Source organism: Mus musculus, chromosome X (assembly GCF_000001635.26).
Source record: "Mus musculus strain C57BL/6J chromosome X, GRCm38.p6 C57BL/6J".
In the NCBI taxonomy this organism is placed as follows: Eukaryota; Metazoa; Chordata; class Mammalia; order Rodentia; family Muridae; genus Mus; species Mus musculus.
In genome coordinates this window covers 161,658,564-161,783,425 of record NC_000086.7, presented here as the reverse complement: position 1 = coordinate 161,783,425, position 124,862 = coordinate 161,658,564, and the positions used below count along the sequence as shown (strand labels likewise).

Genomic DNA, 124,862 nt, shown 5'->3' with positions numbered 1-124,862 from the left:
GAATTACTCATAATCTTAGCAGCACATAACTAATATCTCAGTTGGTTTAGAATCCCTGGGTGTATAAACAACAGCAGGTAGATTATTTGCAATGTTTGGCAGTTAATTCTTTTGAGTGTAACATGTTCTACTCATATCAAATCATCCAATATGTTAATTAAACAAATGATAGATTTATTAGGATGGCATCCTAAGGGCTTCCAAGTCACCCTGCTTTGTCTCACTGATGTGGGAAGCCAGTTATTTGACCTGGTGGAAGTGAGTGTTGTGGAAAACTGCAGTTTTCATTTAATGAGGAGCAAAGTCTGCCAGAATGACCTCTAACACTTCTTCCCTGCTGTTAAAGTTTTCAGCTTAGCAGCTTTTAAGTGTGGCTTTTAGAGGCTTGGCATCTACGCCCTTCAGCTTGAAGTCTCCCCTTAACTATTGTGCCAAGTGCTCTGAGCATTCCAGTTAGCTGGAATCGTCTCTAGAATGATTGAAAAAGAATCTGTAATTCGGAATCATCACTAATTCATACTGGGTTTTGCCCCAAAGAGTCCAAATTCCTGTGGGTTCATTGGGTTTAAGACCCAATATTTAAGAATAACCCAAAGTACATATTTTTGAGTTGTTGATGCTTAAAAACTGAAAGCAGAAAACTCTTCCGAGCCTCAATTTCCTCTCTTATAAAATGAAGTCGAAATCAATTCCTGCTGTTCTATTAATTATGTGGTTTATGAAGATGATGAGCATACTAACATGCTCTCTCCTTTCTCTCTCCTCTTCTTCCCTTCCTTTCCACCTTCCCTCCTTCTCCTCCCCTTTCTGGCCCCCTCCCCATTTCGCGTTGAAGTTCTTTGCACGGCAGACTTTTATTTTCATACTTAAACTCTGATAGTTTTGCCTGTAAGTCCTAACAAAACCTTTTGACCACAGTTCAGACTTTTTCTATTTATTGCCAAGGACTTCCTCGGGTGAGATAGTAAGTGTAACCTGACCAGATCATAATCCCTCGTGCCTCCTTCCTTTCCATAAATGAAGGTTTGCCTTACAAGGAGATTTCTGTCCCCAAATAAGGACCTTTGTGATTTTCCTTAAAAAAAAAAAAATCAGGTCTGAACTGAAACCAGCTGAATCCTTCTTTACAAGTATTAACAAATATTCCCAAGAACAACTAATCATGTTTTCTTTCTTTCTTTCTTTCTTTCTTTCTTTCTTTCTTTCTTTCTTTCTTTCTTTTCTTTCTTTCTTACAAACCACAACCCCCCCCCAAAAAAAACTAAAAAAGCTGATCTTTCTGCTAGTTCCAAAATATTTGTGAGAAGAGATGGAAAATGAAGTCAGTGAGGAAAGCTGGTGGAAATCTTTCATGGCTGAACCCTGAAAGCAGGTTACCTGGATACAGTAGTGAGGAGTGCACACATAACATTGACTATACAGCTGAACTGAGCAGAAAAAAAAAAGCGATGTGGCTGGAGAGTTTGCTGCTGTCCGACTTGGTGAGCCCCATGTAGATCATATTTCTCAGACAAGGAACCAGAATTCCAGGCTGCTATCCCTAAAGGCTGATGTGAAAATTTGCAAACTTCTGGCTTGGGAAGGGATGTTGAATTAAATCATTGGGCTTACTCTGGGCACAACTATAGTCCCTTCTTGTTTTCCTGATCCCCTGGCCAGCAGGTAACAAAATGTACTGAGTTCCAGTTTCCACTAAAGGCTGGGAAGAAAAAAAAGAGGTAAAGAGCTTCTCTACCTTAGTAGCATAGGACAATAAGCATTCTGTGCACAAATCTCAATGGACAAGTCTTCCAATGCACACAAAGCAGCCATAATAACACACACTTCTCCCACCTTTGCTCACCCCCAAGAAATGACTAGCAAGGACCACATACCCATTGTGGTTCAGTTGAGGAAGGCCTGTTCCAGGAATCTTACCACAGCTCCCATTGACTCAACACCTAGAGATGGAGTTGCCCTTCCTCACCAAAGCAAAGCTCCTAGCTGGAGACAGAAGGGAAATGCCCTTACAACCAATAGAAGTGTGTGCTTTGAGGGGTTTAAGGCAATTGCAGTTTACAAACGCCTTCTTTTCTACTTGTATGTCTATTGATTTATGGACTTGCTTCTAACAGCGGCAAATTGTAAGCTCTGTTTCCAAAATCTAGATAAAGGTTTCAAATCTGTTGTGAGCACAAATCTCCTGGCTGGGAGAGAAAGTCTATGTGGTACTGCATGGCAAGAGAATCTACCCAAATCCTAGGTAAAAATGATAGCAAGCAAATGGACAACACTGGTCCTTATGCAAACTTCCATTGATTTGAAACTCTAATGCATACTGTGCTTAGGAAACATGGCCAGAAATTCACACAGGGGAGAAGAACAGGGGGGGGGGGGGGGTTGGGGGGGTCGTAGCTGTACCATGTAGATCCTGAAAAGATGGCATCTGGCTGATTTAGAATGAGACTACCCAGTCAGTTGAGAAACAGCTATTTGGTCACACTATGAAAAAAGAGAAATGTTAATGGCACAGAAAAAAAAAGTGCAGAGAAGAGAAAAATGCATGCTGGTTGTATGATACAGGACCAGCTAAAACGGTAACCCTATCCACAGAGGAATTGGTAATAAAAGAACAGTCTTACAACTGTTTTTCCTCCTGTTCATGTTCGCAGTAACAGCTGGATACATACTAATTGCAAGAAGTGAAAGAAAGAGCTTTAAGTTTTAAAGCAGGCATGCTCTAATCAGTCTCTCGCCAGCACAGTTTCAGACACAAGTGTGATGTGCCACCTAGCAGGCTTATTTTAGACACTTGCTCACAGTTCCTCATTTGTGTGGGTGGCTTTATGCTGTCACAGAAGAGCAACACACTGTTCTCTCCTTTCAAGTGCATCGCTTCCATCTATCAAGAAGTGGCTTAGCTAGGACTTCTCAGCCTCAACATGGCTGTCCCTGTTGCTCAGGCCATTCTTTGTTGGGGGCGGGGCTATCTTGTGCTTTTGTGCATCATACGATGTGATGTTCAGCAGTAGCAGTGTCCCTAGTCCACCTCCTAGATGATGGTAGGAAGCCCCTCCCCCAGTTGTGACAGCCCAAATCATCTTTAAGCATTGCCAGACATTGCCAGATGTCCCCTGGTTGCGGGTGGGGGTGGGGTGGAGAGGCAACACATAATCACCCTCATTTGAGAACCACTGAGCTAATCTAACAAAGACTGACTTTCTTGTGGTCTAAATTCATATGAAGTTGACGTCCCTCTGTCTCTGAGTGGCCTGCAACAACATTTGACTCACAAGATTTTTCATACCATTAAGAACAATGTCCCTTATTGCCTTGCCAAAGGGCAGCCATTCCCAGCTACACTCTGAGGTCCAGGGAGAGAAGTGGGGTACTTTTGCTTTGTTTTTATTTATTTATTTATGTATTTACCCTGCGTTGAAGCACAGGCTGGTCTTTAGCTTACTACCCTCTCTCCTCAGCCTCCAGACCCCAGGCAAGGGCCACCATGCCAAGCAAAAGCACTTTTTTTCTTTCACAGTCTTTTTTTTTCTTTTTTCTTTTCTTTCTTTCTTTCTTTTTTTTTTTTTTTGCATAGGACATCCAAGAAGAAAACTCAACACACTCAAGAACTGAGTGACCCTTGAGTACTTGAGACTCACCTCTCTGCCCCCTCCCTGGTCCTTTGCCACATTAGAAGAAGAAGAAGAAAAAAAAGGCAGCAGCAGCAACAACAAAAACCCAAACAAGGCCCAGAGGGAAAAGTGATTTGTTAGAGACCATACATACTCTGAATCCTCCTTCTCTGAGGCACAAGGCAGTATTTCCCAACATGCCTGAAGAGCTTAGGTTTCTAAATAGTAATAAATTAGAGCTCTTTACAAGCAAAAGTGTAGGCCAACCACGCCAGTTGAGAAATGTAAATTTTACAAATGACAGAATACTGCAACCAATTAGTGCAAACAAACATTTATTGTGAAATATTCATCCTACCCTTTATTAGGTATTACATCATCAAAGCACTTTGTGGCAATGAAAATAGCTCTTACCCCTCTGATTCACCCAATATTCCATTAAAGCTGCAAAAAAATGTGCAATCTGCTTGAAAAATAGGTTGCTCTTATTTACTCATTTGTGAAAAGTCAAAAATTAAAAAAGAAAATGATACTAGCTAATTTGCCTTTCTGCTCCCACCTATACCCCAAAATAATTAACAAAGATAATTTGTCTTAGTGCCTTTAAAAAAAAAAAAAAAACAATGCACCTTTCCCCACGTCTTAATCATAAAAACGTTTTAAAGCTCTTATTTACTTTCTTGGGAAAAAGGTGGCCAGCCGTTGTTTTTTAATTGGAAGCATGTGTATTTCCTGGGAGTTCACTTTCTTTAACTTTATGCTCCGGTTTTTGATGGGTTTCCTAAGGGGCTCGGCGTTTCCCAGGGACTCTTCTCCTTGGCTGTTGATATCATAACCCTGAAGCACAGAGTCTTCTCTTTTGAAGGAGAAGTTTTTGGTGGATACCCCTGAGAGGCCTTTAATCTTGCCACAGAAGATGGCAGGCACGGCGTCTTCAACTGACACAATGACCTTGGCCGCCTGAGACTCACTTAAGATCTCAATGTTATTTTCAGCCTTCAGCTCACTGCCAGGATGGCTGGGCTGACTGACCATCTCAGTGCCGTTGCTGTTGCTGCTGTGGCTCTCCATCATGGCTGAGGCTTCAGAACACTTGGCAGGGGCAAAGGGCATTTCCATGCCACTGGAAAGTTTCTCCAGTATGGTGTGACCCTGGATGTCTGCTGACCCACTGTTGTTATACAATGTCTCTGGAGGAGCCTCAGCTTTTCGGTGGGCTGCCAAAGACAGATCTAGGGCTGCATCCTCTTGAAAGACTGGGGGGCTAGCTTCCCCAGCCTTGAGCCAGGGCACTGACTTCATGGACAGATCCAGGGCCTCATTCTCACTCCCCATCTTGATGACTGTGTGGCGGCTGAGCTGGAAATACTCCTTTGACTGGAGGATGTCTAAGGGCTTCAGTTCGTCCTTTTCCAGAGTGGTCTGGGTGCCTTTAAAGGAGTGCAAGCCGAAGGAAGATGGCGGCTTGGGGAAAGTGGGGCTGAACTTGGATTCAGTACTCTGAGGCACTGGGACAGGGATGGGGATGGGCACTGGAACTGGCAAGGGGACAATCACAGGATAGGGCACCAAGAGGGTAGCTGGCGGGACTAGGGGGGACAAGGGGGAGTTAAAGGGCTGGGGAGGCACTGGAGCATAGCCAGGAGGAGGCTGGCAGGGTGGAGGGCCCAGAGAGCCTTGGGTGGGGAATAAATTCTGGAGCACAGCTTCAAAAGGCAATGCGGGCTCCTGTGGCTGACTTGGGATCCTCAGGTCCAGGAGCTGAGGCTGGGCCTCAGAGTCCTCAGCCCCCTGGAAGAGGTTGTTGTGGATAGCATTGGAGGAGCACGGGGCCTCCTGTGGCAGGACTAGAGGGGAGTTGAGGTGCTGGAAAACATGCTGTTCCAACACCACTGGTAGCTGCACGGGGCCTTGTGTCGTCATAACGTAGGTAGCGTTGCCATTGGGGTTGAGCTCTGGCGCAGAGCTTCCCTCCACCTGCATGTGAATGGGCATCACCACTGGGCTTTCCCCAAGGCACAGGGGCTGCAGCACGGTGGCTGCTACCTTCAGAGCCATGCCACTCTGGGACTCAGCTGGGGGGTTCAGAATTGATGGGGCCGGAACGGTCACCAGGGCCTTCTTTACCAGGTCAGTGGAGTTGATGTTCCAGGCCTCGGTAGTTATCAGCTGGGCCATGCGGTTCTCCAGTCTGTTATTAGCCAAAGTGGGAGGGGAGTCAGTCATGTCCATGGAAAGATTCTGGGACTGCAGGTCATCCATCACTTGGCTCCGGTGCCACGTGGCCTGCAACACAGAACACACGATATGAATCTTTCTTAAGAGACTATTTATAACTGCCTTACGAGATCTCTCCAGTCTCAAAATAGTTTCCATAGCTTAGTTAACTGGTCAGCACAACCGAGCTCTCTATGTATACATACGCATTATAGATATTTCCTAATATACACGAACACACCCATATGATCAGCTGTGCTTATAAAATCCAATTTAACAAGCGATTAAGTTATAAACACGCATGATGTAATCTCTAAATAGCCAAGTGATGTTAAACAGGCTATTTTGAAGCCTAATACTCAGCTTATATCTTCAGTCTTCAACAAAAACAAAGTTTCATTCCACATTGCTCTGTCAGACCGTTAAGAAATGCAGAGATTTAAACCAGTTCAAATTTGAAAACACAACAAACGTACTTTCCCTTAGGAAAAAAAATAAAAACCTTCTCACATTGGAATATTCTATGACTATGGAAAGGGACATTAAAAACTCTTTGTAGGTGTAATTATGGAATTTTAAAAGTATGGGAAATTTCAGAAAACATTTCAAAAACTCTGTAGCAATAATTCTCCTAACAGGTTTGGAGATTCGAAGAGCAGTGTGTTTACCTGAGGTTCATTATAATTGTCCCACTATCTCCCGCTAGCCAATCAAATTCCCTTCCCTCTGATAACAGGAAACTCTACTCCTCAGAGCAAAGGGGAGAGGAAATGCTTTGCAAGAATGGTCGTTGAGCCAATCAGCCTCACCTGTCCATCTTTCTGACCTGTGGCCTCTACCAGCATGTGGTTACCAAGAGAAAGGAGTGCTGATGAGTCTAGATCTACGGGAAATAAAATATCTGTCGGAAACAAACATTCCCAAAGGTGAAAGACATTGTCTTGATATCTTAGATACCTCCTGAATGCTGATGGACACTTTCTAAGGGGCCAAACGCGCTTAGAGAGGATGCTTCCTGGAGGAAGCAGGGCTGCAGCTGCGGTTCGGCTCTCCATGGAAACGCGTCCATATTTAGCCTCGTTGCCATGGAGAAAGCAGGCACCATGTCTAACTCAGGGATCTGTGAAGCCCTGGAGTGTGGTTGGGCTGGATAATAATTCAATAATCCTCCATTTCACTTGAAAAGCCTGAGGCAAAACAGATTCTTGACCTCACCTGCCTTACCTATGTAGACTTTAGTCTTGTGGACATCATGCCTTTACTCTCTCACTGAGAAATTGTCATCACAACCTCTCAAACAAAAGAGAGAGGTCACCCAACACATCATAGTGTTAGAAGTACAGTCATTCTATAGGAATTCAACTTTAACAAATGAACAATTCCATGGTATTTTCAAGTCATCAAAATGTGTCAAATGCACAAAATAAGGAATTGCTTTGTGGAAGGAGGGGGTGAGGAAAGTGGCAGGTGCTGAGTAAACAGCTCCACGAAGTCTATCCAATGTGTCATGACACATTGCAGTAATTCCAAGGGAGGACTCTAGAGCCTGCATCCCTGTGGGTAACATGCCCTCTGGTAACTACAAGTTGACCCAGTATGTTGGCAAGAAATCTCCTTAGGACTGTGTGGAGGCAGCCTGCTTCTAGAAAAGCTGAGGGCACTTACCCTAGCTAAAGGCTTTATTCCTTCATGAGAAGACTGGCCCTTAATTCAGCCCCAGAAAACCTCATTCAAACTCACAGTCATTCTCACATGTATATATTCATTCACTCAGGCGACCAATTTATTTTGTAAATACTCACTATATTCTGAGGACTAGAGTTTAAGCCCTGATGAGAGATAAGGCTCCTATTTTCACAGAGATTATTGTCTAGTGAAGCTGTATGTCCTCCATCAGACAAGACTGTAGCATGAACAAGGGGAAGAACACAGCCGAAGAGGTAGCAACAATAAAAGGAGAAAAATTTGGGGCAAAGGCACACAGTCCTGTGGAGGCTTCATGAATCTAAGGTTCTTTTTCCACAAGGGTCCAACTTGCCCTCACAGTGGCTGGGACTCTCATGAACGGATGAGCAAGAGATGAAGAGAAGCTTAGATGGGACTGATAAGTACAAAGATAGAAACTAGTAGAGAATTCACCCATGGTCACCCATCTAAGACCAAACCTGATGACTAAGAGGCAACTTAGCAGTTATCAAGACATATCTTGGCGCCATCTTTGAATGGTATGTACTTCCTCATGATGACTATGTCTGTTTACACCTTCAGAAGTGTAAACACACCTTCATGTGTTCTTCCCTCTTTCACATTTCCCTTTACACCCTCCTGAAAGAAAACAGACAACTTTCTAGATACCCCTTTACCTGTTACTTGCACATATCTTCAGCTCAATTGTTAGCCCTCACTGTTTCCAGGAAATCTCCCTTGCTACCTGGCCTTGATCTAGGCCTCTTCCAGAACCCTCCTGATCAAGGCATGAAGAAGGGATTTTGCCAGAGTAGGGTACTTTCCCAACAGGCCTGCTATCTTCTCCAGCATCTTCCTGATTGGGACTCAACGAGGGGACCATTTGGGGGTTTGGTGCCTCCCCACAGGTCTCTATTCCTCCCACAGAAAACAAGATATGGAACAATTGCACATTTGCTTTGTTCCACTCAATATATGACTGACTGTTCAGTCCTTGGAATGACCTTTTCAGAGGACTACAATTATGCCCATATTGTCAACAGGGAAATTAATTCCACAGTGAAGTCAGATAAGTAGCTTAAGGGTGCATTGGGACTAGAATTAGAATTCCAGGCTAGTCTAAGGTATCCTCCCTGTATTTTGATTTGGGGAAAGAATAATCGCTAGAGTTTCTGCATCAGCATGGAGTACACAGTAAACTTGAGGATGACAGCAGAAAGTCAAAGTAGAGGCCAGATATTTCCCAACAAATTCATGAATCTGTCATCAGACTAGTCCCTCCATTGGGGTTGTGATCAGCTCCTTCTCACTGGAGTTTCTGTCCTTGGGGAATGAGCCTGCAGTAGCTATGGTGTTGTTACTAGAGGACTGATAGCAGGGCATCTCTTAGCCTAAGACCCGGCAGCCACATGTTCTCAAGTCACAGACATAACAGAGAGACTTGCAAGTCCATTTCTGGGGCCTGATATTGTTTTTCTGGAAACAGATATGACAAGCTAAATAGCATGCAGGCTTTGCCACATTGTAGGTGGAGGAAAGAAATCTGCAGTATTTCAGGAGCAAAAAGAAAGAAGGCTGCTGGCCAAAGTCTTCCTTCCACTTCCCTGACCATTAGAGCTCTCAGGCAAAGATTGCCTGAGAATAACTCCATCTGCTTCTCTGGAGAGCCACTGGCCTGCCTAGACAGGCTGTTTCTTCCACTTCATCTCTACCAGATATAACACTGTTCTCAAGGATATCCAGGTTAAGGAAATACAAAGACCTTCCATCATATACCTTTCCACATTCTAGAAAGGCTCTTTCTCTCTTCTACTTGTGCCTCTTCCTCCTATTCAACCTGCCAGCTGACACCCTCCTACAGCTCTGGGTCAGCAGGTGTGGGTGAGAAAGTGTGATACTTCGAGCATTGCTGCTGCGGGAGCTGGTGTTAGGAACCCTGGCTATGCACAGAATAAAAATAGCAGCATGCAAACTGAGGGTTCAAAGGGCAAGTCCTTGTCCCTAAGAATGAGCCTAGAGGTAGTTAATGACATTGAAGAAGGCAGAGATCCATTCTCCCCATGCAGCCAAGCTACTGATTAGTGTGGACTCAGGGCGAGTTCTCGAGGTAAGAGCGTATTCTCTTGTGTTTGGGTTTTGTAAATCTTCATTTTCAAATGGGTTTAGATGGAGTCACCAACCATTTTGCCTATGCTCATTATCACCATGGGAGGTAAAAGGAAAGAAATAAAGAAGACACACACATGGGTTGGGGGAGAGTCAGGGAGGGAGAAAGGGGTGGTGAGGGGGATACTAAGATCTAGTAAATGATGGTTGTGTGTCCTGGTAGAATATGGATCTACCTATTGCTAAAGGCTTTCATTCTCTCCGTCTTCAGCAAGTTGACAGGGCCTCACCTCTGTAGCCTCCATGTCCTCTAGATGTAGACTTTGGGGAAAATGGCATGTTGAGTGGTTGGCAAACAAAGATCTGTGATCTTGGCTGGGCCTACATGCTTGTAGAGTCACAGACTTGCTAAATTACAAGTATCAAAAGATGTCAGAGACTGGTTCTGCCCCTTAACCTGGAGTCCTTTCTGGCCTTTGTCTTCACTAAGCTCTCTTCTGCTTATGGGTTAGATGTTGGGGGAGCAGCTCGAAAAAAGTCACTTCCTCCATTCTCACTGAGATCCAACAGGACACTGATTTAACCTTGTCTAGTCCTGACTCTGGTTTCATACTGGGCTTTCTTGTCCCGTTTTTCTTGGAGCTGACACTGTACCTCTTGAATAGTAGGTACTTAGGACACGTTTTTTGGATAAATTGGAACGTGAATGAATATTCAAGCCTTTCTGGGCCTGGTATTGCCATCCTTGTCTTCTGATCAGAAGCCTGACACTTGTAGAATTGTAGAACTGGGGTGTTAAACCTATTCTAACCCACTGATTCTTACCCTTTCTAACGCTGTGATTTTTCAATACTCTTTCTCATGTTGTGGTGACCCCCAACCATAAAATTATTTTTTGTTACTACTTTATAGTTGTAATTTTGCTAGTTGTGAATCATAATATAAACATCTTATATTCAAGATATCTGATATGTGGCCTTTGTGAAAGGATCATTTGACCTCAAAGGTGTCATGACCCACAGGTTGAGAATCTCCACTTTAGCATATTCCAGCCACTTCTGACAAGTGAGGAGACTGGGATCTAGAGTATCCAGTGCTCATCAAGACCAGTTACTACAGAGGTGTAGGAATTTGAGAGAAGAATACAGGATAAGGCCATTGGTGTCATAGGACAGCATAACGTTGGTTACTGCCTCCACTGTGAGGGACTCCCGTGAGACAGTGTGCTTGTGAAAGTATTTGTGGACTAAGGACATGGGGTTTTTGCTTGACATAACCAGAAAAAGAAACTTAAAATGACTACTTTCTGTATAAAGCACTACAGATATGATGAAGGCAACCTCAGGCACATCACCCAGGTGACCTGCACCACATGTGCGCCCTGGTGGGTATTCATACAAGCCATCCTGCTTCTCTAGCTGTCTTTTCTACAACTTTGCACGAGAATCTACTTTAAGCTGATATACTTTTCTACCAATAATACTATTATAAGAGGGCTTCATTTATGGTCTAATTTAGAAGACAAACTACTTAATTACTGCTGCTCAGATAATTTAGATCTGCAGATGTTAAAATCTGTCTTTTTCCTTTTTGTGATTATTTAACACTAAGTCACACACACATAGAAGCTGGCAAATATCCCACTACTTTTACCCCTAATATCCTCAGCCACATTCCAACTCATACCATTGATAGCATCCCTGAAGATCCTGCGCCAATTCAAACTAAAGGAATCTCAGCAGGTGCTATGAGTTCCAGAGACAAAGTCCCCAGCTCTGGCCAAGCCTGATTTCTGAGCCAAGAATTTTACAGGGTGTATACTAGGAGTCTTTTCAGAGGCCCAGATCACCATCTAGCTAAGGGTTTGAGTGTATTTTGTAAATTGGCAGCATCTTCACCACAGAAGCTTGTCTAAAGGTTTCCATGGGTTGCACTGTGTGAGGAATCAAGCGCATCTAAGCAAAGACTACAGGAGTGGCTTTTTTTTCAATGTGAAGAGCAAGTGGGGAGGGATTTATTTCATAGCAACTTGAGCCAAAAGTGAGTCTTGCTTGAAGGCCCTGCAGAGCCCTTGAGCTCACTGGAGTGAGGTCACTCAGAAAGTACACTAAGCTTCAAGGAAAACAACTGGTGGTAATAATCTGGCTCGTTTGTGACATATTCTGGACTCACAGGCTTTAGCAAGTTTTACAAGTCCCATCTTTGTGCCTCTATCCCTGTTCTGGTGAAGCCAAAGATTGTCATTGCTCCTGGTAATGCTCTTTTCACCATAAAGAGGCTGCAAATGTGATTCTTTCTCCTGTCGCCAAATCTTATCGAGATTTTTTCCCCCTAATCAACACAAGTTTCTTCCCTGAAGCAATCATTCTTTAAATGATTGCCTTGTGTCTCTTAATGACAGTGACGTATGTTAAGATCCATAGTGTTGGTCACTTGTAAACACAACAGAGGGTAATTGTACAATAGAACAGGGTTATGATATTACTTGTTGACACAATCCTGTGGACTAACCATTGTACTGCAGTCCATCATTGATTGGAGCATCTTTACATGACATATGGCATATGGCTGTACATCCTGGAAGTTTCCTAAGAAATATTTTCCAAGTGGTAAAACAGCAACAGTCCTAGTTTATATGGAGCAAGGACCAGCTATCAATTGTATCTGGTCAGCAGGACTGTCTACATCTTTGTGAAAGTGAAGTCTTTGGACCAGCTACAACAGCATTACTCACAAGCTTCTTTGAGATGCAGAATCTTAAGCCACACAACCCAGACACTCTGAAGCGCAGTCTGCCTGTGAACAAGAGCCTTGGTGGGGAAGGGGTGGGGAAGGGGTGGGGAAGGGGTGGGGCTGGAGAGAGAGTTCAGTGGTTAAGAGCACTGGCTGCTCGTTCAGAGGCTCTGGATACAATTCCCAGCACCCACAGCTCACAACTGTCTGTAACTTCAGTTCCAGGGGCTCTGACACCCTCACACAGACAGACATGCAGGCAGAACACTAATGCACATGAAATGAACATAAATAAACATCCTTGGATGGTCTGTGTGTATATGAAGGTTTGAAAAGCACTGTCCTGTTATCAGTTCTCAAGCTGATCTGTGCATTGCAATTGCCTGGGATCTATCAAAAGAAATGCAATGCAATCCCTGTCCCGATCCCAAGACAAACTCAGCTGTTTTGGGTGGCAATTTGGGTCTGGAGTGTAGAAAGTTCACCATGCAGTCGGATTTGTAACCCTTAGCCTAAAGCTAGAACACAGGACAGCTAGTGAGCTACCTTTCATAGTGGCTGATTTTCCATTTTATGTCACGGAAAACACTGAAGCCATTACCATCCCAAGCTTTCTCAATTTCCGCCTAGCCCCTGCATTGTGTCCCTGTGTACCCTAATCCTATAAAGAGGTGAGAAGTCTCTCTCCTTGGAAGGCTGGTTTGCTAAAGACCTCTGATAAAATTTGTTTCCCTTCCAATCGCTCCTTATTTTTAGTCTACTTTCCACTTTCGACTAAGACTTACAAGACACCATCAACAAATGGCCTAATTCTGTATAAAAATCACTAGCCATTAACTATGAGGCAGACGAGAGGGTCATATTGTGTCCTTTAATACTGTACACATATATGGTTTCATCATTCAGGACCCAGGGTGCACTATCGAAGAAGCAACTCCAACCGGGTTCAAAATGGATTTTCTCTCCCCACAGGGTGTAGTAATTGTCAATTACTTGTCCCAGTGATTGAATTTTCTGAGCTTTAAACATCAGCACAAAGCCCTTTTTCTTTAACAAAGCTGTGAGAATAATTACTACTTGAATGTATTCCCAAATTGGTTACAATATGAAAAAAAAACCAAACAGAATATTCACCAATCTCGAATTTGGTTGTATTTTACCTGCAGGGACTTATACAGTCTTCCAAAAGGCAATCCAAATTCACTTTGGAAATGAGTCACCCAGTCCACTACTTCAGTTATTAAAACTGTGGTGGTCATTCAAATTTCAACTGGGATCAATCTTGGTAACAATAGGCATTGGCTATGGAAAGTCCTGTAGTCTTTCCAGAAAGGGAGTACAATCATGAAATCTTCTATACTGGCTTAAAAAAATATAGAGGGGGTCAGACCCAGTGCTATTAACTGGCTATTGACTTCAGCAATTTGAGGATCATCTTGAAGAAAGGACAGAAATGCATGCCCTGGGATGCTACAGAACGTATGCATGCTTAGCTTAAAATCTCATCCTTTGCACTCTTGTTTTATTATTTTTGTGTGAAAGTAACATGAAAACATAAGAACACACACATGGATGGCTTTTGTGTGTGTGTGTGTGTGTGTTCAGTTTTCCCTGATAAGAGCACAAGAGTGAAATGAGACTACTCAGCAAGAGAAATGAATCTCTCAGGCAGGGCCCAGTTAGCTTTCTAGAGCTCTCCTGTCTAAGTTTAGACTGGTCACTAGCCCAATCCACCCTTCCTGTGTTATAGAGCTGGAAGCTAACACTCAGAGGTCAAGTGGCTTGTTCAGGTTCATACAACAGTGCCCACTGACTCTTAAAACTGTACTTTCTCCCCGCAAACACGTTATCTGAACCACTGCTTTTGTTTCAAATGCTAAAGGACACAAAGGAACATGTGGGTCAAACAGAATTGAAAGGGGGGAACCCCCAGTTCTCAGGCTTGATTTTTCAAGGCTGTTAATGGATTCTAGAAAAGCTCAACAGGATTCTGGGAGCCTGGCTGGGGAGGTCATTCTGTCTCTTTGTCCTTCTGGTAAATAATGCCATGTGTCGCTACATTTATTTTCTCATTTACTGTCCCAACAGTCTTTAGTCTGCCTCCTAAGGACCAGTGGTGGTCCTTGGAACCATGCAGGTCTTAGCATAAGGGAGAATTAAAACAACAGATTTGTCCTCATTCATGTATTCATTCTTTCGAAAATGATCTGAAGACCTACTGTGGACTGGGCCTGCATTTCCTATTCTTTTACTTTCTCTAAAGGACCATTGCCTCCTTTACTGGTGTAGTTCTGGAGACAGGAACCAAATCCGCTTTCTCCCAGGCTTATGTGCTTTCTTCAGGGTTCTTTCAAGGCTGATATTTCTTACAGAGATAAAGGAATACATTTTTAAAGGATGAATACCAGTCTCTGGGCAGCTGTGGGAGGCACGGCATAAGATGAGAACAGTGTTTATTTTCTATAGAGGGCTGCCCCTGCCATTGAGAGGAAAGGCAAGTTCTCCTCACACTATGATGAGTTTCAGTAGATGGTAAGAAGAATGCCTCAGCATCACAGCAGACAATCAGGAGGAACCGTTGGTGTTGACTAACATGTTTAAGTGGACAGTGGACTGCATAAACTACCAATTGCTAATCCTTGCATTCAGCTGAGTCCTTGCATCTTTCCATCAGATACCCAGCTTCTATATGACCTCAGGTGCCTGAGCCTGAAGGGTAGTTTACACAGAAGCACAAGTCATGTTTATGCTCTTAGACCAGGTCTATCATCTTGAAGAGCAATGATTTGAGGAGAATTTTCTGGCGACAAAGAAACCTCTTAATCACTTCTCGGCCTTTTGGCTAAGATTAAGTATAGTATCAAGTGTAGAAACCTCTTAAATTTGGAATGAAGGGGGTGGGTGGGAAACTTGCCTTCTGAAAGAAAAAATATTTCTAATTAGATTGAGATACAAAGGTTAAATTTTTCATCTGGGGGGGGGGGAAAGATTGTTTATAATCCTATGTCATTAGAAGGACATTTTCCAGAGGCCATTATGCCAGAAATAGACCCTCTGAGGGGTCACTAGAAGGAAGGGGGTGCAGAAATCTAAGGTACTTGGGTTTATAGACTTACCCTTTTCTAAGGCCTGTGAGCCCCTCATCAACCACTGGTGTGGAGATAGTTTCAGTCCCTTCTGGGCACTGTACCCTTCTGAGAATTATGATGAGGAAAAATGTTGAACTGAGTCTTAGGTTCAAACTTCACCTTTTACTAATTGCCACTTGTATGACCTTGGGCATGTTAGTTCCAAGCCTCAGTTAACCTCTATGCAAGATGAAGAATGAGAAGTAAAGAGGTCTCTGGTGGGATGGCTGGAATGAAGAGAGACCTCAGAAGAACTTGTTACAAGGCCTGGCATGCGGAAGACTCAATCATCACCATCATCGTGGTCCTCACTGACTCCATCACTGCTTGCTCACACCATCATCTTCATCTTAGTCTTCATTACAATCATTACTGCAGTCGCCACTGTCTTCTTAGTTGTCATTCTCATTGCTATTGCTATCATTATCATCACCATTGCCATCATCTTTGTTGCTACCTTGTCATGGCATCATTGTCTTATCAGATCCTCTGCCCATATTTCTCCAAGCATCTGGAGTAGCATGATCAAAGCTTCGCTAGCATGTGAAGGGGTTTGCTCATCTGTAACCCTGTTTGGTCAAAGCTTACCTTGAAAATCAGCTGGTAGGGACTGGGGAGGTATGTATCATAAAATGAGTATTACACCCGATGGTGAAGTCTTCAGGCAAACTCCCTAGCTCACTTAATTCCAACATCATTAGAACATCAAACATTTCCAGTAAAAAGAGAAGACCATACTGTCACTCTAATAGAAATCAAAGATGACAGGAAAAGATGTATACATATGAATATCTGTTTCTCACCTGTCAGGAAGAGTAGAGGAGAAAGAAAAAGAGCAATGCTTTATGTATCATGCACGTGTGGATGCATGAGAACTTTCATGGGTTCCAAAATTTCTGCCATTTATGTATTATATCACTTAGGATTCTTCCGTTTTCCTTACTTGCACAAGGTCCTAAGGAGTTTTCTCTCCCCACTTATTAGTAATAATAGGGGCACCCTCTCACTCACAAAACCCAAAGGATCGCCAGAGAGGAGGAAGATAAAGAGAAGGATAAGAGGGAGCAGAGCAAAGGAAGAATCTGCGCTAACTAGGCCAAAGTAAAAGGAATGAACTTTCCAAAGGTTTTAGGCCCAAAGGAGAAAGAGCTTGTTCCCATAGAAATGTTAAGACAGTGAGACTGAGGGAAGCTGCATGCAAGCGGGGGGGGGGGGGGGGGGACACGACGACAGAATGAAAGCTCTTCAGTGGGCCACAGGGGGTGGTGCCAAGGAGCAAGGCTGCAGCAGCTTGGCTGCTTCTAGGGCTGGTCCTCCCCCTCCACATATTCCCTCCTTACCCTGGCACATCAAGTCTCAGCAGGGTTAGGGCATCCTCTTTCACTGAGGCCAGACAAGTGAGCCCTGTTGGGGAACTGATCAGGACATGTGCTCAACAATGTTCATAGCAGCTTTATTTGGAATAGCTAGAAGCTAGAAACAACCACGATGTCCCTCAACTGGAGAATGGATTCAGAAAATGTGGTACATCTACACAATGGAGTACTATTCAACTATTGAAAACAATGAATTTATGAAATTCCTAGGCAAATGGATGGAACTAGAAAATATCATCCTGAGTGAGGTGATCCAGACCCCAAAGGGCATGACAGAAGCCTAGCATAACTGTCCTCTGAGAGGCTTTATTGAGCAGCTGAGACAGATGCAGACACCCACAGCCAAACATTGGATGTAAGCTGGGGACTCTCCTGACTTTAAAACAACCAAGCACCCTTGCTGAGCTCACAGTCCTAGGAAAAACTACGTACATGTGCCTTCTTATCATGTCTGGTCTTTATTTATGTTTATTCATACCTCTGGCACCTCCTGCTCCACATTGGGCAGTAAGAATTGAGTTTCTCCCATCAAAACTTGATTTTCTAGACAGAAGCTGATAAGCTAATCTTGAATGAAGTGTTTGACTATCTTGATTAGATGTATGACTAATGAAGTATTATATCTTCCCTACTAACATAATAAATATAATTCAGGAATAATAAAGCCATGAACGAAGAAGCGGGACTCTAACTGAGGAACTTCAAGACACTAATCATCAGGAAGAACCTTCTATCTATCTTAACATCTCCATAGAGATGAGACCTTACAACTACTGACCAAATTAGCTGCCAGGATTAAAAGGTACCTGATTGCAACATGGCCTTCACCTTTAGGCACTCGGAGCTAAGGCAAGATATGAAGGAGCCCCAGTTATCTATTTCTTTACAGATCCAATAAGCAAACACACATTTCTCATCCAAGAGGAAATTGCTGATATTTTGCTTTATCTCCAGTATGGAGATTTTCTCAGTATCCAGGCATGCCTTTTCCTCAGAGGACTGGGTAACTGGACTGGCTGCCTCCTGAAATTCTTATTTGTGCCTTACCAGGCAAGAAGTCAAGGACTATATCCCACATATAACATACAAGGCTATAGCCACAATGGAACTCAATTGCCAAAGGTGATAAGCATGGGGAGGAAGACTTGGGAGGGGGTGGGGTGGGCTCTGTGTTTGAGGGAGCCCAGCTGATTAGTATCTTGAGTTCTCCTGTAGAATGGCCTTAAGACAAAGATTTGGCTGAAGTTGGTATATTTGAGGGAAGATTCCAGAAAAGGAATGAAGCAGAGGGACTGGGAGAGGAAGAAAGGCAAATTATCAGGCAAATTACCAGTGAACAACTGGTACTCAGTTCTACTAGGGAAGAGCAAGAGACAGGGAAGAGCACACTCTTGCCTGTGTGTATCAACTGAAAAGCTAGGAGGTTGGGATTTAGTCATTGACTCCAACAGTCCCTGCTTGAGGGCCAGTGGAAGATGTGTTCATTCTTTTGCACTTCCAGCTAGTCCATCACGCAGGCCAGACCTAGTGTACTCCAGAGACCAAAGCTAAAAAAGTAAACCTTTACAGAGAGTCACAGGTATGTGAGGTAAGCAGCCTCTAGTAAGGCAAGACAGCAAGACTATCTCCTATACCAACCACAAAAATGTCAATGATTGTTATGTGGTAATAATGGCCACCAATTTAGGCCACTGTATGGGATCATGTGTTTCCCCGATGGGTACAACCTTCTATGACCCATGTGAGGAAGACAACATGTTTGAATAACAATGCCCATGCCTCTGAGGACTCATGAGAAGCCTGCCTCAAGATTTCACAGAAAGGAAGGCTCACAAGGAGGGCAGAGAGGACTAGCTATCCAAAGCAAACATTTCAAGAGATGGCCACTTTAGGTCATGTGTTTGCTCTTTAGCTGAAAGATATCTGGAGTCCTGCAGAAAGTTCTTTTCTATTTTGATCGGTTTTTTGATATTATTTGTGTCAGCTGGAATGCAAGATGTTCCTGGGATAAATTACAGAGAAAATCTCTTCTCTAGTAACCCTGTGTTTTAACACAGGGGGAACCAGAAATAAATAAACACTGCTTCACTTCATAGTGTAAACTGCTTGATGATGATGATGGTGGTGGTGGTGGTGATGATGATGATAATGATGATGATGACGATGATGATGATGATGATGTGTTCATCTTTTAAACAGTCAACTTCTTTCTGGAATTCTGTTTCCTCAGAAGCATCCCTCTGCCTGTGAGCAACTCTCTTAAGAGCAATACACTTAGCAGAATCTTGGGGAGGTTGAGTTGTTTCGAGTCACCAATATTTCATTGTATTTATCTTAAAGTGTGTATCATGTTTGAAGCTAATGTAGCATAAACAACAGAGAGTTGGGGTGGGGAAAGAAAGAGATTAGCTCTATAGCATCCAGCTAGTTAATGGGGAATATAGGTGTTGGTTCCTATATTTTAGGGGAAGAATTCCTTTAGAATGCATGTGATCACACACACACACCCACACACACACACACACCACAGTGGTCAAATAGGAATGAAACAAGCCTTCAAGGTTTCTGTCGATCCCTCTTCTTTCCCATCTGCTTCGTCCACAGTGTTTTCACGCAAGATGTGAGGGACCACACAAAAGGTAAGGTGTACTCAATCTTGCCACTTTGTCAGCATTTCAGCAGAAGGAACAAAAGGATGGGGGTGGGATGGGGTCAGGGGAATTCCACAAGAACAGGACTGAAGGAAAGACAAGTGTGTCCAGGAGATCCAGCTGTCTGGGCATCTGGAGCTCAGGACTTTGGAGAACTTGGGAAAGAAACAAGGATGCCTGAAACATTAGATGAGTGTCCAGCTCTTCCAGGAGTTTTCAGTGTCACCCTGAGCACTTAACCTCCTGTCCAAAAGGATCACCCACTCTACCAGGGAGATTTTTGTATCTTCACAGTTTTAAATAAGTAGGAGGCCTCAGATAAATAATGAGACCCTTAGGTGGAGAGGACAGGCAGAAGCAATTTAATTCCCAGGACTTTGTTAGCTCCACAATACCCGCATCTTTGCAGCCTCTCTTTCATACATTCACAGGAAGATAATGATAAACTACTACTGAGCTCTGAGTTATCATGTGCCAGGCATCCTGCAAGGTCCTCTACATTCATTTTCTCATCTGTTTCTCAGCAACCCCAGCATATTGGTACCACCTTGGTGGGGATTTGATTTGTTGAATTGTTGTTTCAAAGGGAAGGTAGGTCTGGGGGAAGGGAGGGGAGGAGATTCTTGGTAGCATACACGGGGGCGGGGGCGGGGAGAGAAGGGAGAGGCACAAAGTAGGTTACAGTTCCTGGTTTAGAACTTGGAATTATTTGGCCTTCTTCTGAACTCTGACAGGCCTGCTTAGTTTTGATCTCCTGACCAATCCCTGTCTAAGTTCTCTTCTCTCCCATTGCTGTCACTAGTGTTTCCTGGGCCCAGAAGGGCACAGCCTGAATCTGCTGTTCCCTTACATTTTTAGAGCTCAATTCTTGTTTACTATGTAACATAGTTTGGATAACTGGCAAACCAAGTCCTGGGAATTAAATTTCTTCTTCCTCTTCTCCCCACCTCTCATTATTGTATCTCAGAGGCCTTTGTGTTAAAAAGTTTCATCTTTGGTCTAGTGAAAACTCTAAGAGGCGAGGCTGTATAGAAGATCTTCAGACCATTGAAAATATATTCTTAAAGAGAATAATGGGCCTCAGGCCTTCCTCTTCCTCTCTTTTTCACTTACTGGCTATAAGGGGACTGCTTTTTGCTTGTCTGTGCACTCCATGCCCCACAGTACTACTTTGCCATGGGCAATAAAGTAACAGGAACAACCAAACATGTTGTTGTTCGAAATTTCCAAAGCTGAGTGCCAAAATAAACCATTTTTTAATAAGATGATTGTCCCAGATATAGATGACAGCAATGGAAAGCTGACTTTGCCTCAGAACTAGCCTATATCCCAAGCAGGGGCTATTGTTAACCTATCCAAGAACATTTCATCTCTGGTTGGCAGACTGGCTGTTAATCGCATTTATGTCCCCTTCTTCTTGGACTGCACTTTCTCATCTCCCTTGTAGTTAGTTGTGGTCAGATGTCTGAGTGTTGGCCAGCCAACTGGGAAAAAAAGCAGTGTGAACCACTTCCATACCTGGCTCTTATAAACCTTAGTTCCCTGTGTGATGCCCCAATCCCTTTTCACACAAGGGCCTTTGGGAAGCTGCCTAATAAAGATAGTTGAGTAGAAGATGTGAAGGACTTTATGCCCCTATCTTTCCTTAAGGCTGCCATAGAAGTTACAATCATCTCTTCATCCCCATCAATACTTGAGATGTAGGCAGTTCACTTGGTAAAGCGTTTGTTTACAGTGCACAAAGTCCTGGGTTCAATCCCCAGCACTGCATAGACAGGACATGGTAGTGCATATCAGCAATCCTACCACCCTGGAAATGGAGACAAGGAGGGCTAGGGCAAGGCCAACAGCTACAGAGCAAGTACAAAGGCTTGCCTGGGCTCCATGATATCTTATCTCAAGGTAATAATTATTATTAATGGTAATAATATAAAATGACAGCCAGCTAGTTCTCCCTGAAAGGCCTTATAAACTTCACTGAGCCTGCTAGCTACTTATGTGTTAGACTCTCTCTGTCTCTCTCTCTGTCTCTCTCTCTGTCTCTCTCTCTGTCTCTCTCTCTCTCTCTCTCTTTCTCTCTCTCTCTCTCTGTGTGTGTGTGTGTGTGTGTGTGTGTGTGTGTGTGTGTGTGATACCATTGTCCCTTGGGACTTGTCCTGTGGCTGCTGTGGTATAAGTCTGGGCTTCCTGTGCATGAACTCTTTCTCCTGATTTTCTCTGCCTCCTTCCTCTTTCCTACCCTTCCCTCCTGCTCTGACCTTCAGCTGGCCCTGCAGCAGCAGCCCAGAGATACTTCCTTAGGGCTAAAAGACTGCTTCAGTGATAGAGATTATGACTAGAAACCTCATGTCCATAAAAAGGTGACACGTACTTTCCCTCCCACAGGACCTTCCCTCAGCATCTGAGATGACAGTGATAGACACCTGAAAATTCTCAAAACTGTCCTTAAAGCAAGCAAGCAAGCAACAACAAAACACCAAGTGGGCTGGGAAGATAGATGGGTTGATGTGTGCTTGCTGCACAAGCTTGGGGACCTAAATTCAGATAACCCAAACTCATGGAAAAAACAGACCCAGTAAAACAGTGTACTGGCTAGTTGTGTGTCAACTTGACACAGCTGGAGTTATCACAGAGAAAGGAGCTTCAGTTGAGGAAATGCCTCCATGAGATCCAACTGTAAAGCATTTTCTCAATTAGTGATCAAAGGGGAAAGGTCCCTTGTGGGTGGGACCATCTCTAGGCTGGTAGTCTTGGGTTCTATAAGAAAGCAAGCTGAGCAAGCCAGGGGAGGCAGTAAAGCCAGTAAAGAACATCCCTCCATGGCCTCTGCATCAGGTCCTGCTCCCTGACCTGCGTGAGTTCCAGTCCTGACTTCCATAAGTGATGAAAAGCAATGTGGAAATATAAGCTGAATAAACCCTTTCCTCCCTGTACTGGCTAGTTTTGTGTCAACTTGACACAGCTGGAGTTACCACAGAGAAAGGAGCTTCAGTTGAGGAAATGCCTCCATGAGATCCAGCTGTAAGGCATTTTCTCAATTAGTGATCAAGGGGGAAAGGCCCCTTGTGGGTGGGACCATCTCTGGGCTGGTAGTCTTGGTTCTTGAGAGAGCAGGCTGAGTAAGCCAGGAGAGGCAAGCCAGTAAGGAACATCCCTCCATGGCCTCTGCATTAGCTCCTGCTTTCTGACCTGCTTGAGTTCCAGTCCTGACTTCCTTTGGTGATAAACAGCAGTGTGGAAGTGTAAGCTGAATAAACCCTTTCCTCCCCAACTTGCTTCTTGGTCATGATGTTTGTGCAGGAATAGAAGCCCTGACTAAGACAAATTGGTACCAGCATAGTGGGGTATTCCTGTGACAACCTGACCATGTTTTGGGAAGGACTGTGGAAGGACTTTGGAACTTTGGGCTTGAAGATCCATTCGTTGTTAAGAGCTCTGTCAGATGTTGTGTAGGAGCTTGGAAGATAATGTTGAGGACAGTGCAAAAGATGGAGGCCTGGCTTGTGAAATTTCAGAGGGAAAATTAAAGACTCTTTTCAGGTCCATTGCTATTTTGGAGTTTGATTATTCTGTGGTTCTGGTTAGCTGGGGCTGAAGAATCAGCTGTGATTAACAAGATACCTGAACTACTAAAGCAAAACCTTTCCATTACTGGGGCTTTTCATGCTGGTTAGCTGGAGCTAAGAAATTAGCGGTGATTAAGAAGAGACCAGCATTGTTGAGGCAACATCTTCTGGGAAGTGTTTTCTGAAAGCACAAAGAGGCTATGTTCCAGAGATAGTCAAGGTTGTTCCAGAGATAGCCAAGGTTGTACTCCTGCTGCAGCAGGACTTGGTAATGTGTAAGAGTCACCCAGGTGGTACTGGTTTTGAAGGCATGAAGGGGTCACGCAGAGCAGCTGAGGCTCAGCACTGTGAGAGGCCATGGAAGGCCATTGGTTAAGATGCAACCTCAGTTGCAATTGATGGCCCAGGACTGAAGGGGTCATGCAGTGTTTTGGAGATGCCAGTACCATGAGATGACCACCAAGAGCAGCAGCAGTGGAGTACAGGCATCTGGAGCCTAGAGGACAACACGCGTGCTACAAAGGGCATAGCTGGAAAAGTGACCCAAGCCCTTGGAGGAGCACAGAAGATCGTGAGTTCGATCCCAGACATTGGTTGTTTGAAGATTGATTTTTGCTTTTGATTGTGACTGTGCTCTGATATTTTCCATCTTGAAGGAAGAAACTATTTTAGTGGAGCCCACAGTTAAGAGACTTTTAATTGTAAAAAGACTTTGGATTTTAAAAGAGATGGATATTTTAAAGAGATTGAAATTTTAAGAATATGTAAAGACTGTGGGACATTTAAAATTATTTAGACCTTGGGGATAAATAAGAATGTAAGGGTTGAGGCTTATTAGTGATGTGTTTGTGTGTCAAGTTGACAAGGGGTCAATTGTACTGGCTAGTTTTGTGTCAACTTGACACAGCTGGAGTTATCACAGAGAAAGGAGCTTCAGTTGAGGAAATGCCTCCATGAGATCCAACTATAAGGCATTTTCTCAATTAGTGATCAAGGGGGAAGGGTCCCTTGTGGGTGGGACCATCTCTGGGCTGGTAGTCTTGGTTCTTAAGAGAACAGGCTGAGTAAGCCAGGGGAGGCAAGCCAGTAAGGAACAACACCCTACAGCCTCTGTATCAGCTCCTGCTCCTTGCCCTGCTTGAGTTCCAGTCCTGACTTCCTTTGGTGATGAACAGCAGTGTGGAAAATGTAAACTGAATAAACCCTTTCCTCCCCAACTTGCTTCTTGGTCATGATGTTTGTGCAGGAATAGAAACCCTGACTAAGACAAACAGTAACCCCAACAGACCCTATGGGGAGACGACAGGGACAGAGGTACAAGGAACTTCAGAAGCTCACAGCCATGAAGAGACCTTGACTCACAACAAGTTGAAGTGCTGAGGACTGACACCGGAAGCCTGTCTTCTCTGATTTGCACACATTTGCCATTGGTGTGCGTCTGCAAACACACTCATCCCCCCTCAACACACACACACACATACACACACACAAGCAGACACACACACAGATCATATAACTGAAAATAATGGAGAAAATTAAAGCACTTGCACACTGTTGGTACAGCCCTGACAGCTTCCAGTAAAGTTCAGTGCTAGCCTCCTCTGTTGCTGTGATTCCCACGCATGTCTGTCCTTTTCCTCCAAATGCAAGTGCATAATCACACAACTATTTATAACAGACACCCATAGCAATTCTATTCGCAGGTTCCACACAATGGGGACAGCCAACCCACATGTTTGTCAACAGATGAATGGATAACTAGGTGATGCCGTGCTTGTACAATAGGACAATGCTCAGCAATTTAGAGCAATGAATCGTTGCTACCTGCAATGATATAGCTGCAGCTCAAAAAACGGTTTTGAACAAAAGTGTGATACAGATGAGAAAAACAATCCAAAATATTTGTACTGCGATATCAGAACTCAGAAAACATTTGTTACGGGAAGGAAGGAGGGAGAATGGGCTAGAAATGAGCCAGAAGTGCTTTCCTGTGTGCGTAGGTTTTTTTTTTTTTATCCTCCTCCTAATGATATTACACAGGTGCTTGTTAATTGTCAACAAAGAGCCTCTGATCATTTATAAATTATTGTATTTCATGCTATGTTTCCCTTGGTTTAAGGACAAAGACATTTCAGATACTAAGGAAGTATTCCAGAAAGAGAAAATTCCCCATGGTTCTTTGTACATGGACTGTGGGTTCTGTTCACTCGTAGCCCAGTGTGAAAAGGGTATATACAGGGCAGAGGTTTCTAGTGGCAAGTGGTAAAGAGCACTTCTCATGGCACTTGCCAGGAGTCCTTTATCACGAGCACAAACAAAGCAGCAACACAAGGCCCCAAATATAAGCATTCAATCAAGTAAAATAACAGGGCCCCCCAAGCAAAGCTGGCCTCAGACTGTGGGCTACATAGCAATTTCTGAGCCCAAACTGCTTTACAGGAAATGCCAATATTTCATATAGAAAAGAAGAGATCTGGAAAGGGAGAAAGGGAGGGAGGGAGAGAAGGTGGTGGAGGAGGGAGGGAAGGAGGGAGGGAGGGAGGGAGGGAGAGAGAGAGAGAGAGAGAGAGAGAGAGAGAGAGAGAGAGAGAGAGAGAGGAGTGTACCATCCAGCTAGGAACAAAATATGTTGTCACTTTGACAGTGGATACTGTCCCACCAAAAAGGTCCTGTGCCAGGGACATCAAAACACTTGTACTGAGCCTCTTGCATGGGTCTCAAGATGTACAGTAGAAAGGCAGCCAGGGGTTCCTTAAAGGCAAAGTTCTCCTCATGAAATTTATATGGTAGAGAGGAATTCAATATCCCTACTACATTGTCATTTGCTTCCAACATGTTCCGACTTCAAATAGGAAACATAAAAGAAGTTTTGGGGATCTATTAGCAAGATGTGAGCTTGTAAGTTGATTCTGCCCACAGCCCTTGGTTCTACCTGGTGGAATCTGTGTGGCTTTAGGGAAATGACTTAGCTCTTCTGAGCTTCAGTTTTCCTAGTCTATAAGTTTGTAAAAATGATACCTACTAGTGAAGTGGAAATGTCCTAATGCCTATCAAATGTTCAATGTAGAATCATGTCTGGGTTCCAAGGAACTTTCTAGATGTCTGTGCCAACCTGTCAGTAGCAGCATCACTCAACCAGATTAAGCTTCTTTTTGTTTTTGATTTCTGAGCCTCAGGTACATACACAAATTTTTCATAACTATAATCCAAGTCTCATGACATTGTTCCATGCATGGTCCACTGTTTCCATTGTTTTATTTTTTTTTGAAGTTTTACTTTTAATGTTATAAACCCTAAAATAAATAAGTGAACATTAGTGGATTCATCTACCAACTGAACACTCTTTGCATCTATCTCTGGACTTCATAGTGAAGACCTAAATAAAAGAGGAAACATTATGCCATAATAGCATTCCTGACTCCAAGAAGTTGAGGAGAGGGACATGCTAGGTCATGAGTCTGACTCTGTGTCTGTGTGTACATTTGTGGAGAGGAGGGGTGTGTATACATGCATGTGGATACTATGTGTGAAAGAAGGGAACCATTCAAAGAAAAGAAGAGATGATCACATGCAGTCGTCTGAGTTTAATTTTACAAAAATGAATGCAATCAACTTCACAGACAAGGAAAGAAAAGACCCAGGAGAGCTGGCCTGTCTCAAGCTATGTAGCAGGGTTAGCAACAGAGTTAGAGTTAGAAATCGAAGTTCTGTCCATCTTCTGTGACATCGTACAGCCCACCTTGTGCCCTCAAATGGTTTGAATTCCACAAAATGCCTCCAAGCAGCCTTTAGGTAATGAGGTGACAAATAGTATATTGAAATTGTGTTCTTCCAAGCAGAAGTGCTTTACCATGAAAAAGATTACTTGAAGGCTAATTAGGATTTTGACATTCTTTAATGACTAACTCCTTAGGGCTATGTCAAAAGTCATGTGAATATGTCTAACTTATTGTCTTATCATAGGTGATATTTATTCCATGGGGAGGGGGGGAACAAAGACATGTTAGTGACATTCTTTGAAATTTGAGTTAAGTACTAGGACCACAAAGGCAGAAGCAGAAATCTGTCTTAATAAGCTGAAAATAGTTGAGAAATATACAAATAGAATAATGAGTTTGCACGTATTTTACTAACACCCCTTCAGTTGAGAAGTTGAAAAGAATCCTTATTTCTACTGATGTGGATGGGACTATCAAAGGCACGGGTGTAAAGGTTCACCTTTGCCCTCTCTTTTGAAACTCTGAGCTGGGTGTGAGATAAAAACAGAGGAGAGAAGCGTGACTAAAGACATTTGGGTAAATGTGACCTGCATTCCCTAGTGAACCTTCAGGCTAAATGCATTTCTCAAATCTATTTTCTTCTTGAGCTGGTTAATTCCTTCCTTCCAAAGAGGTAGTTCCAGCCCCTCCACTTGCTGATTTGTCTATGGCAACAGATCCATGTGCTGCCTCCATCGTGTAAGCCCACACCGGGCTCTGATACAACTGCAGAAAGCATGATTCAAGAAATCACAATTACTGACTTCCGAGAACCTCTGATTCCACCCAGGAGAATAAACAGATGAGAGGCCCTTCATATTTTCAAAGACTGACAAATCCAAGCTGTTTCGGAATCAAGCCCAGCCTTTTCTTTGCTTCTCATTTTTTTTTCCTGAGGACTATTCAAAAAGTATGAAGATATGGCAGTGCCAATGGCAGAAGAGCCTGACAGCCATTGGCATTGGTAAGAACCATCTGGTTTTACTTTGTTAAGGATTTCTCCACAAGACCAAGACAACTCGGTCCAGTGGATGCAACAAAAGTGACTCAGATTATTGACTTCTAAGCAGTACAATGACTGATTCTCTTCCCAAGCTCTACTTTGAGCTCCATGTTATACTAATGTTAGCCTAGGGGCACCCTCAGAGCTCACAGGCTCATGCTTACTCATTCCCCCAGAGTTCTAACCGAAGGAGAAGACAATAGACAGACATAACAAGTCAGAGAGAAAAACCTTCTGATTGCTACAACAAAGACTGCTCTTCATTAAGTGCGACAGAGACAGGCATTCAGCTGGTTATGCGAGTCCGAGCAAGACCCCATAACCCCTGGATACCCCAGTTTCCTGACAGGAACAAGGAGTAATAATAATACTATGTGGATGGCACGGGATTGTTAATGGGAAGGAAGCAACAGACTCAAACCACTTAAAATTATTTATTCCTGGCACATGGTAAGTAAGCATGCAACATGGTTGTGTGTTGTTATTATGATAAAAGATAGGATGTCAATGGACCATACATGTGAAACTATAGATAAGCAATAAATATGATGAAAAGAAGTTTTTTTTTCAACAGTTTTCCATGAGAATGGTTAAACAATTCAAACATAAGCCTGGCATGGGCTGGTTTCTCATGGTCCATCATGAGCAAGACGATGAGGAGATAACAGTTAGCATCAAATCTAAAGTGAAAAGTTGTAAGGTCAAGAACAGGGCTAGTAGACGAAGGCCCAATGGAGAATGTTAACCAAGCCAGAGTCCCCTAGGAAAAGACTGTGGAAGGAGTGTTAACCCTGGTAATTACACAGCAGACTAGATAAAGGAGCTTTGAAGGATCAGTATGCCTAAGTCACAGAGCAGATCAGTTAAATCTTTCACCATGGAACCTAGAAATCAGGAGGTAGGAAAGCTCCACAGGTCATTCCAAGGAGAAGACAGAGCTGAGGCATCCTTCTGTGTGTTCTGGCCACCCATAATGCCATACTCAGGAATGAGGACTTATCCTGCCTGGCCAGTCCCTGGGCAACCCAGAGCAAGGCTCAATGCTCTTAAGAGAGGCTAAAAGAAAACCCAAGCCCCAGTCTAGGTAAGAAATGATTAATGCATCTGTTTCTGGGTCACCGTTACCTGGGACACAGCCTTGGTGTTGAAGTAACAGGGGAATGGATAGGAAAATGGGTAAACAACTGAGGAACACACTAGAACAAATGTGTGTTGATAAGGAAGTCAAGTGGGCAAGGACTTTCTAGAGGGCAATTTGAAAGTGGTCATACCTACTGACCCAGAAAATCTGCTTTTTGGATTCATCCCAAGAAAATGCAGTCCATAGCTGGCCCCCCTCCTAAGCACCTGAAATTCTGGTTACAGAGAGATGCATGGACTCAAGTGGAGGGAAGTCAAAGGGTGACAATGGTCCTGTGGTCTCACTTCCATTGGATTACAATAAAGGGGTGCTTCAGGTAAGGCCCACAGTTGCTTTTCTGCCTTTAGGGCGTTACAGTTTGGGATTTGAAGACTTTCAGAGAAGATCTCAGTGTAATGAGAATAGGACTTGTAGAGAAGAAGAGATCTGGAGTGGGAGAAGGATTGGAGAGGGCAATTCCAGGGTATGATTAAAATATGCCATATACATGCAGGAAATGACAAAGACTAAATAAGAAACATTAAAAGAAAAACCCTCAGTGTAGTTGGATGGTCCAACTGCAAGAGATCCCTCTAGGTAGAAGAAAGCTTACAGAGGGCCCTGCCAGTTAACCACTTAGCTATTACAAGAAGCCACAGGGAAAGCTTCATGTCTGATTTTTAGCAGAACAGCTATCAGTTCCACAGAGTGAGTTAACTGCAAAAAGAAAGTGCCTCTCTGTGGTTAATGACATGACTCAATCTTGCCAGCTGAGAGGAACAAAAGCGTCAGCTTTTTGAGGTCTTAGTGAGCACATTGAAGATGGGTATTTAACTGGGAGGTGCTGACAAGCTTTGCTTTCTGAAATGGGATGTATTCACCTTTGAGTATACCTTGAAGGCACAATGCATTAGTGTGATGCTCTTAGGACCGGAACATGCAGGTTGATGAGAGTTCTTCTTCACTGTGTGTGCAACAACATTAAAATAATAGGACTTTAAATCTGAAGCTAGAATCAAGAAGAAGAAAATGTGAAGCTAGGCCTTTTACAGAAACAAAAGCTAACTAGCTCATCTGAACCAATTTGGTATTTATGTACTTTCTTCTCCGTGCTTATGAGAAAATAGAATCATCTTTAAAGTTAAAAACATCTCCTGGGTAAGGCTACTTATAAGAAGTTTAATCCAGAAAAATATTATTCTGGTATTACAAAATCAAAGCAGTGGAAGAAAAAAATAGAAGGGAATGATCAGTCAGGAAAAATGTCTGGGTTCCAAAATGCTGTGGAAGACCGCATAAAAAGCAGGCTAATATTTAAACTTGTGCTAAACATGTTTTTCTCCCCAGTTACTTTCTGCCAAGAATGAGTTTCTATATGTTTTGTAAATGCCCCTTCAAGGATTTTTGCCGAGGGATTTCCTACTATTCTTGGACTTAAGGGTCATGCAAGGTTATGAGGCTGGGTGGACTTTGGAAATAAAAAAACAGAGAAGACAAGCATCAGACCATAGCACTGAGGAGACTGAGGTAGCCCTTCTGTGTCTTGCACAGTCCATTTATAAGGGATGTTAGTAGGTAAGAAACAGGCAGCTCTTAGCACCAGGCGGCCTTTCTATAACATGGGTCATGGCTGGTATGGAGGTCCAGTGAGTGTGTGTGTGTGTGTGTGTGTGTGTGTGTGTGTGTGTGTGTGTGTGTGTAGAAATGATCCAGTGCTGACACACTGGCAAGCTATCAAATGGCAAATAATCACACCATGTTGGATACCAAGGATGGAATCACCACTATCATTGTAACTGTGTCTTTTTCTGGAGAGAAGAAAACAAATTCATCCCTTAAAAGCTGACCCAATTAGTATTAAGAAATAGTATTGACAGTTCAATCCCATTAAATGCAAGTGCCTGCAGCTTGGTAGTACTATTGTGCTCTGAAACTGAAGGGCAGACAGGAGCTGCTCTCTACTTCTACTTTGCAATTGCTCTTGCTAAGGTCAAGTTGACCTCCATGTGGGCTGAGATAATCTCTTCTCCCACATCTTAGCTTAGCAGTGTTCAACATATTTTCCTACTCCCTCCCTTTTGTAAAACATAAATAAGGGCTTGAAGAAATGGCTCAGCACTTAAGAACACTTACTGCTCTCACAGAAGACCTGAGCCTGGTTCCCAGCACCCATGTTAGGTAGCTCACAACTGCCTGGAACTCTAGCTGTAGATGATCTGTGCCACCTTCTGCTCTCTCTCTCTCTCTCTCTCTCTCTCTCTCTCCCTCTCTCTCTCTCTCTCTCTCCCTCCCTCTCTCTCTCTCTCTCTCAGCATACATTCACACAAACATACAAATAAAAAATGAATTGTTAAAAATGTTAAAACATAAATCAGATTGTTTCTTCATCTGCATAAAGTTCTCCAGTGGTGTCTCTTTGTCCTTTAGAAGAAATGCCCAGCCCTACAGAGCCCAGTCTAATCTGGATTCACTTTAACTCCTTCTTTATCATTCCCAATGACTTTTCTCCCTTTCTCAGAATGTTTCTTTCCTTCTAAGATGCCAAGCGTTTTTCCTCTGTTGGGGCTTGTCCACAGACTGTATATTCAACTTATTATGCCCTCACCATGTCTGCGTCTCCCTTAGATATTACAGCTGATATCTAAACAGCCTTCGAAAAGGTTCTATAATCATTTCCATTCCAATTGTTCTGTCTCACATCATTCTCTGCATGGCTTTTCTCCAGGGCCTATCACATTGGTAAACCATTGTTTTTCCATTGATTTCTGTTTGTCTTCCATCTTTACTGTCTTATTTGGAACAGGAGCTCCATCATCATGTTCCTTACTGTCTCTCCAGCATCTGGAATACCAGCAGGTGCATAGATGGTACTCAATGAATACTTGTTTGGAGAAAGGAAGGATGTAGGAAGGGAGTGAGAGAATATACTATTTCCAATGAATGTACTCAAAGTATGCTTCGAATTTCTCACAGAAGTGGCATGAAATGAATAATGGGTTCACTATCTTAAATATAACTGAATAGCTACAGAGTTGAATCATTGTTGTGTAGGAGGTTGAACCCATGCAGTGAAAATTAGCACTCATCTTTGGATGAGTAAGAAGCACTACATGTGGCCCTAAAGCCATATGGCATGTCCACTGGAATAGGGAGCATTTGAAATTGACACTGTATAGGAGATCGGAACCCCACCCTGGGTACTGCTCCCACAGAAGTTCTGAGTCCAAAGAGGGAGAGAGTAAACACTCTGATCCCCTTTTAAATGAAAAACAATGACTCAGAGCTCTACTTAAGTTACTGTGAGACCATGGCCAAACTCAGAGCAACTACAAGATAAGGGTGGAGTCTTGATCAGCACCCAATAAACAATTGTTGAATGACTGCATTTATCAGATTTATTCTATCCAGATTCCTTATGTCTTACTTACAAAACACTTAAACAAGATGCTTATTGTATCCCAAGAACTCTACTAAATGTTTATAAATAATTACCCCACACAAACAACAACCCTTCAAAGAGGATACTATTGGTACCAAAACTTTACAGGTGAGGACATTGAGTCATAAAAATAATAAGGAACGTGTCTCTAGTGGCAGGATTGGGACTTGAATGTATTACAGTGTTAGATCCAAAGTCTGTTATCATAACCACTGGCCTAGACTACATCGTGTATTGCGAGCCACAAAACTGTGTACCAAGGATAGACAAGAAAAAGAATGACATGAAAAAGTGTAAATGGAGAAATTGGGGTATCCCACTGGGGAGTAAAGTTCCATAAACTTTTACGTACTACTTCCTGGGGTATCTCTGCTGGATGAAGAAAAGGAGCTGATAACTTTGGGGCATCCTGACTATACTCCCCACCTAGTGTTAAAGCTCCCTAGCATATCTCCTCTTCTCTTTCTCTTTCTATTATAATTCTAAGCCAGTGGTATGCAGTCTGATGCAACACTGTCTGATCCAACACTAAGGTGACATTTTTTTCAGTATCATACCTGGGGGTAAAGGAGTTCTACTGGCATCTGGTGGATAGGGTAGAGCAGAGAAGTTCTTACAGATGGTTACCCAACCCTATGCTACCTACAGTAAAGATTCAGCCAATTTCAAATGTCAATAGCATCAAGGGGAGTGCCCTGGTCTTGATGTAGGGACCACCTTTCAGAAAACAAATGAAAAAGGTAGTGAAGCCTCTGAGAAGTGCCAGACTGGAACTTGCTGTTCTTCTATAGAATCTCTGCAGAACAGGCAAGGACTAGTTGCTTGCTGCCTTCTTGCCACTCTTCTAATTCCTGGAATCATAGCTATTCCCTCCTGCCTAGAGGCTGAGAACAACCCTGGCCCAAAATGGCTGAAGCTGCCAATACCTATGTCTTTAGCTGCTTCTTAATGCTGTCACTTGCAATTTGTGATTCCTAAAGCCCCGTTGCCTAACTTCACTGTAGACATGAAGGGAACTTACATATAATTCTGAAACAAATGGTCCTACCTTTGATTTATGTAAAGCCTGCCAAAGCAGAGAAGAGCTGTGCAGATAGTACCTCCAAATAGATTCCTGAGGTCTTTGGAGAAAAAAGTGGACCTGGACGAGCTCAGCAAGAGCAAAGCTATACCACACAGCAAATTCAAGATATAGAAAAAGACTGTGACTCCTCAGCATCAGACCAAGTGTGGAAGAGAGAAGAGGACTCAAGCGGTATAGGAAACCCTAAAGCTCTAGACTTGACTGTTGGTTCCATTTCTGACCGGTGACTATGATCGTCACTCTACTTTCTCCTGTGTGAAATGGGGTTCCAGACAACTAAATAAAGATGCTGTGAAGGCCAGTGGGAGGCTCACAGAAGGTCCTTATAGCACATATGGCTTATAGTAGAGCCTTACAGCATATTTATTTGCTCATTCACTAACACTCCACTTTTTATTCACATATTATTTATCCTTTCAAACATCCTGATAACAAAGAGATCCAAAAAGTTATTTATGCCTCTGGCTCACCAGCCTAGAAGGGGGATGCATGTCTTAAGAACTCAGTAGTTAAATATGGAACAAAAATAAATCCAATAATTATTATTTGTGACTTGATTTTTAGTCCTTTGAAAGAATTATAGAGTTGATTGGGATTTAAAATTGGTCTTGAGCTAATGAATACATGCACCATCATGTCAATAGCATGTGTTAAGATTCTAGTTCATGCTTCTCTGTGTTGCAAACTAAATGATCTAGAATGATATAGATAAGATATTTCCTAGAGAAATGGACCAGGACAGCAGTTCTCGAAGTCAGTATTCTGGAGTACTCTCTGGGCATACAGATTCTCCACCTGACACTCAAAAGACTGACCTATCTAATATCTATTGATGATAATTTGAATCTGAAATATCTTCCACAGCACTGTGTCTTGGATGCATCTTCACCAGCTGATGATACTATATTAGGAAGCTGTGGCTCCTTTAGGAGGTGGAAAGACCCCTTAGCTAGCAGAAGTAGAATACTTGGGGTAGGCATTTGAAAGTTATAGCCCTCTTCCTTGTTCAAATAATATCTCTGTTTGATGCTCTACTGTGATGCAAGAAGCCTCTTTCATATGTTCCCACTGCCATGAATTCCACCATGTCTTCTACTTCATGATGGATTGAAACCATGAACCAAAACAAGTATTTCCTCCTTTCAGTTGTTTCTGTCAGGCACTGACAGAGTTTGGCTTCTATTGCTGTGACAAAGATAATTTTATCCCACCATACCCCTTGCAGTCCATCTTGAACGGAAGTCAGGGTAGGCATTCAAGGTAGGAGGAGCCTGGAGGTAGGTAGAGGCAGGGGTTGTAGAGGAGTGCAACTTACTGTCTTGCTCTCCTTGATTTACTTAGCCTGCTGTCTTTATGTGCCCAGGGATGGTTCTGTGGAGTGGGCTGAAGCAAGAACATAGCCCACAGACTTGCCTGTAGACCAACCTTCTGGAGGTATTTTCTCAACTGAGGTTCTCTCTTCCCAGATGAGACTAGTTGACCTCAAGTTGACAAAACAAAACTTCTAAACAAGACAAGCAATGCTGTCATGGCACTGCAAAAGTAGACCTAGTCCATATAGATTGGGTTCAGGAATATGCAGGTCTAAAACCCCTTAAATGTGATTCTAAGGTTAAATGGGTTTAGGACTCTCTATACAAGGTTTCCAAATTGTGCGAGACAGTTTATCAAATGCCAGCTACTAACCCATGATCCTATCCTTAACTTCCTTCCAAATTCTTTAACCAAAATGTTTTGTACACATTGTTTGAAGCTCCATTTGCTGTTGTATCCAAGAGAATAGTTGTAGATATGAGATTTGTTTTCCTTCCAGCAAAATGCTCTATATCATTACTACCAATTAGGGAAGTTGATTTTAAAGCTTTGAATTCATAGTTGTAAAGTTCCCTTTTGCTCACCCAACCTTATATCTAAACAGCACATCGAATGGCTGTACAGTTCCACTTATGAATGGAACTCTTATAAATGTATTTCCAATATTGTTTCAGAATGTCTTTGTTTTGGAAAGCCAGGCCTGATAGCTTTAATAAGAACATGGTTTATACATAGTTATCCAGACCACTGATACTTCATTGCTTTTCAGAACACAGAGGACACCCTGTGCCCCGATTGTTGATTCTCCTTTAAGCAATCCACCCTTTCTTCCTCTAGAAGGACTCATACTTCATCTTATTCTTGCCCATTTTGCTTTTAGTTAGAGTGGCACCTTCCTTTATGGGCTAAGACCCGAGCCCAGACCAAGTGAAAAGAAAAATCTTGGCCTGGCTGAAATTCACAAACATCACAAAGTACATAGCAGCATTCCTGACACCCAGTGGGTGCTCAGCCACTCTGAGTGAAATCACTTATTCCCAGAACTACTGGAGCTCCCTTGAAGAAAGCCCAGGCAAGAATTCTCTGAGCAACAACTGCTACATTCCACCGAATTCACATGTGAGACTGTGTTCTGTTGCATAATCAGCCAAGTAAAAGGAACTTTATTTTTAGCTACTGGACTCCACAGGGATGATCAGAGTCCTATTTAAACTTCTCTTTCATCCCTAACCTTCAGATGACACTCCTATGATTTGCTTTTGTAATTTGTATTTTTTTTTAAAAAAAGACCCAGTCAGAGATGGCCTCGAGCAGATTTAAAACAATACAAAAACAACAAGAGAAATAAACCAGATGGCAAAAAACCATAAATCAGGCCAAGCCGTGCTGAACAAGCTACAAAGAAAGACATCATGAAACTGTAAAGGGAAGAGGCACTTGGTTCCTCATGGAGAAGCCTCCATCATTGTTCCTTTGCAGAGGAAAGCTGGGAGGTCATCCAGGGGAGGCTGCTGTTTTTCCTCCTCCACTGTTCACACAGATGCAAAGAGCTGCATGAGAGTCACAATTCAGAGAAGACTACAGTGATACTGCTTTCCCAGATGACAGCCAGGCAAAGGCAAAGAATGTTTGGGAGGATCTCTGTTTTTCTTGCATGGTGATCAAGGTAGAAAAAAGAAGAAATTGACCCAACATATCTACACTGTTTCTAACACTTAATGGAAACAACAAAAACTCCCTCATGGGGAAAAACACACCCACCCATCGCTATCCTTATATTTTCAACAGATCTCAATAAAAGGACACATCCTTTCAGGGAAACATTAGTAGTACCCTCTGTGCTGAAGAAGAAAAGAAAGAGAGACTGAGATACAAGACTTGCTCTGCTTGGCTGTGCCTTTGGTTCTGAACTAAATGTCTGGGCCTTCCCATCAAGATGAGAGCTTTATTTTTTTGTTGTGTAATTACTGAAAGGAAAGTAAACTATTCCAAAGTTATTCTCTCTCTCTCTCTCTCTCTCTCTCTCTGTGTGTGTGTGTGTGTGTGTGTGTGTGTGTGTGTGTGTGTGTGTGCCAGCTTGCATTAGGTTGGCCTTGTAGCCTTTATAACAGCTGCCATTTATTTCAAGTGCATTAAAAAGGGTTATTGGTTTTTTTTTAAATCAACAATAAGAGGACCTCTTAAGCAAGAGTACATCTCCATTAGTTTAAGATATCTAGAAGTACATGTTGTTCTGTTGTAACACAGCATGTAGAAAATCTGGCACTAGCTTTGAAACCCTGGAGCCCTGTTTACAAACATACTGAATTATTAGATCTAGTACATCATCCTTGCCTCATCCACTTCATCTATATGACCTGAAAAGATGTGAAAGGTTTGCCAGGGCATGCTTGTCAATCTGAATTTACAGGTCTGGACAATGCCAAAGACTCCTGTTCACTACATACTGACTGCTTTGCACAACCTAACAGGGATTCTCAAAGCAGGAAAAGAAATTCTGCTGTGTACCTAGAGACCTGGATTGCTCCCACAGGCCCAAACCTGTGAACTTCATTATCTTCCTACCCTCTTCTTCCACAGTCACCATGAGAGCACTTACATTTGCCGTGAGTTGCTTTACTCTCAGCTCTAACATGCTGTGTGTGAGTGCTTAGGAGATAAAGGACTTGCTATGTTGATTACCTATGTCCACAGCCTTTGCTAGGTTTCTTTTTTTTAATTAAAGCCTTCCTTGCCTTATTATCCCTAACCTTGTTAAGGCAAGCTTTGCACTGTGTTACAGTGACTTTTTTGAGTTCCACCTTTTTATCTCCAGAAGGGAGATGTTCCCATCACTGTGGCCTTGTCTAAAGTGATCAGCCATCTTGCTTTGCCTTGGAATGAGGGCTTTCTCATGGGAGGCTCTGGGCTTTGCAGTATGTGAACCAGGACAGTCCCAGACAACGTAGCATAGTTAAATGATTCACCTTCTTATAGCATCCAACTTGCATACCTGGCCATCCCCTCCCAGAAGCTTCTAGGTCTGACATATCTGCATACTCTCAGCTGTTGTCCTCATCTAATAGCTAGAAGGAAGGGGTAGTCTTCTGTGCCAGATTCTGCCAGATGGCTAATGCCTACTCCAGCCATACCACCTGGCCGCTTTGTTTTCATATGAGATTCAGGAAGGATTTATTTCCAGGATTCAGAAACGGGAAAGTGTCAGAATGGTCAGCAAAGATAACTGAAATGAAGCTGTGTCCTTGGGTCTGCCCAAAGGCAGGCACAGGGCCAGATACTTCAGCATTCCAGATGAAAACCTGCTCCTCTTTCTTTCTTCCTGGGTGCCTGCAGATCCCTCCACATATCAGCTACCATCTGTTCCTTAAGCTCACCTGTCTTTTCACATGTCAGGGTTATAGGAGACAAAGCACTGAAGTGTACGGTCCTCAACACGTCTTTCAGATATGTAACAACACATCCTGGCACTAGCTTGAAGTCTTAAGAAAAAGAAAATCTAATTCAGTCGCACCACTCCAGCTCTAAAGCACATGCTTATGCAGTGGTGGGCAGTTTCTCATTAGTCTAGAACAAGTTGGCTCACAGTCATATCATACTTGCTTATTTCTAAGAGTCCTTCTTATAGACTGTCTAGAAAATGTAGAGAGAATAATAAAGGGTGGAGGGGCCAGTGTGACCAAATGTATTATATACATGTATGAACTTGCCAGAGAAACACTTAATAAAAATGAAACACGGAGGCAAGAGCCAACGCAGGAAGAGTCCAGTTGCCCACTGGTAAGTGCTATGGCATATAGCACGATGCAAAGACTGAGAATGAATCACTCAATGGCATGGATAAGCCTGGAATACATTACCCAGAGTGAAATAAACCAAACAAAAAGCAAATAGTGTTCAATGCAATTTATATGAAGTCCAAATTCAGGCAAAAAATCAATCTTTTTTTTATTACAAGTCAATATAATGGCTACATTGAGGATGAGACAATGGAGGTGTATTGATTAGGAAGTGAACTTTTGCATTTTGGTGGACAGGAATGTTGTATATTTTGATTCAGAGGATACTTTTACAAATGTACATATTAGCAAAATATTTTTAACCTCTACACTTAAGATTGGCTCACTTTACTGACTGTACACTTTAAAAATCAAACAAAGGAACAGAAGCAAGAGAGGAGATGCTTGCTGCAACCCTGACCCAGGAAGTTATGTCTCTTAACCCCAAAGAAAACATTCTTACCTCCTTTGGAATTGCATTATTCGATCTACCTGCTTTGGCTGTCAAACTGAGTTAGATGAAACTGAGCAGGAGGGTTGTTTAATCTCATTTGTTAAATGCATGCTCGACAGAGGCAATGCTGTCGATCCCTATGAAATTAGTTTGTCAAATGAAGGAAATGGAGAGAGAGAGAGAAAAAGAGAGAGACAGAGACAGAAAGACATAGAGAGAGACATAGAGAGAGACACAGAGAGAGAGACAGAGAGAGTGTTTATAAAAGTCAAATTTCAAATATCTTTCTAGCAGCTGTATCTTTCAGCCTATTAGTCAAGGGCAGGCACTCAGCCAGATATTTGCTGGATTCAACTTCCCTGTACATGCTCATTTCAAAGGTCATGTATATGTTAATTTACTACCTGGTTGTTATTTAAGAAGATTTTATTACATCATTTTATGTTGATTTATTCCTTTCCTTCCTCTAGGATCCCAGTACACCCAATGGCAGAGCAGCACTGAGTAAGACACTGGAGTAATTATTGTTGGCAGGTTTCAAATTAAACATGAGCACACATGAGCAATAGGTTTGGGTCAGACATGATTCTGATCACCATTTGTGGAGCTAAAAGAAAGAAGTGGTTTAAGCAAAATTGTGTTTTTACGAAGGTGAGGAGACAGCAAGTAAGAGAGCTAACTACAGATATTCTATATAAGTAATTACTAGCAAGACCAATACCCATATGGTGACTTTGACAACGTCTAGGACTTTATCGCCTGACTCTACTTCCTTTTTGTCCTGGGGAAAACCTAAAGGTTCAATCATTTCATTATAAACCAGTATGGTTTCACTTTCTATGCAGTGTGAGGACAACGGTAGCCTAAAACTAGAGTAATGTGGAAAGAGAGTAAGACACAAAAAGAGCAAGGAAGAGAGGTTTAGAAGACAAAGCAAGGAGATACACTGCACCATACAATGGGGGAAAATAAGAGATCCTATGTGATGGCCTGGTGGTGGTGGATGGGATGTGAAAGGAAATGATCCCATGTGCCCTGGCAGTTCATTGGGCAGTAGGCCTGGAAAAAAGTGCTTGTGGTGGAAGAAGCCCAGTGCAGAGAGCACTGAGGAAAAGGTGAGTGGCAGAATGGTGCACACCACAGGAAGAGGGCGCTAGAGAGACAAAGCCCCAGAAAAGCACTCACTTGCTTTCCGATGAACAGCTCAACATCTTCTCATTCATTTTTTCCCAGCCCCTGGAATCAGGGTGTCCTCCCCCAACACATGTGAAAGTTGCAGAAAAGGATGACTCAAGCACAAAATCATCAGTGAGCGATCAGCCATTGTGCTTCTGCTCAAATGTCACATTCAGGCACCCCTGCACTGCCATTCAGAAATCTATTAGCAGCATAGCAGAGTCAGGAACTCCCGTGACCTATTTTTATCAGACCGCGGATGCTTCTAATTCTGTAATCAGTGAAACAGAAAAAACAAAAAAGATTAGAACATGTGTGTGGTGTTGTGCTGGATCAGACCAGGCAATTACAGCCACTGGGGAAAGGTGAATAGAATATCATTTAAACAGCTTGTGTGCTTCCAAGTTTGCCCCAGATGATGAGAACACCAGGCAAATGAAAGCCTTGAAACAGGTTTATCTTTGCTCTCAGATCCATTCTCGTATCGGTCTCTTGATCCAGCTGTGCCCTGAGTGTGTACAAAGCAAACTCCATATGTGCACTTTGACATCTTGCACTCTGCAAACGCTGTAGGCCTCCACTGTCCCAGTCCCACACTGAGATAGGCCCATGTGCTTTACCCTGCAGAACCATGAACTCATACTCCAATCACTGGAATGTTGTGGCAAACTATATCCCTCGTCCCTCAGCCCCACTGTCCTCCTCCGGGCCCTTTATTAAATTATGTGAAAAAAGTCTTCCTTCAAGGAAAGATTTAAAAGGAATCAGACAACTTGCTTTATGCATTATTATGATTTTTCTCCTCAAAATGTTTATATATATATATATATATATATATATATATATATATATATGTTATAATTGTATCTTGGAAAAATGAAAGAGAAAAATCAAACATTCTAGAGTCTTCTGTTCTAAGGTTGGCTCTCAATCCCAGAACTTGGGAAGTAGAGACAGGAAACATTAGAAGTTTGAGGGCACCCTTGTCTCCATAGAACAAAGTGAGTTACAGGCCATTCTAGATTATATTATAACCTGTCTCACAAAAGAAACTAGAGAAAGACAGAAGGTGGGAAGGAAAAAAAGAAGGGAGAAAGGGAAGGACAGAGGGACAGAAAGAGGAAGAGAAGGAGACAGGGAAGGGACAAAGATTTCTGCCTTCAAGAAATCAGAAGTATTTATTTGGCTGTGTTTGGTTCATTTTTCTAAGGAAATGTGTCTCATGGTAGAGATACAGTTTTTTGTCCTTGCTTTATAAGGTATTTTAGCTAGGTTTAGAATCCTCTTAAGTAGCAATACCTATACCCAACCCCCACTCCTCCTATCCCTTCCTAATCCCCCATGTCTTAAGTGATTCCATTTCCCTCTACTTTTCTGTGGTCCTGCATCCATTGTGCACAGTATTGATAGTGACAGTGACATGGAGCAGTGGGACCAAACCTGTCTGCCTTCATTGTAGCTTGAAAATTAAATACTATTTATTATTGGCCTCCCGTGGGCAGGCCACTAATTACAAACTTCTCTACACCAAAGATACCTGGAGGTGACTTAACCCCAGAGTAGATGATGCAAAGGATACCATGGAATTTTCAGACTTCCCAAGCCAAACTGCTATAATGCTAGAGAGCATCTCTTCTTGGAGATGCAGTGTAGTTGTACTTGGGAGGAATCCCCTGGCCCCCCACCAAATGAAATGCTGACTCTAAGATCCAAATGTATCTAGGGTAGACTTTCCAGAAGTGCCTGTGGGTAGTAGGGACCCAAGCCAGGAAAGGAAAATAGCCTAGCCTAGTTGTGTCAATGAGTAGCTAACTGCTAGAGGCAGTGAGGCTCCAGGTCACTGGATTGCCAGGCTTCTCTGATCTGAGATTCAAGAATCTGGGGCATTGGTCTTATAATTCCATTCCAGCATTGGGTAAGGGCTACTCCTGGGGTCATAAGCTACCAGGGATCTTGATTGCCTCATACATGGACCAAGCGTGCCTCAGGGCCATTCCCAAAGTCATAGAGTAGAGCTACAAAAGCACCCAATATCCAATAAGCAAACATTGGCATCAACACTCAAATCACAACCCATGGAATCGGAAGCAACCACTGGCTCTTTTAAAGACCCCCGTGTACACCCAAGGAGTAATTAATCACAGTATATAGTGGTTCCACTATATACTGAAACCTCAAGAAATGATGTCTACTTTGCAGAAGAGCTCTATATCCCAAAGAGGCTGTCATCATTCCCCGTGCAATGTTTTGTCTCCCAAGGGAGATAAGTAGTCACTTTCAAGACTTTCTTTCTGGGAAGCCTGCTGGGGTATTCAGGGGTTTTGTTGTTGTTGCTGTTTGATTTTTGGCAAGAGGTTATTTTTCACAAGCTCTGTATTTGTCAAATGCTATCACAGGCAACATTAAGACAGCTCTACATATGGCCACCAAAAGGCATGTTCAGGAATAACCATAGCAGCTTTATTTCCAATCGCCCCAAACTGGAAAGCACCCAGATGTCCATCAGTGGGAGAATGGATAAACAAACTGTGATGCAGCCATATAATAAAACACCATGCAGTAATAAAAAGGAAGAAACCCTGAACACAAGCAACACACATTCCCATGCATTATCTAAGTGGAAACAGCCAGTTACAAAGGCTGCATATCTCATGATTCCATTTATATAAAAATATAGAAGAGACAAAATTAATCCAGGGAGACAGAGGTCAGAAAAACATTGGCTTTCACAAGATCTTGGTTACAGTGAGGTTCAGGAAAGCTTTGGGGTGTTCTGGAATGAGAATATTTTGATTTGGGGGTGGTTAGATGAGTGAAAATGCATGCACTCACAACCCTCACTTCTTAATGTTTGTATACTCGAGTCATAGAATACTTGCCTAGCATGTGTACAGGCCTGGAGTAGATTACCACCAAGCTCTACCTCACTATATTAGTTAAATACATTAGTTAAAAACATCTCCTAAGAAAATAAAATGGGATAATATGTTAAAAGAATGATCAGGTAAAAATCAGGCCACTCCAGAGGATGCTCTGATCTGCTCTCTAACTGTGGCCAGTAGAAAAATTAATCTCTTCACTAGACCTCGGCCTTCTGAGGTAGAACCTAACTCAAATGATTCTCTAGGGTGAAGGTAGCATTATTTTGCAACAGGCAACAATAAAAGCAGAAGAAAGATCTTCAAAATGAACATGTATTTGATAGGCACCACAAGTGGCATTCAAGATTTAATCTACTCCCCTTTAAAAACATATATACATTCACACATCATTCCATCTACAGACACTCTACCCAATGTTCCACACTAGTGTATAATGCTACAGATACTCACTCTTCATTCTACAACAGCAGCACACCTTAAATGGGCACATACAGCCACTGTACACATTACATACACAGAACATAGAACATTTGGATGTATAGACCTTGCACATGGCCTTGCACACACACACACACACACACACACACACACACACACACACACACACTCTTACACATAGCAGAGGCAAGCCCTGCTCCTCCCAGGGTCCACTTTGAGCTGTCACAGCATTGTCTGGGTAATCATCTCCTTCCTCTCTCTGCAACCATGACCCCTGTCATCATCATTATCATCACCATCATCATAGTTCCTGGAATAATCCTGGTGGACAGAGACAGCTCAGAGCACACACAGTTGGACACATAAAGCCATCTGCCTGGAGCTACCAACCAACCATGAAATCTGTCCAGACTCATCAGGTTTATGCCTCCTTCCGAGGAATGAGTGTCCTGCAACCCTCAGCTTCAGCTTCAACAGGAATCTTGCAGTGACAGCCAGCCTAGACACTCTCCTCCCTTTCTCTTCATCCTACAGGCTAGTACAAACCTTACTTCACATCCGTGTACCCAGATCAGTTCTGACCTTCCAGACAATGGTGCCTGATTCATAGAAGTATGCAGAAAAGCCAACCTATATCTGGAAGGTGCTATTTTCTCCCTTTGCAATGTCAGTGCCTCCTCACTGTTATCCTATGCCATGGGCTTGGTGCACAGTTGCAGCCTTCAAATATTCTGGACACCCTTTCTTCCAGTGTTCTTAGTTACTGTGTCTTGAAAAACTAAATCCATTGATTCAATTTCCACAACTGTTGATATTCTCGTTATCCTCCCACACATTGAGGGTAGTGAAACATCTCTCAGAGTACGTACAATGTCCTAATTAGTTTTATCATTAACTTGACAGACTTGGGAACAGGAAGCCTCAACTGAAGAATTGCCTTGATCAGACAGGCCAATGAGCATGTCAATAGGACATCTTAATTGGTAATTGGTGTAGGAGGGTCCAACCTACTATGGGTAGTTCCATTGGGGCTAAGAAAAGTAGCTGAGCAAGCTTTGGGGATCAAGCAAGTAAGCATTCCTCCATGGTTATTGCTTTAAGCTCCTGCCCCGAGTTCCTGCCTTGGCAGCCCTCTATGATGGACTGTACCTGTTAGCCTCCTCCAAGTTGTTTTTAGTCAGATGATTTGTCACAGCAACAGAAACCAAACTAGAACACACAAACTTCTCTTTTAAAGAATCTATTCCAAAGGTATATGTACAAATGTGATTGTCACAGCTTTTTTTTTAAGTTAGGAGAATTGGAAACAACCTAAATGTCAATCAAGATATACTCATCATCACAGTTATTACACAGACTATTACCCAGTCATAGCAAACATGACACAGATCGGTTAGTCTTAACGTAGAAAAATGTCCAAGGAGATTATGTAAAGCAAAAAAAAATTTTACTTTCCGATCAGAAATATAAGATAAATGCCAAGGTTGCTGGCCTATGTCTGTAGTTCCAGCATTCAAATTGGCAAGTCAGGATGATCACTGAGTTCCAGGCTAGCCTGGAAATCTTGATGAGATTCTCTTTCAAAGAGTGAAGGAGAAGAGCTTAGCGTTATGTCATACATGTACAATTTTCATCACTTGGGAGGTGGAGGTGAGAGGTTTTGGAGCACAAAATCAGTCTTGGTTACATAGTGAATTTGAGGATAGCCTAGGCTGCATAAGATTCCCATCTCAATGAAGCAAAGAAGGAAAGGAGTGAGTGAGGGAAGAAGAGAGAAAGGAAGAAAGGAAAGAAGGAAGGAGGGATGGAGAAAGGGAAGGAGAAAGGGAGAAACTAAGGCATTTATCCTAAGGCTTCCTACTCATTTTTAAATGTCTGATTGATTGTTGATCCTCAGAGGCAAATGTCCTCTGCAGCCAGGCAGAAGATTCAACAGTGAGTACTACTATTTAGTAGCTGTGGTCCATGGTAATGTGGCAAAGTATTTTCTTTTCCTCCATTGTTAACATGCCTCATCCAATAGCCACTTCTTTGTGCCAACTGTAGTGGGCAAGACTCAATGCTTTTACACTCAGAAACTGCTATAAAATGAGGGAAGGCACCTTTGCAGAGCTTAGGAAAGGATTATTATTGCTGTAACAATTCTTAATCTATACATACACACAATTCCTGATAAAGGCCTTTGCCTTTAAAACAGTCACTTTAAATGAAACCCAACAAAGACTTAGTTAAGACAGGGCAAGCTGTTTCAAAAATAGATCCAAACTAGCAATGGAAATTACATCAAAACATTTATGGATGCTTATTTCATGCTTAGTAATAGTCCAGTGTGGGCATTCCACATCAGGCACTTATGTCATGAAATGACACTCTCTAGGCAAAGAAGGCTCTACCATCTTTGAAATTAGCTTCTAAGATATTTCTGACACTTTTTTTCTTCCATATCTGACAATCAGCAGATAAGAGCTTGGAAGAAACCTAGGAAGCATTTATAGTTGAACCAGAGGTGACATATTATCCCCATTTCCATTCTTTTGATCAGAACTCAGGCACACATTATACATGCAACCACACAGGAGGCTGGGAAACATAGTCTAGCTGGGTTTCAGGGGAGATGTACAAAATATGCTTTGGCACCTGACCAGCAATCACTGCCACTGTGAATTAGGGAAGGAAACCTATCTCAGTGATTGTGTGTTTATCTGTGGCCAGTCTTAGAAAAGCTGATACTATTAAGGAGACCATTGCTCTGAGAAGTTTGGCTCATTCTTTACTCATATTTTATGGTATTTAAAAAAAATTATCATTCTAGAAGAACTCTAAGAAAACATCTTTTAAAGACTCTCTTTACTATCAAGGTTGTCCTGCCACTATCTGAGATGAACCTAAAAAATATTGGGATCCCCCAGCTCTGACTTTCACAAGATTTGAGATGCTGTCAAAAATAAATGCCAGCTCATCAGATTTTGTGTGAAAGAGATGCCAGCATGCATATAACTCAAGCTCAAAGTGCAGACAAGAAACTACTGCACACACATTACCAAATCTCCTTCAAACAAACTTTACAAGCTATCCATCGAATCCAGGGACTTGATCATCGAAACTGAGAGGGAGTACTTTTCCCCTTAAGCCAGCACTTAGCAGGAACAATTCTTCTGTGTCTATATTTCACAGGCTTCCATCGTAGATTCAAGTGCTCAAGATATGATTCTAAGCTTTGGTTGCTTTTTCTTCCTCCTCTTTTAACTTAGGAAATCCCACAATGTCCATATGGTTAATTGATATCAGGGAAAGATGTGTACAATATGATATATTTCATTCATTCATTCATTCATTCATTCATACCTATTGGACCAGTATACATTGAGTAATTCTTCAGAAATAGGCACAGTGAGTCCCAGTCTGCAGACACCACTATGGAAAGCACACTCTAACTGGCGAGAGAAACATCTATAGGAGCGCAGAGGTGCAATGTAGCTGATGTCTTGCTGTGGAGGAAGCATGTGCAATCACAGCAGGAGCCCAATAAGCAGACAATTAGAAAGAGCCCTCAGTTAGTTTCTATTTCTCTGATTTCTTTGTCATAGAAACACAAAGGTAGTCACCAGAAATCATCCTGTTTGTTAGATTAAATGAGTGGGCATGTTGAGAGAAAGGCAATGCTCCGGGATCTCTGGCACACCTTGTTTGTTGGATCCCCCCCTGTAAACCAGGCATTGTGCATACTTGTCAGTCATCCTGCCAGGCAGGCATTGCCACTGCCTGTTGGATAGAGGCATCATTGAGGCCCAGAGAAAGACACTGTTCCCTTACGTACTGATCTGAGAATTCAACCTGTCTACGTCCAAAGACTGGGCCTTGCCTCCTTTTACTACTCTCTGACATGGGAAATAAGAGTAAGTAGACCCAGTCTGTCAAGAGACAGCTACAACTGTGGAGAGGTAGTAAGGGACGGTGAGAAGATGTCAGCCTCAGGAGACAAGGCATACACCCTAAGAGTAATGTGAGGATAAACTGGCATTATCCATTCATTAATTCAACAGTATTTACTAAGAAACTGTTAGGTGCCAGGTGCTTGTTCTAGGTGCTGAGGGATTTGATAGTCAACAATATTGAGGTGCTGCCAATAGAAGAGGGGGAGTACACGTGCTAAATATTTCGCTCATACAGGTGAGGCAATAGGCTAGGTCCCGCTTCATTCTTCATGCTGATGATGAGGAATGGGTGTTAGCAGAATTTTGAAGTACGTTAATTTAATTACAAGGAGACTTTAAGCTGTAGGATATACTTTTCAAACTCTTGGAGTACGTAAAGGTTATGTGGGAGAGAGGGAGGGAGGGAGGGAGGGAGGGAGGGAGGGAGGGAGGGAGGGAAGGAGGGAGGGAGGGAGAGAGGAAGACTCCAAGGGCATAAAACAAAAATACTGATTGAGACTTATGAGGCTTATGGTGGCAGGACTTATGAATGGTATTCTCCTCCTATTATCTTTCTATATTTAATTTTTAAGTATACCTTAATGTTATAATCGTAAAAAATTACTGAATGTTTAAAGAGACTAGAGCAGCAAAGAAACAAAGGAGACCTCCTTGTGTTCCATTCTTTCTTTTCCTGGTACTTAAGCAGTCATTGGCAAGTCAGACTGTGCACAGGATGATGTGTCGCTTCTGTAGTCACACTGAATGATATCTTATTTGAACATGCTGCCTGATCATTTCAGAATTCACTCACAGGGGTAGCCGCAGGAGGAGATACGAGGAAATGAATCCCAAGCCTGGCTTTTCATTAGGGCACTCTGCCATTTTTCAATTAAGACTGGGTCACCTATTTGTTTTTGAAGTGCTGATGTGTAAAACCTCATTTTCCTTCCTTAGAACACCCGCCCGTGCATGTTATTCTAATTTATTTCCATGGCCTTGGTAGAGTAGCAAAGAAACTGAGCTGGTGAGCTGCGTCGCCACAGCGTTCTTGGTCCTAGAATGGAAGCCGCGGCTGTCTGAGGACAATGCTGTGGAAAGGCTCTGAAACCCAGGTGCACACACTGAGGGTTAGGATGAAAGGGCAGGCGTTACTTATGGCGGCTTTGACAAAGTGAGAAAGGAGACAGAAAAGCCACGCAGCCCTTCAGCAATGAACAAGCCTGGATGAATCAGTCAGGTTTAATCTCAAAGGCCAGGGAAGAACTGCGTAGTGTCTCCCTACACTGCATTGCTTGCACTGGCTTTTTATTAAAGTGTCTTCCATGCTCTTGAATAAAAGATTTCCCCACCCCATTTCCTTAAGTATCATACCTAGAAATGAAAATATCCTCACTCAAACTAACGGGATCTGTGAGGGGCCTAGGTTCTTAACATGATTCTGTTTCCTGCTCGAAATATTGTTTTAGGGCAATAGCAGCTATGATAGAGAGACCACAGGAAACATCTGTGTATACAAACAGGCCGGCTCACTAGGAATAAAAATGCATTATGTATCACAAAAGTCTAAATATTTTTATTAGCAGTGTATTAACCAAGAACTGAAAAAATTAGGTGCCCTAATAGCCTGCCCCCCTTTCTCTGCCATCCAATGCTTACTTCGATATTTCATTTTATCCTTAGGAGGAAAGTAACTCTGAAATCTTATCTTAGATTTTAGCAATGAGTTTTCTATTAAAAGTTATTTCTTTTCCATCTCAGACTGAGCAAAGCTCTGGGCCAAGGGTTGTTTCATAAAACTGACAGCTTGGCGCACACTCAATCACTCGGCACTCCATAGCCCAGGAGAACAAATACGTCCTTTTCTGATGCTGCTCCAGACGCATTACGATGTATGTGCCATTGCTTTATTCCTGCCTCCGTGCTGTTTGCCTCCTGCAGCAAAAAGAAAAAGGAGCAGAAAGCACATGGAGAAATATGACGAGAACTGTGAGAATGGGAAATTAATCAATCATAATCTCATTTGGAAGTTGGAGAAAAATTATTCACATCGGATAGAAAATTTCAGTGCTTGGGCCTGGCCTTGTTTCTGAAATGGCCAATACATTTGGGCTATCATCAGCCACTTTGTTGTCCTGCACTCAGTGCTTCCAGCCATGTGGCTCTGAAAGATTTGACAGTGGCTTTGATAAGGCGGATAAAGAAAGCCTGTGACAGAGGTGCTGCCAAGAGCAGGTGACTAGCTTACAGCCTGGCTGTAATCCCAGGCATTACAGACCAGTCACCCTCAAATTCTAGACCAGCAAGAGCCCAGTTTGGAAACTTCTAGCTTAATAGCCTTAAATCGAGCAGCCCCAGAAAATAAAGCATTGCGAAATGTCTTTCGTCTCCACCTCTTTGAAGAAATCATAAGGCCTTTGCTTTCCGCTATAACTCCTGCCACAAATTACAATGTGAAAATTCTCAGCTGGGTGTGGTTGTTCATGCTGGTAAATCCAGCACCAAAGGTACCAAGGCAAGAGAACTGTGGAAGTCTGAGACCGGCCTGAGCTACGTAGTGAGTTCCAGGAAAGCCAGGACTCAAAAGCACAACATATCCCAACAATCAAACAACTTCTTGTGTTCAACATAGCCAATCTAAGCTACTGTTGACAAGGGCGGTGAAGAGGGAACGAGGGAATGCTGGAGTCTGGGGCAGCCTTTGTCTCCATTGGGGTGCTGGTGACACTGGTGTGCTGTGTGTGGAACTTCTTCAAGCTGTAGACTTGGTAATATGTGGCTTTGTCCCTGTATGTATCTTTCATGATTTTAGACAAAAAAAAATGGATCATGGTGAGGGCTTTGCCCATCTCGATAGCCAGAGAGGAGTGAGCTGTGCTATCCTACTACTTAAAAAATTTGACCTCTTGAAATCATATCCGAACTTAGAAAACCTTTGTAAAATGCTGATGGTACTAAGGTTTCACTCACTGTGCCCTTTATTCCTGGGGAAGAATATACTGTAGGCTATTTGCCCTGCAGGCTATTTGTCCATTCCTCCCACAGTGGTCCAGAAGGAAGGACAGAGATAAATGGAAAAGCTCATGGTTACCCACAGGATCATAGTAGGACACTGTAGTGCCCTAAAAGATTGTGTCTTTCCACAGACTCAATTCCCACTGGGGCTTTTGTTATCCATTTGCTCCCTGAGGCATGTGTGGGGGGGGCGGGGGGGGATCTCATTCTTCCCTTTTTCTGCTCCTAGTCCTATTTTCTCCTTTGTACTCCTCTGAACTGATTGATTCTAGAGTGTCTGCCCCATTCATTCCTGCTGTGGAGGGTTCCGAGGTCACCAGAAGAATGAACTCGTATTTTAAGATGAGTACGTTGTCTCCCTCTGATGTATTTTTAATTTTACTTTTTTTTCTGATGTCTAACTGATACACACACACACACACACACACACACACACACACAATTTTACTCACGTATGATACTTCTTTCTTCTCATATTTTTCCCTCTGTTCTGAATGTAGTTGAAGGCTTATACCAGGCCTCAAAGGAGAAGAATCCCTTTCATTAATTCCCTGTTTCAAGTGTTCTCCTCGCCCTACCATTTTCAACATGGTTTCTGTTTATTTCCTGAGGTTCATTTTTGCAAGAGAAATAGTTGTGATGGAGGTGGGGAAGGGAAGCTTCTGCGAACTTCAGAATTGTAGTGTGGTTTGGTAAGAGTTATGAGTAATGGAGAACTACAGTCACTTTAGAGATGGAGGTCTGCTGGATGATCCAGGTTTTCGGTGGCCCTATAACAATGAGTCTTTTCTAGGAATGCTGAGCTGCTCCTCCTGGTTTCCTTGGGACTGTCTGGATTTTGAAACTGAAAGTCTCATGTCCTAGGAACCTTTCTTAATCAGAGGGGGAAAAAAATCAGACAGATGGCCACTCATGCTAGTGGTAGGCCACCAGCCAACTCTCTTTTATTAGCCGGCTCTGTTCAAAGCCTGAACCAGCAAGATCATTTACATGCCTGCATGTTTAAAGAAGCTGACCTACTGAAAAATGTATGTATTTTTAAAGTCTATTTGAGGCTGCCAAGGACTGGTGCTCTTGGGTATGCCCGTGTCTGTCCAATTTGGTTATGACCCAGAGTATTTTTAATCTTCTGATCCATTCATTTTTTTATGAAAGTTTATTTAGAACTAGGGGTTCAAAAGATGACATGGGTCATCCCAAGATTTTATAACTAATAACCTAAGACTAGGCTTCCATTACTCCTGACTGCACAGAGAAGGTACACACTCTCTCCCTACTGAGTCTCTGGCCCACCATAGGGCCTACAAGATAGGAGTCATGATGCTGAGAGTGTACTCTAGCTGCCAGCCATTCCCAAGTCCCAGACATAGCTTATTAATTTTTTTCTGGATTCAACTCTCACCCTACCTAATGTTGGGTTATTATATTGCTTCTATTATTACTTGTCTCCCTTCTTGGATCACAGAAATGGGGCCTGTTTGCCCCCCCCACACACACACATACACACACACACACACACTCCTTCACCAGCTTTTCACTTTGGTTCATTCCCTACCACAAGAAAGATCAAATACATAAGTTAGATAGTGTCAATGGCCTCCTTGATACTGCTCAGAATTAGGTCTAAGTCCTTGATCAATAAGAACAAGAACTATTTGATCTGCATGTGACCACCTTTTCTAAGCCTACTCTTGGGCCACCTTGATTTTCTTATCCACAAATATATATGTTTCTCACAGGTGATATGTCATTTCAATAGAAGCATATATATTAGATTCTGGCCAGGAGCTTTCAACTCCCCTTAGATTTAGAGAATGAGCAGTCAGTCCTTCACCTCCAGCATCAGTAGTGTTGGAAAGGGGTAAAGAAGAGGATAAAGCATTAAGCCTGGCCCACCATAGAAAGAAAGAGGGAAGCAATGCACTTGATTCAATGGCTTGGCCCATTTATGGCGAGGCAGCATGGAATGAAAAGGTGGGAAGATGGACTGACACAAAAGCACACGACTCTCACATTTTCCCTTCAATTAGCAGGGGCAGACACCCTATGACAATGGAAAGGAGGCCTTGAGAACTTACTGTCTGCATCTAGATGCTATGGGTCAGGAGCCAGGAAACATGGGATTGTTGGAGATCATGATTGAAACGGGCTTTAGGAAGTGCTGCCTGGCTCGAGAGAATGAACACTGGGATGAGACCAAGCCACAGGAATGACACATGATTCTTGCTCTCAAAACACAACCAAAATCAAAAAGAAAGGAGAAAACAGTGGGCAAGACACAGAGAGGAAAGAAACCAGGCATAGATTCTCTTGGAAAAACAATAAAAACTAAAGCATATTTGTACATACTTATGAAGATGATTCCACATTACCACATCATTCCAAAGAAACATGCCTTAGTCTTTACTTTCATAAGAAACTGTAGCTTTTTTTCCACCTGTTGCCTTTTAAACAAGAGAAGCCTTAATAGTGTTCAAACCAACACTATTCAAAATGTTGTTGATCAAGAATCAACATAGGCCACATCTGCCTTTTCAGGCCTGGGGCTTGTAGCTTTTGCCCTCCAAAATGAACAGACTTTCACTGGGGGAAGTATTAAGGGAAAAGGGAGAAGAACTCAGTTTTGTTATCTGTCTCACTGGCTTCACTCATCTCCTTTCCTAGCTAAGTCTTCTGTCCCCATTTGATCACAGACAGCAGCAGATGGGACAGCAAATGGTTCACTCTGGCAGGGTATGCTCTCACTCACCAGGGTGCTCAGATCATTCCTAGAGACCTTGTCTCTTCCTCCATCCTGCTCCTGGCTTTCCACAACATGCACCCCCCACCCCAACCCCAACTGCCCAGAGTAAAGCCAGTACTTTCTAGAACAGTTGTCAGATTCAGCATTAAATCCAGCTGCTCCCCAAACAAAGGTGGGACTGGATGAAGGGTCAGCTCCCTAGCACAACAGCAGGAAGGAAGCTTCTCTCAGCTGCTCAGAGCCAGGGACTAAGGTGTCTGCAGCATGGGGTGGGGATGGGGTGGAGGTGGGGTAGGGGCGATTCAAAAGCACATTAGAACACACTGAGCTCCCAGGAAAGGATAAATTGTTCTGGATCAGGAGGGAGGAAGAGTCAACAGGGCACATAAGGCAGAGAGCAGAGAGGTAGCTTATGGCCATGAAATCAGTACCTTGCAGTACTGCACTCTCCAGTGCAGTTGTGCCTAGCCACATGAGGTGAGCATAATTAAAACTTCAGACCTTCTTCACATTAGCCACCTTTCTAGTGTCCCTGGGTAACAGCTACTAAAACGAACAGTGCATCATCCTTCTATCACTGGGGAGAGCTCTACTGAGCATATGTCTAAGATCCAAGCTCTAAGGTGTGTGGGTAGTTTGATCTTGTGCCAATTACTAATCCTCTCCGAACCCCTGAGCACTCCTCTGTGAAATGGGGCTTCAGATATTTACCTTGCAGAAATGAAATGACATGGAAATCGCCAGGTAGCACTCCCTCTCCCCCAAGCAGGAATTTGGTAGGTGACAGGGAACACTGCTGTTATTATGATTTTCTGAGTAATCATTGGAGTTATTTCCGAATGTAATGGACAAGCTACACTGCTTAAGATGGGCTTTAGCTTCAGCGCTTCTAGCACTGATGTCAGAGCTTGTGTAAGCATCCGTTTTTGACAGGACAAGGGAAGAGTGCTATGCTAAAGCAGTATTTATTTCTTGCTAGCAGGTCCAAGAGGTGGCGTCTTGACTGAGAGGAATGGGTCATGTGCAGTTAGTCGTCTTGAAGCCAGAAAGCCTCATTTGGTGAGGGGCTTTTCTTTTTCCTTCCTCCTCCTTTCTATTTCTTCCTCCCCCGTCTCCATCTCCTTGTTCCCTTTCTCTGTGTCTGTCAATCTTTCTGTCTTTCTTTGTCACTAAACTCCACAATGCCTGGAATGGCCAATGCAATGACATTATACTTAATACTTCATGGGTTTTCCACCTAGAAATGCTCAAGAATTCTTGAGACCTTCTTGTTGTTCATTTCCACGCTGACTTGCATATGTGCTAAATATAACCCAGCTCAGACCGGTTGTACAATGTGAAGATAACCTCTTAGGACACCTGACTGCAGGCCAGCCAGGAATCTAGGAGAAGGGGTTAGGAAAATGATGAGGGAGGCTTTGTGCATAATGCCTTATTTTAACTCCCTGAGAACAAATCCTTCTGCTATGATGACGCTACCTGAGAAGCCCTTTAGCAAAAGGAAGCTGGCACAGTTCCATGGAACGGCAGTTAAGAGAGCAAGCACGAATCAGTTAGAGCAGGACAGAGGATAGGGCCAGGCGTGGGGTGGGCATGCTTTTGAAGTTTTTATTCATAGCAATGGTAGGCAGAGCTGAAGAGAAGGCAAAGGACATTTAAACCCATGGGGACTGGCAGCAATTCTGGCATTTAGAAACCAAAGATAAAGGTGAAAGGTGAATGCTCAAATATCCGTGTGCAATGGGCCAAGTTTTCCCTCGAATTCTTCTGAAGAAGAAACTCCTTCTTTTACATGGGTTTGATGCAGAACCGGCTCTCTATGGTCAGAGAGCAGGAGAGTTGAGTAATGGACTTGCAGTAGCAGTCTCAAGACCCTTGCTCGTGGTTTATTTGACTTTCTTTTTCATTCCCTGTTTAGGAAGTTTAACAAAGGCTACCCTTCCTGATATACTGGATCCTTGGAGATAAGTACAGACTACTTAATATTATGGATAAGCAACATGTTCTTATAAGGAGGATGGTGGCTTGAGAGATTCAGTGGTCAAGACTTGCAGAGGGCCAGAATTTGGTTCCCAGCACCCATATTGGGTAGTTCACTCTGCTTGTAATTCTAGATCCAGGGGGGATCTGATGCCCCTAGTTTCTGTGGGCAAACTCACTTACATGCACATATCCACACACATACTTATAACTAAAAATAAAATATGACTATTTTTAAATTCAGAATCCATGCTGGAGAGAGAGCTCATTAAAGTACCTGAGCACAAGGACTTCAGTGAGATCCCCAGAAGTCACATTCTAAAGAATCAGAGCATGGGGAGGTGAAGTGGGGGTATATGGGGGTGGGTGTGGGTGGGGAGGCATCCCTTAAGGCTCTCTGTACAGCTAGCCTAGCTTGCTTGGTTAGTGCAAGTCAGTAAGAGAGTATGTCTTAAATACCAAGGTGGATGGTACCTGAGGAACAATAGCCCAGGTGTCTTCTGGCCTCCATATACACACATGTAAGAGCAATAATACACAAGCAAAGCATGTGTGCATTCAAATGGCCACTCCTACACACAGGTAGATGCACGTGCGCGCGCGCACACACACACACACACACACACACACACACACACACAGAGAGAGAGAGAGAGAGAGAGAGAGAGAGAGAGAGAGAGAGAGAACAGAAGAATTAGACAACTTTTAATTCTGTTACCTAGAGATATTAAAACCTAAATGTCATTGGCTATCTTGATCCATCATAAGAGAATTTAACACTAAGAAAAAATGGACAGACTCCGAGGACAGCCCTACTGACCTAACATCCAGCTACTCAAGTTACAAAAAGTGTCCACCAAGCTGGAGGACCTGGAGTGGGTTTGTCCCATCTGCAAGAACAAAGAAGAATCTTCTTTCATTTCTTAAAAAACAGCAAACAACAAAACAAAGCAAAACAAACAAAACCTTGCAAGTGATATACCACAAAAGATCTTAAGACAAATGATCTCATGCTGGTATTTTCACATTTAATAATTTCATATTCAGTGTGAAGAGTTATGAAGTTTGTTTTACATGAAGAGAAATTGCAGCCAGAGCTAATTGTTCAATCTGAAATGTATCCATGAATTTTTTAGATGTTGGAAAGGAAAACAGCCATGATGCTGAGTTTTAGCAAAGAGGAGAGCATTGTATTAGAAGAAATAATTGCAAAATGTATAGGAAACATAGCCTTGTATATTCTTCAAAGCCCTGATATATGTAAAGTAAAATGAGCACCCTCACTCTGTGCTTCCTTGACACTTGTCTTATTTATAAAATACACAAGGAAATTTATCAGCACAGGTTCAGCCATTTCCTATCCATTGATTTGTTAGCCAATCAATGGCTACCGTGATCTGAATAAAAATAATAGCACAGGTTTCTATGACCCTTCATAGAAACCTCACAAGTGAGGCGTGTTCAGCTAAGCTTAATAAAGAGAAAAACATCAAGGACCATCTGGAAAACACTCTTCCGGAGTCACAAAAGATAGTGACAGCCTTTGCCCAACCTGCTATAAATAAGTGTCTCAGAAAAAGAAAGAAAAAAAACCACGCTATTTTCAAATCTGTTTCTGCTTAATCCAGCTGCAATAGAGTTTATTTACCCTTTTCCTAGAGCAGGAAGACTGTTTGCATTTTTATGACAAGGGTATAAATGTTTTTCACAGCCATTTTCATTGCCATTATTTTGAGGAACAACATACCACTCAGACCTGTCTGTTTGCTTCTGCAGCACACACCAGTGGCCCCAGTGGCCTCTACGCTATGCCACCAGCCTCTAAAGCCCAGATTTATGATCCTGCTTCCTCTTTCAGAGTTGCAACCATCACCCTGATCTGTAAGGTACTGGTAACTCAGAATGATCAAGTGTCTCCTGCTGCAAATCAATGATTTATCTACCTGGGTCCAGCATAGTGTGGATTACTGCAAGCTTATTGCTTTTTCCCTTTCAGCAATAGGGAAGACTCGTCTACTCTTTAATCAAGGCTAGAACTCACCAAGGAATGTGGCCTTGGCAAGTCACTGAACACGCATCTTTCCATCTTCATGTACCAGCTAAGCCTACCAGGGAGTTCCTCTGTATATGACTTTCTGAATGCCACATATGATACTATGTGGAAAAGCTAAGCCTAATAGGAGTGGCTACAAAATGCACCATCCCCAAATGATTTCCTGTCTGAACACCTGCCTCTCTACAAGCACCCCTGTGCACTCTTTCCACTCTGTGAGACTGGTATAGCCAGGGTAAGCTGGGAAGGTTTTCCTTGTATTCAGAAGGATCCACAATTTCATCTTTCCCTTTCAACATATGGGCAAGACATGAATTACCCACATAATGCTTTTCTGGAACATGCATGACTCCTATATCTAGTCCTTAAAAAATATGGCTCAGAGATTGTCTTGATGATAATTTGTCATGTTTTCCTGCTATCCAAAGGACCTCTGCTGGCATCTTTTTCCTGGAAGAGTTTCCCAACTGGAGGTGTTGCTGACCAGAAATAACCATGTGAGGGGTGGGATAGCCTACACCGTAATTGCTGAATATGTTTCACCTTCCCACCACTGGCTTTTGTTCTCAAGAGTACCAGAAGCACAGAATGTAGTGGTGAGCAAAAGGGATGTAGCAGTCTGAGATGTGCCTGTTAAGAGCACAGAGCTCCTAAATCGGCTAAAGGGCTAAATCCATTGGCTCTGAAATAAAGCTGCTACAGGAAGAACAGCTGAGGAGGAGGCAGTGCAAGAAAATGTCTAGTGGCTTTGATGTCATACCTGGAAGCAGGTGTGTATAAAAAGAATTAAGAGAGAATAATCCTGTTCTCTTACTCAGGGAAGCTGCAAGCTCCCACAACATGCCCTCCACTCACCTATGGCTTACTCAATTGCCTGCCTAAAAAAGTTAGAAAAAATCCTCAATGCTTAGAAATCTTATAGATCCTTCCACAATTAAAATCGAACACATGACCCACTTCAAACTGCTAATTAATCACCCCCCCATAATGAATTGTATATATAGAATTCAGAGGAGGGACATTGCAAATTGAAAATTTTCCAAAAAACAAATTGAATTGTCTGAAAACCACAAATTACTTATTAAATTTTGCTCTATGCCAGTGTTTCTCACCTGTGGTGATTTTGTCACAAATGGGTCTTATTGACAGAGTTCAGGATAGGGAATGGTGATGTTACTGCTCTTCAGTGAATAGATACCAGGAAGATTTCTGAACATCCTAGAGTACCCAGAACAGTCTCCCACAACAAAGACTGGCCTCCACCCAAATGTCAATAGGACCAATGTGGAGAAAATACTACTCTGGATAAAGCCAAAGATACATAGCCTTTAATACGCATAATCTTGGCAGTCAACAAAAGGGAAATAATTTACTTTCTTCCAAATTTAAGGCTTGTTTTTACATGTGTTCCACATACATAAAAAAGATTCTTAGCCAGTATCTTGGAACAGTAAAGAAATGCCAGGACAATGGGGGTATTTAAAATACCTATTTCACCAGTCTAAACAGATGGAAATTAATATCTCATAAAATAAAATGACTGTCTAGTTATGTTCCACGTAAAACCAAAATCAATATATTGTGTCTCACTTAAACTGCAATTGGGGTTGTTTTGTTTAAAACAAGAAAATGCCATTCTCTCTCTCTCTCTCTCTCTCTCTCTCTCTCTCTCTCTCTTTCTCTCTCTCTCTCTCTCTCTCTCTCCCCTTTTTATTTTTTGCTAGCTGGGTATACCCTTCTGAGCATGAGCATCAAAAACAAACAAATAGACAAAACCCTTCCCTAAAAGCAGATTTTTTTTTTGAGGAATATAATAAGCTTCTGGAATCATTTCATTTTCTTCATATAGATTCGGTCATTCTTTAGTGAACAGAACACGCAGCCCATTCTTTTGGTTATGCCTGCCTGGCTGTCCAAAGGCCCTCAAAACTGGGATGGTGAATTACACACAAAATAATTCCACAGAGCCAAGATAGAGAGTTCTGCCTGGTGTATGTGGTGCTGGGAAGGTGGGAAGAGGATCTTTCAGTCAATTTGTTTTCAAAGAATTGTAAGAGCAAATGCCGTGATTCCCTGGGATTTTTGGATTTTTGTTATTGTTGTTGTTGTGGTTGTGGTGGTGGTGGTGGTGGTGGTGGTGGAACATTCTATGTGGATCTGCGGTACCCCCAGCTTGGGAAGTGGGGAAAGATTGTGGGGGAGGGGAGTGAGCCTATGCTCTTCAAGTCAGCTTAGATTTGTTGGATTGAATCTGTGAAGATAGGCAGCCTGACACATGCGTCATTTGGACTCTCCCAGACCTCTGTTTCTTTCTTAGAATTATACGGCAAAAGTGGCCATACATACAAAGGCAAAAATAATATTCACAACAACAGCAACAAAAAAAACCCGCCCCCAACACACCCAGTCTTGGCTGCCAGCAAGGCTTGCTCTGTTGCTGAAAAAGAACAGTTGCTCTAGTGCAGCTGGAGAAGCTTTTCCAGGGAACTGGTAATACCCTGGCTGTTAATGAATTATTTTTCGCCAGAATGTCGGATTCTTCCTGCGCTCCAGTAAACAGTCTGCTTCTGCCATGGGAAACAAAAGCAGCTCCTTCCGAGGAGCCTGAGGAGGTCAGCCAAGGGTTCCCTGCGGGGGCAGCGCCCTCAGGAGCCAGAGCCACAGGCGCCCGACCTATAAATCACCAGGGTCCCAAGTTCATTCTTCCATCCCTCTCCCATCTATTCAAGCCTTGCCTAGCACCCGGGGAAGGGCCCAGGAATGCATGGGCATGGCTGAGATGATCCCACAGTGCCAGCTGAAACCCCTTCTCCCACTCTCAGGGTTTCCTCAGGTAGCCTTATTTGTGGTATCATCAGGGCGAGCGATATTGGGTTTCTTTGACATCACTCTGTGTTCCTTACAGAAACTGTATCTTTGTTGTTGCTCACATGAAGCTGTCAGAAAATGACTGAGTGTGAATCTTCTTTTCTTCTTTAAGGATGGCCCCAGCTCAAAACAACCCACTCTTAGCATGAGCCTATCTACTTGGCACATTCTTCTCCAAGCACAAAGCCCTGAGAAAGACTTTAAGCTGTTACTAGGGCAGGTGTGAAAGAAGTCAGCGGTCTAGGCAGGAGTTAATTCTCCAAAGAATGCGCGCATAGGCTGGGTGTTCTGGAGAAGCAAGAGCAAAAGAAAAGGAAGAAGCCATTTTGTTCAAGCTAGTAGTCTAACCTTTAGGCTCCTACCCTGCCTTGAATTCTGCAGTGGGTTTTTGCAGTCCATGACGATTCTCAGAACAGAATCACAGGCATGCCTGGTGGGGAACTCCCCAAATGGCTCCTTAGTTACTGAAAAATCACGATCTTCTAATGTCAGCCATTGTGCATACTGAGTCAGCACAAGACCTCCCATCTGTCATAGAGACAGAGGTATTTAACTCCCCACTCTCTAGCATATTTGCAGGTACCATGACATCACAACATTGGTGGGTAGTATGCTCCAGGGCACTGGTGTCTGACAGAAATAGATGAGCACTCTAGAATATGCTAGTAGTCGCATTCAAAATTAAAAGAAACAAGCAATATTAATTTTAATCCTATGTCTCTTGACCAATATATCCAAAATATAATTTCACCACATCACAATATTTCAAACACCAGATGAACTATTTTGCATTCTTTTTGTACTCTCAGAAATCCAGTGATAGATTGCACTTACAGCATACCTAATTTGGGACAAGCTGCCTCTCAAGCATTCCATAGCCATTGGACCAATGGCTTTTGCATGCTACAGTACTCATATAGAATATGACCATTAAGAAATTCTATTAGTGCTGAGCTGAAAGGCTGAAAAGCTGTGGGGAGGGGAGGGTGACAGGCATGGAAAAGGTGTGCTCTGAAATTCTCATATGTTTGGAATTCTTAAAGCTGATGATAACAATAGAAATGGAAACTATGAAGACTGGGATGTTCTGGAAGCCCAGTGGAGATTCCAATGGGCATTTAAGAAATGCCCAGTAAAGCTGCATGATCTGAAGATTGATGTGCCACCCCTAAAATTCATTTGTTAAAATCTTAATTCACTAGGTAATGGCATTAAGAGGTGGGGACATCCAAGAAATGATTAGGTCATGAGAGCGGAACCCTCATCAACGGGAATTAGTGCCTTTATAAAGGGACCTCAGAGGCGAAGAGAGGTACATCAGTGGTAGAACAGTTCCCTCATATGCACAAGGCCCTGATATTCAGTCTCTCGCTCCAGAGATGACAGACAGACAGACAGACAGACAGACAGACAGACAGACAGCAACAGAAACAGAAATGTCCAGAGAATTTACTTGGGCCTTTTACCACGGGAGAGAACAGTGAGAAGTCACTGTCTATGAATTTTAAAGGCCTTCACCAGATGCTGAGTTTGATAGCAAACTGATCCTGGATCTCACAGTCTCTGGAACTGTGATAAATTTCCATTGCTCAAAGACATGTAGTTTAGCCAGTTTGGTAACAGTAGCCCAAACAAACTAAAACAGATCAAGCATATATCTCAGCTGCAGTCCCACAGATGTGGGGAAACCACTAAGTACAACCAGTATTGCTCTAGGCAGCTGCTGGTTGAGCTACCTCCACCTTAACTGTTCTGATTTGTTCAAGGCAGGGGCTGTGATAGAAAATCACCAAAGCCAAGCACATCTTCCAATAACAATTGTGCGTTAGCAATCTAATTTGGTGAATCAGATACAGAAACAGAAACATGATCAAATTACATGTGCCTGTGTCTATGCCTGTGCCTGTGCATGCATATGTGTTTTTGTGTGTTCTTGGCAAGAAAGAGGAGGGTCATGTGTGACATCCAGAAGGACTAACGTGGCTGCCAAAATGGCCTTCTCACCAGCTGCCATCAGAAGACAGAGGAGAGCAGTAGACAAATTGTGAGTCACAGAAGAGAGGCCATGAGTGCAGAACGAAAACGAATGGGATGATGGGTGCCCAGGCAGATGATCTGGTGGGAGGGAGACGTAGCAATCAGAGGCATTCTCCAAAGACAAAGAGCTTCCAACTCTACAGCAAGGATGGCACTCTGATCCCCAAATCAAGCCTAATTCAGAAGCCCACACAGGCTTTTATGCATGGGAAAAGAGCAATTAGCCATCTTTCCCCTCATAGAGAGCCTCATTCTCTGAGGTACTCCTCACATTCTGATCAGAGAGGCAGCAGTCCAAAGCCCCTCATTTTATGCATTCAAATCCTGACTCTTTGGTGGTTCTGGAATTGCTAAGGTCTAGAGGCTGTCGTCTGGTTGGAAGGAGGTCCAAGGAATTGCATAGCAAACCCCCTCCTCATATTTATTTAGTATTTGAGAAATAACAAAGCATTAAAACTCACCTACCATTTGGTCTCACCGTGTACCTCAAACATCTCAGGTCCCTTACCTGTACAATGAAATTAATTATCTGTTCGCACAGTCTCACATAAGTGCTGTAAGGATTAAACCTGGGTTTGTCAGAATGGGGCTCCAACAGGAGCATGACACCAAAAGCTATGAGTCCCCATCAAACATACAAACCCCTGGATCTCTCTTGCTGTGTCTCCCTTGACAATGATTTATGGCTCCCTCTCTGCAACTGTTCACTCCATCGACTCCATCATTTGGTCACTCAACTTTCATTTAGCTAATAATAGTAGGCTTTGTGGGTTCTTAAACAAAAGGGCACCACCTGAATTAGGAACTGGTTTGGCTCCACTGGGCACATGTGCACAAGAGAGGTGAAGAGGGGGCCTCCACTGGAGGGTCACCCACCTACACACTCACAGACACCACACTAATTTAGGTACTATATTTTATGAAAGAGGTATGGGTTGAGGACTCTGGCCTTTGGGAGAAATAAATAAGGGGCTTTGAGCAGGGGCAGAGAGACATATTGCTGTTTAAATCATAAACACCAAACACTGGAATCAGATCAGGGCTGACAGTTTCTCTGAGAATTATCTGTTAAATAATGCTTCGCTGGGGTCACAGGGTCACAGAGAAGGTTTGCCACAGATTCAGTGTCTGGCAGACAGGACAAGAACAAATGTTAGCTTCCTTTCCGATTTATTTCTCTCTACTTCCCTCCTCCCCACTAATCTAAGGTCAGAGGAGGAGCCAGAGAACAGACACTTGCAATTTGCTTCCTGTGGCTTCTGAGCACACCCTGTGTGTGGCTGTCTGTATATACAGAATAGCTCCATTCTGGGTCAAGGGTCTCCCAGTTCCTGGGTCATTGGAACTAGACTCTTCTGGCTGCTGACACTGGAGCCTTCAGGCTACATTTGCTCACATACCCCCAAACTTATGTTGTTTGTTTTTATTTGTTTTTTTTCTTCTTTCTCTTTCTTTCTTTTTTTTCTGCTCTTTTGTTTGCTTGTTTGTTTTCTGGATAAAAGATGCTGTAGTTGGCTTTATACTTCTAGACGGAAGTGCCCACCTGTCAACCTGCTCTCAAGCAAGCAGTGGACACCACCCGGGAAACTGTTTTCTCTTTTACTCCTGGGATGAGCAGGTTTTCCTGGGGCCAAACCTCCCTGCATGTGGTCTTGGTTTCTTTGAATAATAAAGGAGCCTCCTTGGATAAGCTGAATGATCCTCTGAGTTGGTGCCAAAACAGTCAACAGCTTCCTGGCCCACAAGTTTCAGTGTGGCTTGACTCAAAGGGCCATAGCCACCTTGGGCATGCATGCACTCAGTGGGCATCTGTCAGGCTGAGAAGGGAATAGCCATTTTCAGAATACAGTGTGTCTGTGGGGAGGGTATGGGGCTGTCTAAACTTGGGGTATAGCTTCACTGAGCTCCTAAGGGCCAGAGAAACTGGGAAGTTACCAGGCTAACGGCTTATGATTCTGTGCCTTCGAACTTATCCTTGCTTCTGAAACTAGCACAGCTCCCCATATTTCTCTTCTGGGAAAAAATATGCAGAAAAATCAAGGTATGGGTGCATAGTGCTACCCTAGGGAGGTGCTACCTCCCCACTAGCCTCTCTACTGTCCCCTGGTATACCACTGTAACAAAGGCTCTGCCACAACACGCTTTCAAAGTTAGCTGAAGTCCCTTGGTCTACCAGCACGCAATTGTGATGACTCTAAAGGAGAGAAGGGAAGACAGCTAGAAAACGGTGGGAAAGAGATCCTGGGAAAGCAAAGAAAAATCTGCCTGGTGCAGGAGAGGCTAAGAATTGTTTTCTCCCTGCTGGCTGCTTTTCTCTGTGTTCTAAGGAGAAGCTTCCAAGAATTGGCTAAATAAAGGGATCACACCAGAGGATGCGAGATAATGCTAAACCAACAAAAACAAAGACCAAACGAAACAGAGCGAGCCATGAGAATATGCGGTTATCAAAACTTTGTTTGGCTGTATCTATTTATCATTGCTGCACACCCGGGCTCTGTGGAATATCATTCTGTTGATGTCACTTATCCTCAGCAAAATATTTACACATCCTTAAAAAACGCCAGATGAGGGAGGCTGGCCCTCTCCCTGCTGCAAGCCGCCTCTCAAGCCCATTGCCAGGACCGGGCAGCCCAGAGGTGAGGGCACAAGCGTGGGTGGTACCAGCGGATACAGGTAAGAACAACTGATAGTTTTAGGAATGTGGCCACCCAGGCGCTGTGCCCTGCCCTGCCCAGCCCTGGCCCCCTTTTACCTGACTCTGTAAGAAGCAGCCACATTCCCCGCTTTGGTGCCAGCGCCTTCTTTTCCTCCCCTCCCTTTCTCATTGATTAAGTTCCCAAACCATTGTTAAAGCTGGATTGCCGCCTTTAAAAAAACGGCTAAATTCATTAGGCTTCTCTCTTCTAAAAGAGAAATATTTATAAAAGTTTGTCAGTCAGAAGAGAGGCTGACTGAGCACCATGGGGTGGGTGACAAGTCAGTCTTCGCAAAGCCACGGTCTCCCTTCATGCCCTATCTGTCTCTCCACCATCCATCCTGCCCCAAACCCACTCCGCGGACTTCGGATAGGGAAACACAAAGCAGCAGCTGTTTGGCAAGATTTCGACCCCTCGCCAACAACTGTGGTGGGATGCCATTTCCCCACCCAGGCGGAGCTTATCCTGAACAATAGTAGGGGTTTAAATGGCAAACAACAAACACACAGAGCAAGCCCCAACCCCGGGGGTTGGGGTTGGGGGAGCCAACGCGCAGGAAAGCAATAACTCCCTTCGCAGCAAAAGGCGCCACTGAAATGCACGCATACAAAAAAAAAAAAAAAATGCAGCCAGAACGCTGCTTGGTGCCTAACATGGCAGAAAGCCGGGGCTGGTGTAGCCACCCCGTGTCTGGGCACTGTGGGGCACCGGGGCTCCCAGGGCGCCGACAGGCACTCACCCTGCTCCAGCGGGATGCGGGACTTGCTCAGCGGCACAAAGAAGATCCCAGCACGATCTGGCAAAACCCAACTTTCCACCCCTCTCGCCAGGGCCGCCAGATACGTCAACAGAATCCATCTTTCGAAGGGCCTGGAAGGCGCCTGGTTTTCCAGGCTGGGGCAGAATGGCAGATACCGAGACAAGCCCGGTGCGGTGCCCGGGCACGGAGTGCACTGCGTGCCGCCCTCTATGCCCAGTGCCAGAGCGGGTGGCGGCCCAAAACCCACTTCAGGGCCCCCGCCCCACCGCCTGGCGCCGCCTTCCCGACTGTCCCCGGCCGGGCCGGCCAGTGCGTAGCGCCCGCCAGCGGGAGCCTGGCCTGGGCGAGCCGCACAAGTGGTAGCCTCGGCCCGCGTCCCCGCCCCCGCCCGGCCCTCCCCGCTGGCCCTGGCCTCTGGGCGCCGTCCTGCCCCCAGGAGCAGGCAGGCCCCTCCCCGGGTGCCCGGCCCCGCCAGGCGCGCCCAGCCCGGCGCGCCCCCTGCGTCCCGGTGGCAGGTCCGCCTGGGGAGGGCGGGAGTGACCCCGACCAGCACTAGGGTGCCCGCAGCCGCTACCTCGGGATCCGGGCCGCCGCCTCCAGGAAGCCACGGGGTGGACGCTAGTGTGGGAACTCTCTGGGTCTGGCCTCGCCGCTGGGCGCCTGAAGGGGGTGCACAGCGGATGGGAGCCCCTGTCGCTGCTGTCACCAAGCCGCTGTCGCTACCGCCACTGCCGGTTGTGTGTGTGTGCGTGTTTGCCTGTGTCCGGGAGAGTGTGTGTCTGCGTGCAGCGCCTGGCCTTTACTATATACACCAAGGGGTGGGAGGAGGCGGGGAAGGGGAGGGCTTGGGGGAGGTGGCGGAGGAAGGGGAGCAGGAGGGGGTGCGAAAGGGTACCCGAGGAGGCGGTGGCAGAGGAGGGACAGGTGATCTCGCCCACGGGGAGGGCGTGGTTGTGGGCGGTGCGGGGTGACAGAAGGCTAGGGAGCTGGAGGCAAGCTCTCTCTCTCTCTCTCTCTCTCTCTCTCTCTCTCTCTCTCTCTCTCTGTGTGTGTGTGTGTGTGTGTGTGTGTGTGTGTGTGTGTGTATGCGCGCGCGTGCATGCGTGTGTGTCTGTGTCTGTCCGCGTGCTCTCGGGTTGGGAAGGCCCAGAGGTGTGGGGACCTTGCTGCTTCCAGGAGTCTGGAGACCATTCTAGACCTTAGGACTAAAAGCAAAAAAGAACAGCCCTGAAAGGGAAAGTGGTTGATAGAAATGGGAGCATTCAGAAGGAACAGCTACCACCCTCCCTAATATGCCTCAGGGGATTGCGGTCTAGGTCAGAGATGGCACTCCCAAGGCAGGACATTAGCAAAGACAAAATTAGTCCAGAAACAGAATATCATTTCTAACCAAGATGTGATTCACATATTAATTTAACATTTATTATGGACCCAGTGTTTGCCAGATACTGGGTTGTGTAAGAACTAGAGTTATAGACATGATGAATACGTGGTTGGTGACCCATAAATAAACAGTATGAATCAATAGCATTACTGGTCATCAAAATTGTTTTAAGTCTAAATCCTTTAAAAAATGTTTTAAAAAGGCAAAGGAAGCAACTGCATTGGTTTAATGAATCCTCAGTGATGCTGAGTTTTTGTTTTTGTTTTTGTTTTTGTTTTTCCTGTTAAAACAGGATGATGATATTTGAGAGTGAATGGTATGGCAGGAATTACTTTAACCAGGTCAGAGAACGGTATGAATTTTACAGTCCTTTGTACACTCAAACCCCTCCAAGCCTCAGCATTGTGGCTTTTCTCTAGTAGAATTTGGGGTGACCACAAGAACACAAAATTCGTAAGAGAGCTCCCACCTTAACCCACCTATTCATTACTAATACTGGGACCTGCACTTGCATTTATAAGGGTTTCTTCTAACCATGATATTATGCAAACCAGTAGCATCCAGGGCCAAATTATGACCTCTGTGGGAACTTTGGAAGTCTTCCATAAAAGGGATATTAAAAGTTACACTATAGTTGCATTTGTGTAAAGATAAATAGCATGTATTCAGTTTAACTAAAGTATCTTTTTTTACATGCTTAGATTTTTTTCTGTATGTACCTCCAGAATACTGTGCCCCAACTAATACTGTAGTACTAGTAGAAGTCACCCAGCTAGTACCCATCCTTCATACTATATTTTTCTTTTTTGAAAAAGAGCTCGTTTAATGAAAAGTCAGTTGATACAGGGACAGAAAAATAAATAATCAAATTTTGAGATCTGGTAAAAATGACTATCAGCTGATCTTCCTGCTTTTTCTTTTCAGATGGAATTTGGGAGTTTAAACCACCCTAGAGTACACAGTACCTGTGGAAATATTTACCTGTGAACATGTCTTCAGTCATTTAGTTGGCTTTCTCTGGTCAGGGTTCTTGGATCAGATATGTGATATGCCAGTTGCCAGAACCTGGCTTGAATACAGCTAAAGACACAGCTGGGCAATTATAATTGAGAAAATTCATGGATGAAAGATCCATAAAGGCTTTCTGTGTGTTGTGGGGGAATGTGTGTATAAGGTAGAGACTTGATATATATCCTGCAAGGCAATTACTAGCCTGTTTCTTTTGTTGACTTCATCACAATGCTGGTTAATGTTTGATCCTCGCTGGCAGTTGTGATTCATATAGCTGCCCTTTGAGGTACCTATACTTTCAAGAATGATTATACTGATTTAGACCAGTGCAAAAAGCAGGCATCTTGACTCCTATCCCCCCCAAATATACACTGTCATGTTCTACATTTCCACTGAGGTTGTTCTTGAAGAGAGATGGGGTAGAGAGAGAGATCCATGAAGGGCTGGTCTGGTTTGGAGGTTAGAGGGTGCTTTGGGGAAGAAATGGAGCATGAATATGGAAGAAGTGCTTAAGAAAGTGGAGGTAAGAAAGGACATGCAAAACAGCAGAAAAGAATAATAATAACTGTCTTCCAGGGCAGGTCAAACTTGGCTTTTGAGATCTATAATTTTATTATTTGGTGACTCTAAACAACAAATATAAATTTATATAATATAAGTATAAATTAATTGTGTAAATATATACAATTAAAACTTAAATAATGAATGTAAATCAATATTTACTTAAACATCTGCACATACTCATTACCCAGTCACTGAGTTTATAATGTCAGTTAGGAAGATGGTTAATGCATGGTTGCTGACCCCAATTTGCACACTGATATATAACGTTTAACACAGCATGATAGAATGTGATACACACACACACACACACACACACAAAGAATGTGATACACAATAAGCTATGAAACAGGCTAGGCAAACATCTACCAGGAAGAGTGGGGAATGATGTAGGGTAGAGAAGTCAGAAAAGCTTGAACAGATATGTTGACAGGTGTGGAATGCTGAGAGATGAACAGGAGTTCTCCAAAACAAGGGGAAAGCAGTATAAATGGAAGGAACAAGAGGTATTAATGCTTGGATATAAGCATGTTGTAGACACTAAATATGTTATGAATTTGGAATGGTGACTCTGTAGACTAGCAAAGGAGGAGGCTAGGTGTCACTTGAGATCCCTGGTCTGTTCTATAAAGGAGTTTTTCAATATAATGAATGGAAGCCATGAAAATGTACTAAGCATTAAGTGATAAAGGAAGGTACAGATTGGGGACTAACCTGTTTGTTGTTTGATGTTAATGGATGATTGAGGGGGTAGGTGGGATTGGCAGCAGGAAGATAAATTAAGACTGTCTATATTTTCAATAATGAGAACTAGAGTCAAGATAGTATAGGCACCAAAGAAGAGTGAGAACTGGAGCCAATATATAGAATCAACTAATGATTGGGGACCTGAAAAACTGGAATGGCTGATTCATGTGCCAGAGTAGGTGGGGTATACTCAGTGAGAGATAGAAGACCCTGGGAAACAGATCTGGCAGTAGAGATGATAAATTTATTGCAATTCTGACACAGGGACCAGAATGTAAAAAGTTGACTTGGAGATGGACAGACCACTAGTAGAGAAGTAAGGAAGGCAAACTGAGACGTCAGTGCAAGAGTGCATTACTGGAGCCAATTTTCACTCTGGGGAATTGGAGTTTAAAGCCATGGGAGAACTCTTGGGCACCCAATGAAGAGGTGAAGAGTGAAGAAGGTAGGTGAAGGGTGCTTATTTTCTGGCAGATTGGGAGAGTTCTTGTAACATATAGAGAGTATAGAGAGATCCTGATAGATGCATGAATGCAGAACACGAGAAAATAGTAACAGCTAACATCTAATGAGTGAGTGAAATGTTAAACAGTATCTGACCCAGAGAATTCTAAGGTAACTTGGTTTGAGTCATGGGTCTGCTGGATAGCCATATAGGCAGGTCTAGAGTTCAAAATCTAAGCAGGAGACAGTGGGAATTGGTGAACTAGCTACAGATATATAGTCATATAAACCTGTAGATGATATATGTGAATTGATTTGGTAACTGAGCTCATTACCCCATGGCACACTGACATGACCTGTGTGAGTCAGTACACATGAAGTTTTCAAGGGGTTAATAAAATCCCTGAAGTTACAGATGACAGATGTTAGTGGAAGAGAGTACAGTACAAATTCTTTCTTACTGAATACCAAATAATGTCCCTACTGCTGAAATTTTTATTGTCAAATGACTTGGGAGGTGGCTATTGTTTACTGGCTGCATGAATGAGGTGGTCATTTGACAGCATAATGACAATGCAAAATTATAAATGATGAAAAATACAACAGTTGAAACATGAGGGTTAAAATCAAATAGAGACATAAGGAAAGCAGATAGAAACCATTCGAAGAAACAGTCCAGGGCAAATGACAATTTTACATAAGGAATAGATAGAGCTCATGGGAAAGGGTGAAAGGTTTTTACATTTGATAGAATAGCAATGATGATGTAATGGTGATTTCTAAGGTGGTTTGTATGGGTAGAGGTTAGAGATTCAATATTCACCTGTATTATGTATTTTGTATACAATTATCAAGACTAGATGAAAGGATTTCTGAGTTTGTCCTTCAGTTAGGTAACTGGTAAGCATACACTGGACAATAAAGACTTTATAACACGCCCTTCCGCTTGACTCGAGACTCGAGCCCCGGGCTACCTTGCCAGCAGAGTCTTGCCCAACACCCGCAAGGGTCCACACGGGACTCCCCACGGGACCCTAAGACCTCTGGTGAGTGGATCACAGTGCCTTCCCCAATCCAATCGCGCGGAACTTGAGACTGCGGTACATAGGGAAGCAGGCTACCCGGGCCTGATCTGGGGCACAAGTCCCTTCCGCTCGACTCGAGACTCGAGCCCCGGGCTACCTTGCCAGCAGAGTCTTGCCCAACACCCGCAAGGGTCCACACGGGACTCCCCACGGGACCCTAAGACCTCTGGTGAGTGGAACACAGTGCCTGCCCCAATCCAATCGCGCGGAACTTGAGACTGCGGTACATAGGGAAGCAGGCTACCCGGGCCTGATCTGGGGCACAAGTCCCTTCCGCTCGACTCGAGACTCGAGCCCCGGGCTACCTTGACAGCAGAGTCTTGCCCAACACCCGCAAGGGCCCACACGGGACTCCCCACGGGACCCTAAGACCTCTGGTGAGTGGAACACAGCGCCTACCCCAATCCAATCGCGCGGAACTTGAGACTGCGGTACATAGGGAAGCAGGCTACCCGGGCTTGATCTGGGGCACAAACCCCTTCCACTCCACTCGAGCCCCGGCTACCTTGCCAGCTGAGTCGCCTGACACCCGCAAGGGCCCACACAGGATTCCACACGTGATCCTAAGACCTCTAGTGAGTGGAACACAACTTCTGCCAGGAGTCTGGTTCGAACACCAGATATCTGGGTACCTGCCTTGCAAGAAGAGAGCTTGCCTGCAGAGAATACTCTGCCCACTGAAACTAAGGAGAGTGCTACCCTCCAGGTCTGCTCATAGAGGCTAACAGAGTCACCTGAAGAACAAGCTCTTAACAGTGACAACTAAAACAGCTAGCTTCAGAGATTACCAGATGGCGAAAGGCAAACGTAAGAATCCTACTAACAGAAATCAAGACCACTCACCATCATCAGAACGCAGCACTCCCACCCCACCTAGTCCTGGGCACCCCAACACAACCGAAAATCTAGACCCAGATTTAAAAACATTTCTCATGATGATGATAGAGGACATCAAGAAGGACTTTCATAAGTCACTTAAAGATTTACAGGAGAGCACTGCTAAAGAGTTACAGGCTCTTAAAGAAAAGCAGGAAAACACAGCCAAACAGGTGATGGAAATGAACAAAACCATACTAGAACTAAAAGGGGAAGTAGACACAATAAAGAAAACCCAAAGCGAGGCAACGCTGGAGATAGAAACCCTAGGAAAGAGATCTGGAACCATAGATGCGAGCATCAGCAACAGAATACAAGAAATGGAAGAGAGAATCTCAGGTGCAGAAGATTCCATAGAGAACATCGACACAACAGTCAAAGAAAATACAAAATGCAAAAGGATCCTAACTCAAAACATCCAGGTAATCCAGGACACAATGAGAAGACCAAACCTACGGATAATAGGAATTGATGAGAATGAAGATTTTCAACTTAAAGGGCCAGCTAATATCTTCAACAAAATAATAGAAGAAAACTTCCCAAACATAAAAAAAGAGATGCCCATGATCATACAAGAAGCATACAGAACTCCTAATAGACTGGACCAGAAAAGAAATTCCTCCCGACACATAATAATCAGAACAACAAATGCACTAAATAAAGATAGAATATTAAAAGCAGTAAGGGAGAAAGGTCAAGTAACATATAAAGGAAGGCCTATCAGAATTACACCAGACTTTTCACCAGAGACTATGAAAGCCAGAAGAGCCTGGACAGATGTTATACAGACACTAAGAGAACACAAATGCCAGCCCAGGCTACTATACCCGGCCAAACTCTCAATTACCATAGATGGAGAAACCAAAGTATTCCACGACAAAACCAAGTTCACACAATATCTTTCCACGAATCCAGCCCTTCAAAGGATAATAACAGAAAAGAAGCAATACAAGGACGGAAATCACGCCCTAGAACAACCAAGAAAGTAATCATTCAACAAACCAAAAAGAAGACAGCCACAAGAACAGAATGCCAACTCTAACAACAAAAATAAAAGGGAGCAACAATTACTTTTCCTTAATATCTCTTAATATCAATGGACTCAATTCCCCAATAAAAAGACATAGACTAACAGACTGGCTACACAAACAGGACCCAACATTCTGCTGCTTACAGGAAACCCATCTCAGGGAAAAAGACAGACACTACCTCAGAGTGAAAGGCTGGAAAACAATTTTCCAAGCAAATGGACTGAAGAAACAAGCTGCAGTAGCCATTTTAATATCGGATAAAATCGACTTCCAACCCAAAGTTATCAAAAAAGACAAGGAGGGACACTTCATACTCATCAAAGGTAAAATCCTCCAAGAGGAACTCTCAATTCTGAATATCTACGCACCAAATGCAAGGGCAGCCACATTCATTAGAGACACTTTAGTAAAGCTCAAAGCATACATTGCACCTCACACAATAATAGTGGGAGACTTCAACACACCACTTTCTTCAAAGGACAGATCGTGGAAACAGAAACTAAACAGGGACACAGTGAAACTAACAGAAGTTATGAAACAAATGGACCTGACAGATATCTACAGAACATTTTATCCTAAAACAAAAGGATATACCTTCTTCTCAGCACCTCACGGGACCTTCTCCAAAATTGACCATATAATTGGTCACAAAACAGGCCTCAATAGATACAAAAATATTGAAATTGTCCCATGTATCCTATCAGACCACCATGGCCTAAGACTGATCTTCAATAACAACATAAATAATGGAAAGCCAACATTCACGTGGAAACTGAATAACACTCTTCTCAATGATACCTTGGTCAAGGAAGGAATAAAGAAAGAAATTAAAGACTTTTTAGAGTTTAATGAAAATGAAGCCACAACGTACCCAAACCTATGGGACACAATGAAAGCATTTCTAAGAGGGAAACTCATAGCGCTGAGTGCCTCCAAGAAGAAACGGGAGACAGCACATACTAGCAGCTTGACAACACATCTAAAAGCCCTAGAAAAAAAGGAAGCAAATTCACCCAAGAGGAGTAGACGGCAGGAAATAATCAAACTCAGGGGTGAAATCAACCAAGTGGAAACAAGAAGAACTATTCAAAGAATTAACCAAACGAGGAGTTGGTTCTTTGAGAAAATCAACAAGATAGATAAACCCTTAGCTAGACTCACTAAAGGGCACAGGGACAAAATCCTAATTAACAAAATCAGAAATGAAAAGGGAGACATAACAACAGATCCTGAAGAAATCCAAAACACCATCAGATCCTTCTACAAAAGGCTATACTCAACAAAACTGGAAAACCTGGACGAAATGGACAAATTTCTGGACAGATACCAGGTACCAAAGTTGAATCAGGATCAAGTTGACCATCTAAACAGTCCCATATCACCTAAAGAAATAGAAGCAGTTATTAATAGTCTCCCAACCAAAAAAAGCCCAGGACCAGATGGGTTTAGTGCAGAGTTCTATCAGACCTTCAAAGAAGATCTAATTCCAATTCTGCACAAACTATTTCACAAAATAGAAGTAGAAGGTACTCTACCCAACTCATTTTATGAAGCCACTATTACTCTGATACCTAAACCACAGAAAGATCCAACAAAGATAGAGAACTTCAGACCAATTTCTCTTATGAATATCGATGCAAAAATCCTCAATAAAATTCTCGCTAACCGAATCCAAGAACACATTAAAGCAATCATCCATCCTGACCAAGTAGGTTTTATTCCAGGGATGCAGGGATGGTTTAATATACGAAAATCCATCAATGTAATCCATTATATAAACAAACTCAAAGACAAAAACCACATGATCATCTCGTTAGATGCAGAAAAAGCATTTGACAAGATCCAACACCCATTCATGATAAAAGTTTTGGAAAGATCAGGAATTCAAGGCCCATACCTAAACATGATCAAAGCAATCTACAGCAAACCAGTAGCCAACATCAAAGTAAATGGAGAGAAGCTGGAAGCAATCCCACTAAAATCAGGGACTAGACAAGGCTGCCCACTTTCTCCCTACCTTTTCAACATAGTACTTGAAGTATTAGCCAGAGCAATTCGACAACAAAAGGAGATCAAGGGGATACAAATTGGAAAAGAGGAAGTCAAAATATCACTTTTTGCAGATGATATGATAGTATATATAAGTGACCCTAAAAATTCTACCAGAGAACTCCTAAACCTGATAAACAGCTTCGGTGAAGTAGCTGGATATAAAATAAACTCAAACAAGTCAATGGCCTTTCTCTATACAAAGAATAAACAGGCTGAGAAAGAAATTAGGGAAACAACACCCTTCTCAATAGTCACAAATAATATAAAATACCTTGGCGTGACTCTAACTAAGGAGGTGAAAGATCTGTATGATAAAAACTTCAAATCTCTGAAGAAAGAAATTAAAGAAGATCTCAGAAGATGGAAAGATCTCCCATGCTCATGGATTGGCAGGATCAACATTGTAAAAATGGCTATCTTGCCAAAAGCAATCTACAGATTCAATGCAATCCCCATCAAAATTCCAACTCAATTCTTCAACGAATTGGAAGGAGCAATTTGCAAATTTGTCTGGAATAACAAAAAACCTAGGTTAGCAAAAAGTCTTCTCAAGGATAAAAGAACTTCTGGCGGAATCACCATGCCAGACCTAAAGCTTTACTACATAGCAATTGTGATAAAAACTGCATGGTACTGGTATAGAGACAGACAAGTAGACCAATGGAATAGAATTGAAGATCCAGAAATGAACCCACACACCTATGGTCACTTGATCTTCGACAAGGGAGCTAAAACCATCCAGTGGAAGAAAGACAGCATTTTCAAGAATTGGTGCTGGCACAACTGGTTGTTATCATGTAGAAGAATGCGAATCGATCCATACTTATCTCCTTGTACTAAGGTCAAATCTAAGTGGATCAAGGAACTTCACATAAAACCAGAGACACTGAAACTTATAGAGGAGAAAGTGGAGAAAAGCCTTGAAGATATGGGCACAGGGGAAAAATTCCTGAACAGAACAGCAATGGCTTGTGCTGTAAGATCGAGAATCGACAAATGGGACCTAATGAAACTCCAAAGTTTCTGCAAGGCAAAAGACACCGTCAATAAGACAAAAAGACCACCAACAGATTGGGAAAGGATCTTTACCTATCCTAAATCAGATAGGGGACTAATATCCAACATATATAAAGAACTCAAGAAGGTGGACTTCAGAAAATCAAATAACCCCATTAAAAAATGGGGCTCAGAACTGAACAAAGAATTCTCACCTGAGGAATACCGAATGGCAGAGAAGCACTTGAAAAAATGTTCAACATCCTTAATCATCAGGGAAATGCAAATCAAAACAACCCTGAGATTCCACCTCACACCAGTCAGAATGGCTAAGATCAAAAATTCAGGTGACAGCAGATGCTGGCGAGGATGTGGAGAAAGAGGAACACTCCTCCATTGTTGGTGGGAGTGCAGGCTTGTACAACCACTCTGGAAATCAGTCTGGCGGTTCCTCAGAAAACTGGACATAGTACTACCGGAGGATCCAGCAATACCTCTCCTGGGCATATATCCAGAAGATGCCCCAACAGGTAAGAAGGACACATGCTCCACTATGTTCATAGCAGCCTTATTTATAATAGCCAGAAGCTGGAAAGAACCTAGATGCCCCTCAACAGAGGAATGGATACAGAAAATGTGGTACATCTACACAATGGAGTACTACTCAGCTATTAAAAAGAATGAATTTATGAAATTCCTAGCCAAATGGATGGACCTGGAGGGCATCATCCTGAGTGAGGTAACACATTCACAAAGAAACTCACACAATATGTATTCACTGATAAGTGGATATTAGCCCCAAACCTAGGATACCCAAGATATAAGATATAATTTGCTAAACACATGAAACTCAAGGAGAATGAAGACTGAAGTGTGGACACTATGCCCCTCCTTAGATTTGGGAACAAAACACCCATGGAAGGAGTTACAGAGACGGAGTTTGGAGCTGAGATGAAAGGATGGACCATGTAGAGACTGCCATAGCCAGGGATCCACCCCATAATCAGCATCCAAACGCTGACACCATTGCATACACTAGCAAGATTTTATTGAAAGGACGCAGATGTAGCTGTCTCTTGTGAGACTATGCCGGGGCCCAGCAAACACAGAAGTGGATGCTCACAGTCAGCTAATGGATGGATCATAGGGCTCCCAATGGAGGAGCTAGAGAAAGTAGCCAAGGAGCTAAAGGGATCTGCAACCCTATAGGTGGAACAACATTATGAGCTAACCAGTACCCCGGAGCTCTTGACTCTAGCTGCATATATATCAAAAGATGGCCTAGTCGGCCATCACTGGAAAGAGAGGCCCATTGGACTTGCAAACTTTATATGCCCCAGTACAGGGGAATACCAGGGCCAAAAAGGGGGAGTGGGTGGGCAGGGGAGTGGGGGTGGGTGGATATGGGGGACTTTTGGTATAGCATTGGAAATGTAAATGAGTTAAATACCTAATAAAAAATGGAAAAAAAAATAAAGAAGCAGTGTAGACTTCCAAAAAAAAAAAAAAAAGACTTTATAACACTAAGCTGTATGCCAGAACACCAAGAATAATAGTGTAACATTCTTGTCCTGTGTTGAAATCTCTCAGAGTCCAGAAGGAGCTCTGTCTAATGGCACAATAAGCATAGCATCTCTTTCTATTTCAAAGAGATTTTTGAGAAAGTGTCATGATTAAGAAACAAGTTCATTGTAGAGGGCTTTGCTTATGGATGTGCCATTCCATAATCTCCATTTCTATTGACCAGCAGAAAATTAATGTTCACATGCCAATCTCTCTCCTGTAAAACTTAGGCACTGTTTAATTTGATCCCACCTTTAGGGCGGATCTGTTTGATCTAAGAAATGTTCCATCCTTCATGATATAGGATGGACCAAGTAGATAAAAGGAGAGATTTTTCTGGGGATTCATGGATAAGATCTTACTCTCCAGGAAATTATCTCTTCCTCTCGCAAAGGAGGTGAGGATAGTGAAATTCCATTTTCAGCTGAAATATAACTTAATCATATACTTGAACATCTAGGCTATATTCCTATCCACTGTGAAAGGAGCTACTATTAATAATATATACAAAGAACTCAAGAAGTTAGACCCCAGAAAACCAAATAACCCTATTAAAAATGGGGTACAGAGCTAAACAAAGAATTCTCAACAATATGACCTATTAGTACCCTCAGAGGTCCTTGGGACTAAACCACCAACCAAAGTACCAAATGGCTGAGAATCACCTAAAAAATGTTCAACATCCTTAGTCATAATGGAAATGCAATTCAAAACAACCCTGAGATTCCACCTCACACCAGACTGAATGGCTGAGATCAAAAACTCAGGTGACAGCAGATGCTGGGGAGGATGCGGATTAAGAGGAACACTCCTCCACTGCTGGTAGGATTGTAAGCTGGCACAACCACTTTGGAAATCAGTTTGGCAGTTCCTCAGAAAATTGGACAAAGTACTACTGGAGGATCCAGCAATACCACTCCTGGGCATATACTCAGAAGATGTTCCAACTTGTAATAATGACACATGCTCCACTATGTTCATAGCAGCCTTATTTATAATAGCCAGAAGCTGGAAAGAACCCAGATGTCCCTCAACAGAGGAATGGATACAGACAATGTGGTACATATACAAAATGGAGTACTATGCAGCTATTAAAAACAATGAATTTATGAAATTCTTAGGCAAATGGATGAATCTGGAGGGCATCATCCTGAGTGAGGTAACACAATCACAAAAGAACACACATGATATGCACTCACTGATAAGTGGATATTAGCCTAGAAGCTCAGAAGACCCAAGATACAATTTGCAAAACACATGAAACTCAAGAAGAAGGAAGACCAAAGTGTGGATACTTCGATCCTTCTTAGAAGGGGGAACAAAATGTCCATGGAAGGATTTACAAAGTTTGGAGCAGGACTGAGGAATGACCATCCAGAGACTGCCCCACCTGGGATCCATCCCATAAACAACCACCAAACCCAGACCCTCTTGAGGATGTCAACAAGAGCTTGCTGACAGGAACCTGATAAAGCTGTCTTCTGTGAGGCTCTGCCAGTGCCTGGCAAATACAGAAGTGGATGCTCACAGTCAGCTGTTGGATGGAACACAGGACTCCCAATAAAGGAGCTAGAGAAAGGACCCAAGGATCTGAATGGGTTTACAGCCCCATAGGAGGAACAACAATATGAACTAACCAGTACCCCCAGAGTTCCCTGGGACTAAACCACCAACCAAAGAAAACACATGGTGAGACTTAAGGCTCTAGCTGCATATGTAGCAGAGGATGGCCTAGTCAGACATCAATGGGAGGAGAGGCCCTTGGTCCTGTGAAGGTTCTATGCCCCAGTGTAGGGGAATGCCAGGGCCAGAAATCGGGAGTGGGTGGGTTGGGAATCAGGGGAAGGGGGAAGGGGACAGGGCATTTTCAGAGGGGAAACTAGGAAATGGAATAACATTTGGAATGTAAATAGAGAAAATATCTAATAAAAAAAGAAAATCCTAAATAAATAAATAAATAATGCTAGGGCCAAACTTGGGTCTTCAGAAATATGTCCAGGAGGAAGTATTGCAGAAGGCATTACACTCAAGATAGAGAATGAACTGAAGACCATGTCTATTACTAAGCTAGAACAATCAACTCTAGAGTAAGGGCCTATATATCCTTTTATGTAAATATGTACATGGCTTTTCCAATTAAGTTTCTTTGGGTCAGATCTCTATTGCTGGTGTCCTAAGATCTACCTACCATATTAGAATTATCTTTGCTTTGTTTTAGTCCTATTTTAAAATAAGGCCTATTCTTGAGATAGTACTAATAAAAAGAAATAGATTAGGAATGGCTTGTATAATCTGACCCTTAATGACATTATAAACAAACATGTGGTTATGATCCATAGCTGTGCTGAATTTGGCAGGCCATCTGTACACTCTATCAACACTTTCAAAGCATGCTTTTGCATCTGACAAAGCAGGGAGACTCCTGTGCCAGAAGCTAGAAGAGTATTTCTGTCTGATGTTGTCACTGCTCCTTGTGGCTTTGGACAGCATCTTCATTGAAGTTGTCTTCTCTCTTGAGGTTCTTAATTCCTTATACCAATGATACCCATCTTTCTCCTGATGTCTTGTCTTTTTCTCTTCATTTAAACATCAAGGGGATGCAGTGCTTACATTTTCCCTCGACTTCACTTTAGTGCTCTGGTGTGTAAGGCTTTCAGTATGATTGTTAAATTCATTATTATCCTCCTGCACATTTGTGCTTGCTCTGCTGTTCCCAAGGAGCTTTGATATCCATATCCTCCTACAAGTATTACAACCAAATGCACTTTCCTTTTCTGAGTGAAGATGAGGTATGAACAGAGAAAGCTTGGGGCTGGAATTATATGGCTATTATCTGAGGATATGAGGGCTTTCCACTTTAGCAGAGAGCTCTGCACAAGCCAAGTGAGGAGGCAGATTGTGTGAGACATAAGAGATCCTATATAAAGTCACCAATAAATGACCAGAAAATTGCAGCTAGGATAGAAATTTGGAATCAGTTGCATGAACTAATAAGACAGTGGATTTGATTTGAGTGGAAAATGGTCCGAGATCTATTTGGAGGAAGTTGCTTCCTTTGCTTGATGGACCTGTGTTAATCGTGGCATGGGTGTGGCACACAAAGGAGCAAAGACATATGTGTGTACATGTATGTGCATGTGTGTGTATGCATTGTACGAGTGTGTGTGCTTATGTGCTTCTCCTCTGAACCTCATTTCCCTTACATATATGTGCATAAACATGCATGCACGCGCACGCGCGCGCACACACACACACACATGCCCTCATACATATCTTTACATGGGCTAAATTCTATTATTCTTTCCAACTATTTACCTATTCTTTCTTAAAAATTCATTCACAGATGAGCCAGAATTATCTTTAATAAAAGAAAAATTATGGAAAGTACCCTTAGAAATGAGTATTAGAATATCTAATAGGAATTATTTCAAACTGATCATTAAAAACTAACTGCTGAGAGCCTCGAATGCAGCAGTGTTATTGTGTTAAAGGAAGTTACAAGCTGTGATCCATAGATAACCTCAATTACACCCAAAATACAAACTTTTAATGTCTACCACAAGATTCTACCTCTGCAGTAGCCTTTTGAAAGGGCTATTGAGTGCTGAGAATTTTCTCAGCCACCAGCCAAACTGACTATTGGAAGTAGTTATCCTACAGATATGGCCTGGCTAATCTTCCTAGCACGTATATCATGAAGAGAACGTGATAATCAATTCCCCAGATGGTCCACTACACAACATATATGTCATTTGTCATTCTACCATGCCCAGTATGTGTCCAAGACCAGTAAGATTTGTCCTGCTTCACTCATTAAAAATCTCTCCAATGTAATCAGTAGTGTTTCTGTGTTGATAACTTTAAGAAATAGAAGAAATTGCAAAGTTTTACTGTTCAATGTTTAAACATATTTATTTATTTTTATGTGTTATGTGTACGAGTGTTTTGTCTGCATGTGTGGAAATACACTGCAGAAGCCAGAAGAGGGCACTTGATCTCATGGACATAGAATTGATAACCATTGTCAGTCCCCAATATAGATGCTTGGAACTGAATCTGGGTCCTCTGTATGTCTCTCTAGCCTTGTCATTCATTTTTGACCAAGATAGCAGTGCTAATACAAAAGAGAGTTTAATCATTTTATATTTTCACCCCGTAAAACTTCTTGATTTATAAAATTTTGCATATACAACAATTTGGAAGGGTGGTGCTAGGGACTGAACTGGGGCCCAAGGTATTCTAAAATTGGGCTCTATCACTGACCTATACTAGCCCCTATGAATTGAATAATTTTAACAGAAGAAAAGAACACAAGTGTAAAACACATCTTGTTCATCCTGGTTGGCATTTTTAATTGTGATGTCTCACATTTGTGGCCTTTAGGACAGATTAACATCTAGTTGCTTTCACAAGGGTGCTCACCTTGGCTCCTCTCAAGCAAAATCTCTGATATTCTTTACCATTAAGGTTATCCTGGCTTGATTCATGAACCACACTACCTATCTTAGTTGGGGTTTGTATTGCTGTACCCAAGCACCATGACCAAAAAGTAAGTTGGGGAGGAAAGCTTACGTCTCCACGACTCTGTTCATCACTGAAGAAATCCAGGACAGGAACTCAAACAGTGAAAGAACCTGTATGCAGAAGCTGATGGAATGGCCAAGGAGAAGTGCTGCTTACTGGCTTGATCATCATGGCTTGCTCAGCTTGCTTTCTTATAGAACCCACAATGGGCTGGGTCCTCCCTCACTGATCACTTATTGAGAAAATACCTTACAGAGGCTTGCCTTCAGCCCCATCATATGGAGGCATTTTCTCAATTGAGGTTCCCTACTTTCAGATAATTCTTGTTTGTGTGTCAAGTTGGCTTAAGACTAGAGAGTTGGGGCTGGGCTGAAGCTGGCTTCTCTAACACAGGTTTCTCTTGTTCTTGGGGGAAGTACCTGAAGTTCTGGGCATCACTGAGGCACAAAGCTACAGCTTTTTGCCAATGATCACCTCTGTATCTTCTTCCAACATTGGCCCAAGACATAAAACTGGGGTTGAATATTTGCAGCACTCTCAGGCTTTACATCAGCTATGTAGAGATAGCCATAAAGTGTCCCCACCTGTCTTTGATGTCCCCATGGCTGCACACATGGTATAGAGTTGCTTGCCATTCAGTAACATCCTTCTTTAAATGCAGGCCCCAAACTTAGTGAACATGTTGCAGAAATTGTGGACCACCATTACCTGAGTGCATTCATTCAGTAATTCATTCATTCATGCATTCTCTCACTCTTTTTCATGCCTTCTATTAGATAGATCCTTGTTTATATGAAGACAAACATTTTTAAATAAAACACAGATGATTCTTGAAAAGTACATTACCGATTTTAAAACTTCACAATTAATGTTAACAGTACTGGCAAATATGTAAATGTGTTCTTTAATTGGATTGCTTATTATAATTCTTATTTCAAAATTGCATGTAAGTGTAAAAGGCTACCCTAGCTTCAGTATAAACATTCAATCACAAAAAACTCCAATGACCTGTATGTTTTGTTCAAGCATTCCTGTTTATAGTACTTCTCAACTGAAATAACATTCCAGATAATTCTACTCCTGCTCGGGTCCCTTAATACATTCAAATAATAATCATTTTAATAATATTACCTAATCATAACAAACATTTTCAATGGTCACACTAGATTTTCTTCAGTGGATTCATTAGCATATACTTATCCCCCCCCCTTTACTGGGAGGAGGTACTTGAAAATTCTGCTGTTATAAAGAACATTTTTATCTCCGTGTATGTAAATGTTTCCTCACTAAAAGGTATTTCCAGAAAAAGTACACTGCTATAATGTTCTGGGGACAGACATGTTGCATGTTGCCAATCTGATTTTTAAAAGGAGCTTGTACTCTGCCTTTGAAACATGAGACCTGGAGAGCATTGCATCATGACTACTACATTACTAGTGCTTTCTCTGACTACTAGAGGGCAGGGCTTTCTTACTTGTTTATCAACTTGTTACTTGCCCATTTACTGGCGCTGTCAACTTCTTTTCCTTGTTTCATTCTTTGTGAGACCATAGTGCTTGCATATTGTTAGCATATATATGACCTTTACTGAACACAACTAAATGTCACAGGAACAACAAATAAACACCCTGGTTTTTATTGTTGTTCTGGGAGTTTGGGATGTTACTATAAATAAACAAAATTTATATTTTTGTAAAATTATGTATATCCATCATTTGTGTTGTAGTTCTTTGTTATTTGAATAAAGTTTAATATACCTTAAATAATCCCACTCATATTCATTTAGGAGACTTGGGTTGTTTTTAAGGTGGAATTTTAGATACCCCATGCTTATGGATTGGTAGGATTAATACTGTAAAATGACAATCTTACAAATGTTATTTATAGATTCAGTGTAATCCCAGTCAAAATCCCCCTCTTGTTCTTCAAAGAAACAGAAAAAAAAAAACTCTCATAAAATATGTGTGGAATCACAAAAAGAGCCATGATATCTAAAGCAACCCTGAACAAAAGGAACAATTTTGGGAGGAATTACCATTCTAGATCTTAAGACACACTACAGAGCCATAGTAATAAAAACAGTATGGTACTGGCACAGTCAGACACATAAAACAATGGAACAAAGTCAAAGACCAGAATATAAGTATCCATAATTTCAGCCACTTAATATTTGACAAACATGCCAAATATATGATGAAGTAAAGAAATAATTGTCAAGAAATGGTGTTGGGAAACCTGGATGTCCACATGCAGAATGAAATTGGACCTGTCTCTATGACCTTGCACCAAAAAAAATAAATAAATAAAATAAAATAAATAAAAAATCTAAATGGATCAAAGATCTAAACTGAAACCTGAAACTCTGAAACTGCTAAAAGAAAACACAAGCAGTGTCCTGCATGATGTAGGTGTAGAAAGAGACTTCCTGAAAAGGACTCTATCTGTCCAAGAATTAAGGCCAACAACTGAGAAATAGGATTTCATGAAACTAAGGAGCTTCTATACAACGAAAGAAAGAGGAAGCCCTAAGAATGGGCAAGACTCTTGGCCAGCTATACACCGGGAAGAGGAGAAATATCCAGACTATATAAAGAACTTAAAAACCAAAGAGTTAAAAAAAATCTCAACACATTAAAAAATGTGCTAACAACCTGAACATAGCGTTCTCAGTAGAAATAAAAACTGGCTAAGAACTAGCTCACAAAGTGTCCATTATGCCTAGCAATTAGAGAAACACAAATCAAAACAATTTTGGGATTTTCATCGTGTACTTTTGTGCAAGCAGTTGTCCAACTGTCTCTATATTTTATAGAAAATCCCTTCCTCACTGATTTGTACTTTATTTTTAAACAAATACTAAGTTGATATTTAATAGATTTTATTTCTGGGCTGTCAGTTATATTTTATGGCTCCATTTCTCTTTTGAAAAATATTTTATTTTGACATATGTACAGATACAGATAAAGCTGTAAGAAATAATATAGTGATGTCTCTGTACCTTTTCCACACTTTCATTCAGTTGTAACATCTTGCAAAATTAAAGTGTGGTATCATAACCAGAATATTGGCACTGATATAATTTACCATCCTTAACTTTTCGTGTGTGTGTGTGTGTGTGTGTGTGTGTGTGTGTGTGTGTGTGTGTGTTTGGCTTTATGCACTTCTCTAACATTTTTATGGCCATAAAGATCTCTTCTACTGTCTTTTTATAACCACACCTACTTCTTTACCACCCTGTCCTTAACAATTGACAAACGCCATATTTTCCCATCTCTGCAAGGTTGTAATTTCAAAAACAGTGTTATATACATGGTATCATACAGTGTGTACTCTTGGTGTGGGGGTGCTTGTCTTAGCATAATTCACTGGAGATTCGTTATGTTGCCCTGTTTGTCAATAGTTTATTATTATTATTATTATTATTATTATTATTATTAATTATGCTGGATAGCATTCCATGCAATGTGCACATGCCATAGTTTCTTTTTCTCTTCGTGTTTGAGTATATCTGGAGTGTATTTCTCCAGGAGAAATTCTGAGAAGTTCAACTGCTGAGTCATAAGGTAATTGGATGCTTGCCATTTTTACATATTGTTTTAAAGAGTGGCCATAGCAACTTATATTGCTCCTAGAAATAGATGAGGGATCCCGTTTCTCCAAACACTTGTCACTGTTGATATCAGACATTTTTTTTCTACTTTAGCCATTCTAATTGATTGTAGTGCAGTCAGTTGTGTTTTAAATTTTATCTCCCTAATGACCAATAATTTGGAACACTATTTCATGTGTTTATGTGCCTTTATGTCCTTCTCAGTGAAATATATATTCATAGCTCCCACTTCATAATTACATTATTTGTTTTCTTACTGTTGAATTTTTTTAAAAAAATCTCATTTTCTTGTTTTGTAAATGGTTTCTCTGCATCTTATCTTTTCACTTTCATAATGTGATCTTTTACAGAGTAAAGGGTTTAATTTAGATTGACTTTTGTTTAACCTATGGAAGTCTGTTTGCTTGAGCATTATTTATTGAAACTGTCTACTCATCCTCTTTTCAGTTACTCTTGTATCATTTCAAAACTTATTTGGCCATGTGTCTGTGGATCTAGTCCTGTATTCTTCACTGGATCTATGTGTCTATTCATCTTCCCACAGACAGTCATAGTTACTGTGTCTGTATAGCAAATGTTAATACCAGGCAGAGTGATTTTCCCAACTTCTTTATCCAGATATAGTTATTTTAGTTCTCCTTCCTTCCTCCCTCCCTCCCTCCCTCCCTCCCTCCCTCCCTCCCTCCCTCCCTCCCTCCCTCCCTTCCTTCCTTCCTTCCTTCCTTCCTTCCTTCCTTCTTTCCTCCCTCATTATTTCTCTCCCTTCTTCCTTTTTTTGTGATAGTCATGGCTGGTCTCAAACTCGTGGAGATTCTACTGCCTCTGCCTTCTGAGTGTGGGGATTAAAGGCATGCGCCAGCACTGCCTGGCTTCTTTGTCTTATTATATAAAATTTTGGGATACTGTTTTTATGCCTACAGAAAAATTTGCAGAAATTTGGTAAGTCTTGCTTTAAGTATTTAGGTTAATTTAGTAAAACTAAAATCTTTGCTATGCTAATTTTTTTTCTGATTCAGAGTTTTGAATGTGTCATCATTTAGTACGTTCTTGCATTTTTTTCATTCACACATGAAAATTTTCAGTTTTCAGGTCCTGTACATGTTAAAGTTTGGCTTGTGTCTTAGGGTTTCATTGCTCGAACAGACACCATGATCAAGGCAAATATTATAAGGACAACATTAAATTGGGGCTGGCTTACAGGTTCAGAGGTTCAGTCCATTATCATCAAGGTGGAGGCATGGCAGTGTCCAGGCAGGCATGGTGCAGGAGGTGCTGAGAGTCCTATATCTTCATCTGAAGGCTGCTAGAAGAATCCTGACTTCAGGGAGCTAGGATGAAGGTTTTAAAGCCTGCACCCACAATGATATACCTACTCCAACAAGGACTTGTTTAACTATTTCTAGTTTTCAGATTATGATTTAGATTATTTACTTTTTTTAATGTAAGCTTTTGATACTGCAAATTTCCCTGCCTACAATACTTTTGCTGTATTCCAGATGGTTTATTATTTGTATTTTCTGTTTCATTCATTTCTATAGGCTTTTAAAGTTTTTTTTTTTTTTTTTTTACATTCTCCTAGGCACATAGAGTATTCAGAAGTTTTGTCTATTTTCCAGATACTTATTTTTTAAAAATTCTTTTTTTGCTGTTTTGTTTGTTTGTTTTTTGAGACAGGGTTTCTCTGTGTAGCCCTGACTGTCCTAGAACTCACTCTGTAGACCAGGATGGCCTCAAACTCAGAAATCTGCCTGCCTCTGCCTCCCAAGTGCTGGGACTAAAGGCGTGTGCTACCACTGCCTGGCCCAATTTTTAAAAATTCTTGACTCATAGTTTTACTCTTTTATTGGCAGAGGTCATGAAGAGTTTCATTCCTTTCAAGTTTATTAAAATTGATGTTATGTCTATTTTAGTGACTATTACATAGATGCCTGGAAAAAATATGTATATTTGCTATTGCTGGGTGAGGTGTTTCATGTGTATCCTGGTGTTCTTGATGGCTTCCTCTGTGACTCAGATTTCCTACAGCCTTCCTGATTTTCTGTTTAGTAATTATATCCCTTGCTTACCTGTAGATTTATGCACCTCTCCTTTCATCTCACTTGGTTTATGCTTCATTAATTTGTGGCTCTTTTATGGGCACACACATATTCTTAGTATATTTCCCATTAGCATTGTGCAATATCAATTTCTGACTCTAGCAATTCTCCTTTCTATGTTAATATTGATATTGCTTCTATTAATTGTAATTAATGTTTGGTTTATATGTTTACATCATTTTATTTTTCAATTTATTTATGTTACTAGATTTGAGGTGATATTTTGTGAATATGATGAGATATTTTTTACACTCACTGTAGCAATCTTGGTCTTTTTATTGGTAAATTTCCCCCATTCATATTTAACACGAATACTGGTATTTATGAACTAATTCTTATTATTTTATAATTAATGTTATTTTATAATTAATAGGTGTGATGGTTTGCATATGCTTGGCCCAAGGAGTGGCACTATTAGAAGGTGTGGCCTTCTTGGAGTAGGTGTGACCTTGTTGGAGAAGGTGTGTCACTGTGGGCATGGGCTTTGACACCCTCATCCTAGCTACCTGGGAGCCAGTATTCTGCTAGAAGCCTTCAGGTGAAAATGTAGAACTCTCAGTTCCTCCTGCACCATGCCCGCCTGTATGCTGCCATGTTCCTGCCTTGATGATAATGGACTGAACCTCTGAACCCAATTAAATTTCAAGATGTCTGTTCACAACAGTAAAACCCTAAGACAATAGGGGTCTTCACATTCTTAGCCTTCTGTTTTCCTTCTCTAGATTTCACATGAGCTACTTGATCTCTTGAATTAATCCAGTTTGAATTATTTATAGTATTTCTGGGTGTAGTTCTTCAGTTTGCTTTCTTAATTGAAAATGAATTTTGAATATTACAATATAGATATATGTTGTATCAGCATTTCTTGTCAATAAAAAATTTCCACTTCAAATAACAAGGAGAAAATCTAATTCTATCTTCATTCTTAGATTTTTTTGTTTTAAAATATCGTTGACTTTGATATCAGGTGATGATGTAATTTTTGTTTTAATTATCAAGTGCAACCTAAAAATATATAAGGCTACTTTATGGTATGCACTCAGAGTTTTTCCTATTTCAGTTATTTCCTCTTTAATACCCTTTTCATAATTTGCTTTCATCTTGAAGAATTCTCCTTAGTCAGTATAAAAGATAGGTTTGAGAACAATACTTTCTCTTTTTCCTTCATATGCAAATATATTAATTTCCATTTCATTCCTGGAGAATATTCCAGCTTTTAAAGAATTGGTCTCCATGCTTTCCAGATGAAAACCAATCATTTGCATTGCCATTCCCTGGTAGGTAATACATCATTTCTTTCTGCTGCTTTCAAGAAGCTGATGTTTCCCTTTTATTTTCAAAACTCAATTAAAATGCATGTTGATTTAGGTTCATTTGAATTTATTATGTTTGAGGCTTACTTTGTTTTTTGTTTCTATGTATTTCTTTGTGATAAATGTGGAGTCATAATAATTTAGCTCCACTTTCCTATTTTACTGGAACTCTGATGTTGTAGATGTTGAATCCTTTATTAGTGTGTCACAGGTCACGACAAATCTGTTCATTCCCCCCTCAGTCTATTTTCTCTTCTTAAAGACTGCCTACATTTTATTAATTTGCCCTCCAATTCAATGATTCTGTCTGCTGACATAGTTCCCTTACTATTATGTCTAACCAACAAGTTGAAAAGTTTGAATAATAAATTTTTTAGTTGAGGGATTTCTTTTTCATTATTCTTATAAATCATACCATTTCTGAGACAGAAGATGACCAGCTTGGTCTTCATGGGGGTCCCCCAAACAGCTGGAGAAGGGGTTGTCCCTGAGCCTGCTGCCTGCCTGCCTGCCTGCCTGCCTGTGGATTCTGTGCCTCTAAATGGACAGCATGGCCTAGCCTCAGTGGGACAGGATGTGTCTAGTCTAGTCCCACAGCAACTTTGATGTTTGTATGTGTGTGTTGGGGTGGGTGACACCCAGAGGGGGACTTCCCTTCCCAAAAGAGAAGAAGAAGAAATGGGGGAGGACTTGCATGAGGGGATAGTGGGGGGAGAATGAGGGCTGATAATGGGTTATAAAGTGAATAAATGAATAAATAAATTTAATAAAAAGGAATTTATTTATTTTAAAAGCCTTTAAAAAACAATCACAAATGTTTTATAGTCTTCATCAAGTAATTCCAGCAACTGATTCATCTTTTGATCCATATCAGTTATTTTTACTTTTAAATCATGATTTCCTTGTATCTTGATTCTATGGAAAAGAGTCTTCATTTGCATCCTGGACATTTTTGCTATTATGTTACTAAATAACAAGCATGACTTATTGTGTTTTAGGAGGCAATTACTTTGGTTAGGTTTGGCATTCAAAGCCTGATGGAATTTTATGCACTGTAATTTCAATAATCATTTAATTCTCAGAGTCTTTGCAATACTTGTGATGTGGGTCATTTGCTTTGTGATGCTAAGGCACTGGCCAATCCCTGGTGATTCTGCCTTGGCAACCAGAGGGGTTTTTGGCAGGCAGGACCACCTGTGGACTCAAGGTGAAAAAAAAAGAAATCTTGAACCCATAGGGCTAAAGAATGCTTTCTGGGTCAGACATCTCTTTGTGTATAGTACAAAGTTGGTCCCAATCTGCCATCCAGTGTCCCTCAACAGAAGAAAACTATCTCAGACCCTGCATTAGCTGCTTGTTATAGGAGTTCCCAGCGCCTTCATTCTTGCCAGTACTTCAGGTTCACTGATATTGTCAGAAGGGCAGGGGAATGAGGGTACTTAGGTTCTTCTATTAATTACGGTTCTTATTTCTGTGACCAAATAATTGACAAAAGCAACTTAGAGGAGGGAGAGTTTATTTTAGTGCATGGTTTGGGACCATACAGTCCATCATAGTAGGAAAGATATGATAATGAGAATTTACACCATTTTTTGTAAATTCCAGTTTTACTCATTTACAGACTTTCAATCCATGCAAGCTCAAGTTGAGGTATTTTCATTATTTATTTATTTACTTTATATCCCAATCGCCATTTCCCCATGCTCCAGGTCACACCCTCACAAGGCACTCCCCCAATCACCCCTCCCCTTGTCCTCTGAGAGAGGAGGATCCATGGCTATCACCCCACCCTGGCACATCAGGACTCTGAGCCACCTCATCTTGTTTCATTTTGTTTTTCAACAATATTTTTTAGATTATAATAAAATTACATTTTCCCCTCTCTGTTTTTCTCTCCAAACCTTACCATAATACTTCTCCCAACTCTCCTTCACATTCATGGTCTCTTTTTTCAGTCAGTGCTATCTCATGCATAGATAGATAGATAGATAGATAGATAGATAGATAGATACATAGATAGATAGATAGACAGACACACACACACACACACATTCTTAAGTAACCTGTTTAGCCCATACAACATTACTTGGATGTGTTTTCAAGGTTGACTATTTGGCACAGGACAATCAATGGTGTGCTCTTCCTTGGGGATAAGTGCTTGCATCTTGGTAAATCAGAAAACAGAGAATGGGAAATGCTCAGCTGGTTTTCCTGTTTTCTTCCATCCAGGCCCCTAGTCCTTGGCATGGTGCTTCCTGCAGTCAGGGCAGCATTTATCCTAGTATTTAACACACTCTGAAAACACCTTCACGGACACATCAAAAGTTTTGCTTTGGTAGGTGTTTGTCAAGCCAATCACGACGACAAACATAATTAATCAGCACAATTATCTTGTGTTGCCAGGTTAGGCATCTGCAAATGCCAGGTCTGAGAAGAGTAAATAGAAGATACCTGCTGCCGTGCCATCTCAGTCACGAGATTCCAAGACTCACTTCCTCAAGTACTTTGCAGAGTACTCCTTTGGTTGCCACTAATTTTCCCCCAGGGTCTAGAGATATGCTTTCAAGGGAGGAGCCTAAGTCATTTTCTCCAAACAAAAACTTTACAGTTGATACTTATTGGATTTAGAATTATGAAATTCAAGAAAATAGTGACTATCATAGGATAGATATTAAAATAATTTTGACATAGAAAGCAGAAGAGAAGCAGCATTTAAAATGATCTCATGGTATCAAATATATAAGGTGTGTCATTGAGAGCAGGCAAAGCAAAGGAGAGACCAGAAAGGTTGTGGAAAATAGCCTTCAACTAAGGGTGAAAGAGTACTAAGAAGCTGAGTGGGGTTATTATTGTATTTCTTTCATGATGGAATTAGGGGTCAGAGGATCTGAAGCATTAGGCTGCTTACCTACAATTGCTTGGGTCGGCTGGACGATGGTTATAGAATTCAGGATTATGACGTTCCAAACCGTGGAAACAGAATATTGTTTCCCAGAGCACTGCTTTCAAACTCCAAACACATTTTCTAGAAAAAATACTGCACCCATGAAGTAAACCTTTTGCATATTTTGCAAATGACCAACAAGTTGAAATAGAAACAAATGTTTACTGTGTCTGACTAGTATTAAATATCTGTTATTAATTGCCTTTTAATCATGTTGCTAGGCGAACACTTAATGTTCAAGGCTTCATCTTCAGATGATAATTACCGAGTGAAGTGCTTACTTTTAGAGAAAATTTGTTCAGATTTTACTGGCATTTGAGCAAGTTTGTTAGCAATAGTTATATCCCCTTGAAGGCTCTTACTTCCAGAATTTATTCATGATAATTTCTAATAATTTATATTTCTCTGAGTTTTATTTGCCCATTGTCCATGTAAGTTAAACACTTGTTCTGAAACAGTATATACAGGACTCCAAATAAAAGCTGACTACTTGATAATTAAAAGTATTTGAGTCTTTCATTATATTTACACACACACACACATATATACATATATATATAATTGTAATGTAATAAATAGTGGACTGTGTATATAGTGGATTTAGGTTCCTTTTCAAAGAAAAATTAGTTTTCAAAGAAGCTTGAAACACAAGACCTAGCTTGTACTCCCTCTCACCCCTTCAAAAACAAATCCTTTATGAAATCATCCACAAATGTGCCTAAGTACAGGTAGCATCCTCAATGAAAATAAGATCTGCTTAGTACAGTGTAAAACATCTATGTATTTTGACAATTGGTCTGTAATTGTCGCATTAAAAGATAGAAAACACATATGTAGAAGTAAAAGGGACCCTTGGGGGGGGGGATCTATGAACACTTCAAAGATATCAGTATGCTATGTAAATCCCTTGAATACAGTAAGTGCTCATGAGAAAAAAACAATGCAGAGCACTTTTCCAGAAGTGTCTGTCTTTCAGCTAGCTGACTCTTCTAATTGAAGTTTAGCTCATTTCAGGGGTCTTAGCTTCTGCTCAAATGTCCTATAGCATTCATGAAGGGAGTTATGATGTCTTGATGTGAGGTGGCAAGGATTTGCATGGGGGAACAATCTGATTTATAGATTACACATGCAAGTATGTTTCTGTTAGTATGAACTCTTCTTGCTTTACTTGGAAGAACCTAAAGGTTAAGTTCACAGAATATTCAAGTGTTATACAGATGATCTCCATGAGGTACAAAGTACTCTTTCAGATGGCACGTTCAGCACATATAATTCTGTTCCTCATGGAAACATGAAGTCTGTCCATGCAGACCTGCTGAGAAGGAGCACTGTACCTACTGTTTCCCCCTTACTTGTTCCAAAACATAGTAACAAGTGAAGTTCCAGAATATTCTCTTACACCAAAAGCATCCTTGATGTAAACAGGCAAGAAAAGCCACCATTCTTACATTTTCTAGAATCCTATTGAATTTTAAAATAAGTAACAACTGTAAAGTTTTGTCTGGGAAAGATGGCTTAGGCACCTCCCTCCAAAGCATATCTCTAAGCCCTAAGAAAATAATTAGTGGCAACCAAAGAAATACTCTGAAAAGTACGTGAGGAATTGAGGCCAACTTTGCACTACCAATCCAAGGTGGAGACATTTTATTTGCTATAAACAATAATTTGCTCGCTTAACAGCAAAAGAGCCCAAAGTATTCTAACTCAAATGTCTCTTTGAGGATACAAATGAGGTCGAATTAATCCATACTCCCTAGTTTCATGATCCTAGTTGCTTATTTAAAATTATTAACTTTTAGGAATAGCCTTCCTTTTCCCAAATGAGTGTTTCTGTATGTCCCTGGCATAATCTCACAGAGGTCTCTGGAACCAGTATGGCAGCTACAGGTCCCACACAACCACCATTAGCAGGATTTCCTTCTTCCCTGCTATAGCTTCTCCTGGTCAGTGTCATCTCAGACAAGGAGCAATAGCGTCTGCCTACCCTGGCTGCTGCTGCTACTGCTACTGAGAATTCCAGCTTCTTTACCAGTCTCACTCTGTAGCTACGCTCTCTAAATAGTCTATGACACAATCCCATGGAGACCTTCTGTTTGGGGCAGTCAGCCAGAGAATGCCTCTCTTCTCCAGTGTGTGATATTATTTTGTCACCTGAGCTCCAAAGCAGAACGACTTGGTGTTAGTCTCTGTGTCATAAAATGGCTCCTTCTGTGTCATATCTTATTACATTTCTCTGCTGAAGATCAAAACCATACCATGAAAATAGGAAAGAAAATTTCTCTGGCTTTCTGCTTCTCTTCTTCTTTTTCTTTTTTCTTCTTTTTTTCTTTTCTTCTTTTTTTCTTTTCTTTTTTTTTTCTCTTCTCTTCTGGCTTTCTGCTTCGTGTATCTAAATCCTCTTTCTTCTTTCAAACATAAAACTAATAAACTAAAAAAAAAAGTCGTGGGTATTAATTCATGGAATTAATGTAGCTCAGTCTACCATATCTATCCCACTTGCCAGCCCACATGGTAAGTGATGTAAGTCAGGATTTTGTCATTGTTGTTGTTAACCTCAGTCCTCTGCTTGGTTTTGACTCTTTAAATAAGGCCTTAGATTCTGAAGAGAACTGGTCTTCAGAACGCTAAGGAGAAACTTCAGAAGTGAACAGCACAATTACTGTAGTGCAGAGAGTAAATGTTCGAATGAATAGATAAGTGAGCAGATTCCATGTTACCGCTATTTACTGTGCAAGTCGCTGTCAGTGCCCTCCCCATGTGTCCTATGTGGTTTTTGAGGTGTCCTAGGGGAGGAAGGAATGTTTCACAGTGGGAAGAGTTGACAATGGAGCCTTCATGGGATTGTACCTGTCAGTGTATTTCAAAGTCTTCCCGTTTGTGCATTCCAGGTGAGGTAGCATTTTAAATTATGTTACACAGCTGTAACTAATAACCCTCTAAAAATAGGTCTGTAACTTGAAATATGATCCCCATAAAGAAACTATAGCTCAAGGCACAGCTATTTATGTAAGTATATCAAACCAGCAAATGATGCCAGCACTGACAATTCTACCCTGGTAGGAGCTCAGCATTACACAAAGTAATGACATTCTAATTAGACTGATGGGGCAAAGACACAATCAGAGACTATTTTAAATATACTATTATCAAGTATCTTATTCTTTCTCAAACAAGCATAAAAATAAAGATTTAGATGTAAGTATCATAACCAGGAGATAATTCCAGGAAATTACTCTGAGGGCAGGAAAGTGACATAAATTCCCTAAAACCCATAGAGTATGCTGACTAGTGGGTTACTAATTTGTTGTAGCCAGGGCTCCTCCATCCTTCTTAGTACCCCCAGACCGCATATTGGTTTTTCCCTTTGAGGTTCCAAGAAGTTGGGACATTCTTTCAGTGATTCCTGTCTTTGCCAAAAGGAAGTCATTCCTGGGGTGTTTGTTCCCCAGAACTTGAGGCACCTTCAGTGCATATTGTTCACATTTTAACAATTTTAACATTTAGAGAATGCTTTCCTGCATGCAAACATTAAAGCAGTTGCTCATACAGGGCCTCTGGATGACGATTGCGACTGTTGTGTTTGGTGGTGTCTGCCCATGCAATGGCCCTTCCTGGGACAATACATCATTCCTCGAGCTATCATAAAGTGGTAGCAGAGCTTGGAATGGTGATGTATACCTTTAAATTTAGCACTTAGGGGCATTGGCAAGGTCATGAATTCAAGGCCAGGCTAGGTTACATAGCCATCTGTTATGAAGGAAGAAAGGGAAAGAAGAAGGAAGGGAAGGAGAGAGAAAAAGAGGGACAGATGGAAGGCAAGGATGAGAGTATGAAGACATAATGATTGGAAATTCCTTTAAAAATGAATGTATCAATATTATTCAGTTTGTCTTTATCTGACCTTTTCAAAATATATTTTACATAGTCCTTACTATTTATACACTGCATGTATAACATATAACATGGTGATGGAATATGAATGTAATTAAAAACAAAACAAATATATTTGTATTGGTGGTTCATGGTCAAAATCCTTTTTATTTAAATAGACGCTAGATCAAAAAAAGCTTTGCTGTTCAATCTTCTCAGAAAAATTCTTGAGCATGAAAGCATCCTGTTTTTAAACACTCCAGGCCAGAGTAGAGCCATAGACTTAAAACATAAAAGCCTTATTTATCTCCAGAGGGGGCATACAAAGAACTCTCTCTCTCTCTCTCTCTCTCTCTCTCTCTCTCTCTCTCTCTCTCTCTCTCTCTCTCTCTCCAGTAGATTTTACTACCTAGCTGCATCTTTTCTTTGTGTATCATGGCATTTTAAGAGCAGGCTGTGTTTTAAATGAAAATGTCAAAACTTTGGGTTCATGTCTTAATTCATGGAGGGGAGAAAATAGCGGAAGGAGACAGTACTCTAATATTACCATTTCAGGGCAGTGATAGTGAGCTTTGTTTTACCAGGGAATTCAAAGATAATATTTCTCTTGTGATACTGGACTGAGATGTTCTTCATGTGGACAAAGGTAACATCCCAGGCCAGTGAGGCAGGCATGAATGGAAAGCCAAAAGAGCTTACTGGTTAATTAAATTTATATTTCTCATTTACCATTTAGAGTGACTCCTAGTCTTAAATAACTTAACTAAGAAGGTTGGGCAAGTCAGGATTTTTCTGAGTCATGCCTTAGTTATTAGTGGTTAATGAGTTAGTGCTATATATCAATTATTTACAGTGTATCAAGAAAATTAAATGTCAAGAAGGGCTACAAGACCCATGGCCATGAGCCATCTACTCTACATTCTCTTTCAGTACCCTGGGTACTAAAGGGTAGGTTTTGGAAGACTGTGTCTTCCTTACAGACACCAAATCTAAGAAGATACCATCCAAATTTGCAAACTCTGCTCAGCTAGCTAACTACAGGCAATCAGTAGTTACTAACTGAGTATCTGTGGTATACTCAGAAAGATGGAGAGGAGAGGAAGCAGCAGGGAGAAAATGGAATTAAAGAAGAGAACAAAGAAGGCTGCTTATGATGATAGCCAAATAAGAAAGGCAAACATGCAAGTCTCTCAGAACGGAGAGGCTCTGGTGATCAAGAAAGCAACCAGGAGATGTGTAGATCATGGTCAGAAGGACTTTCAAAGCTGGAGGGACCATATCATCAGATTGTGGATTCCTCTCTCCAGAGATATTTGAATCAGCAGGTCTGGGATGAAGAACCAGGATCTACCTTTCTCACTAGTTCCCAAGTTGAGCTCATGCTACTGGTCTGGAGAGAAGGATTTGAAAATCTTCACTGGTGATTTTTTTCTATGCAGAATGTAGAGGGCTCTCAAAGGTTGAGGTGAGGAAGAAGTTAAGAGAAATAAGGTGAAAGAAAGAGGAAGACATATTTATAAAGATTCCAAATTGAATAGACTATGTATGAGATAATATAAAGAAGTTTTTTTTGACTGAAAATGTTTTTCTTCTCACAGTTCATTCCATTTCACAATTTTCTTACACTTAATGATATTGTCATCCTGTGCTACCTACTGAAACTTTCAACACGATTTTTAACGTAGTATTTTTATTCTTAGTTTTGTAAATCTAGTTTTGATAATATTGATCTCACTACTTCCCATAACTCCTTCCAAATCCATCTCTCATCCTCCACCTCGTCTTTCATTTAATAAAACACAGAGTCTAGTTTGTGGTGCTCATATATTCATGGATATAGGGCTATCCACTGGAGTGTGATCAATCTACCAGGACGCACATTCTTAACAAAAACTGATTTTCCTTCCTCAAGAAGCCATTAATTTTCAGAACACTTCTTAATCAGGGGTAGGAGCTCATGAGCCTTTCCCCTTCCTTGCAAGAATCTTGGCTGCTTGATCTTGGGCAGGTTTTGTGTTTTCTGAAATCCACAGCTATGTGAATTCATGAATATAGTGGTCTTGTCATATCCAGAAGATACTGTTTCACTCTGGTCCTATTTTTGAAATTTATCCTATAGACAAATGGAAGTCATTGAATGCCTTTGACTAGTAAGAAGATGTAACTGAAATTTTAGGACTATATCATTTGTCAGCAATTTCCACATGCCGTTTCCTGGGGAGTCTATTTTCTATACATCTCAGACACAGAGAGCAATGTCAGATGAAGAAAGAAACAAACAAAGCAAAACAAAACAAAAAAAAATTTGACAAAGTTTAGATTGCTCAACAGTAAGCGTAATAGGAGTTTGTCAAAGGAATGGATGAAGGGTTATTTATAGCACTGGCAATTTACTAGCAACAACACCACAAGAGAAGTCTTCCTCCACCCCCTAGCAGTTATTCATTGCTTATGTATTTGGGGAGAAGGAATACAGGAAACTCATGGTCCTCAGGGGTCTTATATGCCTGTGAACCTTCTTATCTTTCCATGACGCAATGCTAGGGGGCTCATTCAAGTAATTACAGCTGTTCTTCTTTCAAGATAGCAATGACCATGTCATTGGAAGAGATCAGTACAATGCTGTACACAGCAATCAGGTGTAGGAGCCTATATTCCATAGGCAGAGAAGAGATAATCTCAGAAAGAATATGAACAAAATTGCAAATTTATTTAACTTGCTTAAAACTCAATTTACATTCTCTTCTTTCCAATTGGAGATACAGGAAAAACTGCCTTTTGAGGGGGTATATTTTGGTGAGAAACATGCCCAGCATTCCTCTCAAGAAAGAATGCAAATACATGGAGTCCAGGCTTTGAACCGCCATTAGTCAGGCTTTCCTAAAAGTGACAGCATGGAAATCCTCAAGTCTGCTCAGAGTCTGTGCCAATTTGATGGGAGAATCTGCAGATTTTCAGGGAGTAAGTTGATCCATGATGGCCTTCGATGCAGGAATGAGGAATTTTCTGTTTATAGTTTTGTCTCAAAAAGGATCCAAATTTACTCCACTCTGGAAGCACATCATTAAGGGGGAATTTTCAGTGTTTAAAAATGCTTTATAACATGATCTCATTGAATTTCTTCTCCTTTCCCTCTGTGCTGATAAATGCAATTGGTGTGGCATGAAATCTACATTAGGCAGAAGAATTTTGCCATAAACACATACATATGCATGTGTCACACATTCTCATACACAGACCATTGAGCACTGTCTAGGGACTCTGAGTTGCCCAGGCATATTTTTTCATAAAGGGAAAAATCAATGTAGGTAGGCACAAAAAAGCATATATTGAGAACCTTTGGGAAAGCAGATGGAGGAGGCGGAAAAAGACAAATAGGAAGAGGAAGAGGAGGAGGGGGGAAGAGGAGGAAGAGAAGGAGGGGGAAGAGGAGGAGGAGGAGGGGGAAGAGGAGGAAGAGGAGAGGGGAAGAGGAGGAAGAGGAGGAGGAGGGGGGGAAGAGGAGGAAGAGGAGGAGGGGGAGGAGGAAGAGGAGGAGGAGGAGGAGGAGGAGGAGGAGGAGGAGGAGGAGGAGGAGGAGGAGGAGGAGGAGAGCCAAGCATAAAGAGTTGGGAAATGGTCTAAAGAAGCATTGATATGGTTATCTATGAGAGACCAAGCAGCCATGTCTATGAATTAAGCCTAAAGGAGTCTTGAGTCAACCAGTGGGTAGATCAGGTTCAAAAGGAAACCTCTGGCATCTCTAAATTTCCCTGTGCCTTTCTCCTCTTCATTTCCAACTCACCTGGTAACCCTTATTTCTTCTGTGCTTTCCCCATTCATTCCTTGCTTTACTCCTTTAGCCATTACTCTGCTTCCTGCGAGTTGAATGGTAATTTAGTGCATGTTCAGGGTTTGTGTTTTTTCCAGCATGTTTTGCAATAATATCTTATTGCTTTTGTTCTCCATGGCTAGAGGGTGGGTGCCTTGGGTTGACTCTCCAAATTTTTAAGGCAGGAAAACTACGGATAATAGACCAAGTGAATTGCCAAAGATGAAAGGCCTGCGACTAACACCCATTATTTTTTACCCTGGCAACTGAAATAAATGCAAGAGCTGGATTGCAGTAATTATTGGGGGAAAGAATTGGAAGGCATCGTCCTTTGTGATTCTTTTGTAATGAATGTGGCAACAGAGGAGATGGCTTTTGCCAGTTTTTAATTCAATGGAAAATGTGAACATATTTCTGATTTATTTGCCACACCTCCAGGTTTATCATGCACAAAATGGAGACAATACAATAATCAGTATATACTTTACAGTTGTTGTAAGGATTCAATGACCTAAAACTTGTCAAGCACTTCCAGTAACAGGTGACATCTAATAAGACCTCACTGCATTCATGGTTATTATAACTACAATTTATTTAAATGTGAAAACCTTTGTGTTCAAATAGTCTAAAACATGTACACCCAAAATGCCTAGGTGAAAAAATAGTATTGCGTTTTGGAAAACTGTATCAGAAAAACAAGATAACAGGTGGAGCCAGTTAATGAGCAAGCCAGTGCTCTCCCTGGATGACTTAGAAATAAAATCTTTCTTATTTGAGGATATTTCTATTAGGGCTCACTGTGTATCTAGGGTGATGGAGCCCAAAAGGTGCAGATGCCATTTTCACTGCTCTCTCCCATCATAGCAGAAATCATTTTGCAGCCACTATGGATCCAGGATTATGTTGTTGTCAAGCCTTTCTATGGCACCCATATTCATCTATGACTGCTAAGGCACTAAATGGCTTGTGTCACCTTTCATAAATAAGCCCTCTGTCACATCTCTCCTTCCGTGATATAAACTAACAATTTCTTGGTTATGCTTTTCACCTTTCTTGCTCTTCCTGTCCTGTCAAATCCTTTACACAGTGTCTTTGGAAGTTGCACATAGCCCCAAAACAAACAATACCATATATCCTCCTCAGTCTGCCTTTATCTAGTGTCTATTTGAGTTTGGCTTTCCTACAGCTCTCTTAAGCACATGATATTTACCTTATTCGCTGAATTTTGTAGAAATTATCATTAGCATTTACCTGGTATCCCTCAAATTTTCAGTTCTTGCCCGTTTATTTTTATATTTTTATTATTTCGTATCATCTGTGTAGTACTGAAGCTTGAGCCTAGGACTCTGTGCATACCAAGCAAGCCCTCTACCTTAGTTATAGCCTCATGCTTGTTTTGCTTTTTATTTTAAGACAAGGTTTTACTAAACTGTCTAGGCTGGTTTTGAACTTAGTATAAAGCCTAGGCAGGCCTGGAACTTTGGACTCCCTGCTTCAGTCTTCCAATTACTAGAATAGCAGACCTAACTCACTAGGCCTGGCTAATATATCTATATCTATATCTATATCTATATCTATATCTATATCTATATCTATATCTATATCTATATCTATCTATCTATCTATCTATATATATATATATATATATATATATATAATCTTCTTTTCTCTATTTCCATTGCTAGAGATGCTAAGAAAGAGAGGAGATCAAGCAGAGACCTTGGGACCTGGGGGATCATCATACTAGTGAGTTCTATGGGTTTCGCTGTGCCTCATATATCACAAACTTGGGTATGAAATAGCTAGTACTTTGAGAACAGGAACAGACACTAGAACATAACCTTTCAAAAGAACTACTGTGTTCCAGGTAAACACTAAAGAAAGAACCATAGCCTCGCTGTTCCCTTCCTCACTGCAAACAAAACAAAACAAAACAAAACAAAAACAAAGACGCAAACAAACAAAAAACTCAACTCACCAGAAAAGGCCAGGAGAGGAAACTGGACTTACTATGCATAGTTATACTGAGGCGTTTCAGCTTCTTACCATAGTAATGTCGCAAGAGGCTGAGGAGAAGGTCAAAACTTTATTCCTGTTGGATGGCAACCATCTTTCACCACCACCTGGGAGTAACAAGCTACTTTCTCTAGCCACCTTGGTCTTGCCAGACCACCAGAGGAAGCTTTATCCCCACCAAATGGTAACAAAATTTCCCTTCCAGGAAACTGGGGTCTACAAGGACAGTTGGAACATCGCTCAGATGACAGCACACTCTTAGTAGGAAACCTGGACTTCTTTGCTTAGCTGGCAGGAACAGTGACTGTTCTACTTCCCTTCTGGAGCAATATCAGAGGAAGCCAACTGAAACAGAAGTTTTAAATAAAATCAACATGAAGATGGCAGAGTTGTTAGGATTAAAAACAGCTCTCATAAAAACGCCTCATTGGGCAATTACAAATATAATTGAAGCAAATTAAAAGTACAAAGTCTAAGCAAAGAGAAGATATAAAGATGAAACAAATGAAAATTATAGATGTAAAAAATACAATAATGCACTTAATGAGTGAGTACCAATACAAAATTTAGAAGAAAGAGGATATAGCCAGTGTACTTGAAAAAAGAACAATAAAAAAATCAAGCAGTATAGAAAACAGAAAAATATAAAGTATAAAAATGGTTAGAGTTGTATTTTCAAAAAAGAGATCTAGCATCTGGGTCGTGAAAATCTTAGAAGGAGAGGGAAAAATGATGGTGCTAAAAAAGTGCCATATCTATCTGAAAGAGTGGCTAAAGGAAATGCTTTCTTGTTTGATAATTTCACACATGCATACAATGGGTTTTGGTCAATGTACCCCTACTCTGTCCTATCCAATTCCTTCCCTACCTCTCCAATTGCTCTTTCTTAAACCCACTGAGTCCACTTAGTGCTGACAATATGTGCATGGATGTAGAACCATCTGCTGAAGCATAGGTAGGCTTTCAGAGCCTACACCCCCAAAGTAAATGTATTTCTCTGTTCCAGCAGCCAACAATTGCCAATAAGAGTCTCAGTTATGGATAAGCCTCTGCCCTATCCATGCTGGGACTTGACTGGTTCCATCTTGTGCATTTTTTGTGTATAAAATATGAGTGAGCCACTTTGTGTTCACGTATGTGATGACTCTGACACATCCAGCAAATACTGTTTCTCTGTAGGTGTCTTACAATCTTTTCACGTCACCTTTTACAATGATCCCTAAGCACTGGAAGAAGTGGCCATGATATATCTGTCCCATTTGGAACTAAGCACTGCTTCCACTCCCTACCCTGTCATATGGTAACTCCATTTAAATTCCTTTTATATATGTATATATTTTAGGAAGCTTCTACAATAGTATATCTTGTTATGTCCTTTTCAGAAGTTATCCCCCCTCTCCTCTACTGTAACTTCCAATTTCACATCCTAAAGGAAGTTCTTTAAACAAAAAGGAAACAATGAAAGAAGAAAGAGCAATAAACAGTAAAAAAGCAAGTAAACACATTTTACATTTCATTAATTTTTTAAAATTATCTTTGGAGAAAACTTATACACTGCCTGACGTGTTTCTAAATTTGTATAGACAGAGAAAACATTTGACATAATTATATCTATAAAGAAGAAACTAAAAAGGCATAAAGGGAAATAAAACTTCTGTACATAGTTGAACTGGTCAAATATGTAGTAAACTCTGATAAATGATATATCCATAATACAATAACTAGAGAAATCATGAAAAAATACACAAGGATATATAATTCAAAGCATCATGAATCAATCATAATTTGTATATAAAAATGTTCAAATAACCTACACTTATCATTAGAAGGCAGGAACATTCTAAACAGAGTAGAAATAGAAAACAAAATCATCAAATAGCAAATTTAATTCTCAACATATCAGTAACTGTATTTAGTGTCAGTGGTTTAAGTACACCAATCAAGAGGCAGAATTGATTATTGAATTAAAAGCATGACACTTCTACATGGTATAGCATACCTTCAAATATAATGTACACAGATTGTTAGTAAAGATATATCATGTAAACAGTAGCTATTACTAAAATAAAGTCAAAGTGGCTAAGTTGATTTTACAAAAAGTAGATTTTACTTTAAAGACAATTACCAAAAATATTGTTTCCCATAATAGAGAAGAGTCAACCCATCAAGAAGACATATGAATCTTAAATGTGCATATATTATCTGACAGAACTGCATAATATATATGAATCTGAAAAGGGAAATCTGCAATTGTCTGAAAACTACAGAGTTCCTCTCTTAACAACATACAGACTATCTAGACAGAAAATTAGGCAATAAAATGCAAGAATTCAACACCATCAACAAAAAACAAAACCAAATAGACATTTATCCAGTACACTATTTAACAATGAAAGAATAGCTATTCTCTGCAAGTGCCATATGCCAAAACAGACAGTATTTTGGCCATAAAACAAACCTCAACTCACATAAAAGTATTAAAATATTATACACTACGTTCTATAATACCAGAGGATTACATCAGGAAATCAATATTTATAAGAAAACAGGGGACTCTTATTAGAGTTGGAAGTTAGACAATATACTTCTAAGTGAAATATGTCAAAGAAATCTGGAGAAATATTGAAGACACAAAATTGAATTTAAATGAAAATATATCTCAAGATGTATAATATCCAAATAATGCTGTGAGAGAAATATATCATTTACATCAAAAACTCATAATGCAGTTACATAACTACCCACTTCAATAACTTAGAAAAAGAAGTGCAAAGGAAATCCATAGCAAGCAGAAGGCAGGAAATAATAGATGCAAGCAACAAATAAAAATGACAACTGAAAAAAAATAGAGAAGTCAATCAATGAAACAAAAAGTTCGTTATTCAAAAAAATCAACAAAATTGACAAACTCTAGTAAGATTAACGAATATAAGAGAATAAAGACAAATTGTCAATATTAGAGAGCAGACCCTCAGACATCAAAAGGATAACAAAGCAACACTATGAAAACTCTCCACGCATAAATCCAACAACTTAGACAAGATGGAGCATATTTTCAAAAAGTGCAAACTATAATGATTTCTTCGATGAAAAATTGAGTATTTAAATAGTTCTACAACCACTAAAAGTTGAATTTGTAATTTATTTACTTTGTTTTTTTTTATTTATTGTTTGAGAGTTTCATACCTGGCAACTGTCTGTACACCATTTCCATCCTCCTTCTCTGCCTCTAACTCCTCCAGTGTCTCCTCTCTCTCAAATTCATGATCTCTCCTTATTACACACACACACACACACACACACACACACACACACACACACACACACATATATATGCATCTATAGAGCATCTCCCAAAGATTTTTCCATAACTAAATCATTTCATTAGTGAATCTTACCAAATGTTTAGAGAATCAAAACAACCCTAGGTCCATCAAGCTGCTTGGGGTTGAACTTGATAACTGAGTGTGATAGCCCAGACCCATATAGTAGAGGAAGAGAAGCAACTCCTCTGGTGTCCACAAGTTTACTGTGTCATGCTCTGTCCCTATTAGCAAATGGCATAATTATATAAGTAGCCAATCCCAAGAAATCTCCAAAACACTTTAAATGAAAATGAATGCATAAATCCATGAAGGATACATTATGAACAAAAAACTCAATCCTACTTCTATAAACTAGCAATGAACATCAAAATTTAAAATATAGTATCATTTACAACCACTAAATATGTAAGACCTTTATGCTGGAAAATACAAAGTATCATTTAACAAGAAATAAGATATACATAAATAGAGACCCTATGCCCCTGAATTGAATGACTCAGCTCAGAAAAGTTTATTTGATCTTAACACATGGAAAATAACATTCCTATCAAAATCTTCATAAGAAAATCTTTGGAGATATACATAAGATCATTCTGCAAAGAAACTATGCTAACTAAAACACTTGGGGAAAGAAGGGAAAAGTAGCAAGATGGATAAATCCCTTTCTTCATTGCTATGATCAAACACCTGACAAGAAGCAACATAATGAGGGAAGAATTTGTTCTGGCTTACAATTCAGGGAACTTACAATTACAGACCACTGGGGCTTGGAAATAATGGCAGCAGGAATATAAGTCAGTTGGTCACATTGCCTCCACGCATGAAACAGAGAGATGAGCACCAGTTCTCAGCCAACTTTCTCATTTTGTTCTATCCAGCCCATGTAATGTTGGCATGTGCATTTAGGGTGAAGCCTTTTACCTTTGTTGATTAAGTTTAGGAGCTCCCTCATGCACATGCTCAGAGATTTGTTTCCTAGGTGATTCTAGATCCTGTCAAGTTGACAATCAAGATCAACCATCAAATAGAAATATCCTTGTGGCCCTCCTGCCACAGCCTCCTTCAGCAAATCCTACTGGCATGTGGCACCAAAACACAAAATTTGCAGAATAAAGAAAGGATATTAAAAGTTGCAAGGGAAAAAGACCAAGTAACATAAAAAAGCAGACCTATCAGAATTACACTACTATACCAAGAAAACTCTCAATCACCATAAATGGAGAAAGCAAGATACTTCAAGAGAAAACAAATTTAAACAATATGTATCCACAAATCCAGCCCTACAGAAAATACTAGTAGGAAAACTCCAACCCAAGGAGGTTAACAACACCTAAGAAAACACAGGAAGTAAATAATTCCACATCAGCAAAAACAAAATAAAAGAAACACACACACACAAACACATATACACACAACTATCACCAACAACAAATTAAAAGTCACTGGCCATTAATATCTTTCAACGTCAATGGACTTAATTTCCTAATAAAAAGTCACAGGCTAACAGATTGAATGCAAAAACAGGATCGACCATTTTGCTGCATACAAGAAATACATCTAGCAATAAAGATGGACATTGCATTAGAGTAAATGGCTAAAAAATGTTTCCAAGAAAAGGGACACAAGAAGCAAGCTGGAGTAGCCATTCTAATATTTATTAAATAGACTTTCAACAAAAATTAATCAAAACAAATGGAGAAGTAAATTTCATACTCATCAAATGAAAGATCCAACAAGATGACATCTTAATTCTAAATATCTATGCCCCAAATGCAGGGGTACCTATATTTGTAAAGAAACATTACTAAAACTTAAATCACACATTGAACCCTACACATTAATAGTGGGAGACTTCAACACCCCACTCTCACCAATGAAAAAATCATGGAGACAGAAACAAAACAGAGAAATAATGAAACTAACTGACGATATGAATCAAATGGCCCTAACCGATACATACAGAACATTTCACCCAAACACAAAAGATTATACTTTCTTATCAGTGCCTCATGGAGCCTTCACCAAAATTACAACAAAAAAATTGCAACAAGAAAATTGAAATAATGCCTTATATCCAATTAGACCACCATTGGTTAAAGCTGGGCTTCAGCAACATCATAAACAACAGAAAGCCTACAAACTCATGACACTGAACAGCTCTCCTCTCCATGATCATTGGGCCAGGGAAGAAATAAAGAAATTAAAGTCTTTCTAGAACTCAATGGAAATGAAGGCACAACAGACTCCAACTTATGGGACACAATGAAAGCAGTGCTAAGAGGAAAGTTCATAGCACTAAGTGCTTTCATAAAGAAATTGCAGAGTTCTCATACTAGCAAATTAAAAGTACACATGATAACTCTAGGGAAAAAAAAACAAACAAACACACACGGGAGTAGAATGCAAGAAATAATCAAACTCAGGGCTGAAATCAATCAATTAGAAACAAAGAGAACAATTCAAACGATCAACGAAACCAAGAGCTGTTTCTTTGAGACAATCAATAAGATAGACAAAACTTTAGCAAAATGCTAAAATGCAGAAAAAAAGTATCCAAATTTTTAAAACAGACCAGAAATAGGAAACGAAAATAGACACTGAGGAAATTCAAAGAATCATTAGGCCTGACTTCAAAAGCCTGTATTCCACTAAATTGGAAAATTTTAATGAAATGGATGATTTTTACAACATATACTACTTATCAAAGTTAAATTAAGAGCAGGTAAACTATCTAAACAGTCTCTTAACCCCTAAAGAAATAGAAGCAGTCACTAATAGTCTCCCAAAAAAAGAGAAGCGCTAACACCAATATTCCTCGAACTATTCAACAAAACAGAAACAGAAGGAGCATTGCCAAACTCTTTCTATGAGGCCACAGTCACCCTGATACCTAAACCATAGAAAAATGCAACAAAGAAAGAGAACTTCAGACCAATTTCCTTTATGAACATTGATGCAAAAATACCCAATAAAATACTTGCAAATTGAATCCAAGAACATATCAAAAACATCATTTACGATGATCAAATAGGCTTCATCCCAGGGATGCATGGATGGTTCAATATATGAAAATGTATCAATGTAATCCACCATATAAACAAATTGAAAAAAACAACACACATAATAGTTCAGATGAACAAAAAAAACCTTTGACAGAATCCAAAACCCCTTCATTTTAAAAGACTTGGAGAGAGCAGGTAAAAGGTGCATACCTAAACCTAATAAAAGCAATACACAGCAACCCACTATCCAACATCAAATTCAATGGGGAGAAACTTAAAACAATCCCACTAAAATCAGGGACAAGACATTGCTGCCTACACTCTCCCTATCTATACAACATAGTACTTGAAGTTCTAGCTAGAGCAATTAGACAGCCAAAGGAGGTCAAGGGATACAAGAAGGGAAAGGAAGAAGCCAAAGTATCACTATTCACAGATGATATGACAGTACACATAAATGACTCCAAAATGTCTACCACAGAACTCCTACAGCGGATACACAACTTCAGCAAAGTGGCTGGATACAAAAAACAAACAAACAAACAAACAAAAAACAGTGGCTCTCCTTGATACAAATAATAAAACAGCTGAGAAATAATTTAATCTAACAATGCCCTTTATATTAGCTAAGAATAATATAAAAAACCTTGGTGTAACTCTAGTCAAGCAAGTAAAAACCCATTTAACAAGAACTTTAACTCTCTGAAAACTGAAACGGAGGAAGATATCAAATGATTATAAGATCTCCCATGCTTATTGGATTGGTAGGATTAACATAGTAAAAATGGCCATCTTACCAAAAGCAATCTACAGATTCAATGCAATTTCCATCAAAATTCCAACACATTTTTTTTACAGAACTTGAAAGAACATTTCTCAACTTCATATGGAAAAATAAAAACCCAGGACAGCACAAACAATTCTGTACAATTAAAAAAAACATAAACAAAAAAAAAAAAACAGGCACAAGTCCCTTCTGCTCCACTCGAGCACCAGGGTGCCTTGCCAGTGGAGTCTCCCGACACCCGCAAGGGCCCACACAGGATTCCCCATGGAATCCTAAGACCTCTGGTGAGTGGAACACAGCGTCTGCCCCAATCCAATCTCCAGGAACCTGAGACTGCATTAACTAGGGAAGCAGACAACCCGGGACTGACCTGGGGCACAAGTCCCTTCCGCTCCACTCAAGCACCAGGGTGCCTCGCCAGTGGAGTCTCCCGACACCCACAAGGGCCCACACAGGATTCCCCACGGGATCCTAAGACCTCTGGTGAGTGGAACACAACTTCTGCCAGGAGGCAAATTCGAACACCAGATATCTGGGTACCTTCCCTGCAAGAAGAGAGCTTGCCTGCAGAGAATACTCTGCCCACTGAAACTAAGGAGAGAGCTAGCCTCCCAGGTCTGCTTATAGAGGCTAACAGAGTCACCTGAGGAACAAGCTCTAACCAGAGACAACTATAACAGCTAGCTTCAGAGATTACCAGATGGTGAAAGGCAAACGTAAGAATCCTACTAACAGAAATCAAGACCACTCACCATCATCAGAACGCAACACTCCTACCCGACCTAGTCCCGGGCACCCCAACACAACCGAAAATCTAGACCCAGATTTAAAAACATTTCTCATGATGATGGTAGAGGACATCAAGAAGGACTTTCATAAGTCACTTAAAGAAATACAGGAGAGCACTGCTAAAGAGTTACAAGTCCTTAAAGAAAAACAGGAAAACACATCCGAACAGGTGATGGAAATGAACAAAACCATACTAGAACTAAAAAGGGAAGTAGACACAATAAAGAAAACCCAAAGTGAGGCAACGCTGGAGATAGAAACCCTAGGAAAGAGATCTGGAACCATAGATGCGAGCATCAGCAACAGAATACAAGAAATGGAAGAGAGAATCTCAGGTGCAGAAGATTCCATAGAGAACATCGGCACAACAATCAAAGAAAATACAAAATGCAAAAGGATCCTAACTCAAAACATCCAGGAAATCCAGGACACAATGAGAAGACCAAACCTACGGTTAATAGGAGTTGATGAGAATGAAGATTTTCAACTTAAAGGGCCAGCTAATATCTTCAACAAAATAATAGAAGAAAACTTCCCAAACATAAAGAAAGAGATGCCCATGATCATACAAGAAGCCTACAGAACTCCAAATAGACTGGACCTGAAAAGAAATTCCTCCTGACACATAATAATCAGAACAACAAATGCACTAAATAAAGATAGAATACTAAAAGCAGTAAGGGAGAAAGGTCAAGTAACATATAAAGGATGGCCTATCAGAATTACACCAGAATTTTCACCAGAGACTATGAAAGCCAGAAGAGCCTGGACAGATGTTATACAGACACTAAGAGAACACAAATGCCAGCCCAGGCAACTATACCCGGCCAAACTCTCAATTACCATAGATGGAGAAACCAAAGTATTCCATGACAAAACCAAATTCACACATTATCTTTCCAAGAATCCAGCCCTTCAAAGGATAATAACAGGAAAAAAAAAACAATACAAGGACAGAAATCACGCCCTAGAAAAAGCAAGAAAGTAGTCCCTCAACGAACCAAAAAGAAGACTGCCACAAGAAAAGAATGCCAACTCTAACAACAAAAATAAAAGGAAGCAACAATTACTTTTCCTTAATATCTCTTAATATCAACGGACTCAATTCCCCAATAAAAAGACATAGACTAATAGAATGGCTACACAAACAGGACCCAACATTCTGCTGCTTACAGGAAACCCATCTCAGGGAAAAAGACAGACACTACCTCAGAGTGAAAGGCTGGAAAACAATTTTCCAAGAAAATGGTCTGAAAAAACAAGCTGGAGTAGCCATTTTGATATCGAATAAAATCGACTTCCAACCCAAAGTTATCAAAAAAGACAAGGAGGGACACTTCATACTCATCAAAGGTAAAATCCTCCAAGAGGAACTCTCAATTCTGAATATCTATGCCCCAAATGCAAGGGCAGACACATTCATTAAAGACACCTCAGTAAAGCTCAAAGCACACATTGCACCTCACACAATAATTGTGGGAGACTTCAACACACCACTTTCATCAATAGACAGATCGTGGAAACAGAAACTAAACAGGGACACAGTGAAACTAACAGAAGTTATGAAACAAATAGACTTAACAAGTATCTACAGAACATTTTATCCTAAAACAAAAGGATATACCTTCTTCTAAGCACCTCACAGGACCTTCTCCAAAATTGACCATATAATTGGTCACAAAACAGGCCTCAACAGATATAAAAATATTGAAATTGTCCCATGTATCCTATCAGACCACCATGGCCTAAGACTGATCTTCAATAACAACATAAATAATGGAAAGCCAACATTCACGTGGAAACTGAACAACACTCTTCTCAATGATACCTTGGTCAAGGAAGGAATAAAGAAAGAAATTAAAGACTTTTTAGAATTTAATGAAAATGAAGCCACAACATACCCAAACCTTTGGGACACAATGAAAGCATTTCTAAGAGGGAAACTCATAGCTCTGAGTGCCTCCAAGAAGAAACGGGAGAGAGCACATACTAGCAGTTTGACAACACATCTAAAAGCTCTAGAAAAAAAGGAAGCAAATTCACCCAAGAGGAGTAGATGGCAGGAAATAATCAAACTCAGGGGTGAAATCAACCAAGTGGAAACAAGAAGAACTATTCAAAGAATTAACCAAACGAGGAGTTGGTTCTTTGAGAAAATCAACAAGATAGATAAACCCTTGGCTAGACTCACTAGAGGGCACAGGGACAAAATCCTAATTAACAAAATCAGAACTGAAACGGGAGACATAACAACAGATCCTGAAGAAATCCAAAACACCATCAGATCCTTCTACAAAAGGCTATACTCAACAAAACTGGAAAACCTGGACGAAATGGACAAATTTCTGGACAGATACCAGGTACCAAAGTTGAATCAGGATCAAGTTGACCTTCTAAACAGTCCCATATCCCCTAAAGAAATAGAAGCAGTTATTAATAGTCTCCCAGCCAAAAAAAGCCCAGGACCAGACAGGTTTAGTGCAGAGTTCTATCAGACCTTCAAAGAAGATCTAATTCCAGTTCTGCACAAACTATTTCACAAGATAGAAGTAGAAGGTACTCTACCCAACTCATTTTATGAAGCCACTATTACTTTGATACCTAAACCACAGAAAGATCCAACAAAGATAGTGAACTTCAGACCAATTTCTCTTATGAATATCGATGCAAAAATCCTCAATAAAATTCTCGCTAACCGAATCCAAGAACACATTAAAGCAATCATCCATCCTGACCAAGTAGGTTTTATTCCAGGGATGCAGGGATGGTTTAATATACGAAAATCCATCAATGTAATCCATTATATAAACAAACTCAAAGACAAAAACCACATGATCATCTCGTTAGATGCAGAAAAAGCATTTGAAAAGATCCAACACCCATTCATAATAAAAGTTTTGGAAAGATCAGGAATTCAAGGCCCATACCTAAACATGATAAAAGCAATCTACAGCAAACCAGTAGCCAACATCAAAGTAAATGGAGAGAAGCTGGAAGCAATCCCACTAAAATCAGGGACTAGACAAGGCTGCCCACTTTCTCCCTACCTTTTCAACATAGTACTTGAAGTATTAGCCAGAGCAATTCGACAACAAAAGGAGATCAAGGGGATACAAATTGGAAAAGATGAAGTCAAAATATCACTTTTTGCAGATGATATGATAGTATATATAAGTGACCCTAAAAATTCCACCAGAGAACTCCTAAACCTGATAAACAGCTTCGGTGAAGTAGCTGGATATAAAATTAACTCAAACAAGTCAATGGCCTTTATCTACACAAAGAATAAACAGGCTGAGAAAGAAATTAGGGAAACAACACCCTTCTCAATAGTCACAAATAATATAAAATATCTCGGCGTGACTCTAACTAAGGAAGTGAAAGATCTGTATGATAAAAACTTCAAGTCTTTGAAGAAAGAAATTAAAGATCTCAGAAGATGGAAAGATCTCCCATGCTCATGGATTGGCAGGATCAACATTGTAAAAATGGCTATCTTGCCAAAAGCAATCTACAGATTCAATGCAATCCCCATCAAAATTCCAACTCAATTCTTCAACGAATTAGAAGGAGCAATTTGCAAATTCATCTGGAATAACAAAAACCCTAGGATAGCAAAAACTCTTCTCAAGGATAAAAGAACCTCTGGTGGAATCACCATGCCTGACCTAAAGCTTTACTACAGAGCAATTGTGATAAAAAACTGCATGGTACTGGTATAGAGACAGACAAGTAGACCAATGGAATAGAATTGAAGACCCAGAAATGAACCCACACACCTATGGTCACTTGATCTTCGACAAGGGAGCTAAAACCATCCAGTGGAAGAAAGACAGCATTTTCAACAATTGGTGCTGGCACAACTGGTTGTTATCATGTCGAAGAATGCGAATCGATCCATACTTATCTCCTTGTACTAAGGTCAAATCTAAGTGGATCAAGGAACTTCACATAAAACCAGAGACACTGAAACTTATAGAGGAGAAAGTGGGGAAAAGCCTTGAAGATATGGGCACAGGGGAAAAATTCCTGAACAGAACAGCAATGGCTTGTGCTGTAAGATCGAGAATTGACAAATGGGACCTAATGAAACTCCAAAGTTTCTGCAAAGCAAAAGACACCGTCAATAAGACAAAAAGACCACCAACAGATTGGGAAAGGATCTTTACCTATCCTAAATCAGATAGGGGACTAATATCCAACATATATAAAGAACTCAAGAAGGTAGACTTCTGAAAATCAAATAACCCCATTAAAAAATGGGGCTCAGAACTGAACAAAGAATTCTCACCTGAGGAATACCGAATGTCAGAGAAGCACCTGAAAAAATGTTCAACATCCTTAATCATCAGGGAAATGCCAATCAAAATAACCCTGAGATTCCACCTCACACCAGTCAGAATGGCTAAGATCAAAAATTCAGGTGACAGCAGATGCTGGCGTGGATGTGGAGAAAGAGGAACACTCCTCCATTGTTGGTGGGATTGCAGGCTTGTACAACCACTCTGGAAATCAGTCTGGCGGTTCCTCAGAAAATTGGACATAGTACTACCGGAGGATCCAGCAATATCTCTCCTGGGCATATATCCAGAAGATGTCCCAACTGGAAAGAAGGACACATGCTCCACTATGTTCATAGCAGCCTTATTTATAATAGCCAGAAGCTGAAAAGAACCCAGATGCCCCTCAACAGAGGAATGGATACAGAAAATGTGGTACATCTACACAATGGAGTACTACTCAGCTATTAAAAAGAATGAATTTATGAAATTCCTAGCCAAATGGATGGACCTGGAGGGCATCATCCTGAGTGAGGTAACACATTCAAAAAGGAACTCACACAATATGTACTCACTGATAAGTGGATATTAGCCCAAAACCTAGGATACCCAAGATATAAGATACAATTTCCTAAACACATGAAACTCAAGAAAAATGAAGACTGAAGTGTGGACACTATGCCCCTCCTTAGAAGTGGGAACAAAACACCCTTGGAAGGAGTTACAGAGACAAAGTTTGGAGCTGAGACGAAAGGATGGACCATGTAGAGACTGCCATATACAGGGATCCACCCCATAATCAGCATCCAAACGCTGACACCATTGCATACACTAGCAAGATTTTATCGAAAGGATCCAGATGTAGCTGTCTCTTGTGAGACTATGCCGGGGTCTTGCAAACACAGAAGTGGATGCTCACAGTCAGCTATTGGATGGATCACAGGGCTCCCAATGGAGGAGCTAGAGAAAGTACCTAAGGAGCTAAAGGTGGAACAACATTATCATATATCAACCCTATAGGTGGAACAACATTATGAACTAACCAGTACCCTGGAACTCTTGACTCTAGCTCCATATGTATCAAAAGATGGCCTAGTCGGCTATCACTGGAAAGAGAGGCCCATTGGACATGCAAACTGTATATGCTCCAGTACAGGGGAACGCCAGAGTCAAAAAAAAATGGGAAGGAGTGGGTAGGGAAGTGGGGGGGAGGGTATGGGCGACTTTTTGATAGCATTGGAAATATAATTGAGAAAAATATGTAATAAAAAAACAAAAAATAAAAACAAACTTTGACACCAATTGTTGAAGAAGCTTTCTTAACTGAATTTCAACATGTGGAAATAAGGCCTACTCCATTTGGGGAATTCTTGCCTTGTTCTGTACCTGATTAAAAAGTTCATGGCTGGGAGTGGGTCATGAGCCTTATTAGGGAACCTAAATGGACATATTGCTAAATGGACACATAGTCAAAGTACGTTATAAGCATTTATGTTTACACCCATAATTGATGGATCAGAGAAGCTTCTGTTTATAGTTGGCAGAGGCCAACAGAGACACTTAACTATTCAAAGTGCTAAACATATTAACTATTGAGTACTCAGTCTTAAGTAGGACATCTGTCTATATCACACACACACACACACACACACACACACACACACACACTCACACACACACACGCACACACATACACGCCCGTCCACAGCTTAGGAAATACCACAGAAGAATGATGGAAAGAATGAAAAAGCCTGAGAATGAAACAGGACACTATGAAACTGTCTTCCAGATATGACATTGCTGCTTCATCCACGAACTCACAACAGCACTGGTTACCTGCACAAGGCTTGCAAAAGAATGCAGTGCTCAGTATTCCACCATGAATGAGGGGCTCACAGAATCCCACCCCTCCCTGAGGAGCTAAAGACAAGCAATGACTACACAAAACAGGAGTCCTAGTCCTCCTAGGTGCAACCACTGCTATGTTGTTCTGGCTTAAGTAAAATCAAGTAAATGCAGAACTCGTGATCATTAAGGCAACCATGCTAACAAAGGCTAACACCACCATCCCTGCAAACAAAAAGACATGAAAATAAGAGAAAGATATGTTGAGGAAAGAGTTTGTGGGAGGGAGGGTTATAGAAAAATATAATGGGAGGGCAATACAATCAATGTGTATCATATGAGGAAGAATTGTGAAAGAATAAATAGAAAATTTTAAATAATAATAATAAAAAAAATTCAGAGGTATCACCATCCCTGATTTCAAGCTATACTACAGATCAATAGTACTAAAGATCACATGGTACTGGCATAAAAACGGACAGTTTTATCAGTAGGATTGAACTGAGGAGCAAAAACTAAACACACACACCTATGGACACTGGACTTTTGAGAAAGAAGCCAAAAACACACAATGGAAAAAAGAGCATCTTCAACAAATGGTGCTGGTCACATCGATGTTTATATGTAGAAGAATGAAAGTAGATTGATTGATATTTATCACCCTGTACAAGATTCAAGCCCAAGAGGATCAAAGACGTCAACATAAAACCCGGCACACTGAATCCAATAGAAGAGAAAGTGGGAAATATTCTGGAGCAGTAGCTAAAATCTATATCCTGACCCACGGAATGGAAGCAGAGAAATAGACTGGGCCTGACATAAGCATCAAAACATCAAAGCCCACCTTCAGTGACCTACTTCCTTCAAAAAGGCCATACTTCATAATGCTTTCTAAACAGTTCACTGACTGGAAACAAACATTAAAATATTCAAGTCCATGGGCTCCACATAAACTAAAAGCTCTGTGAAAACTCCGTAAGGGTAGCTTAAGGCAAGCTATACCCTAAGAGAAAACACTTCTGAACCCCATGTTAGAGTCTTAGTAACAGAAAGGGACTTCAAAAATTCTATATTAAGAGCCCAATCAACCTGATTATAAAATGAATAAACACCATGAACATATATTTCATGAAAGAGGGTATTTAGATGGGAAGTAATCACATGCATAGATGTTTAGCATCATGAGCCATTCTACAATGTAAATTCAAATCATGATGAACTACTTGCCAGCATGGCTAAACCAAAGATAGAAAAAAATAGTGACATCACAAACCACTGGCAAGTGGTGGCAAGCAGTACAGTAACCAGATCACTCCTACACTACTGATGGGGATGCAAAACAGCATAGCTACTCTGGAAAATATTTTAACAATTATTTTCTAAAATGAAGCATGGGACTATCATACAATTCAGCAATTGTACCCTGGGCACTCATCCCAGAAAAATGGAAACTTATGCCCCCCCCCAAAAAAAAACTGTACATGGATGTCTATAGTCACTTCATTCAAAATGGCCTAAAACTGAAAACAACCCAGATGTACAACCCTAAGGGAATGGCTATACAGGGTACAGTGGTATTCAGCAATGAAATACCAAGGCACCCTGAAAATGTTTGGACAAATCTTCATGGAACAATGATGAAAGAAAAATAAAGCCAATCTTCCAAGATTAAAAGTTACATGACCTCTTTTATATGACACTTTTGAAATGACACAATTTTGCAACTTGGAGAGCAGAGCATGGATACAATTGGTTAGGGATTGAGTGATGTGATGAAAGGGAGACAGGCACCTTAATAAAGACCAATAGGAAAGATCCTTTGTTGGGAATGTCTGTATAATAAGCAGTTCAGTGGGGAAATTTTTGTGATATTATACTATGGTTTTATCTACTATTGTCGAGGAAAACAGCATTCAAGGTACATAGGATATCTAAGTATTATTTTGTAACTACATGTGAATCTATGTTATTTAAAAGTTTAGTTTATTAAAAAATAAATTTTATTTTGCTTTAAAAACTGCTATCTTCTATCTGTATCACTCTGTCTTTTCATCACTACTACTTACTAAATGGAAGCCAGGGGTGACTTAGAGTAGTAAAGATGTGGGATGATTGGTGAGAAGATGATGTGACTATGTTTTGCAGGTCAAACCCAAAGAAATTGCTAGTAAACCCAACATGTGAAGTAAATTGAGGTGTCAGATATGACTCTAAAGTGTATTCTGCTCCATCTTGGTTTGTTTTGTTTTGTATTTTCTCCTGAGTTGAAAAAAGACTGCAAACGAGAAACATTCAGAGGAAGTCAAGAGTTTGCTTTGGGCCATCTTGAGTCTAAGATTCCCAGTAGGCCTCCAGTAGAGATGTATAGCAGTTTAGAGAAAACTAGTTGTGTAGTTAATCAGTATGGGAGAGAAGTATCTAAAGCAGAAACTTGATGCTTCGGGATGGGAGGTGGATGGATACACAGAGGGGCCCACCCTCTCAGAGGAGAAAGGAAGGAGGTATGGGAGGGACCATGTGATGGGGGACAGGGAATGGGAGCAGTGATTGGGATGTACAATTAATTTTAAAAAAGAAAAGAGAAAGCAGCAGAGCTACCGAGAAATAGTGGCTAGTGAGGGGAGAAAATAGCCACATTCAAGTAGAGCATTAGAAATGAAGACATAATTCTCCAATGATATATCTCCCTGTAACCTTTTAATTGGGAATGTTGGCTTCTTGTTTTATGTTCATCACTTATCTGTCGGTCCTCCTCGAAGTTATTATCTTCACTACTTATCTTTGCTTTAAATTTCCAACTGAGAAAATCTGATTGCCGGACACTAGGTTAAGACAGCACCTAGTTACCTGTTCTAGTTATTCATTAATGCACAGAAAAATCACCCACAAACTCAGTGGCTTCAAACAATAACAACCATTTATTGTCTCTCTCAGTTCTATGGGTCAAGGACTCAGTGTTGGCTTGGTTAAGCAGGTTTTGGCTGAGAATCTTTCAGATGGCATAGATGGCCGAAGCTAAAAATCATCTGAAAGTTTGTTCACTTGCATAACCTGCACCTGGTCTGGGAAGACTCAAACTATTGCTCCAGGTACACCTCATCAATCTTGGATTTTCACAATACACAATATAATTGCAGGCTACAGCATTTTCAAGCATAACCAAAGTGGTATCCATCACCTACTGGCTGGCACAGTCCAAGCACATACCAGAATTCAATGGTTTGGAAACAGAACCAGATGTTAGTTTTCCAGATAGGAGACAGCATCTTACCAGATAGGATGATGTTATCCTTGTGCCACAATCCCAGGCAGTCTGTCCTTCTGGAATGCTACTGCATAACAGCCAAAAAAGTTTTCTTAAAATTACTGCATTCCTCCATATGACACACACCAAACACAATTTATAATGTTGACACATCCCCTCAAGTGTCTCTGTGATCTTTGGAGAAACTTTCCTTAGCATGAGTATTTTTTATGTATCTGGATTATTAGATGTTCTAGTTTGCCAATGCAGATGGCCTGAGTTTTACACTTGTCCCATACTAAGTTTTAATAATTTCTCCTCTACTGTCAAGTGTCCAGGTTGGATGATAAATTTTAAGATTCCATACAATTTCTTCACTCCAAATGTGTTTCTTGTTTGAAATTAGATTAGTTCAAAATTGGACTAGAGGTGCATATTTTTCTTATTGAGGGGAGTAGACAGATGTGTCAGCAAGGAGTTATGAGAGGGAAAAGGACATATTACCCATGAGTGTGGGGTCATGGAAGACACAGGAGCCCATGTCCTTTGTCAAAAGAACCAGACAGATAATAAAGTAATAATAATAACTAAAACATGAATATGTTTGCTTAACCTACATCAATTTACTTACTTGATACGCCTTATTAGCCAATGTTATTTAATCTAAATGATACTGGTGTCCAGAGTCCATAATTATCATAAGATGCCAGAATAGTTCTGGTACCACAAGCTAAGTTGTACATCTAGCAAAAGTAAGCTGAGTTGGTTTCTAAGCCTGTGTTTATTCATTGTGGCCATTAGACTTTTGTAAGTGTATTAGGTGTGACCTGAATTGATTGTTAAAAGAGCATAATGAGCCCAAGTTATTGACAGATTTGATAAAGGCATTTGGGAAGAGGAGTATAAAGGACCATTTGTTTGGATGCAACAGATTTAGCTACGGAAGATTAGGCAACCTCTGGAAGAGTCAGAACACCAATTTTCTTTAAAAATTAAAAAAAAAAACCATAAGCTGCACCTATTTAGCAACCTTTAAAAATTATGTCTAGGTAGGAAGAATTACCTCCTTAAGGTAAAAATGAGAATGTAATCTCCCAGCATCCCTTACGGCCTGAGAGAAGTCACATGTATCCAGGTTCTGATGCCAATCAGGATTTGAAATAGTCATGGTGTTACATACCTGCAGTCCTTGTACTTGGAAGGCCAAGGCAGGACAATCTCCACAGTATGAGGATAGCCTGGCACACATTCATGAGTTCTAGGCCAATCCAGTATTTATAGCAAGACTCTCTCAAAAAATATAATTAAGTTGCAAATGGACAAGTATTTATGGGTCAATTATTTGGTAGCAAAGATCGATCTACAAATTATACAGGCAAAGAAGCTTACATACTGGTCAGGACAAGCAACAAACAAAATTGCTTAATATATTCCACTCAATATATTAATATATTAAGTGGTGAAATGAGCTATAAGGGAATACCATCAAGATAAAGAAAGAAAATGATGAGAAATTGTCAGTAAAAGTCTTTCTGATTCAGCAATATCTGAACAGTGAGCCTAAAAGATGACACAGAGAAGTAATCTCATCTGGGCAGACATGTTCTTAGCAAGGGGGGCAGGGGGAAAGCAAAGGCTGTGAGGCAGGAACAATTCCTGTAATATTCAGAGAACCTCAGTGAGAGTTGTGTCAGGAACAAGCAATGGTAGTAGTAGAGAATGAGTTAAACGAGAAATAGAATGGATAGATTGTTGAGTCATGTAGGACATTTTAAGTGTACACAGTGAGTTCTTTTGATGGACAGGATGTGTAGTATCAAAAAGGCAGTCAACAGTGACTCCAGGGATTTTGCCTTGAAATCCTAGAAGGGTGTATTTCTTTGGGAAGGAAAGGTGTGAGATATGTATTGGACAACTAAGGGAATATTTTATTTCCAGTGGGCAGGTAGATATATACAAGTATGGAAAGGAACTAGACTTGCTCTTTGGGGGAGGGGCTTCATTATACAAGGCCAGGGGCCTAAATCACCTAGGTTGTGAGAGAGAAATTAGGATAAGAAAATCAAGTCTGGGGATATCCTACAACTTTGACATTGGAAAGGTGAAACCAGCAAGAATACTGTATTATTCAGTTTCCTAAAGGAGTAGAACTGATACAATAAGTACATATTATTAAAGGGGACTTATTAGGTTGGCTTAATACAATAGGAACTTGGTTAGCAACTGCTATCTATATACTAGAGAAACTAAGAATCCAGTCCATAGGGCTACATGCCTCAACATCCCCAGTCTGGTACTGAAGGCCTGAACTATTCCTGGAGAGGCAATAGCCTACAGTCTATGTTACAGCTGAGTTCTGATGTCAGCTAAGGATATTCTCCACAGAGAGAGCAATAAGGTAGGCAGATGCATTCATTTGTGAGGATCGAGGGCAGGCAGGCAAAACCAGCCCTGCTTTTCCTTCAGACCTCTGTATATCTGGAATTTTGCCAGAAGGCATTGCCAATTTTGTTTGAAAGTCTTCTCCATTCAGTTAATAATTCATCCCAAGAAATACCCAGACTCTTTTAGTTGATTCCCGACCCAATAAAATTGGCAACCCAGATTAACCATCATGGACAGTGAGAAATCAGTAAATAAATAGGGTTTAACCAGGAGAGGATGGAACCTCATAAATCTCTAGAGAAAGACAGTGATCAATGTCCCAACTACTTATGGTCAAATAGTATTAGGACTGATAGCTAACCATAAGATTTGACAACTCTGAGGCCACTCGGGAGCCACATCCTCAGTCAGAGCAGTTTCAATGATTTAGTTCTGACTCTACTATGTTAACATTAGGGACTATTAGTACAGCTTTGTTGGCAAACATACTAGTTAGGTGAGTCTACTGACTGCAGTTTCTCCCTCAAGCCCGGTCCAAAATAAGCACAAGGTATTGTTGGACAAAAGTGTATGCATCCATGGAAATTGGCCAGTTGAGTAACAGGTCTTTAACCCCCAACTCAACAAAGAATGGTTGGTTCTTATGCCAGTCTCTCCTGCAGAGAGAATCCTGGCCTAGTTCTCCACGGGTTCTGGGAGGGTGAATAAATCTCTCCATACAGTAAATGAGGGGTACTTCTAAAGAACCAAGAACACCAGCAATCCAAGACCAAATGCCAGATTATAACCATAAGGTCACAGATGACATATAGGCAAGGCATCTTGCCTTCATGAACCTGGAAATGGTTTTCCAAATTGCTGATCCCAGGCAGCCTCACCTACAGTTTGGGGAACAAGGAATTAGAATTATTGCTGTTGCTCGTCTTCCTGGAATACCCATTATATTCCTGCTCAAAACTGGACCACAGCTTCCTCAATTGGACAGGGCTGGTTCCTACGACTACATTAAAGGTAGTAAGTAAAATGCCAGATTGCCTTCAGCTTGGCTGCCTATTATTATGGAAAGAGCATGTGGCTGGAGGTTCCCAATATGCATTGTGTTAGATTAGTATGAGCAGGGTCTCTGGGACCATTGCAAATATCAAAGATGATGGATCTCAGACTCGGGTAAAATGAGGCTTGACCACTTTAAGTCCATGAGATACAGTGGTTTGTAGTGATGCTCACTACTCCCAAACTGATGACATGGGGCAAGTGGACTCTAGAGCCTTCACTCCATACTCAATTCTTAAGAGTGGCCCAACTTACTAGGTAATCCACAGCAATGGTCAGATGTCCTTATTAGTACCTGTGGTGGTTTGGTTGAAAATGGCCCCATAGGCCTATAGGGAGTGGCGGTATTAGGAGGCATGGCTTCATTGGAGGAACTATGTCACTGGGAGTGGGGCTTTGAAGTCTCACATGTTCAAGCTATGCCCATGCCCAGTGCCTCACTATCTCCCTATTGCCTGCAAATCTGAATGTAGAATTCTCAACTACCTCTCCAGCACCATGTCTGCCTGCATTCCACCATGCTTCTCATCATAATAATATGGACTAAACCTCACAACTATAAGCTAGCCCCAATTAAATGCTTTTCTTTAAAAGAATTGCCATGGCCAAAGCATCTATTCACAGCACTAGAAATCCTAACTATGACAGAACCCCTCTCCTCTCGTTATACAACAAACTCCTTGAACCATAACACCACAAGAAAACATCCATAGCCACATGACAAAATAAAGAAAACTAAATCTTAGAAAGATTAAGTGACTTGTCATGCGGCTGCCAAGTAGCAGAACCATGATTTGAACTTTGATCTCTTTGATTACAGCCTCCAATTTTTAGTAAGTCCAAATGTGAACCCTTGATTCCCACATGTTCACGGGCTGTTTAAACAGGCTTGTAATGGTGAGTCTCCTGCATCTGGCACGGTGCCTGGTACAGAACAGACTTGCAAAAGCTGTATTGCCAGCATGAGGAAAACAGGTGCAGCTTTCCCACTGTTTACCAGGTCTACAGGTAGGTAGTAGACTAGGGGCATCCCCCTGACATTCTCAAAGAGTTCAATTTCAAATTAGTAAAACAAGAAGAGAATTAGTAACTTCCTATGTTTCTTTTCAGTCTGGGCTTCTCACTTTGGTACTGGAGGTGGTGGTGATTGCTGTTAATTGTCAACTCAACAGAATCTGGAATTACCTGGGCGATAGGCATCTGGGCACACCTGTAGTTAGGACTGTCTTGACTGTATTAGTGGAAGTGGGAAGACCTGACCATTGTGGATAGGATTGTTTCTTGGGCAAGAGATCTTAGATTGTATAAAATGGAAAGTGAGCTGAGCACGGCGATGCATTCATCCCTATGTTTTTAGATTAAGGATGTGATGTGATCCATTAGGGCTTCAATCTGCTGATGCCTCAGTTTCCCTACCATGATGGACAATAACTTGAACTGCGAACCAGAATAAACCATTTCCTTCCTTAAGTAGCTTTCCTCAAAATATTTCATCATAACAATTAGGGAAAGAAACCAAGACAGATGTGAACAAGAATGAAAATTACCCTGCCTGCACATCTGCACACACACATACACACACACACACACGCACACACCTTCCTTATCAACAGAAGAATCTGGCTCTGGAGTCTATGTGCAAGTGAGGCTTTTAAGGCCCTGAAGGCTGTGGGTAGAGTACAACTGCTTTCTTTTGGATTAGGAGTATAGCCAAGCAAAACCTGGAATGAAGAGCAAGAACAATCTAGACATACTATTCGGAATAACCAGACGGAAAGGCGAATGCAATGGAACTATATGGGACAAGCAATGGCTAAAACTGTGAAACCAGGCTTGCCATGTCCTACCTCCTCAGGGTGCCCACCCCCCAGTAGCACCCATAATCATACTTTATCCCTATTTAGTTTGCCTTCCCAGAGGCAGTAGTGTGCTACATAGCTGGTGTTCACTAGCTTCTAGCAGCACAAGTGACCTCATGTCAGCTCGTACCACTTACACTAGTTTGTACAAGTTCACAAGAGCCAGTTGCTAAATTTTCAGGAATTGTGAAAACTGGTTATTAAATATTAAATATAGCCATATAAAAATTAAACCAAACATATACACAATCACATACATCTGCCAACAGCCTAATACACAGAAGGGAATACACTCAAGGTGCATCACCCATTCTCTGTCCCGCCCAAGAATATCTATCTACATATACTCCCACAGCATAAAAAATAATGTCCATGGGGCAGAATTTCCAGGACATTGCATGTGAAAGCGTTGTGTGCACTGCCTTCAACATTGTATATATTCATTACATTTGAAGTTTTAATGTTGGGCTGGCTGTGTAAAATGAAATCCCAAGACTTTGTTTAGACAGCAGGGAGGGGGTAAGTACGAAATCACAAAGCTATAATCTCTCTCTCTCTCTCTCTCTCTCTCTCTCTCTCTCTCTCTTTCTCTCTCTCTCTTTCTCTCTCTCTCTCTCTCTCTCTCTTTCTCTCTCTCTCTCCATGACTCTGTGTGTCTCTATCTTTCTATCTCTCTTATCCCTTTACCATTTCATAGTGCTTTGAGTTGCTGTTTAATAATGTTCTAGATAAAGAAAAAAAAAAGAGAAAGGTTTAAATTATTAGCATGAATTT

At 41.2% G+C, this 124,862-nt stretch overlaps 1 protein-coding gene across 2 annotated transcripts; it reads right to left on the bottom strand.

Annotated features, from left to right (window-relative positions):
* Nucleotides 1-3,931: 3,931 nt before the first annotated feature.
* Rai2 (retinoic acid induced 2) lies at nt 3,932-66,390 on the bottom strand. 2 transcript variants are annotated; one of them, NM_001103367.1, is made up of 2 exons: nt 66,159-66,390; nt 3,932-5,897 (listed from the first exon to the last, which is right to left on the bottom strand). In NM_001103367.1, the coding sequence occupies exon 2, from the start codon at nt 5,871-5,873 to the stop codon at nt 4,284-4,286; it is 1,590 nt and encodes a 529-aa protein (NP_001096837.1). In that variant the 5' UTR covers nt 5,874-5,897; nt 66,159-66,390; the 3' UTR covers nt 3,932-4,283. The 2 variants fall into 2 exon arrangements, with proteins under 2 accessions (NP_001096837.1, NP_940801.2); NM_198409.3 differs by lacking the exon at nt 66,159-66,390 and adding an exon at nt 65,564-65,873.
* Nucleotides 66,391-124,862: the final 58,472 nt, after the last annotated feature.

Excerpts from the sequence above, each read along its gene's own strand:
- Rai2 (NM_001103367.1), bottom strand. The coding sequence starts at position 5,873 with ATGGATGACCTGCAGTCCCAGAATCTTTCCATGGACATGACTGACTCC.